The 144,179-nt window shown below is 45.2% G+C and overlaps 1 protein-coding gene across 15 annotated transcripts; it reads left to right on the forward strand.

Moving 5' to 3' along the window:
• The first annotated feature begins 5,017 nt into the window (after positions 1 to 5,017).
• LOC147635791 (SCA7 domain-containing protein SELMODRAFT_431321-like) lies at positions 5,018 to 111,856 on the forward strand. 15 transcript variants are annotated; one of them, XM_086803206.1, is made up of 14 exons: positions 5,089 to 5,409; positions 5,510 to 5,565; positions 6,985 to 7,057; positions 7,176 to 7,208; positions 7,342 to 7,433; positions 7,600 to 7,689; positions 7,828 to 7,874; positions 57,240 to 57,297; positions 87,604 to 87,717; positions 88,263 to 88,367; positions 88,511 to 88,646; positions 110,441 to 110,535; positions 111,083 to 111,208; positions 111,328 to 111,856. In XM_086803206.1, exons 3-14 carry the CDS (start codon positions 7,035 to 7,037, stop codon positions 111,600 to 111,602), a joined length of 1,194 nt encoding a protein of 397 aa, XP_086659332.1. In that variant the 5' UTR covers positions 5,089 to 5,409; positions 5,510 to 5,565; positions 6,985 to 7,034; the 3' UTR covers positions 111,603 to 111,856. The 15 variants fall into 15 exon arrangements, with proteins under 15 accessions (XP_086659343.1, XP_086659329.1, XP_086659334.1 ...); XM_086803203.1 differs by lacking the exon at positions 5,510 to 5,565 and having other exon boundaries at positions 5,022 to 5,409; XM_086803208.1 differs by lacking the exon at positions 5,510 to 5,565 and having other exon boundaries at positions 5,022 to 5,409; positions 88,511 to 88,628.
• The last annotated feature ends 32,323 nt before the right edge of the window (positions 111,857 to 144,179 follow it).

Consider the following 144,179-nt stretch of genomic DNA (forward strand, 5'->3'; position numbering starts at 1 on the left):
GATTAGAGTGTTTGCTTTTCGCTTCGGCTTAACCAATGCACCGGCAACATTCCAACGATTGATAAACACAACCTTTAAGGAATATCTAAGGGACTTTTGTGAAGCTTTCTTAGATGATCTTTGTGTTCATTCCTCTTGGGACGAGCACTTGATGTGTTTACGAAAAATATTTGAAAGGTGTAGATTATATCGCATCTCATTGAATCCTTTCAAATGCCAATTTTGGGTTAAACACGGAGTTATTCTAGGGCATATAGTGCCCAAAAATGAGATTTCCACCGATGAAAGTAAAATCAAGGTCATTCTAGAATTGCCCCCACCCACCAACTATAAGGGAGTCCAATGCTTTATGGGCCATGTTGGTTATTATCAAAGGTTTATTTTATTCTTCGCTGAGATAGCTCGACCATTGTACAAGCTTCTCATCGAGTTTATTTGGACCGAAGATTGTGACCGTGCATATGAGCTATTAAAGAAGGCCTTGGCGAGTGCTCCAATCTTGCGAATGCCTAATTGGGATTTAATCTTCCATGTGTATATTGATGCATCAAACTTTGCTATTGGGTGTGTACTAACTCAGCCTGGAGAACATAAACTAGACTACCCCATTAGCTTTGCCAGTCGCCAGTTGAACGATGCTGAAATGAACTACACCACTACGGAGCGAGAAGGGTTGGCAATGATATATGCAGCAAAGAAATTTCGTTATTACCTTCTTGCCACCAAGTTTGTTTTCTATGTGGATCATCAAGCATTGTTGTATCTGGTGAACAAACCATGCTCCACAGGAAGAATCACACGATGGTTATTGATTCTTCTTGAGTTTGATTTCACTATTGAAGTGAGACCTGGCAAAAAACATGTCATGGCTAATCATTTGTCTCGCATACCTAATGGTGAAGCTCCTATGGGAGTTGAGGATGACTTACCTGACACTTCCTTGTTCATGGTGGAGACAATGCCTGAATGGAGTGAGAAGATTGTTAACTTTTTGGTTAATGGCTTTTCACCCAAGGAGCTTCGTAAAGATCTAGCTCGAAAGCTGATCAAGGAATGCGAAACCTAATACTTGATGGTCGGGACTCTTTATAAAAGAGGAAAGGATGACATTCTTAGGCGTTGTGCCCGAGAGGATGAGTATTTATATATTTTGCAAGAGGCACATATGGGCATAGCCGGTGGTCACTTCTCAGGAGACTTAACAGCGCAAAAGATCTTACAATCAGGGGTATTGGTGGCCCACTATGTTCCAAGATGCATCACTTTTCGTGAAGGGTTGCGATGAATGCCAACGCTACAAGAAACCACCCCAGCGGAAACATCAGATGCCCCTACATCCAATTAAAGTAAACCAACCATTTGAAAAGTGGGGTTTAGACTTTGTAGGTCCAATTAGCCCAGCGGCCCGCAACACACAATCTTGCTATATTATTGTGGCCACCCACCACTGACTATGTGACCAAATGGGCTGAAGCGAAAGCGACATGTAAGGCAGATGCGAGGACAACAGCCAAGTTTCTCTTTGAAAATATAATCACATGCTTCGGTTGTCCTTTTGAACTTGTGAGCGATAATGGTACTCATTTTATAAATGAAGTGATTAAGGAGCTCACACCAAATTTCATGATATTCCATTATAAATCTACTCCTTATTATCCGCAAGCGAATGGCCAAGCCGAGAGTACCAACAAGACCTTAATCTCTATTCTGACAAAGACTGTTGAGGCTCATCACACGGATTGGGATCTAAAGCTTACGTCAGCTTTATGGGCCTATCGTACTGTGTACAAAGTGGCTATTAATTGCACACCATTCAAGATGGTATATGGCCAAGAAGCAATCATGCCATGGGAATTTGTCATTCCTAGTCTTCGTGTTGCTACTCAAGAGGGTTAGGATGGTAATCCCTGAGTAGAGCGTTTGTATATCCTTGAGCGGCTAAATGAAGAAAGACAATTGGCAGTGTACAATGCCCTGTGGAGAAGGATAGAAGGAAGAAATGGTTTGATCGCCAACTGAAAGACAAGGACATCAAAGTTGGGGATAAAGTCCTGCTGTATGGAGTTCTTAACGAAAAGAAGAAGCTCAAATATGCTGGTAAGGGACGGTATAGAGTATGTGAAATTACCCCGCAAAGTACCATCCGAGTGGAGACTCTCGTCGAAGTTGAAACCGTTGGATTCCTTAATGGGAGTAAATTCAAAAGATACTATGACCCCCTAAGCCAAGAGGAGTTACATGCAATCCATCAGAAGAAGGCAGCTAAAGAACAAGCTGAGCTTAAGAAGATACAAGCGAGAGTTGAAGCCAAAGAATGTCAGCAGCGTGTTAGGTGCTAATGAGAAGCCAACTTGGGGATTACGCACACATTTTTCGAGGAGGCAGAGGAGGATTCATTGGAATCTGACCCGCCTCTACGATACCCAATTGAGCTACAAAGTCCTTACGGCGGGGAGGTGCTATATAATGCATTATTGGATACGGGAGCTCAACACAATTTGCTGTCATATGGAGTGTGGTGTCAACTTGGAAAACCACCTTTATCCAAGAGTGCTATCCAAGTTAAGGGTATCAATAAGAAGAAAACCACTGTCTCAGGAATTCTGCACACTCCTGTTGCCTATGACAAGGGGACTGTAATTCAAAGCTTTTTGGTTATGCCTGCTGGTACCATGGAGGGAACTGTAAACTTAGGGCGCAAATGGATGTTAGCCACCAAGTGCAATATTGATTGGGCAACCAGGCGAGTTACAACCCAAGAACCAGCTCTCAGTTTGACCGCTCAAGGTCTCGCACCTAAGCCATTAACTCTGGACAAAACGCTAGATAACGAAACATCCCAAAGTCAAGTGGCCACACCATCTTTGATTGTTTGCCACCCCTCTAACGCTTCAACGCCAAGAGTGGAGACAGGTAGTGTGGTCTCCAAGGCTCCGCTTACTTTACCAAAGAGTACATACAAATGGGTCCTAAAAGCTTCGTTAACGGCTACCTCCACTGCTCAATCTCGTTCAGACAAGAAGCCTTGTAAGTAGGAAAGCAGCTACCCGCCCGAGAAAAGGCAACGTAACATCACGTTGGATCCCTAAAATATTATTAGCAGCCCAAGGGTACTACAAAGGGAATGACCAAATTTGGGTCCCTAAACATAAGCTGAATCTCTCTACATCACCTGTAAAACCTTGTAAACCAAATGTTGCCACCCCAACGACAATTCAAGACTGTGGTAAGGGAAAGGTAACAGAGTGCTCCACACCACTTCTTCCAGAGCTAGTTTGGATTCCCAAACGATATCGATCAATACCACCTGCTCAGGAAGGGGGGAGCCACATGAAGCTTCTAGCTCCTCATGCCAGGCACACGTTGATATAGAAGTTTCTGCACGCTCTACACCTACCCTTGTCAATACCCACCAAGAAACCAATGAGTCTACGTCTCCCCTTGTAAAAGTATCGTCGGAAACCATTTCCTTCATTCGTTCATGGGAGCGTACACTACCATCTCTGCAATTTGATGTGGCCACAAGGGTCATAAAAAGCTATCTGACCACATCACCACCTATAACCCACTGGACAAATTGGTTCCAAGGGGCTACAACATCATTGCAAAAAATATGATCTACCCAAGGAAGGGGGAGCATGTACTCACGGTACTCACGTTCGACATTCTATTCTACTTTAATATGGTTCCACATGAAATTTTGTAATTAACAAGTTTCAAGATGCAATGGCTTGTTTTGTGAGGTGGAGGTCCTAACTTAACCAACGAAAAATGAGCTATATAATTTGCTTTTATTAATGGAATTTATGTGAATGTGTGATTATTACTAGGGTTGAATTGGCTTACCTTGTAATTGGCCAATCGAGTTTTCACTATTCATAGCATTTTGTGTGGACTTTCTTTGGAGCATACATCACCTCATCTTGGAAAGTAGGCACATGCAATCAAAATGAACAATTTGTTTTTGCCCGTGAATGAAGATATTCACAATAGATTTTCAAGGTGGAAGTGATGCACTCTCTTTACCTTACAACAAGGAACATTTCATATTCTAACAATGTTATTATAAACTTGCCATGGATAATAAAATAGAGTCTCTAGATTTAAAAAACTAGATTACTCACACACACACACTCTCTCTCTCTCTCTCTCTCAATTTAGGGGTGGTATTATGAATTAAATGGTTTAATCCATTAAAAAGTAGGGAATATTCTTGGAGGGGAATAAGGTAAATGCTTTAAAAGAACACTAGCATAGCTTGAAATAGAAGAATCTTACCAAAGAAGCATCAATAAATATTTCCTTCTCTTCACACACACACACACACACACACACGCGTGCGTGTACACACACACACGATATATATACACACACGATATATAAATATAAATATAAATATATATATATATATACATCCATCCATTTTCTTTCTCTTCTCTGCACCATCCTCCTCAACCATAGGAATTTTTCTTGCATTCATTAAAAGCAAAGCTTGCCTCTCAAAAGAAGAAATTCTCATGCATGTTTGTAACCCCATTGTGGTTTACATCCTTCAAAGAGGAGCATAAGACACTTACCGGGTAGGCCATACAACAACAAATACTTTCCCAAGTGTGAAAAATTATACCTTCACTTCAAATTTCGAAAATCCTCTTTTCTTCGTGGCCCCTTTTCTCCCTGTACGTGGAAAGTGAGTAAATTGTGTTTAATAAAGAGTAGATTTTCACATGCTTACCTCAGCTCATATTTCATTTCATTTTCATTTTCATTTTTCTTGTTGGGAAGGTGGATATATACCATCGGCTCAACAAGCGTGCCAGTGTCGTGTATTCCCTAGACATCGAACCCGGGTCCCCATCATGGAACCCGACCGTTCTACCAGATGAACGACACTCTTCGTGCTCACCTTAGCTCATATTTCATTTTCATTTTCATTTTCATTTTTTTTTGTCATCATTTACACGCTAGCAGTAAGCATAGCTTTTCAAAAAACACGCTCTCTCTCTCTCTCTCTCTCTCTCTCTAAACACAAACTGAATGGGAAAGCCCCTCTCTCTCTCTCTCTCTCTCTCTCTCTCTCACACACACACACACACACACACACAGTACACACAGTAGAGAATCAGCTTTGCTCCTTTTGATCATCTTCAACTAAATTAGAAAAATCGTCCTTATCAATCTTCTGTTCAGCAGCAGTGCGCTGGAAAAAAGCACAAACTGCGTGGCCAGAAGAAAGAGGAAGCAGAACCCTTCTTGTAGAAGAGCAGAGAATCACTCGTATTGAACTGGCCCATCTATACATCTATACATATATCTGTATACATACTAACTTCTTCAGCAAGATATAAACTAACAGCTAGGGGAGAAGAAGCCCTAACAACATCAGCAGCAACAACAATAACCCACCAGGTACCATCCATTTCCTCCTTCTCCGCACTGTGTTGAAACTGTCCTCTTTCTTACGAATTTTCAAGGCAATGGTAGGAACCCTGACCCATGACCTGCACAGTTTTGTCCACAACACAGAAGAACTTTGTCCAACACAGAGAAGCCATTTTTTTTTGGGTGAGATGAATGCGATTCTGTATGTTATTCTTCTGTAATTCGGAGCTTAATCTGTTCTTTCAGTAATGCTCTCTTTCCTTTTGCTATGGTAGAATATATCATGTGAGTATAGGCTTGTCTGGAATTGATCGGCTGTGGATGCATACTTCTTCCAGCAGGTATTGCCATAGACAAGCTTGTTTCCTTGTTTCCTGGATAAGGACCCATAGATTGCACAGATTCTTGAGCCGTAGGGACCCCTATGGCACCCTACATGGGATATGATCGAGGTTGCACAGCTTACTTGAGAGCCCGAGCAGTCTCTCAATTTACAAACTGTTATCCCTGCAGAAGGGGTCAAGACACTTGTACCCACATGCCATCTCTACAATGGGGAGAGCTTTAAGGCCCTTCCTGCAAACGAAGAATCCACACAACCATTGATTGTGGGCCCATCAGGGTGTTGGCACTTTATCTTTCCTCGAGTATCTACTTGAAACATCATTTGCTTATCAGAAGCGAATTTTCAGTAACTAAGGTTGGCTTGACACAGTCTTCCATTTCATCATACTGAGTATACTTGATCATGCTAATTCATCAACTTTGTTTATCATTAGCTCTTGCTGTTCTCCAGGCTTGGCAGGGACAAACAAGGGCATGTCAGTGTGGAATAGAAATGGAAACAGCATTAAGATGAACAATTTTGGTGTGTAGATGTTGCACAAATACTGGGCATGGCAACATGTGGCACACATGGGTAGTTGTTCACATGCAGTTACTGTATATTTTCTTGGTCCATTGGCAAGTGATGTCCCATTGATAAGAATTTCCTTTTGGTATATTAAGTTTGCCACTGGAATCACAACTTGGCATTTTTGAGGCGCACAGTGGTGTTTTCACGTTTCTATTAGGAGGAGCTATTGCTCACTCCTTGAGACGTTTGCATCCCAACCTTGCCAGCCAATACTTCTATAATAACAAGTGGTCACAAGAAGAGACCATGAAGGCTGTTTTTGAGAGGCTAAGTTCACCCATGTTAATGCTATTGGACTGTGGCTTCAACCAATTTGTCTTGAGGTCCTCACGCTCAACCTTCTGCATTCATCAACTTGGTCCTGTGCCCCTGGCTATGTGGTGTTTGATCGTAACTAACCCGTTGACACAGCATTGGGATCTGTTCTCACTTTCATTTTCTGGCTGGAAATTTTGAGTCTTGACAACAATATATTACTCATGTACTCACTCACTCACCATAATCCTGGCTGTGGTTCTTGAAATCTACTCCTCAATATATTGTAGGTCTTGAATGTAAATGTTGCACGCTCATGAAGGTAAATCTCAACAAGTAACCTGTTCATGACAATATTGGGGTTTTTTTTGTCAAGCTCTTGCCTTTCTGCTGGCGATGCTTTGTGTGCATGACAGATTTTGTGCCTGCAGACGACTCTTTTATGCGGATAAGTCTGGCAATGACAGTACCTTCTTGATTGATGCTGGACCTGAAGAAGAGTAGGTGAGAAGGCAATAACCTGTTTGTTTGGCCTGCTTGTTCCAACAAGCTTAAAACTCATCAACTTTATTAAGAAGCTATTATTTTGTCTTAGCTTAACAGAGTGGCTTTTGATTTGCAGACGAGTGCACCAACTCAGAGTGCTGCCATTGATGTATTCCCTCCTTCAAACTCCATATTTTGACTGTGATGTAAATACCTTACCGGATTTCATGTTTTGCCTGTTTGAGACTCTTTAGAATCTGGATAGCCGTTAAGGTCTAGAATCCGTGAGCTGTGGAATCCAGGCTGCCCACAACAGCTCACATACCAGTTAGGGGCCAGATGACTGTGATGGAAAGGCTTTTTGCCACAGGCCGTGAAGGTGATTTTTTAGCAGGTAGACGTTGCTGAAATGATTTTGTCCAGGACACGGTTTCTGTATGCACTGGGCTACTTTTAGAAGTTAAAGATGTCCATAAACTTAAAGTCTTAAAACGTGACCGTGTTGCAGCTTTCAGTAATCATTCTGTGATCCTTGTCTTTTCATATGTCTTTGCTTCCAGTAGAAGATGTGGCTCGTGAAAAGCAAATTCTTAGAATGGTGCAGAAAGAGCTAGCTGAAGCAGACGAGCCCAATCTTCTGCAAGAAGAGGGTGAAATTTCCATGATTTTTTATAGTATAATACGATAATGATATATTATAAGATAAATACACATACAAATACAAATACAAATATATGAATATATGTTAGCATACACTCATGCTTTTATGAATTTATGTATGTATGTAGATATGCATGTCTTTGATCGAGAGCCATTGGTGGACCGTTTGATGCTGGTAATGGCTTGAACACATGGATGTCTCCAGCTTTTTAACTTCTTTTAGTCATTCTTTTCATTTACTGACAATGGATTTACGTGTGCAACTTATCAAGTCTTCATTTTTGGTCATGTTTGTTTGATGCTGCCATAGCTGGTATGCACGATGTGGTCGGTGTCTAGGTTTGTACAAGAATATGAAGGCTAAGGTGAACATTTTTGATGAAAGTGCAGTTTTCGTATGGCGTGTTCGGGGCACTTTTCCGAACCATAACAGATTTCAGTTTTTTCAAGATTGTATCATGAGGCTAGAAACTCCATCTATCACTGAACCCTTATGATGCCAGCAATTTGTATGATTAAACGACAGCACCCAACACTTGTAACAGCCAAAAAGAAAACTTGTGGATGTTCTGCTTTGATGATAGCCACCCTTCAAAACAAACTTTGAAATGCTTAGCTCCACAAAGGTTTATTGAGATGCAGGAATCGGGATCTTCTTTGTACTAGTGAGGATACCTCAGTCTATAGTGCATACAATCAATGAAGGAATCATTGATGTAACGTTTGATCCTCACCATTACATCAGCCCCTACTAAAGATGCAATGCTGAATGTCTGCTTTGCTATCCGCCCTTGTTGCAAACTCAATCCATTTGCTGAACTATGTCTCCAAGGTGCCACCAGGAAAAAAAGCTTTTAGGGTGGAATGCTTGCTGAGCTCTCCGAGGTGCGATAGTTATATATGAATAAGATGGAAAGCCGTGTTCAAGTCGGTTTTGTCTTTTTAACCTACGTAATAGTGTCCGAAAAGTCATATTTGGCACCAAACTGTGTAAGAGGATACAACATGCAGGGTAAACAAGAGAATGTTAGCACTTTCATCCCGAGTTTCTACCCATTTCTGGTGTCCTTTTGGTCCCATTCGTATGGCCCTTGATTGTGGGCTGGCCACCCCTATTTTACATATTTTTCTGGGATTTTTCCCAGCCATTCTGGCATTTTTCCAGTCGGCCATGTCCAACAGCTCCAGCCAGCCTGTTTGTGAGCTCGAGTCGGCCAACACTCCCCCACTATAAATAGTGGGTGCTGGCCTCTCATTTCTCATTCAGTCTTGTACATATTTTGCTCCCTCACTTATGAGACTAACAGTGTCTCTTGCTTGGGACTGTTTTGGTTCAGTATATTCAACATAGTTTGCTCCATATCTCTCTCTCTCTCTTGCACTCTCTGTTCAGCACATTCTAGTGCCACTTTGCTTCCGCTCTGTGCACTCTTTCATGGTATCATCGCTCCCGGTTTAGCAACCTTTCTGCTGCTCCAGATTCAGCCCTGTTTTCAGCACCTACTCCTCTGCGTTTTTTCTTCCAGATCCATAGCTTTTGCTGCTGCGTTTTCTGAACAGCACCCTGCTGGTCGCTTTTCCTTCAGATTGGCTTCACCAATTCAGCCATCTAGCTCTTGTTGATCATCGTTTCATTGCCCACTTGGAGATTGGACTGCAGGCGGCCTGTTTTCTACAGGACAGCACCTTTTCACTGCTGCGTTTTCCTCTCTAGTGGCCCTTTCCCTTTGCAGAGGGGGCTTGTGGTGTTGCAGGCTTTGGTGGCACTCTTGGTACTTGTGGAGGACACCTTTTCTTCAGAGTTTGTGCGTTTTTTTTTTGAGGAGAGCCCAAGCTACTGTCCTTGTTGTTGCCTTTTCCTCTTGCACCCTCTTACAGCATATACCCAGGCCCTGTGTAGGTGCCTTTCCTCTCTATATCAAATCTGCATTTTTTGCTTCCCTCTTCTGGTGACCTCAAGGTTGGAGGTATAGTCGACAGAAGCTTCTGCGTTTTTGCTACCCGAGTATTCTCGGGTGCTGTCCAGCCTCTTAGGGCTGCGTTTTGGTGGGAGGAAGTCCCCTATATCAGTGTTTTCTGATTTGGACAGTTTTATCTTATGAGGGTTAGTCCTATTGATTGGATCAATGATGACAGCTTCAGATTTGGCTCTCGTACCACTTTCTTGTTATTTCCTTGATGAGGCAGACAAGTTGGATGGTGGTAACTTTCAGTCATGGAAGTTGCAAGTTACTTCTATTCTCAGGGAGTATGGTTCGATGGAGTTTCTCTCGTACAAGAATCGGTGCTTGCCGGACCTTGCCTCTGCAGAGGATGTGTGTCGGTGTGGAGGAAGACTGACGGACAGATCTATGGCTTTCTCCTCCTGAATTGTCAGGATTCGGTTCTTCGACACTTCATCTATGCTCTTGATGATGCTTCTACTTTCTATGTGTGACAGTTGCTTTGTGACCTGTATGGTGATGCCAATGATTAGCAGATGCTTTCTGCTTCTAGGTGCTCTGCAACCTGTGATCTTATGGATACTTCTTTTGGAGATGTTCCTGCAGTGAAGGATAGTGGGCCAGTTTTGCTCATTGCATTTGAGGAGTTTGTTTCTCCTGTTGCCCTGCCTTCAATTTCTGTGCATACTTCTCCTTGCCAGGATGATATCTCTGGTAATGTTTTTGAGGAAGATAGTGGGCTATCCTTGCTCACAGCTTCTGAGGGGGATTTTTCTCCTATTGCTTCGCCTCCGATTCTTTCTTCGTCTATCAGTAACCAGGATGTGTTGCTAGTCCCTTTGCCTTCTATGGAGGAGCCTGCTTCTACGCTGTGTGATGCTATTGAAGAGGCTACTACTACTTCAGTTACTACTACAATGGATGTTCCTCTTTCTCTTACTCTGTGTGAGGATTCTGGATTGTGGTCAGGTGTGTCCGTGACCGTGCCTGGGGCACAGTGGTACTTCCAGGGCTTGAAGGATTGGGATTTGGTTGGGCTTGTGGAGTCCCGACATCAGTTTTCAGAGGGGGTAGTTGAGTTCTTACATCTGGCGATGCCGACCTTCGAGGAGGGTGCTATTATACAGCATTTGGCTACTCTTGGTATAGAGTTGGAGCAGATGGACTCTATTTCTTTTGAGGGTATTATCTTCTTGGAGCTATAGGCTTCTAGGGATTCCTGTGACACTGTGTTTATATTTGGGTTTGGCACCGATATTTGGAGCAGCACGACGCAACCTACATGGTTGTTCTCTTCTAGAAGAACAGTGTACCTTGCAGCTTGTTCTGTTACTTTTGCTGTGGAGATTGCTTGTGGAGCTTTCCTGGTACCTGTTGTTGCTGCTTTCTTTTGTCTTTGACGGAGGATGACTTCTTCGGCTTCTCGGAGTTATGTTCAGCATCTGGTGCTGAGAGGGGGTGTTAGCACTTTTATCCCCAGGTTCTACCCATTTCTGGTGTCCTTTTGGTCCCATTTGTATGGCCCTCGATTGTGGGTTGGCCACCCCTATTTTACATATCTTTCTGGGATTTTTCCCAGCCATTCTAGCATTTTTCCAGTCGGCCATGTCCAACAGCTCCAATCGGCCTGTTTATGAGCTCGTGTCGGCCAGCACTCCCCCACTATAAATAGTGGGTGTTGGCCTCTCATTTCTCATTCAGTCTTGTACATATTTTGCTCCCTCACTTATGAGACTAACAGTGTCTCTTGCTTGGGACTGTTTTGGTTCAGTATATTCAGCATAGTTTGCTCCATATCTCTCTCTCTCTTGCACTCTCTGTATAGCACATTCTAGTGCCACTCTGCTTCCGCTTTGTGCACTCTTTCAGAGAACACTCACAAGAAGTAGAATCTTTTGTTTGCAAATAGTATGCAAGGTGGCTGTCCAACGGTGATGGCTGCCTTCTACCCGATCTCCAACTCCTGAACAGCCCAAGCAATCTCCAATCAACACCACAATCAGCAAAACCTCAAGGTCCCACTGTCTCCAAGCTTCAAGCCACTTTGGGCTCTAATACCATGTCAGAATGCACAGCAGAAATGAAGACAACTGCTGTAGAGAGTAAAACACAGATGAGAGAGGGAGAGAGAAGCTGTATAAACTTTGCTATATACACTAGAAAATCCCAGAATTTGATACAAGAGAAGTGTGGGGGGCAGGGCCAATATATATGGCCCCAAGCTACTGGTCGGCCAGCCCAAAAACAGCCGACAACAGCCAGAGATGCTCACGGCCAGCAAATAACTCAGTTGGCCAGAAGAAAGGCAGTCGGCCAAAAGAAGGGCAGTCAACCAGCACTGAGGAAGAAGTCGGGTAGCACCAGTCCAGTCGACCAGCAGTAGACACAACCGACAGCCCTGCCCCCACAGCTAGCAAAAAATGGGAAAATACTATGGAAAGTGAGGAAAAATGAGGAGCACCTAAAATGGGCGAGCACACCCACAACAAAGGCCCTAGTGTATACTGTACAGACAAGAGATGACTGCTGCCTCTTCTTCATTTTTTTCCCACCCATCGTCCCTCACAAGACCTTGTGAACCCTTGAGATGGCAGACTTGCTTGAGATGGCTGAGAAGTACGTGAAGATCCCTACTCTCCCCACATTCCCGATGGATCGACAGTTGGACGGGAACAACTACGGCATATGGAAGGTAATGATGGAGTCTGTCTTGGAGTCTTATGACCTGGCTGATTTCATTGTGGTTGGTGTTCCATGGCCGGAGTTGGAGGATGGGAAGCTTTTATCCTCTACTCGGAAAGAACGGGAGGCTCGAGCACAGTTGTGGGATCGTGTCAATACCCGTAAGCATTCTTTCATCTTCCTTAATTGCACACCACAGGTGATTGATCATATAAAATATATGACGGTGGCCAGAGGGATTTGGCAGCATTTGGCTTCTCTGTATAACAAAGTATCACCCATGAAGAGAATCTCCTTGGAAGTGCAGATGCGGGTGATGAATCTTGCAAAGTCTTCGACGGGAGCACATCAACAAGTTGCAGGCTCTTCAGCAGGAGGTTCTTCAGGCTGGGAAGGAGATATCTTCAGAGGACATGGCCATCACTTTGTTGTCTCATTTGTCCTCTCAGTTTTCAGCATTTTACTTCTCTTTGATCACTAGTGGCAGGCTTAGCACCATCACATGGGAGGAGCTTGTGCCTATGGTTTGGACCAGGAAGAGCATTTTACGAATCCTCCACAGGGCGGAGGTTCTGAGGCCTTGACTGGCTAGCGGTTGAAAGGCCGTAACAACAACAACAATAAGGGAAAAGGGAAGTCTTCATTGGAGAAGTCTTTTGAGAAGAAGCCCGACTCAGATCGTGACAAATTGAAGGCCGAGAGGACTTGTAACGATTGTGGCGAGAAAGGCCATTATTGGAGAAAATGTCCTAAGCGGAGTACCACGACGAAGAGTGCTGATTCTTTAGCTTCACCAGATGCTTATCTTCTTCGAGCGAGGAGGCAGTTGGTTTTACCGCTAGGGATACTCGAGAGTGGATTCTCGATAGTGGTACTTCTAGGCACATGACTCCTCGAGAGTTTTTACAGGATCTTAAACGGCAGTCAAGTCGCATTTTCATTGGCGACAATTCCACTATACCGATTCACAGTGAGGGCAGGATGGAGATCATTCCCGATGGCAAAGGGAAGCCTCTCGTGTTCTTTACGTCCCCGCACTTCGTTTTCATCTATTGTCAGTGCATGAGGTTTGCAAGACTAGCTTCTGGGTGGAGTTTCAGGAGCATTTTGTTGCTCTACGGGATAGAGAAACAAGCCAGGTTGTGTGGAAAGGCGGAGTGGAGAACGGTATCTACAAACTCTGAGCACTCTCCTCTCTAACAGGCACTCAAATTGGTGACTTGTGGCACTTCCGTTTTGGCCACTTGAATGTGGATGCACTGTGGCGGGCTTTCCGAGACCAGATGGTGGATGGCTTGCCAAATGTTGGCAGCAGGCAGGGACGCTGTAGTTCTTGCATTCGTGATAAGCAGCACATGGAATCTTTTCTGAAGCAGGCTTCTAGGCGGGCTTCGAAACCTTTGGAGTTGGTACACACTGACTTGTGTGGACCTATGCAGACCCCATCCTTGGGAGGTTCTTTGTACTTTATGTTGCTTGTTGATGATTGTAGCAGATTCACATGGGTTTATTTCCTTTCCCAGAAGGACCAAGCTTTTTCTCGGTTCAAGGAGTGGCATGTTATGGTGGAGAAAGAGTCTGGATTGCAGATAAAGACTCTTTGGGTTGATAGAGGAGAGTTCTCTTCTAATGCGTTTGTGCGGTTTTGTGTAGAACATGGCGTCAAGTGGGAGCTAGCCAATACAGGTTCGCCTTTAGAGAATGGAGTGGTTGAGCGGAAGAACTGGACTGTTGTGGAGATGGCGAGGACGATGTTGGAGCATCGTGATCTTTCTCGTCCACTTTGGGGAGAGGTTGTGGCTACGGCTGTCCATATCCTCAACCGATCTCCAACGACTTCAGTACCAAAGATGACTCCATTTGAGGCTTATTTTGGTAGGAAACCAGATGTCTCCCATTTCCGTGTGTTTGGGAGTGATGCCTATGTTCACATTCCAAAGAAGCAGAGGGGGAAGCTTGACTCGAAGTCCTAGAAGCTTGTATTTGTGGGATATAACTCTCTTTGCAAAGGATATAGGTTGTATGACCCGGAGCGGAACGAGATTGTTGTCAGCAGAGATGTTGTCTTTGATGAGCACGTTCCAGCTTCCACTGTGGAGGAGCCGCCACTTCTTGGAGTCCCAGGTGAGTCTGAGGATGATTCCCAGTCTATTGTTCCAGCTAGACAGCCTCAGTTAGTTGTAGAGGTTGAGTCCGAGGTTAGAGGTGAGCCCCAACAGCAGCAGGAGGCTTCGCGTTCTGTTCGAGTACCAAAGTGGTTGTTAGACACCCTTTGGGAGTCAAGTGTTACGGAGCTTCCCTCCGAGTGGACCAGAGAGGACGGACCTTGAAGATCGCACGGAGTTCGTGACAAAAGCCATTCAACGTAGCTCTTACAGGTAAACTATGCTTTGATGTCTCGTATCATGCAGGACAAAGAGTCCACTTCTGTGAAGGAAGCTCTTTCTCAAGGTACTTGGAGGAAAGCCATGCAAGTGGAACTGGATGCCATAGAGAAGAATAAAACTTAGGAGTTGATTCCGAGGCCGTCAAAACGGTTAGTTATTGGTGTCAAGTGGGTCTTTAAGACCAAGTATACGTCTCATGGGTTGGTGGACAAGCACAAAGCTAGACTTGTGGCTTAGGGCTATGCACAGCGGCCTGGCATCGACTATGAGGATACCTTTGCACCGATAGCGAGGATGACCATGATTCGGACTGTTCTTGCCCTTGCCTCTTCTCAGCGGTGGCCCGTATATAAGATGAATGTAAAATCTACGTTTCTCAATGGTAGGAGGTGGTGTACGTTGAGTAGCCTCCAAGCTTTGAGGTTCCAGGATCAAAGGGGATGGTTTACAGGTTGCGGAAGGCCTTATATGGTCTTAAGTAGGCTCCTAAGCTTGGAATTAGAAGATTGATTCCTTCTTTCTATGGACAAGATTTCAGAGATCAGTTGCAGAGCCTAACTTGTATCTCTTTCGGGAACGCGGTTTGGTCACGTTTATTATCCTTTATATGGATGATCTCATTCTCACTGGCGGTCATGTGGAGCACGTAGCAGTGACGAAGGCTGCCTTGTCAAAGGAGTTTGCGATGACTGACTTGGGCTTACTCCATTTCTTTTTGGGAGTGGAGATTTGGCAGACCGAGAGGGGGTTCTTTGTTTCTCAGCAACAGTATGTTCATGAGTTGCTTGAGGCCTTTGGGATGGAGAACTGCAAGCCTATCACGTCACCGATGGACCCGAACACAAAGCTTATAGTGAATGATCCTTGTGAGCAGGTTGATGCCTCTCTGTATCAGAAGCTCGTTGGTTCATTGATTTGGTTGCTGAACACCAGATTGGACTTGAGCTTTCCCATGGGGCCGTTGAGCTCGTTCATGCAGACACCTTTGAAGAAGACTCATTGGGACGCAGGATTGTTGGTATCTGCAGGGTACGAAGGATCTTGGACTCTTCTATGACACTGGAGGGGAAACGAAGAACCGAGTCAGACTCCAAGGTTGGAGTGACTCTGATTAGGGAGGAGATCCGGACATGAAGAGATCTACATCAGGCTATGGATTTACCCTTGGCTTAGGAGCTATTTCATGGAGGAGCAAGAGGCAGCCAACTATTGCCTTGTCGTCTACAGAGGCAGAGTACCGGGCTGCTTGTGGTGTTGCTTGCGAGGTTGTGTGGCTGCGGGGGTTACTTCGCGAGATTGGGTTTCCATCGAAGGAACCCATGGTCATTCAGTGTGATAACCAGAGCTGTATAGCTATTGCTCGGAACCCGGTCTTCCATGCCTGGACCAAGCATATAGAGATACAATATCACTTTGTTCATGAGCAGTTTTTGGTCGATGATATCTTGCTTATCTATTGGTCAACGGAGGACAATGCAGCGGACCTCTTCACGAAGTCTCTACCTCAGGCGATGCTCCGTCAGCACTCTAGCTCATTGGGGTTGGTTCCACATCCAGGAGCTGAGAGGGGGTGTTAGCAGTCATCTCTTGTTTGTATAGTATACACCAGGGCCTCTGTTGTGGGTGTACCCGCCCATTTTAGGTGTTCCCCCATTTTTCCTCACTTTCCATAGTATTTTCCCATTTTTTGCTAGCTGTGGGAGGGTTGCCGGTTGTGTCTACTGCTGGCCGAGTGGATTGGTGCTACCCGACTTCTTCCTCAGTGCTGGCCGATTGCCTTTCTTTTGGCTGATTGAGTTGTTTGCTGGTTGTGAGCATCTTTGGCTACTGTCGGCTGTTTTTGGGTTGGCCGACCAGCAACTTGGGGCCATATATATTGGCCTTGCCCCCCACACTTATCTTGTATCACATTCTAGCATTTTCTAGTGTATATAGTAGAGTTTATACAGCTTCTCTCTCCCTTTCTCATCTGTGTTTTGCTCTCTACAGCAGTTGTCTTCATTTCCACTGTGCATTCTAACATCTTTCACAGCACAAAGCTTTAAAACTCAAAACTGCACAATAAGAGATAGAGAAAAATACTGTATTATTGAAGTTATACAATAGATGACAAGGCCCCACACCCGTGTGCTCCTGTGAAGGGAGCTTCGATGGCTGATTTGGAACTGCCAAGATGGAGGTTGTATGCTATTAGAAACTAGGGAGTAAACTCACAATGATGACTGATGAACTATGTGGAGAAGGGGCTGGCCGTGTATCTTTATAGGCTTGTATATGCAGGGCGGCCATGACATGACTGCATAGGTCTGCGGTCATAGTCGGTGCCACCGACTGGGGCATAGGCTCGGCCCATGACGTTCTACAAATGTGTAGCAGTTTTTCCACCTCCCACGGCCATCTGGGCTCATATGGGCCCTGTTTGGGCCCCACAGTGTCAGGACATGATATCCAAGAGTAAAGTCTACCTACTCTTATGTGTGGACCGTTATCTTAGTGGACTGTTATGAGATAACGGTCTAGTGTAGCATGTAGCCTATTGGGCAGTATGTTCCAAATCTAATCCAAGCCATCTCTAAACCATCTGGCCTCGTAGGCCACCTTCCCATATGAATGCGAGGATGCCGGGTACCCAGGTTGCTCAACCATGGCTACTCCTCATAATGGAATCTGTACAAACATGAGCTAGCCAGTGCCGTGCCTGGACAATACAATATGAGCGTGGAGTATTGATATTCAACAAATTGTGCCCAAAAGGTGTCCCATCCATGGGCCTATGTTATGGGCACTTTTGGACGCCTATAGGGCCTTAAAATTAGGTCCAAATCTACTCCCAAATCTACCCATATACTTGCTAGCAAGGATAATCATGTCCATGAGCATTGGGATTACCGGATGCACATGACATCCCCTCTTGCTAAACTTGGAGCACTGGGGTACTCCATACACTTTTGGTCCAATTTCATGCCGGTCCATCCATAGACTCTGCTCCATATTCTTTGGCTTGATCTCCAAGCTCGAGGACTTGGTCTTCAAGCTCTCTAGCTCGCTCTTTGGATCACATGTAGCCTCATCCTCCTCACAGGATTCGGAGAGACTCTCTGGAGGCTCCTCGAAAACTATCAGGTTGACCTCATCCTCCTCCAAACAGGATTTAGGGGGATCCATCACCTTGAAAACTATCGCTGGGTTGACCTCTTCCTCCTCTGAACGAGATTCAGAGAGATTCACGTGCTCAATCTGCAGTTCGAGTTTTGGTTCTAGCTCTAGTACGGGTTTTGGTTTTGGTTCTGGCACATGCATCTCGGGCAAAGTGTTACATGCGGAAGCTTCGGGGTTGAATTGGTAACTTCAATGCTCAGAATTCAGCAATCTTTCACGACAAACATAACGCACAAAACTGAAGTAGATGTGCAGAAAAATAGAGAGAGACAGAGGGAGAAGAGGACACAGTATTGGGTCCCAAATACCCTCTATAGGACCCCCACCACGAATGGTGTATTTGCTTTATTAGAATGATAAATCAGAAAATAAAGACTGAAACTTGACCTTCTTGGCTGAGGTAAAACCCCTGCCCTTGACCTTCAGCTTTCACTTTTTGCGTTAGCTTCTCCCTTGGCTGTCCGGGCCCTTGAGATGCTTCAGCACTTTGTGATTGATGAGATGATATGACTGAAAGCATGGTTGGCCTTTTATACCCTCTCAGGTACCCAGTCGGCTAGGAGCTTGAAGTCGGGTGGCAGCATTAAATGCTCACGACCAGTAAAAATAGCAATAAAATGCTTTAAATGATTTCACACTTCTGCAAGTTGGCTGGCCACTCTGCGCATGGGTTGTGGGCTGTTGGGCTATCACCATTTGGTCCCTTCATCAATCTTTATCAGTGTTTCACACACTGAGTAGAACCAAGGTGTGAACGGGGATTTTCCATAGAAGGAAGCTGAAGCATTCACTGGCATGGATTGGCTTGAAAGATGGCCACACGGCATGAGCAGCATGGGATTTTATTCATCAAAGTGACTTATAATTTTTATAAGTCTGTGTGTTCACATATCATTAAAGACGGGTTGGATATATTATTATTTTGGGCTCAAACTTGGAGTACAAGCCAAGAAAAGCACAAAGTTGATATTTTTGGACAAGTTCACCTATTTTGGGCAAAAAGGGACCAGTGTTGCAAATTTGGCTAGTCGACGCTATTAAAGCAGGGCTTGGGGCTGATTTGAGGAGGTCTCCTTTGCTGGCCATATCTCCTACAAGACTAGCCGACTTGCTCCATACTTGCTCTATAGGCTTGGTTGACTTGTTCCATACCTTCGATAGAGCTGGTTGTGTCACATGCACTCTGCACTGTAGTGCATGGTGACAAGATGGCTCATCATCATGAGTGCAACATTGTACAATATTAGTACCCTTTAGGATGATAATTGTCTCGTTGTGACCCCATTGTAATCTTTAGTCCGAGGCACGAGCTACGTAGGTCATTCCTCAGCCTTAGACAGTCAATCAGTCAGTCGAAGTCCCTTAACCCACTTGGAGAGAATCATTCATGCATATAGAAGTCATAGAACCTTAGGGTTTGAATCAGCTCATCATCCCATAGGCACATAAGGCCACATAGACCATGGCAGAAGCATGAGAATATTATTCAGCATTATTTCAGTATTTTATCCATATTTATTAGTATTTATTTACCATTTTACAGCATTTACCACATTATTCTAGTCGTGTAGCAATAATGATGCAGTCGGCTAGCTCTGTAGCCAGCCGACCAACATCAAAAGCTCATATAAATAGCTTAGCATTGCATCACTCATTCCATATCATCATTACTTGGAATCAAGCCTTCAACGTTGGAGCCTTCAGCACAAGGAGCATAAGCGATTGAAGCATTCATCACCTCAGCCCTCTCAGCGTTTCATCCTTCAGTATCTAGGAGCATCAATGGATGTGTATTCAGCCTTCATCAACCTAAACACATCAGCATACCGCATTCAGCCTTCAGAATTCCTTGCATTTTCTGCATAGGAGCAGTTTTCAGCATACCTATCTTCATCGTTTTGCTACAACACTTTGGTGAAGGTAAAACTCAGCATTCATTCACAACCTAGAAACAGTCCCAATCAGCCCCTGTCTTAGCCTCAAATTTGCAGCCTTCCCTCATTCCATTGAGAAAAGTGCATAGGCTCGAGATTGGTCATCATGGGTGCTTCTACAGTTGTGTACTCTTCAGTCTGACTCTTGGTCCTCCGAGATCTTGCGTTTGGCTTATCGTCAATCCAAAGTCAGTCTCTTCAAAGTAATAAAGCAAATACTATTCCGGTAACAGGATAGAGGGCCCTTCTCAGTGGGTAATTCGGGACCCCATACGGTGTACAGTTTCTATCTCTCTCTCTCTCTCAATCTCTTAAAGTTTGAAGTCATAAAAGTGGATTGCTAAACTCGCGAAACTCAGGATACAGAAGGTGGTGTGAGACTTGTGTGACAGGATCCTTAATTACGAATACTTCCGCTGCATGTTACATTGGTATCAGATTCAGCTTGTCTACACACACCGCATCCTAGCATGAGGGCATCCTTGGATGGTCAGATTGCGTTCTGGCACGACCATCGACTTCAGCATCATGTCTACAGAGGAGAGTACACATCAGCCGGAAGAAGTCTCTCCCGAAGGAGACCTTGCTCTTCCGACTACCGTAGATACCATAGCTCTACTAAGAGCTCAGAACCAGCTTCTTATGGAGCGTCTCCAACTCTTGGAGGCAACAACAGTACGACCTCCTCCTCCTCTAGCAACCCCCGACTACATCTCCCTCTTCTTTCAGATTGAACAACAAAGAAGAGAAGACGAGGTTCGATGGAGAGAAGAAAAAGCTGAAGCTGAAGCAAGAAAGCAACAAAAAAAAGCAGATAGACGGGACTATGAGGAAGCCCAACGCAGGATCGAAGAAGACCGGCGTTAGGCCAAACTCGCTGCTCAGGAGCACCAACGAGAGCTCGATCGAGAACGTATGTTACTCGAGCACCAAAGGGAAAAGGAGGCCATGCATCTGAGATATCAGCACCTCTCTTCAGTTTTCCCAGCCTTAGGTGCCACCAGCCAGCAGCCCGCGACATCGACTACCGTCATTCGAACTGAACCAAATTTTAGTAAGAATGTTGGTAAGTGTGATCATTTAGCAATTAATCAGGTCATTCATCAATTTACTACTCATTTCCTTTAGCTAGGATTACAGATCCGTAGGATAGACTCCACGTAGCGGCTCCCCACCTTACAGGTGAGGCAGTCACTTGGTGGCAGCATTGGTCTAGTCTTTATACAGACCAAACCACAGGTGTCACAACTTTTAGCTGGGATACATTTGTCCATGACCTAAAGACTAGATTTCTCCCTCCCCAGTATATGACGAGCGTGGCAGATGAGTTCTATGGACTCAGACACAACGAGTCACCAGTGCTTCAGTTTTCCGGAAAGGTTATAACTTTAGCACAATAGTTAGGGTAATCTGAGTAGGCCAAGATGGATCAATTCATTCGTGGATTAGATTCTAATATCCGGTTCACAGTTCATAACTTTGAACCCAATAGCTATAATCGGGCTTTGACTCTGGCTCAAAATGAAGAAATGAAGATGAACGGAGGCAAGCCTAAGCAGTCGTCACAGTCCAGTACCAAACCCCAGCAGCAGCAATCTGTTGCGCAGCCAGGGAAAGGTAATGCATCTTCTAAAGATGCTAAGAAGGACGGCAATAATAACTCTAGTTCAGGGGGTAAGAAGGATAAGGAATCCAAGCCTAAGAAAACCCTTGAAGAAAAGGTTAAAGCAGGCATCACTAGAGGTTATCTTCCTCCAGAGGAGCAAAGGAAATACCAGTTAGAAAACATATACTTTTTCTGTCATACCATCGAGCATGGTAAGAAGGATTGCCACAAATGGCAAGCGGAGCAAGCCTCCAAAGCTCCTTCTGCGACAGTTGCCATAGCATCTCCAGCTTCTCCAGCCCCACCTACTACCACAAATGCAGTTTAGCTTTCACCTTCTATGCATCCTATGCCATCAATGGGATTTGATGCTAAGCAGGAGGGTGAGAGCGATGCTGCACAAAAAAGCCTCATCCGAGCTTATGGCTTTGCCAAGGGCCGACAGTTTGTAGTCCTATTCGACATGGGCAGCTGTGAGGATGCATCTCTCCCCAGTTGGCTAACAAGATGAGCTGCACATTAGTGCCATATCATTTGGGTGTGGATGGGTTCACACGTGGTCTCCACACCCACATATCTCAGAAGGCACAACATGATCTTAGGAATCCAACCTGAATGAAGTTCAAAAGGCCTCATTCCAACGAGATTTCATTGTCTCGCCTCTTCTCGGGTGTGACATGATCTTAGGAATCCAGTGGTTTCGTTAGTATAAGCCTATTCCCGATTGGGGGCAGGACACTTTTACTATCTGTAAAGGTTTTCCTGAGCCCGTCATGATTCGTGGGGATAGAAGCATTCCTAGCATCCCATTTATTTCTCATCTCTAGGCCCGACAAGCTATCCGCAAGGGAGCGGACGGGGCACTACTTCATATTCGTGCTCAGACAGCCTCTACCTCGTCGGTAGCAACTATCTCATCTTCAGTCCCACAGTTAGCAGACCTCTTGTCTAGACATCAAGACATTATGCTTAGGAATGATCTCCCGCCCAGTCTCCTCCCATCATATCGATTTGGTCCCTAGATTAGAACCTCCCAGTAGGTTCGCCTATCGTCTTTCCAAGACTTTAGAGGGCGAGCTAGAAAGACAGTTATCTGAGCTCCTTCGAGCCGGATTCGTTTAGCCTTCTTCCTCACCATTTGCTGCACCCATCCTATTTGTCCAAAAGAAGGACAAGTTTGCACGCCTTTGTGTAGACTACACGGCATTGAATAAACTCACCATTAAGAATAAGTTTCCTATGCCAAGGATTGAGTACATTTTGGAGTGTTTAGATGGTGCAAATTTTTTCACTAAGATCGACCTCAAGAGTGGTTACCATCAGGTCCGCTTTTTCGAAGCTGACATTCCAAAAATAGCTTTCCGGACAGAGCGTGGTCACTACGAGTTCGTAGTCATCATGCCTTTTGGGCTTACCAATGCACCTGCAACCTTCAATAAAATGATGTCCAAGATTTTCGCAGTCCTCATTGGTAAGTGTGTCTTTATCTTTCTTGATGACATACTTGTATTCTCAGCCACTACGGAGCAACATGAGAAAGATGTGCAGTCTTGCAACTTTTGCGAGATAATGGGCTCTACATAAACGCCGAAAAGTCTATCATCGGTGTTAAAGAGGTTCAATACTTGGGCTATATCGTCGGTTTCGATGGGATTTGTTTGGACCCTTCAAAGGTTCAAGAGATCTTGGATTGGGACATCCCTTAGACCGCCCAAGAGATCCGTTCTTTTGTAGGTCTTTGCCAAGCCTACAACACCCATGTTCACCAGTTTTCCAACCTTGCAGCACCTCTTAGAGGCTTGCTCAAGGGGGTGAAGACTCGTAGACAAAAAGTCTCAGTCACAGGCAAGGCGCTAGATGCATTCCGTGCACTCCAAAAAGCTGCCTTAGAAATGCCTGTTTTGAAGTTAGCATCTTGGGATGAACCTTTTGAGGTCATTACCGATGCCAACAATGTAGCCATAGGTGAAGTTCTCTAGCAGGACAATAGACCCGTGGTCTACTACAGTTGAAAGTTGGATGTCGCCGCCGAAAAGAATTATTCGGTTTATGACAAAGAGCTCTTGGGTGTGATCACAATGCTCAAACATTGGAAGCCTTTCCTTTATGGACAGGTTTTCACAGTCAAAATAGACCACGAAGCACTTAAGTGACTTCAAACTATGCCAAGTGCTCAATGAAGTGATCGACAAGCCAGATGGAGTTAGCGCTTCTAACATTTTGGAGGAATGATCGAGGACATCCCTGGTAAGCATAACCCAGTTGCAGATTGTCACGTGCACACCAGTCAGGTGTATAGTGACATGGCATCATTTTATGGCATCATTAGCATCATCAGGTTTATCAGGTATTTTACAGGTATTTTATAGGCATTTTTCAGGCATTTATGGGGCAGCCGACTAGCATTATTGGTATTTTATGGGAAATATGAGTCTTGAAGTATTGGCCGACTGCATTAATGCTGGCCGACCAGCCCTCTCACCCATATATATTCAGGCGCCTCTCCATTCAGCATTCCAAGCTCATCATTCAAGCATTCAGCAGTGTGTTCTCCAACGCATCTCCTCCAGGAAGCATTGGGAGCAGCAGAACCAGCCAACGCATCAAGTATTCAGCAAACGCATCATCATCAGCCCATCAGTTCTGCGTTTCATCATCACGTCAGCATTCAGCATCTGTTCCAAAGCCTCCCTTCAGCGTTTCCTTCCCAGGAGACAAGGGAAAGATAGTGGACCGCAGTTCATTCAGTTCATTCAGCATATTCAGCATATAGGCAGCATATTCAGCAGTACAGATCCATTTGGATCTCATTGTAACCGCATTCTTCATATAATATAGCTGCATTGCATTGACACATATCTGTCTATCTCTTGAACATCATTAAGTGCAGTTTAGTCAGACTAAGGTTGTGATTACTACGGTCATAAGCTCTCACATGTCACATTGGTATCAGAGCGTTACAGGGTAACCAGCCTTAGAGCATGTTCATTCCATCAGTCATTCAGTCAGTCATCATTTTTATCGCTTCCGCACAGTTAAACCCAGTTCTCAAAATTTTGCAAGCCACTCTTAGGGATTTTCCCTTAGGTCTGCATCAGTAACCCATCCATCTGCATTCTTGCACAGCATATAGGGTTGCACATGGCTTGCATAACAGTCATCTTAGCAGTCAGTCTTGCATACATGTTGCCCATGAACTCTCAGGGAAGAATGACATCCATCATCAAAGGAGGACATTATTTTTGGGCTTCAACTGGCAGCAGTAGGGGGTTTCTCTTCCACAGAAGACGGAAGTTTGCTCCAACATCGCCTCAGGAGGTTCAGAGCTTCAGGTACGACGGAGATGGTAGGTGAAAGGTTTCCAGAGGCAGGCCAGGGGTGACTCAGGTATTTGCCATTCAGTTCCCGCAGTACATGGAGTCTTGGCTCAAAGGATTTCACTCCTGCAGACGGCCTCAGTCCCAGCAGAAGACAGAAGGGGGCAGTGGTTCGGAGGAGAAGGACCACAGAGGAGTCGAAGGTTGCCAGGTTTATCACCCAGCAACAGTTTAGCAGCGGGGAATGTCACGTGCACACCAGTCAGGTGTACAGTGACATGGCATCATTTTATGGCATCATTAGCATCATCAGGTTTATCAGGTATTTTACAGGTATTTTATACGCATTTTTCAGGCATTTATGGGGCAGCCGACTAGCATTATTGGTATTTTATGGGAAATATGAGTCTTACAGTACTGGCCGACTGCATTAATGCTGGCCGACCAGCCCTCTCACCCATATATATTCAGGCGCCTCTCCATTCAGCATTCCAAGCTCATCATTCAAGCATTCAGCAGTGTGTTCTCCAACGCATCTCCTCCAGGAAGCATTGGGAGCAGCAGAACCAGCCAACGCATCAAGTATTCAGCAAACGCATCATCAACAGCCCATCAGTTCTGCGTTTCATCATCAGGTCAGCATTCAGCATCTGTTCCAAAGCCTCCCTTCAGCGTTTCCTTCCCAGGAGACAAGGGAAAGATAGTGGACAGCAGTTCATTCAGTTCATTCAGCATATTCAGCATATAGGCAGCATATTCAGCAGTACAGATCCATTTGGATCTCATTGTAACCGCATTCTTCATATAATATAGCTGCATTGCATTGACACATATCTGTCTATCTCTTGAACATCATTAAGTGCAGTTTAGTCACACTAAGGTTGTGATTACTACGGTCATAAGCTCTCACATGTCACATTGGTATCAGAGCGTTACAGGGTAACCAGCCTTAGAGCATGTTCATTCCATCAGTCATTCAATCAGTCATCATTTTTATTGCTTCCGCACAGTTAAACCCAGTTCTCAAATTTTTGCAAGCCACTCTTAGGGATTTTCCCTTAGGTCTGCATCAGTAACCCATCCATCTGCATTCTTGCACAGCATATAGGGTTGCACATGGCTTGCATAACAGTCATCTTAGCAGTCAGTCTTGCATACATGTTGCCCATGAACTCTCAGGGAAGAATGACATCCATCATCAAAGGAGGACATAAGTTTTGGGCTTCAACTGGCAGCAGCAGGGGGTTTCTCTTCCACAGAAGACGGAAGTTTGCTCCAACATCGCCTCAGGAGGTTCAGAGCTTCAGGTACGACGGAGATGGTAGGTGAAAGGTTTCCAGAGGCAGGCCAGGGGTGACTCAGGTATTTGCCATTCAGTTCCCGCAGTACATGGAGTCTTGGCTCAAAGGATTTCACTCCTGCAGACGGCCTCAGTCCCAGCAGAAGACAGAAGGGGGCAGTGGTTCGGAGGAGAAGGATCACAGAGGAGTCGAAGGTTGCCAGGTTTATCACCCAGCAACAGTTTAGCAGCGGGGAATGTCACGTGCACACCAGTCAGGTGTACAGTGACATGGCATCATTTTATGGCATCATTAGCATCATCAGGTTTATCAGGTATTTTACAGGTATTTTATAGGCATTTTTCAGGCATTTATGGGGCAGCCGACTAGCATTATTGGTATTTTATGGGAAATATGAGTCTTACAGTACTGGCCGACTGCATTAATGTTGGCCGACCAGCCCTCACCCATATATATTCAGGCGCCTCTCCATTCAGCATTCCAAGCTCATCATTCAAGCATTCAGCAGTGTGTTCTCCAACGCATCTCCTCCAGGAAGCATTGGGAGCAGCAGAACCAGCCAACGCATCAAGTATTCAGCAAACGCATCATCAACAGCCGATCAGTTCTGCGTTTCATCATCAGGTCAGCATTCAGCATCTGTTCCAAAGCCTCCCTTCAGCGTTTCCTTCCCAGGAGACAAGGGAAAGATAGTGGACAGCAGTTCATTCAGTTCATTCAGCATATTCAGCATATAGGCAGCATATTCAGCAGTACAGATCCATTTGGATCTCATTGTAACCGCATTCTTCATATAATATAGCTGCATTGCATTGACACATATCTGTCTATCTCTTGAACATCATTAAGTGCAGTTTAGTCAGACTAAGGTTGTGATTACTACGGTCATAAGCTCTCACATGTCACATTGGTATTAGAGCGTTACAGGGTAACCAGCCTTAGAGCATGTTCATTCCATCAGTCATTCAATCAGTCATCATTTTTATCGCTTCCGCACAGTTAAACCCAGTTCTCAAAATTTTGCAAGCCACTCTTAGGGATTTTCCCTTAGGTCTGCATCAGTAACCCATCCATCTGCATTCTTGCACAGCATATAGGGTTGCACATGGCTTGCATAACAGTCATCTTAGCAGTCAGTCTTGCATACATGTTGCCCATGAACTCTCAGGGAAGAATGACATCCATCATCAAAGGAGGACATAAGTTTTGGGCTTCAACTGGCAGCAGCAGGGGATTTCTCTTCCACAGAAGACGGAAGTTTGCTCCAACATCGCCTCAGGAGGTTCAGAGCTTCAGGTACGACGGAGATGGTAGGTGAAAGGTTTCCAGAGGCAGGCCAGGGGTGACTCAGGTATTTGCCATTCAGTTCCCGCAGTACATGGAGTCTTGGCTCAAAGGATTTCACTCCTGCAGACGGCCTCAGTCCCAGCAGAAGACAGAAGGGGGCAGTGGTTCGGAGGAGAAGGATCACAGAGGAGTCGAAGGTTGCCAGGTTTATCACCCAGCAACAGTTTAGCAGCGGGGAATGTCACGTGCACACCAGTCAGGTGTACAGTGACATGGCATCATTTTATGGCATCATTAGCATCATCAGGTTTATCAGGTATTTTACAGGTATTTTATAGGCATTTTTCAGGCATTTATGGGGCAGCCGACTAGCATTATTGGTATTTTATGGGAAATATGAGTCTTACAGTACTGGCCGACTGCATTAATGCTGGCCGACGAGCCCTCTCACCCATATATATTCAGGCGCCTCTCCATTCAGCATTCCAAGCTCATCATTCAAGCATTCAGCAGTGTGTTCTCCAACGCATCTCCTCCAGGAAGCATTGGGAGCAGCAGAACCAGCCAACGCATCAAGTATTCAGCAAACGCATCATCAACAGCCCATCAGTTCTGCGTTTCATCATCAGGTCAGCATTCAGCATGTGTTCCAAAGCCTCCCTTCAGCGTTTCCTTCCCAGGAGACAAGGGAAAGATAGTGGACAGCAGTTCATTCAGTTCATTCAGCATATTCAGCATATAGGCAGCATATTCAGCAGTACAGATCCATTTGGATCTCATTGTAACCGCATTCTTCATATAATATAGCTGCATTGCATTGACACATATCTGTCTATCTCTTGAACATCGTTAAGTGCAGTTTAGTCAGACTAAGGTTGTGATTACTACGGTCATAAGCTCTCACATGTCACATTGGTATCAGAGCGTTACAGGGTAACCAGCCTTAGAGCATGTTCATTCCATAAGTCATTCAATCAGTCATCATTTTTATCGCTTCCGCACAGTTAAACCCAGTTCTCAAAATTTTGCAAGCCACTCTTAGGGATTTTCCCTTAGGTCTGCATCAGTAACCCATCCATCTGCATTCTTGCACAGCATATAGGGTTGCACATGGCTTGCATAACAGTCATCTTAGCAGTCAGTCTTGCATACATGTTGCCCATGAACTCTCAGGGAAGAATGACATCCATCATCAAAGGAGGACATAAGTTTTGGGCTTCAACTGGCAGCAGCAGGGGGTTTCTCTTCCACAGAAGACGGAAGTTTGCTCCAACATCGCCTCAGGAGGTTCAGAGCTTCAGGTACGACGGAGATGGTAGGTGAAAGGTTTCCAGAGGCAGGCCAGGGGTTACTCAGGTATTTGCCATTCAGTTCCCGCAGTACATGGAGTCTTGGCTCAAAGGATTTCACTCCTGCAGACGGCCTCAGTCCCAGCAGAAGACAGAAGGGGGCAGTGGTTCGGAGGAGAAGGATCACAGAGGAGTCGAAGGTTGCCAGGTTTATCACCCAGCAACAGTTTAGCAGCGGGGAATGTCACGTCCACACCAGTCAGGTGTACAGTGATATGGCATCATTTTATGGCATCATTAGCATCATCAGGTTTATCAGGTATTTTACAGGTATTTTATAGGCATTTTCAGGCATTTATGGGGCAGCCGACTAGCATTATTGGTATTTTATGGGAAATATGAGTCTTACAGTACTGGCCGACTGCATTAATGCTGGCCGACCAGCCCTCTCACCCATATATATTCAGGCGCCTCTCCATTCAGCATTCCAAGCTCATCATTCAAGCATTCAGCAGTGTGTTCTCCAACGCATCTCCTCCAGGAAGCATTGGGAGCAGCAGAACCAGCCAACGCATCAAGTATTCAGCAAACGCATCATCATCAGCCCATCAGTTCTGCGTTTCATCATCACGTCAGCATTCAGCATCTGTTCCAAAGCCTCCCTTCAGCGTTTCCTTCCCAGGAGACAAGGGAAAGATAGTGGACCGCAGTTCATTCAGTTCATTCAGCATATTCAGCATATAGGCAGCATATTCAGCAGTACAGATCCATTTGGATCTCATTGTAACCGCATTCTTCATATAATATAGCTGCATTGCATTGACACATATCTGTCTATCTCTTGAACATCATTAAGTGCAGTTTAGTCAGACTAAGGTTGTGATTACTACGGTCATAAGCTCTCACATGTCACATTGGTATCAGAGCGTTACAGGGTAACCAGCCTTAGAGCATGTTCATTCCATCAGTCATTCAGTCAGTCATCATTTTTATCGCTTCCGCACAGTTAAACCCAGTTCTCAAAATTTTGCAAGCCACTCTTAGGGATTTTCCCTTAGGTCTGCATCAGTAACCCATCCATCTGCATTCTTGCACAGCATATAGGGTTGCACATGGCTTGCATAACAGTCATCTTAGCAGTCAGTCTTGCATACATGTTGCCCATGAACTCTCAGGGAAGAATGACATCCATCATCAAAGGAGGACATAAGTTTTGGGCTTCAACTGGCAGCAGCAGGGGGTTTCTCTTCCACAGAAGACGGAAGTTTGCTCCAACATCGCCTCAGGAGGTTCAGAGCTTCAGGTACGACGGAGATGGTAGGTGAAAGGTTTCCAGAGGCAGGCCAGGGGTGACTCAGGTATTTGCCATTCAGTTCCCGCAGTACATGGAGTCTTGGCTCAAAGGATTTCACTCCTGTAGACGGCCTCAGTCCCAGCAGAAGACAGAAGGGGGCAGTGGTTCGGAGGAGAAGGATCACAGAGGAGTCGAAGGTTGCCAAGTTTATCACCCAGCAACAGTTTAGCAGCGGGGAATGTCACGTGCACACCAGTCAGGTGTACAGTGACATGGCATCATTTTATGGCATCATTAGCATCATCAGGTTTATCAGGTATTTTACAGGTATTTTATAGGCATTTTTCAGGCATTTATGGGGCAGCCGACTAGCATTATTGGTATTTTATGGGAAATATGAGTCTTACAGTACTGGCCGACTGCATTAATGCTGGCCGACCAGCCCTCTCACCCATATATATTCAGGCGCCTCTCCATTCAGCATTCCAAGCTCATCATTCAAGCATTCAGCAGTGTGTTCTCCAACGCATCTCCTCCAGGAAGCATTGGGAGCAGCAGAACCAGCCAACGCATCAAGTATTCAGCAAACGCATCATCATCAGCCCATCAGTTCTGCGTTTCATCATCAGGTCAGCATTCAGCATGTGTTCCAAAGCCTCCCTTCAGCGTTTCCTTCCCAGGAGACAAGGGAAAGATAGTGGACAGCAGTTCATTCAGTTCATTCAGCATATTCAGCATATAGGCAGCATATTCAGCAGTACAGATCCATTTGGATCTCATTGTAACCGCATTCTTCATATAATATAGCTGCATTGCATTGACACATATCTGTCTATCTCTTGAACATCATTAAGTGCAGTTTAGTCAGACTAAGGTTGTGATTACTACGGTCATAAGCTCTGACATGTCACATTGGTATCAGAGCGTTACAGGGTAACCAGCCTTAGAGCATGTTCATTCCATCAGTCATTCAGTCAGTTATCATTTTTATCGCTTCCGCACAGTTAAACCCAGTTCTCAAAATTCTGCAAGCCACTCTTAGGGATTTTCCCTTAGGTCTGCATCAGTAACCCATCCATCTGCATTCTTGCACAGCATATAGGGTTGCACATGGCTTGCATAACAGTCATCTTAGCAGTCAGTCTTGCATACATGTTGCCCATGAACTCTCAGGGAAGAATGACATCCATCATCAAAGGAGGACATAAGTTTTGGGCTTCAACTGGCAGCAGCAGGGGGTTTCTCTTCCACAGAAGACGGAAGTTTGCTCCAACATCGCCTCAGGAGGTTCAGAGCTTCAGGTACGACGGAGATGGTAGGTGAAAGGTTTCCAGAGGCAGGTCAGGGGTGACTCAGGTATTTGCCATTGAGTTCCCGCAGTACATGGAGTCTTGGCTCAAAGGATTTCACTCCTGCAGACGGCCTCAGTCCCAGCAGAAGACAGAAGGGGGCAGTGGTTCGGAGGAGAAGGATCACAGAGGAGTCGAAGGTTGCCAGGTTTATCACCCAGCAACAGTTTAGCAGCGGGGAATGTCACGTGCACACCAGTCAGGTGTACAGTGACATGGCATCATTTTATGGCATCATTAGCATCATCAGGTTTATCAAATATTTTACAGGTATTTTATAGGCATTTTTCAGGCATTTATGGGGCAGCCGACTAGCATTATTGGTATTTTATGGGAAATATGAGTCTTACAGTACTGGCCGACTGCATTAATGCTGGCCGACGAGCCCTCTCACCCATATATATTCAGGCGCCTCTCCATTCAGCATTCCAAGCTCATCATTCAAGCATTCAGCAGTGTGTTCTCCAACGCATCTCCTCCAGGAAGCATTGGGAGCAGCAGAACCAGCCAACGCATCAAGTATTCAGCAAACGCATCATCATCAGCCCATCAGTTCTGCGTTTCATCATCAGGTCAGCATTCAACATCTGTTCCAAAGCCTCCCTTCAGCGTTTCCTTCCCAGGAGACAAGGGAAAGATAGTGGACAGCAGTTCATTCAGTTCATTCAGCATATTCAGCATATAGGCAGCATATTCAGTAGTACAGATCCATTTGGATCTCATTGTAACCGCATTCTTCATATAATATAGCTGCATTGCATTGACACATATATGTCTATCTCTTGAACATCATTAAGTGCAGTTTAGTCAGACTAAGGTTGTGATTACTACGGTCATAAGCTCTCACGTCACACAGATGCTCTTAGTCGAAAGGCCAGCATCCAGGCAGTGCAGGAGTCTACCATTCTCGAAATCACGGGGAAAGACTTAGATAGCATGAAAGACCAGTATGTCGACTCCCCTGAGTTTGGTAGTCAATACAATTTGGCCCTTACTTCTGAGCCTGACCATTATTCAGTGCAGAACGGTTGGTTGTTCTTCAAGAGCCGCCTCTGTGTTATTCAGGAAAAGCGAGCAGCTCTTCTACATGATGTCCATGACTCCTTAGTTGGAGAACATAGAGGTATCAACAATATCGTCAAGAAATTAGAACGGTCCTTTTATTGGCCAAAAATGAGGCGTGATGTATATTCACATGTTCAAGCCTGTAAGATTTGTAAAAAGTTAAGGTTCCACAGACAAAGAAGGTTGGGTTACTTCAACCTTTGCCTATCCCCGACGGACCTTTCATCCACAATTCTATGGACTTTGTAGGGTCTCTACCAGCATCCACCGGATCCCGTAACACTCGGTGTTTTACCATTGTGGATCGCTTAAGTAAGTTCTGCATGCTCATCCCATGGCCGTTCCGGCTCAGTGGAATGTTATTGCATTATTTATGGTTCTTCCATTGTGTTATCAAGCTCTGTCTGGTATATTTGAAGTGTTGCTCTTTTATTCTGATTCAAGGCACCCTCCCTGCTTGTGACATGGGTAGCCTGTGTGGGCTGTCCCACACTTGGCTGACAGCCCTTGTAGGGCTTGGGCCCAGTTGTCTGTCTGCCTACTGGCCATAGGACTGGCCGACAGCCCCTTCCAGCCCAACACATGGCTAGTGGGCACAGCCGAGGCCCTTATGGCACCTTGGGGTTGGTTCTAAGCCGCCCCCATGCCCACATTAATAATCTTGGGGTAGCCCTATGGGTTGGCCCCATCTCTACATGCAAAACCTACATGCCTACACAGAGGTCTGGCATCCAGTAGCAAACCAGATACACAGAACATCTAACATCATTCCAGAGGGAGACTCACAACGTGGACTGGCACTGTTTCATGTGCACGACAATGCACACTTGACCTTGGACGCATAGAGTGGAACCCTAGCTGACTCGTCTCGGACTGGCTCACATGGGTTTAGTTTCCACTCCAGGTCTTGCACCTTCTTGTTCAGATATGTCCACGTGGCATCCAAGTGTGGGATGCACGTGACACAAAGTCTCCTTGGGAACACCTCCATTTGTGATCGTGTCTCGAAAGAGCTCCTCTTGTCTTGGAAACTCTCCCTTTCTTGGGCCAACGCTCTCGGTCTTGGGCTACTTCAGAACCCTAGGTGATCGCTAAGCGAAAGAGATTAATGCTAATTCCATGTTAAGCACAAGGTAGACCTAATCTACTGAATATTCCAAAACATGAATATGTACAATAATCTTGGATCTTGACCTAGATCTGGTTCATGTATGCTAATCTATGTGCATTTTAAAACTTGCTGATTCCACAGCTTGGTCACGCTCTCTAGATGCTTGCCTTTGTGCCTAGAGCTGCCTTGGGTTCTTGCCAATACCTAAAAGATGCGTGAGAGAGATCTATAAGTTATCTCTGCCTTTCCATGCCCTTTGACCTCCTTTATGAAGAAAATGGAAAGTTGTGGTTAGGTTGGCTTTGCCTTTTTGACCTACATAGTAATGTCCAAAAAGTCATGTTTGGCCTCCAAACTGTGCCCAAAAGGTTTCCCATTCATGGGCATATGTCCCGAGCACTTCCGGGCGGCTGTAGGGTCTTAAAATCAGATCCAAATCTACCCCTAAATCTGCCCATATACCTATTAGTGAGGATAATCATGCCCATGAGCATTGGGATTGTTATGTAGCTCGTAACGGCTACAGGGACCTCGACCAGCCTCCGAGACCGTCCACCGGAGTGTGGATGGCGAGCAAGCCAGGGTTCAAGGGAGAGGGCGCCCGTGCGTAGTCCTGTGGGCGGCCAGGCATGTGGGAAGGCATGCCACTATATATGTCAACAAGCAACAAGCAACAGGCCGTGCGGGGGCATGACGTGTGTGTGTAGGAAAGTAGTTGCCTTCTCTGCAAGTAGCGATATCCATCGCCTAAGTGTGAATAGCAAGCTTGGGGAGGGACAAGGTGTGTGTTTGAAGAGGCTTGCAGCCATAGCAGTCGGGACGCTCTCTCAAACTCCCCCCCTCGTAATTCTCTGTAGCGCACGACAAGTGTAGAAGCAAAGGGGACATCCATGTTGACATACGTGTAGCAACAGGGTGGATTGAGAGTTGACGGACATTTGTTGTGGCGCTTGGCGCTGCTGTTGTGTTACTTTGGCAGCGTTATCTGTACTGTGCGCACTCTTGGCGTTGCTTTTGCTTCCTCTCCACCACCCAGTGTGCTGAGAGTGCTAGCATAGAGGCGACTCTCAACCGCGAAGGGAGAACAACTCTCAATCCCTCTCTCACTTGTAGCTGCAACAACAAAGGAATCAACGTTTCCTTGGTTTAAGGAGCAGCTCCAACCACCAGCCGAGGCTGCCCTTGGGGGCTGCCAACAGCTGCAACAACCCACAAAACACAGCTAGTGGGGGCAAGCCCGTTAAGATTCTGAGCAGCCAGCTGGCGAAGGGGGGGCGCACCTCCCTCCCTCTCTCTCGCGTGCAGCTGTAGCAGCCGCTCGAAGCAAACCTCGATCTTTTGGAAGCGTGTGTGCTCTATCCTCGACAACGATAGCGACAGCACCTAACGCGCATGTTGTCCCGAAGAGTAGCCTTGCCATAGTGCGTAGGACATTGCCGTTGACGCCGTAGTGTATCGACCGCCGGTGCACTGACACATCGACATCGACGAGACCGCGTCTCCATCGGTTGGCACACTCTATGGGACTCGGGTAGCTAGTTCCAGTTATTTATTTATTTATTGCATTTTAAATCTTATTTTATAAAAATAAATTAAAAGAACAAGACTTCATAAATCCGATTCTAGCATGGCTAGCGGGGGTAGTTCGCCTCGTTAGGTGGATTAGGGAGGATTTCTCATATGTTGTCATCTGTGTCCTACCTTTCTCTGGCCAAGGTTGACCGTATCATTAAGCAGTGACCGCTCGCCGAACTGAGATGATGCGATCTTCTTCGGGCTCGCGAGGGACCGAGGATGTACCCATTGACATAGCTCCTAATGTTTCCTTTTCCGTAGATGACTCTGTAGGTCCGTCCACAATGACGGATAGAGTTATTGGATGATCAACCCTTGCAGAATGACAACACTAACTAGAATTACTCTGAGGACGAGCTTCTTGATGATGAAGACGCCTATGGAGTTGCCACTCGACCCACGGATGTGTTGTCTGTTGCCTTGTGTGCAACCACACAAGTGGGGAGAAGAGGGAGAGAGATGATAATCCACAAGAGAATCAACACAAGATTAAAGGGATTGTGGGAGTACAAGATGTAGAGGAAAGCATGAATTGAAGTAGGTTCTTTTTATAGGAGAGACCTCATTACATATTCTAAGCATATGCTAGATGTGATGCCACCACAAATGCTAAATAAGATTCCACCACATATTCTAAGTATGATGCCACCACATATGCCAAATATGATGCCACCACATATGTCTTTTAAGAGGTTGTTCCTACACAAGAGACTTGTACATACTAGTGGTTATTCACATGCATTGGAACCGCTTTATTTAAGGCTTACATTCAGTGCTAGTTTACTCAACCACCTAGTGCTAGTTTACTCAACCACCTAGCACGTGTTTATTCCCACATTAATCATTATTAATATTTAACATTCTGCCCATGGTGATAATGTGGCTAGAAAGCCAATCACTCGGACTAGGTTTACTTTATCTTCTTGCTGCTGCTTCTTGTTGTTGGAGGTAGAGGAAGCAGAGTTTGCAGAGTCTTCATGAGCTTTCAGCTTTGCAAGCCTCTTCTTGACACTCTTCGATGTAGTGCCCTAGCTTGTGGCAGTAGTGACACTTTCCTTTCTTCTTTTTGGTGTCACTCTGTGACGAGTCCACTTTGCCTTTGTCCTTGGAGAAGTAGGCTTGGTCTCCTTTGCTTGCATCACCCCTGGATCTTTTCTTCCTTGTCTGCTCCTCTTGGAGAAGTAATCCAACCAACTCCTTGAAGGATATAGGATTGCCTTTGAAACCAAACGGGAACCTGGAACACAATGAACAGACAGTTCAGATGCCAACAAAGATATGAAAACACAACGGTGGAAATAGCCATCAACAATATCAAAACACAGCACTAAGCCGGAACGGCCGGCCCCCCGTAGGAACTGCTTTATTCCAATGAATAAAAGGGTTACAACCAGACCAAGGTGTGGGTGCAATCTTGCACCGGATTTTCCACAAAGTTTCCTTAGCAAACACTTGCACAGGAATCAAAGCACAAACCGCTCCTAGAACCAATACGAATCAACAGCCCGGTGCGGTGTCAATCCCAACGCCGAACTTTGTGCCAAAACAGCCCTGAAAAGGCTCTCAAAACAGTCCTGGAAAAGCTCTCAAAAACAGTCCTTGATACCTCCAAACACAGCCCCTGAACCAATGCCTAGGAGAGAGTGGTGAAGAGAGGAGAAGAAATGTCCCAGCTGTTGTACCTCTACATGTTAGACATATATTAATTTAGTCCGAGGCACTTAGGCCTAGACCGGACATTACTCCCGCGCACACACTAGTAATGTCCGGTCTAGGCCTAAGTGCCTCGGACTAAATTAATATATGTCTAACACTACAACTTGAGCAAAATAGAGAGAAGAACCCGCCCGACTGCTGTACGGCCTGTACTTCAAGTACAAGAGAGAGAGGAGAGCTGTGGTACTGTTTGGCCTGATGTCTGACAAAGGAAAACAACTGTTTCTGCATGGCCAGCGCACTGCTGCTGTTGTACGGACAGCGAAGAAAGAGAGGTGTGCTGTCCACCTGTACGGCCAGCAAAGAAAGAATCTGCTGCACTTGCTGTACGATCAGCGCTCAGCCACCTACTACAGAGTACGGCCAGCGAAGAGAAGAAGAGAGCTGCCCACCTGTACAGCCAGCGAACAGAGAAAAAGGAGCTGCCCACCTGTACGATTGTTGTACGGACAGCACAAGGGAAGAATCCTGCCGGCCAGCAAAAGGACAAACTGCTGTGTACCTGTACGGCCAGCAAAGGGAAGAGAAAACCTGCTATACGACCAGTAGGGTTTAGAGGAGGGGAAAAGACTGTAGCCCGGCTACTCTGTATGATCAGCACTCAGCAAACCCAGAGGGAACAGGCTGCTGTATGGCTGTTGTGTGTGCGCTTTTTCCTCCAGCTGCTGCCGACCATCCCCTTTTTACCATGTGCTTCCTTCCTGTGCTTTTAAAGGAATCGACCCCCAAAAATACATGTGCTTTTCCCCTTGTGTGCCAAAAGTGATAGCCTCTCCAAAAATATCAAAAAAGTCCCTTATTTTTGGGAGTTATAAACAACCGACACACACACACACACACATATATATATAATCTTGCAAGATCCATGCAAAAGCTAGGCGCCCACTTGAAGTGTTCACACACATAGCTTAAAAATTCAGGTCCACCTCATGTATATGCTCCTTGTCCAAATCCCCATATGTCCACCCACTTATAAATAAGTGTAAACAAGTATCCTTATAAACCATAAGTGAGTAAAAATCCTGTAAACTCATGTCTTGTAATCCACCTTCAGATAGAGACATGCTAGATAAGCCTTCACACAAGTTTTGCAACAAGCCTTGGCTTTACACAAGCGTCTTCCATCTTGTGACTTCCCTGCTTTTGTGGAAGATCCCCGTCCACACCTTGGCTCCGACCGGTGTATGAAACACTGGTCAAGACTGAAAGGGACCAAATGGTGACATCCCCGCCGTCTTATAAAACAATTATCCACAACTGTATAAACTTGGTGTACGAGTGGAAAAATACCCTTCATGTATTGCAAATGGACTGCTATAATCTGATTATTAAAACCATAATTTCAAATATGTTGTAACTAGAGAATACATTGGCAGAGTTGCCGCTTTTCTAGAATGTTCAAGGATCCTGAATCCTTTTGGAAACTTCCCACATAAGTACGAAGTGAGCACCAGGGTTGCTAGTCCTGTGAAAAATCACACTATGTCAAGCTTTATTTGACATACATGTACTGTAAGAAAACACACCATGTCAGGTTGCATCTGCCATATATGTACGACCATGTCAGGCTGCAAAAGCCACACATGTTCTGTCATGTTAGGTTTCATAAGCCACACATGTTCTGTCATGTCAAGCCTTAGAAGCCACACATGTTCTGTCATGTCAAGCCTTAGAAGCCACAGTGCTCCACACACGTTCTGTGATGTCAAGCCTCAGAAGCCACACGTTCTGTCATGTCAAGCCTCACAAGCCACACATGTTTCGTCATGTCAAGTCTCAGAAGCCACACATGGTCTGTCATGTCAAGCCTCACAGGCCATACATGTTTTGTCATGTCAAGCCTCAGAAGCCACACATGTTTTGCCATGTCAAGCTTCACAAGCTACACATGTTCTCTTGCTATGTGTGGGCTCACACCAGAGTCCTTCCTGGGGATCCATTTGTCAAAATACGCAGCGGAGATGATGACCAGATCTGGGAACACGAGCAAAACGCAATGCAGAAAATAACAGCACAAGAAAGAAAGAAAAGAAAGAAAGATTTTATTAACGTCTTCCAAAAGACCGAACTCGGCCTATGAGACAAATCGGAGTACCTGTATGGGGTATCCTCTGTCATCCCAACAAAATGAAAAAGTACTGAATAAAAAAGCTGAATCTGGGTGTGCAGGGGATGGAGCTCTATTACTAGGAGAATGCAAAGCTATATGCATGGAGTATACAATCATGATATGCAACCTAGCTAGCTCCATCCTGTACCATACTGGGGGTATAAAATGGTATACATCAGTGAAGGGGGTGTCCACAGCTCCCTGAAGAACATGCCTGGGTGTGCTCTGAAGCGAGCCAGTCGCTCCGCACCCTCTCTGTGAAACTGAGCTCTGATCTCTGTCATCTCTCTCTGGTATAGGCGTGGTGTCCGAAAGCCAGGTGTCCTCTGTCTCCTGCGGGCTCTAAGTGTCTCTGCTCTCTGGAGAGTAATCCCCTGCCGTGTAGGGGCTGGGAGGGGTATGGATCTCTGGAAAAATGTAGTAATCTGTGTCTGTCGCCCCCCCTCTGGAGCTGTCTGAGCCTGTAATAATGTCTCTCTGTGGCGCTGTATGTCTAGAATGTATCTCCCTAGTATGCGCTGGTCTGCTGTCTCAAAGATCTGGCGTAGGGAATGTGGCTCTCTGAATAAAATGGGATATCTCTCTCTGATGGCTGTATATGCTCTGCATCTGCATACATAATGCTCCTCACTCTCCACCTCCTCTCTGCACAATCTGCATACCCTCTCCTCTCGGGGAATCCGTGCTGCTCTGCCAGTCTCAATCTCCAATCGGTGTGATGAAACTCTGAGCTGACCAATAGCCACTCGGGAGCCGTGTGGTAAAAAGCCCTCCATGTATCTAGGCCTCTCTATAAATCCATCATCAGTGATACTCATGAAGTGATCTCTGTAGTATAGCATCTTCGGTGGAAGAGGCTGTGTAGGCGATATCCATGTCTCTCGTGTATAGAGCTGCCATAGATCCTGTCTCAATACTCTGTTCCTCTCACTATGAGAGAGACGGATATGTGGTGCATCCCTGTCATACTGGAATGGTGGTAGATGATCCATGTCTAGGCCATGCTGTGAGAACCAATGTGTGACCTGTGCATACCATGATCCTCTGTCTCCTGCCTCAGCCAACTGTCTAGATGCCTGAAAAGCTCTGTATGATAATCTGTCATGTGGCATCTCTCTGAATCTGTCTAGCAGGCATATAGTCTGGAATATGGCCTCTACCATCATAGGAGGCGCAGCAAACTCTGCTCGGATAATGTCATGAGGTACTGACGGTTTGCTGCGTATCATGCGTGCCATCATGAGGGCCTGTGGTCTCTCTATCTGTGTCCACCAATGAGTAGCAAGGCCTGGCGCCCATACTGCTGCTCCATACATCAATGCCGGTGTGACTAATGTGTCAAATAGCCACCCCTTCGTCCGGGGCTCCTGAAAATGCGCCTGGTGGCACTGTCTCTCTAGCATAGCCAATGCTGCATATCCCCGTGTCAATCTAGCTCTGGCTGCTGAACCCATGGTAAAGCGTGTGGCTGCTGCAGAGAAGGTAACCCCTAGGTACACGTATGATGTCACCACCTCCACCTGGCATCCTGCGAGAGTGAATGTCAGCTGACTCCTGCCCTGTCTCGATGTATGAAAGACCATAACCTTGGTTTTCCCAAGGTTCACAGTAAGACCCCTCTGCGTGCAGAAATCATGGAGTGCATGTAGATGCTGCTGTAGACCACCTGGGGACTCAGACACTAATACAATATCATCAGCATAGAGCATAATATGTACTGAGGTACCTGCTAAATCCACTCCATCTCCGCCTCCCCGTGTAATGAAGTCAGCCACCTCATCAATGTATAACCCAAATAGCGTGGGGGAAAGTGGGCATCCTTGCTTCACACCAATGGTGCTAGCAATAGTCTCGGACATACCTCCTGGACATCTGACTCGCCCAAAAACCTGCTCATATAATGCATAGATGCCCCATGTCATATCTGCTGGTATGCCAAGAGACTGCAGGCGCTGAAAGAGCCTCTCTCGTGGTACTGTGTCAAATGCCTTGCGGAAATCCACAAAGCAGCAATAGAGCTTTCTCTTCCTCACTCTGGCCTGATCAATCATACATCTCAAAGTGAATACATGGTCAGTGGTAGAGAAAGCTCTCCTGAAGCCTGCCTGCCCTGATGAGCGTAAGCCTGCTCGCTCAGCATATAAGCTAAGCTCCTGCTCCAGCACTGCACCATAGAGTTTGGCTAGCACGTGGCCAACCATAACCGTCCTGTAGTTGCTCGGATCGAGCATATCCCCTGTTTTGTGAATCGGCACAATGGTGTGCATCGTCCACTCCGCAGGCAAACCCTCTGCTAGTGCCCTGTTAAACAGGTGTGCAAGAAAAGGAGCTAAAGAATCTACTGCATATATGAGATGCTCACCCTGCAGGCCCATATGGTCGGCGGCCCGTCCATGCTGTAGGCGGCGGATAGCTTCCTGTACCATCGAGTGGGTAAAGAAGCTAGCTGTGGTAGGTCGAGGCTCCTGTGGCTGAGGTATAGGTGGCTGCTGTGGGGCATGGTATAGACCCTCTGCATATGTGTGCCATGTCTGTGGGTCTGCAATAGGCGTCGGGGTCCGGGGCTCTCTGAAGTGCCGCCATGAGACAGGGCTATCTCTACTCATGAAGAAATGAAAGATCTCTAGCTCCTGTATCTCTGCGAAGGCCCGCCTTTTGCGGCGAGTAAGTCTCCTCATCTCTCTCCTCGACTCCTGCTCTGTGATGGCTCCCAAGGCTCTCTGTATGCGGAGTCGTGAGTATAGGGCTCTGCACTCGTCATCATACCATCTGTTCTGGGGCATAGTCCCAGGTCTCGCAGGCTCTCCTGAGTGTACACGATGTGGGAAGCTCTGTAATGCAGCCGTGTGTAGGAGTGATGCGAGCTGGGCTGTAATGGTATCCATAGATGCCAGGGGATCCATGAGTAGGAGTCCATCCTCTACTCTGCCAGTGTATATGTCTGCCATGTCATGTGTGAAGTAGATGGTAGTGTGTGGCGTCGGTATGTGGGGGGCTGGTGATACTGGTGATCCGGCTAGTGAAAATGCCAAGTATGTATGATCTGCTCCAATAGGACGAGGTGGAATGGAGAATGAGGTGACAAGCTGTGATGCCTCCAAAGACCCCATAATGTAGTCTACCACCGTGCCTCCGGTCCGTGTATGACCCCCATGTGGGAAGCATGTCAGCCCTCCTGACCCCGGCCACTGTAGCATCCCGTTATAAATAACGAGACGATGCCTGGCTCCCAACTCTAGTAAGTGGTCCCCATAATGCCCTCTGTCTGGTCCAGTGTCCTCTGATGCCCGTCTAGCCCCTATCTCCTCTGGATCCACAGGGTGGAGGATCTCCATGTCATCATAGTCATACACCTCACACTGTCTGCTCTGTGTGTGGGCATTGAAGTCGCCCGTAAGAAATACTTCCCCTAGTGTAGAATAATGCATAATCTCCTCTGACAGACAAGTGTATGGCGAGGCTCCTATCTCCTCCTCCTGTGGCATGTCCTCTGTAATGACGTAGGAGGATCCTGATGGAGAAAAAGGCGTGTAACTATGCTCTATATACACAAGAAGAATCCCGGAATGATACAAAATGGAATGGGGGCCATGGGGCCATTTTATATGGTCCCAAATACCCAGTCGACTTGTGCTAAAGGCAGCCGACGGCCTTTAGCACAAGCCCCAAATACCGGAACGATACAAAATGGAATGGGGGCCATGGGGCCATTTTATATGGCCCCAAATACCCAGTCGGCTTGTGCTAAAGGCAGCCGACTGCCTCACGACTGGTGTCATCCAGTCGGCCATCATCAGAGAGGTCCACGACTTGTATAATCTAGTCAGTCTGCTCTAGAAGGTGAACACGTGCACACTAGTGCAGTCGGCGAGCCACTGGGTCATCCTGCCATCATAGGGCAGCCACCCAAACCATGGAAAAATAGGGAAAAATGGGGAAAAAATATGCAGAGTGGGGAAAAATGAGAACAACACCTACAAGGGCGGGCACACCCACAACAAAGGCCCTGGTGTCTACAGAAAGAGAGGAGATGACTTGTAACACCCCCTCTCAGCTCCTGGCTGTGAAACCAACCACAGGGAGCTGGGGTGCCGCCTGAGCAAATCCCGAGATAGCGACTTCGTGAAGAGGTCCACCGTACTGTCCTCCGACGAACAGAACTCTAGCAAGATGTCATCAGCAACGATCTGTTCACGAACAAAGTGCCTCTGGATGACCATGGGTTCCTCCAGTGGAAACCCAATCCTGCAATGCAACCTCTGTAGCTGCACCACCTCACAAGCAGCATCACAGGCAGCCCGGTACTCTGCCTCTGTCGTGGACAAGGCAAAATATGACTGCCTCTTATTGCTCCATAAAATTGCTCCTGGGCGTGAAGTAGATCACTGCGTGTGTGGATCTCCTCCCCACACCGAGTCACTCCGACTGTGGAGTCGGACTCCATCCATCAATCCCCCTCCTGTGTAAAAGAGTCCATGATCCTTCGCATGCTGCAGAAACCACAGGATACGCAATCCTGCCTCCCAAAGAGTCATCTGCAACCATGAGCTCAACTGCCTCATCAGGAAGCTCCCGTCCAATCTGGTGTCCATCAACCAGATCAATGAACCATTCTGCTTCTGAGTCAAAGAGGCATTACACTGCCCAAAAGGATCAACACCTGTTACGGTGCAAAGCCAAGTCCTGGAAACCTGCTGAAGACCACGCAAGGCCTTGTGAAACCTGTCAACCACCCCCTCTGAATCCGGAACCACAAAGCCTGGAGAATGCACCTCCTTCTGCAAGTAAACAACTGCCACTTGCCTGGCTTTCCGAGAGGTCCTCGTGGAAAGAACATCCTCATTTATAGGAGTTTCTTTGTCCCGAATACTACGAGACATCAGAGCATAAGTTACGTGTTCAGTTTCCTTTGACTCATGAACCCAAGAACCACCAACATCAGTACTGGAAAGTTCCTGCCAACTGCTGCCATCAACTGGCAAGCTATCCACCATCTGGTCCGGGAAAGCCTGCACGTGCAGCGTATCCACACTTAAGTGGCCATCACCAGATTGCCACTCATCATAAACCTGAGGACTTGGGAGAGAGAGTGCTGAAAGCTTGTAAACTCCATTCTTCACTCCGCCTTCCCAAACCATATGGCCTATTGCTTTGTCCCAGAGAGCAACAAAATGCTCATCAAACTCCACCCATACGCCAGTCTTGCAAACCTGATGCACTGACAACAGATGAAAACCAAGTGACGGAACATACAACACATGGGAGGAATGCTTCCCCCCTCTGCCATCGGGAACTATCTCCAACCTGCCCTCACTGTGAACTGGGATAGTGGATGTGTCCCCAGCAAGAATGTGACCAAAATACCTACAGAGATCCTGTAAATTTGAACGGGAAGGAGTCATGTGCCTGGAAGCACCACTGTCTAGAATCCACTCCCGAGTATCCGTTGCGGAGAATCCTGCAACCTCCTCCCTGCCTGAAGAAAATGAAACATCGGTGTCCATCACCTCCAGGTGCACAAAAGCCGGAGTCTTTATGATTGCTGCTGAGGAATCTTCACCCTTCTCGGTCTTCCGCTTGGGACACTGCCTCCAATAGTGGCCTTTCTCGCCACAATCATTACAGGTCCTCCCTGCCTTTAGTTTCTCGCGGTCAGCGAAGGACTTCTTCTCAGAAGACTTCTCCGATGAAGCCTTCCCTTTGCCCGTGTTACGGTCTTTCGACCGTTGGCCAATTAAGGCCTCCGAACCTCCACCTTGAGGAGGGTTCGTTAATCGTTCCTCCTGGTCCAAGACCATAGGCACAAGCTCCTCCCACGTGATGGTGCTGAGCCTGCCACTGGTAATCAAAGACGAGTAAAATGCTGAGTACTGAGAGGGCAAGTGTGACAACAACGTTATGGCCATGTCCTCTGACGATATCTCCTTCCCAGCCCGAAGAACTTCCTGCTGAAGAGCCTATAGCTTGTTAATATGCTCCCGCATCGTCAACGACTTTGCAGGGCTCATAACCCGCATCTGTACTTCCAAGGAAATCCTCTTCATGGGCGATACCCTGTTGTAAAGAGACGCCAAATGCTACCATATACCTCTGGTCAGTGTCATATGCTTTACATGATTGAGTACCTGCGGTGTGCAGTTGAGGAAGATAAACGAACGGACCGTGGCGTTGACACGATCCCACATCTGTGCCTGTGCCTCTTGGTCCTTTTGGATCGACGGTAACTCCCCTTCCTCTACCTCCGGCCGTGGAACCCCAACTACGACGAAATCAACGAGGTCGTAAGACTCCAGAACAGATTCCATCATAACCTTCCATATGCCGTAGTTGTTCCCGTCCAACTGACGGTCCACCGGGAACGTGGGCAGTGTCGGGATCTTCACATGCCTCTCGGCCATCTCTAACAGATCTGCGATTGCGGGGATGTACTCTGAAAAAGGGTGGGTGGGTGGGAACAAAGAAGAACTTACACCTGCAAGTGGCTGTCTAGCAAATCATTCCGCTCTTCCCAAACAGTCCCGAACAGTCCACCAATCAGCAACACAATAGTCCCCCTCTTGCTCACACAAATCCCAAGAACTATCTAGAGCCTAGGCTCTGATACCATGTCAAAATACGCAGCGGAGATGATGACTAGATCTGGGAACACGAGAGCAAAACGCAATGCAGAAAATAACAGCAAGAAAGAAAGAAAGAAAGATTTTATTAACGTCTTCCAAAAGACCGAACTCGGCCTATGAGACAAATCGGAGTACCTGTATGGGGTATCCTCTGTCATCCCAACAAAATGAAAAAGTACTGAACAAAAAAAAAAGCTGAATCTGGGTGTGCGGGGGATGGAGCTCTACTACTAGGAGAAAAATGCAAAGCTATATGCATGGAGTATACAATCATGATATGCAACCTAGCTAGCTCCATCCTGTACCATACTGGGGGTATAGAGAGAGAGAGAGAGAGAGAGAGAGAGAGAGAGAGAGAGAGAGGCGTGTAACTCTGCTCTATATACACAAGAAGAATCCCGGAATGATACAAAATGGAATGGGGGCCATGGGGCCATTTTATATGGCCCCAAAGACCCAATTGGCCTGTGCTAAAGGCAGCCGATTGCCTCACGACTGGTGTCATCCAGTCGGCCATCATCAGAGAGGTCCACGACCTGTATAATCGAGTTGGCCTGCTCCAGAAGGTGAACACGTGCACACTAGTGCAGTTGGCCAGCCACTGGGTCATCCTGCCATCATAGGGCAGCCACCCAAACCATGGAAAAATAGGGAAAAATGGGGAAAAAATATGGAGAGCGGGGAAAAATGAGAACAACACCTACAAGGGCGGGCACACCCACAACAAAGGCCCTGGTGTCTACAAAAAGATAGGAGATGACTTCTAACACCATCCACATACATGCAAAAGACATAAACTCCTGTTGACATGTCATTGGGCTCACACCGGAGTCCTTTCGGGGATCCATCCACATACATGCAAAAGGGAATGTGCCATGGCATGCTCAATGTGAGATCCTTCTCCGCAAAAACCGTCCAAAAGAAGCTCATGTTCACACCAAAAAGCCAGGGAAGTTCAACCGGCACACTGTTGTCCAAGACAACCTTGCATATCTTCGACCAACCATACGAATGCAGAATACTTGCCATGTTGGCTTCAAAACAGCTCATAGACTAGAATCAACCAATCCATGATACTGGTAAATAATTCATAGTTTTGTACCCACATATGCAACATATTCTAGTGTCCCATACCACCACAATACTCCCCATATGAGACCCTTGTGTAGGCGGCAACTCTAGCATCCCATACTGCTAGGAGCCTCCAATACACAAGACCAAACCCATAAGCTATTCATCAAAACCATAGAGAAGCCTTTTCCAGAATCAGAATGTTTTCCAACGAAAATGCCTTTATGAAAAAGAATTTTTCCTGAAACACATCTCACAATAGATATGAGAAACACTCTCCACTTGCATCAGCAAGGGAGTTTAACATGTACAAAATCCCAAATATTGGCAAAGAAAAGCATTAAACATAAATACTTATCTCAATAGACAGTTTGTCGCAATTATATTTATGTACAATCAAAATTTATGGGACAAAATCCCATAAATATCGAGGAGAAAATCAAAGTCCACAACACCCAAAATAATGTCTAAGTTTCCTCTGAAACTTCGTTCTTTTCGTGGCAAGAAGTTTGAACACTGGCTCCCAAAACAATCGGGTTGGAACAACCTGTTGGTCCATCTTCCATCAGAGGAACTTGCATCTTCTGTTTGTTGTGCTCCTTTCGAGACATCTTCCAAGCCATCGCCTCTCTAAAAGAGTGCCTGTCCCCACTAGAACGATAGGCAGTTCCACAACAGGAACCATCTTTCTCTTCCGGGAAGTTCCTCTGCAACCAATGACTGATGAGGTTCAGTCAACCCCAGATCCGGCTTTACTTGATACTTGCCCCGTGCATCAAGGAAAATATCCCCTTCCTGAAGAAGATAGTGAAAAGCCAACTTCCTGGGATTTATTTCCAGTACTGATGCTAGGTCTAGAAAAACATCTGTAGCACTAGTCTCCATAACCCTTTTGCTTTCCATAACTATCCTCACATGAGGATCTTCCCGGTACATCTTCAAATTTGCATCCTTTTCTTGAAGCTCTTGACAAAGCTACCTTGTCAACTAGTTATGATGGTGAAGCTGTGCATTGATGATCCTGACGTATTGTTCCACCATGTGCTCGAGAGTTCTAATCCTCTCCTTGTGTTCCTCACAACTCTGGGTCCTGTCCATAGCCATAGGATTGTTTACCTAGATAGAAAAGGCAAGAAACTGTGCTCTAATACCAATGAAACCAGACGGGAATCCGGAACACAATGGACAGACACTTCAGATGCCAACAAAGATATGAAAACACAGTGCTTTATTCCGATGAATAAAAGGGTTACAACAGCCCGGTGCGGTGTCAATCCCAACGCCGAATTCTGTGCCAAAACCGCTTTCAAAAGGCTCTCAAGACAGTCCCGGAAAAGCTCTCAAAAACAATCTCTGATACCTCCAAACATAGCCCCTGAACCAATGCCCAAGAGGGAGTGGTGAAGAGAGGAGAAGAAATGACCCAGCTGCTGTACCTCTTTACAACCTGAGCAAAATAGAGAGAAGAACCCGCCTGACTGCTGTACCACTGTACGGCCTGTACTTGAGGAACAATACAGAGAGGAGAGCTGTGGTGCTGTTTGGCCTGATGTCCGACAAAGGAAAACAACTGTTTCTGTACGGCCACCACACTGTTGCTGTTGTACGGACAGCGAAGAAAGAGAGGAAGTGTGCTGTCCACCTGTACGGCCAGCAAAGAAAGAATCTGCTGCACTTGCTGTACGATCAGCGCTCAGCCACCTACTACAGAGTACGGCCAGCGAAGAGAAGAGGAGAGCTGCCCACCTGCTGCCCACCTGTATGGCCAGCGAGCAGAGAAAAAGGAGCTGGCCACCTGTATGAGACCTGCTGCTGCTGTTGACGCGTTCAACATTCGTCTACGGCCCCGCTGCTATTTCTGGTTGTGCCCGGGAGTGTCTGAAGGGAGAGAGTTAGGGTTTCATGTGGGAGACACACACAGAGAAGAAGGGAGAGAGAGAGAGAGAGAGACATGTGGGGATAAGTCAAAGTATGAGTGTGTGACTCCCCTATCACACATGTATATTTGCTCTAGTACACATAGTGCACTTAGTACATTAAAAGTACTAAGTGTACTATGTACTATAAAACTTATGGGCTTGTACACACTATAAGGGTGGGCATAATGCCTTTACCCCAACAACCTCCCACTTAAAGGCAAAGTGCCCTTAAATGAAGGAAAAGAAAAATCAGCATGTACATGATAATATACAAGGCCATATCAAGGCTGAAACTGGCCTCATCCAATGCCCATCAAGTGTCTGCAATGAGCAAACCGCTCTGGAGGCAAACTCTTTGTCAACAGATCAGCCGGGTTGTCATCCGTATGAATCTTGACAAGCTGAATCAGCTTGTTCTCTATCACCTCTCTGATGAAGTGATACTTCACATCCACATGCTTCGTCCTTGCATGAAAGACAGGGTTCTTTGCCAACTGGATGGCACTCTGACTGTCACAATGCAACAATGGAATATCCCCAGTATAACCCAAATCAACCACTAACCGAGATAGCCATAATGCCTCCTTGCAAGCCTCTGTGGCTGCAATATACTCGGCCTCTGTAGTAGATAAGGCAGTGCACTTCTGCATCCTGGATATCCATGACACAGCACCTCCTGTGAATGTAAACACATAACCGGTAGTAGACTTCCGGTTATCTGGATGACTGGCATAATCCGAATCCGTGTAACCATACACTAATGCATCCTTTTTGCCAAAGCAGATGCACATATCCTGTGTGCCCTTCAGGTATCTCATGACACCTTTCACTTCTTCCCAATGCTTCTTGCCAGGTTTGGCCATGTATCTAGTAACCACTCCCACTGCAAATGCAATGTCTGGCCTGGTAGCAACCATGGCATACATGAGACTGCCACAAGCTGAAGCATACGGAATCTTGGCCATATCAGCCCTGTCACTATCCGACTGTGGGCTGTCCATAGCACTGAGTTTCACATATGGAGGCAAAGGAGTACTAGTCTTCTTCCCCCCCTCCATATTGAACCTCTGCAAAACTTTGCCAATGTATTCCTTCTGAGACAAATACAACACATGCTGATTTCTGTCCCGAAGTATCCGCATACCCAAAATGTGATTTGCATCACCCAAATCCTTCATATCAAAGGTCTGATGCAGCCTCTTCTTCAAGGCATCTATCTCTTTACGAGATTTCCCGGCAATCAACATATCATCAACATACAAGATGAGGATCAATAGACTGCCATCCAAAGCTTTCTTGGTGTATAAGCAGTGATCTATGTCACTCCTCCTGAAATCTTGGGATTTCATGAATGTATCAAATTTATGATACCATTCCCTTGGTGCCTGTTTGAGCCCATAAAGACTCTTTTTCAGCTTGCATACAAGCTTCTCCTTTCCATTCACTGCATAACCCTCTGGCTGTTGCATATATATCTCCTCATGGAGATCACCGTGAAGAAAAGCAGTCTTCACATCCATCTGAATCAAATCCAGATCATCATGAGCAGTCTTCACATCCATCTGAATCAAATCCAGATCATCATGAGCAACCAAAGCTAATACAGCTCTAAGTGTGGTCATTTTGACCATTGGAGAGAAGATCTCATCAAAGTCCACACCATATTCCTGCTTGAAGCCCTTAGCCACTAACTTGGCTTTGTATCTTGGCTTTGCATCAGGTGCAACTTTGAGCTTGTAAACCCACTTGCATGGCAAAACCTTCTTGCCTGTAGGCAAATGCACCAACTTCCATGTTCCATTTTTGTGCAGAGAATCCATCTCTGACTTCATAGCACGCTCCCAAAGAGCCTTGTCTGCCCTCTGTAAAGCCTCCATATAACATGAGGGCTCACCACAGTCAGTGAGCATCAAGTAGTCAACCCCTGGAACAAACCTGTCAGGGGGTCTGGAGGGTCTTGTGGACCTCCGTACCCAATGATCATCATTTGCAGGTTGCTGTCCAGCCTGCATATCACCTATTGGTGGCTCCTGTTCCATGCCATAAGGTTGAAAGATCATGCCCGGTATCTCCTCTAACTGTGGGATATCCATAGGGATATCTTCTGCCATCTCTGGCTGTCCATTTGGACCATTTTCAGCACCATTTAAGGGCTGGTTTTGTTGCTGTAATGGCTGATTTACAGCCCTTGGTTGTTGTCCATGATGTCCATCATCATCAAAGATGACTCTGCCAGGCTCCTGTTGCCTTGCAGGCTCCTTATACATGCATGTTTCATAAAAAATGACATCATTGCTGCGTATAATCTTTCTATTCACTGGATCCCAAAGTCTATATCCCATTTCACCTCTGTCACCATATCCTAGGAATATGCATTTGTGAGAGTTAGGATCAAGTTTGGTACGTATTTCCCTGCGTATGTGCACGTACGCAACGCAACCAAACACTCTCAAGTGCTTGTAGGACGGAGGCTTCCTTGTCCATACTTCCTCTGGCACTTTCACATTAAGCCTCGTGTTAGGTGACCTGTTTATAAGATGAACGTCTGTCATAATAGCTTCAGCCCAAAAACCATGAGGTAACGCAGCATGTGACAACATAGAATGGACCTTCTCCTGAATGGTCCTGTTCATCCTCTTTGCTGTCCCGTTTTGTGGAGGATCATAAGGAGTAGAGAGCTCCCTCTTGATGCCTTTAGCATCACAAAAGTCCTGAAACTGTTTGGACATATACTCTCCACCATTGTCGGAACGCAAAGCCTTCAGTGTTTTGCCAGTTTGATTCTCAACATGAGCAACACTGAGAATGTATCACTCTTCAAACGAAGAGGATAAACCCACACCTTGCGTGTGGCATCATCAATAAAAGACACAAAATATTTTGCCCCTCCCAAAGAAAGCTGAGGCATCTCACATACATCTGTATGCACAAGCTCTAACTGAGCATCTTTCTGTCCAAGAGCTTTCTTGTGGGGGCACTGGAGTTGCCTGCCATATATACAATGCTCACAAAACTGAAAACTTGAGAACTTTAGAGAAGGCAAGTAACCAAAATGAGACAATTGCTCCATTCCTTTGACACTCATGTGTCCCAACCGGCTATGCCACATAGAGATTTCCGGCAGCTCGGTTGCATTTACATTAGCATGGTGACAAACACCAGCATGCATGAAGTAAAGAGTGTCCACCTTAGAGCCTCTGGCAACAACCAGTGAGCCCTTACTAATCTTCCACTTTCCATTACCAAACGTGGTAACATAACCAGCATCATCAAGCTGTCCAGTAGAAAACAGGTTCTTCTTGATCTCAGGCACATACCTGACATCATGGAGCATAAGTTGTGAGCCATCTGAAAACACGAGCCTCACATCACCTCTGCCAAGAATCTGGCATGCATGGTTGTCACCCAAATAACTACTCCTTCATTGCCAGCAGTATACCTGACAAACAAGTCTCTGCAACCTGTGACATGAAAGGAGGCACTTGAATCAATGATCCATGAGTGCATACCATGACCATCTCCTGCATGGAGTGAATGGGCATCAAGTGAAGACATGAATAGGACTTCATCCTCACTGTCACCTGCATGTGACACATTGACTTCTTCAATCTTGACTCCACTTTTGCCCTTTGGCTTTGCATCTTTGGCTTCATCTTTGTCTTTGTCTTTGCCTTTGCCCTTTTCCTTTTGATCATTCTTCCGTTTGTAGCATTGCTTTTTGAAATGTCCCTTCTTGCCACAATAATGGCATTCCAAATCCTTTTTGGAGCGGGACTCGCTCCTTCCTTGTTCTTGGCTTTTACCCCTTTGCTGGGATCTCCCACGTGCATTCATTGCATTGGACTTTCCAACAGAGTTATTCTTCCTGTTCATCTCCTCTTGAAGGAGAGCACCCTCCACATCTGCATATGACAGCATAGCATTTGAATTGCTGGTGGCTGTCCTGAATGTGTCCCAACTCTCTGGCAAAGTGCATAAGAGAAAGGTGGCTTTGAACTCATCGTCCATTGCCAACTTTTGATTGATGACCTGGCTGACAACACCATTAAACTCATTTAGATGGGCTGTCATAGACGCCCCTTCCTTCATTTGAAGACCTATGAGTTTCTTCAACCAATACACTTTGCTTGAGGCACTTTGCTGGGCATACAAGTCCTGCAATCTTTGCCACATTCTCCAAGCTGTCTTCTCTTCACGTATGCTGAAAAGTAAAGAGTCTGACATAGACAACATGATGGTAGATCTTGCCAGCTCATCCATATCTTCCCATTCTTCAGCAGTAAGAGAAGCGGGCATTACACCCCTTTCTTTGATGGGCTTGTGCTGCTTCTTCTGGAGCAACACATTATAGCACTGGGTTTGCCAAATGTCATAATTATGTGAGCCTTCAAGCTTTTTGATGTGAAGCAATGAAGAGCTCTCACCTGTGGTTGCCATAGCAATATGCAACCTTTGTCACAGTCAATGCCTGACTCCCTGCAAGATGTGCAAACACTGCACCAAAGCACACAAAGTGCTCACAGTTGTTCTCCCAAAGTTTATCTCCCACTGCGGAAGCACGAATGCAACTCTCCTCCCACTGAATGTGATAAAATCACCAAAATCTGGTTGCTGCAGATTTATGACAGCACCTTAGATGTGCTCTGTTCCCCTTCCAAAATACTGTACAACAGTACTAAGTGCTTACCAATGATGCACCAAACCTGTACCGGCAAGTACAGCAGCTGAAAATGAGCCTTTTCCTCACTCAAATCAATGTACAACCATGCCAAAACTTGTACAAAGTTGTACCAAATCTGTACCAGCAAGTACAGTAGCAATAAATGCTCTCCTGGCTGTCCAAATGAGTGAAAATTAGACCTTGACAGTTCTCACCACTGCATACAACAGTCCCGGACAGAAATTGGGCAAAAGCCCCTTGACTGCAAGTGGATTACTGAGGGTTCAAGGCATAAAAGTCTTCCCTGCTGCTTTGCCAAGCTCAACAAGCACAAAATCTTGAAAAGCCCCTTGATTCAAGATCAATTTCTGATGATGAATGGTACATTAATGCACATGAAGGCATCCAGAGTCTTCACAGTGCTTCCCCCTGGCCACATATACATCCAATACATAAAAGCCCCTTGATTTATTGGCACATTGAGTGCTTGACAGGCATCAACACATGGATCTGCCCAAAGCATCAAATGCCAGTGCCTGCATGCAAATCAACCCAATTGGTACAAAAGCCCTTTGATTTACATTCCAATTTCCTGCAATTTTGGCCCGAATGTGAGATTGCTCACATCATATAGCATGTATGAATGCCCAATGGCACAATTACATCAAAAGCCCCAAATGTTAACATCCAATTTCCTGCAAATTGACCCGGAATGTGACCAATGTCACCCAATGTTGCCAATTTTGCTCAAAATCTGAGCCATTTGGACCTGTACCTGCTCAATTGATGAAAATGGACATGCAAATCCCAAAAAATTGAAGCAAATACCTCGTACAGTATCTGGATCAAGCCTCCCAACCAATGGCCAAGCAGAGGAGACGCACGTAGGTGGCAACCGGCGGTGGTGGTCCGCTTGGCAGAAGTGCGCCACTTGAGGCTGGTGGATGTAGGCTGATGGTCGGCGGCGGCAGCGTGGTGGACTGCTGGCAGGCTGCACACAAATGGTGGCGGGACTGCATCGGCTTTGGCTAGGCGGATTGCTGGCCGATGGTGGCGGACTGCACACGGATGGTGGCGGGTCGTGCTCGCCCAGCCTGGCCCGTTGCCCAGTCTGTCCTTGAGTGACCCGTTGCCCAGCCGTGCTGGTTCTTATCCCGGCCTGTTCTATTAGCTGGCGCCTTCTCGCTCTCTCTTCCAGCGGCTGGTTTCCTCAGCCTGTCACATGCTGTTGCTTGTTGACTTTGCACAGTTACCTCAGGCTGAATATCATGGAGTGCGCACTGCAGCTGCTGCTAAGACTTAGATTAGAAGACGAGAGTGATGGGTCTAGAATCGACAATTGTGCACAGAGCTCTGATACCAGTTGAAGGGAGAGAGTTAGGGTTTCATGTGGGAGACACACACAGAGAAGAAGGGAGAGAGAGAGAGAGACATGTGGGGATAAGTCAAAGTATGAGTGTGTGACTCCCCTATCACACATGTATATTTGCTCTAGTACACATAGTGCACTTAGTACATTAAAAGTACTAAGTGTACTATGTACTATAAAACTTATGGGCTTGTACACACTATAAGGGTGGGCATAATGCCTTTACCCAAACAGTGTCCTACGGTGCCTGTTCTAGGAGAACCAACACTCTTGGTCACTGTGGTTGAGAGAGCTAGGCTCAAGTACGAGAGTGTCTGCTTGTGTGTGGTCTTGGAATGACAATGTTCATGTTCTTTGAGGGAGTGGCTGTGACCATTCTACTTCAATGGTTTTCATCACCGGCAAAACCATGTTTGGTATTTTGTAATCATTTCCTTCGTTCATGACAAGCTTGGCTTGAAAAATCCATGGAATTGTACAAGAAAATACTACAATATTGAGGGGAGGGTCAGCCGGTTCCAGTCCTAGTGGTGGTGTTCATTGTGCCATTCTATTTTCAGCATTGTCTATTGTTTGGTGTTGTTCATTCTCCATTAAGTGTTTTAAGTGTTCATCTATTTTACTGTAACACGCGGAAGCTCTAGGAGTCTTCTTTCAGCCCTAAACACCATCTAGAACATGCTGATGCAAAAACGCAGACAGAAGGGAGAGGAGAGAGAGAGAGAGAGAGCTGGAAATTCAGTATATTCATATAGTACAAAAAGGTACTCTAGATCTACAGCCATATGCTGCCTTTCATAAAAGGTGGAATACACCCAAAATCATCCTAATGCTGGACCCACTCCCTAGTGGAGTGAATGAATACAACAATGAGCAAGCAAACATGCGTATTTATAGGCTGGAAAATCACCGATGGTCTGGCTGACTGCTGGTTGGCCAGGTTCAAGCCCAATAAATCATGTGATATGCAGCCGACAGGCTCATTAGTCTATTCTTATGCTGGCCGACAGCAACACTACCTCTTCCATCAGATATCCTCCTGCCAAGACAGCATAACATGCTCCTAAATTCTGATTCAGTTCTGATCTTCTCTTCTTTATCTTGTTGCCTCCTTAGGGTTAGCCTCTGTGAGAAGCATGTACATGTGTGTGCACATGACATTTACGGTGTCCAAGAAGTGCTCACACCTACCCAGGTGAGTTTCATCATAGCCCCTATTTAAGGGTGCTCTAGGTCCTTTCCCAAGGATATGAAGTCTTTGCAAGGTTCCACAGGCTTGTGCATATGCCGTGGGCAGTCCACAGGCAGGAAAATTCAAGGAAGGTCTGAAGCTAGGGGACCAGCAGCGTTTACCTAAACGTAGCATGTAGGAGGTCTCCAGGAGGATTAACACAAGCCCCAGGTGCTGCCCAACAGAGCAATACAAGCAAATACACCTTCATGGTGGGCGCTCTTTAGAGGGTTATTTGGGACCCAATACAGTGTACTTTCTTTTTCATTTGTTCATATGCAGATCGTCAATTTTGAATGCTGAATTTGTGCTCTAATCAAGTAAATGATACTACTCCAAGCTTCCACTTGCAACATTGAAGGATGTACATGTTCTTAGGCATTTCATTATCATGTTCAGAATTTCATGTGAAACCTGCAACACAGGCAAGATTGTCGAGGGTATATGCATCTCCAACAGGCCTAGAGGCATAATTTTTTCACACACATTTTCAGCAGGTCCAATGGAAGCCCTCCTTCTTGACTTATTACTCCAACCAGCAGTGATGTATTGGAGCAGTTGACCTCACATCACTAGGTTGGAGCTGGATAGAGTGATTCTGTGCCATTCTAGCAGAGTTAGTAGCCTGCCCTCTCCACATACATGCCGCGTTTCAGCTGGTCGGTTAGTACTGAGGGAACATAGTTTTGGAAACCTGGTAGTGCTCTTTTGTTCTCATCCATGCATTTGGGCTCATAAAGAGTAGACACTTGTTGGTTGTTGAGATGGATCGCATGGTCTCTCCATAGAGGGTTTACATACTCCAATTATGCACTAATAATTACTTATGGATTGTCCTTGGCATCAATACAATGTGGCATTAAAAATGGGCAAACTTGCTAGAGTAATTTGAGTAACAAAGTTGAGTCAATCAATGGTGCAGAAAAGTATTGTCCCTATGGTTACAAAATTGACATCAGGACTAAGCCTTAACTGACCCAGGATAAGGGCAATAAAGTGTAAAGTGGCTTCATCGTGATTGGGACCTTTTGTGGGCCCTAGGGTGTCCTTAGCTTAAGTACACCCTTGGGAATTAGCGCAAAAAAGCCTCCTTTGGGACGATTTTTATTGGAATTGACATAGGATGGGCTTATTGTTAAGCTTTATCCAACAAGGGTTTGGATCTGGCTTAATTGGCTGCAAGGTTGGGCTGCTCTAGGATTGGAGCTATGAGCTCACCATGCCAGTTCTTTGTGTCCATCTTGTACTCTTTTGCAAAAATGATTATGGGTGGGAGATGATTATATAACAACAAGCTTTGATTAGGTTTTGATCACCCCTATTAGAGGAGGCACTTGCCCATGTTTGTTGATAGAAATTAGGAAGGTGGAGATAATGCTTCTGAAATAACCATGACAGAGTGTTATAATTTTATGCATTTTTGTGGAGACATCGGATTGTCTATTGGAGAGGTAAACCAAAGTTTCTGATGTGTCAAAATTAGACCTTTAGCTTATGTATTCTTGAGAGCTGAGAACACTAAGAAAACATCAGGTGTTTTTGTAGGTATCCTGCAACACATGCAAAAGACCTATTAAATCAAGCCAATACAGGGCGCATGCTGGTGAGTTGCTAAAACATTCAAGTGTTACTTAACATGAACACATCTTCATTTCAATTTTCATGATTTTGGTCGGTATTGCTTATATATTTGTGAAGAGCTCTTCATTGTGGTTTGGTCGTGCATGATTGTGGGGTTATATGTGGAGGCGTGAAATAAACTCAGAGATCAAGAATGAGGACTCACAATGCATGTTTGGATAGATAGCCTCAGCATTAAGACATATAGCCAAGCATGATTTGGTTATCATTTTAACACTCTCTTGTCAAAGCATCCATACCACATAGGGTGTGCTTTCTGAAGGCAAATGTACGCTTATGGTAGTGCTATGTGTGAACAGGACCTAACCAAGGGCACTTTTTCCCATGTGGTTTTTCCCCTTGGATACCGAGTGTGTGAAAGGACACTCTATCTATTGCTTTGTACTTTCATATTATTATGATGGATGGATATATGTTTTAGGTTGACTCTATCACCTCCGCTGATTCTCACTCTCAACATTTGTGTACTGTGTCCATCTCCAGCTCTGTGTGGCTGTCAGCTGAAACCCTAACTCTCTCTATGTGGCTGTGGCTTTCCAACATTTGATACCAGAGCTTGTTTCTCCTGGAGCTACCTGTCGAGCTGCTCGCGATTTGCTGCCTTCTGACAGTGCGCTGCAGATTTCCAGCCCTGACTCTGCGCAAGTTTCTGGCCGAGTTTCATGCCATCCCTCTGCTTAGCCTCCCTTGGTGGTGCTAGTTTGGGGAGAAACACCTCCACCCCTTTCTGCTAGTTGACTAGGTGGCAGTAGTGTAGGGAGAGCCAACGCCGCCCAGCCAGTGGGTGGCGCTCAGCCCACTCTTGGGCTTACGTGGCAAGTGGTCATTTTTCGTGCGGCTTCAGCTCCTTCGTCACGTCCCTGTCTCGCCGTCTCCTCTCAGCTACCATTGCCGTCTCAGGTCGCCGTGCCGTGCTGTCGCCGTCTCCATGTCCGTCTCATCCGTCTGTCTCCATCTCAGTTGCCGTCGCCGTCGCCGTCGCCGTCTCAGTTCGTCATTGTCTCAGTTGCCATGCCATCGCTTGAAGTAGCTCGCGGGCCTGCACCCGACCAAGTTGCCTACATCCTTCATCCAGTTCGTCCAGCTGCCCACTCTCACCCAGCTGCTGTTTGACCTCAAAGCTTCAGGGTTTTATCGAGGGTCTATAGGTCTGCATCTCTTTGAATCTCTAAATTTTATGAAGCTTTTTCTTGGTGCGATATGATATTATACCTTGAGTTCATGGTGTGATGCCTAGACATTGGACTTTGGTGAATACGTCAGCTAGGGCGAGGTTTTGTTGGTGTTGAATTTGAGTTGAAGCAAAGGTTGCCTGCATTGAAGCTCTTAGGAGGTACTTGCAAGGTTGAGGGTTCTCCAAGTGATGGGTCGTACCATGGGCTGGTCTTGCATCCGCCATGGTCCCCCCATCCAGAGGTGTGTACGTGGAGGGTTGGTGTTGACGAGGTTAGTTGCAGGTGCATGTGTTTGTGTGTGCCATGAGATGTGAGATATAAAAGAAAATGTAATGCTGGTAGTGAAATATGCAGGTGATGTGCATGGGCAATGAGCGGAAGGTGTGTCCACAGTCCTTGTGTGTGTACTCATCCAACTTGAAGTTTTCTTTAACTCGACTGCTTTCTTCGACTCTCTTTGCTGCTTTCTTCCACATTTTCTTTACATCCCTTTTTGTGGAGAGTTGAGATCATTAGATTATTGATGCATGGCAGCTGGCTTTGCCCATAGGTGCAATGGAGTTGGGCGGCCTCCGTGGCTCGAGGAATTTGGCGTTAGCGAGAACTAGGGATAGAGGTAATGTGGATCAATGGGTGGGAGCTGAAGAAGAGGCCGTGGAAGGTTCTTGTTAATTTGAGGAAGGTCCGGGCGATGGGTCCTACCATGGGCTAGGCTTGCGCTTGCCATGGTCCCCCCCATCTAGTGTGACATACGGGGGATTGATCGTAGTAAAACAACCTTAGGCTTAACTAAATTGCACTTAATTATGCATAAGAGATAAACAATGGTGTCAATGCAATGCAATGGAGCTATATTAAATGAATGGTTACAATGAAGATCTATAAATAGATCTATGCTTGTCCTAGATAAATATCTATCTCGAAAAGAGAGAGAGATGCTGAATGCTGATGCTAACTGAATGTTCCCTTCTCCAATGCTGAGGTCCACCCTTGGAATGCTGGCTTTCCTCTATGTAGGAGGTAGGAGGATGAATTAAATGCTAACTGTATGTTGATTGATTATGCTGCTGATGATGCTGAATGCTGAACTGTTGACTCCCCTTGCTCCCTAGGAAGGTAACGCTGAGAAGATGCCATATTAGATGAATGATTGATGCGCTTTATCTCATATATGATATGTTGCTAGTGGTTGGGCAGAAGGCTGCTATCGGCCAAGTCTCCATGACTCATAAATGCTAGAAAAGCCCTATTAAATGCTGTCGGCTGATTCCTAGGCCCCGACATGATGTGATAAATGCTCTAAATGCCTTTATTGCTTTATGTACCTGCTGTTGTAGGTGCTATTAACAGCCCCTTACCCTGCTGTACATGCTGTGATAAAATGGATTAGTTTTTAAATGTCTTGCTTAGTACTTATGGATGCTAAGAATGCCATGTCACATGTCCATCTACTGGGTGTGCACGTGACATTATTCTGTGCTAAATTGTTGCTGGGTGGTACACCTGGCAACCTTTTGACTCCTTTGCTGATCCTCCTCTACTAAAACCACTGCCCAACTTTGACTTCTTCTGCTGGGATTGAGGTCAACTGTAGGAGTTGAATCCTTTGACCCAAAGACTTCCCCACTGCAGGAACTGCATGGCAAATGATGATAGATCTGCTTGGAAATACCTGAATCACCACTGACTTGTTTGTGGAATTCTTCCACACACCATCTCCGTCGTTCTTGAACCTTTGAACCTCTTGACTCCTGAGGCAATGTTGGAGCAAACTTCTGTCTTCTTATGTGGAAGAGAACCCCTTGCTACCAGTGGAAGCCCAAAAACTCCATTTACTCCTTTGATGATGGATGTCATTCTTCCCCAGAAAACGCATGGGTAAAACCTGTATGCCTTGGAGATGCAAGATGCTAGATTGACTGTTAGGATGACTACCATGCTGATGCAAGCCATATGCAACCCTATATGCTATGCAAGAATGCAGATGGATGGGTTATTGATGCATGCCTAAGGGAAAAACCCCAAGGATGGCCTGCAAGATCTTGAGAACTGGATTTAACTAAGCGGAAGCGACTAACATGATGAATGACTTATGGAATGAACATGAACTAAGCCTGCTTACCCTGTAAAGCTCAGATACCAGAATGACATGCGGGGGATTGATCGTAGTAAAACAACCTTAGGCTTAACCAAACTGCACTTAATTATACTCAAGAGATAGACAATGGTGTCAATGCAATGCAATGCTTAAATGAACGGTTACCATGAAGATCTATAAATAGGTTTGTGTTTGTTCTAGATAAATATCTATCTCGGGAAGAGAGAGATATGCTGAATGAATGTTTCCTTCTCCAATGCTGAGGTTCACCCTTGGAATGCTGGCTTTCCTCTATGTAGGAGGCAGGAGGATGAATTGAATGCTGATTGATTATGCTGCTGATGATGCTGAATGCTGAACTGTTGACTCCCCTTGCTCCCTAGCATAGTTGTAATGAAACGCGTTTCATTCAGTTTGAATGAAACGAAACGTTTCGTAAACATTTCACACGAATGAAATGTGTTTCATTCGTGTCCACCTGGGAACTGTATGATTTAAGCGTTTTTAACCCAAATTCTTTAGTTTTAACTTGAAAACATGTTTTAATGTGTAAATGATGCATATTTAATATTGTTTTGCAATGAAGGCAACATATTTTTTTACATATTATAAACTTATATATAAATTTTGGGGCCTGTAATCCCCCTGTTTTGTATGAAACGTTTGGGATTTGAAAGAAACGTTTATGAAACGCGTTTCATGAAACACATGGCAACTATGCTCCCTAGGAAGGAAACGTTGAGAAGATGCCAGATTAGATGAATGATTGATGCGCTTTTGCTTATATATGATATGCTGCCTGTTGGTTGAGCAGAAGGCTACTGTCGGCTAGGTCTCCACAACTTATAAACGCTGGAAAATCTCTATTAAATGCTGTCGGCTGGTTTCTAGGTCCCGACCTGATGTGATAAATGCTCTAAATGTCTTTAATGCTTTATGTATTTGCTGGAGGTGCTGTTAACAACCCCTCACACTGCTGTACATGCTGTGACAAAATGGATTAATGCTTAAATGTCGTGCTTAATGCTTATGGATGCTAAGAATGCCATGTCACTTGTACACCTACTGGGTGTGCACGTTGATAGAATGCACAATAGAAGATGGAAAGTGGAAACACAAGAGAGAGAGTGAGAGAGAGAGACGGAGAGGAAACACAGGTGTATACTTGCTCTCAATACAAGAATACAAGTCCCGAGCAAGAGGGGAGAAGGCCTCGTGTGTGAAGGACTACAGCAAACAATGCTAAGCAATGAAAAGGAGTGAGGGTATGCCCGGCTATATATATGCCTATGTAGAGGCAGCTGACTAGCATCCCACGACTAGGATAAATGTCCAAGACTCCATAAAATGGGAAAAAATATGGGTAAATAGTGTGAGGGGTGACTAGCCCCTCTAGCTAACATGGTTAGCCCTAAAGGCTAAAAAGGACACCACACAAGAAGCCAACAGCAAGGGGATGATGATGTCTAACACCGCCTCTCAACACTGGATGCTGAGTGAACTCCAAGAAGCCAAAGACGCTGTCCTCGATCATAGATGAAAGACCGCAGAAATAGGTACTAGGAAAGCTTCACAAGCAATCTCTTGAGCAACTTAGGAACAAAAGCAACAGAACAAGCTGCCAGGTACACCGCTCCTCTGGAAGAAAACAACCAAGTAGGTGCGACGTGGTGCTCCAAATAATGGTGTCAAACCCAAGTGTAAGAACACTCCCTGAAGTCATATGTCGTGTATCCAGTCTAGAGAAGGTATGAAAAACTTCAAAACCAATCAAGATCAGATCCTGTAGATAATCAATCCTGGGAGAAGGACTGCTCCTCCTCATCACTAGAACCCTCTGGGTCCATCTGCTCAAACTCTTTAACAAGAGTTGCCAAATGCTGAAAAGAAGCATCCTCTGGAAAGGTTGGCATCGCAAGATGTAAAGACTCTGTAGAAAAGATGGGGTCCATCTGCTCAAACTCCGTACCATGAGTTGCCCAATGCTGTACTTAAGCACACTCCACTAAGGTGGGCATCGCCAGATGAAAGGACTCCACATCCCCCTCTGAAAAAAGATGTTGCCGGACTGGTACAAGCCCAACTTGATTCTGATCCAAATCCAAAAAACTTTGGAAGTACCACTGTGCCCCAGGCACGGTTAGCAACCATAGATCCAAAGCATCCCACCGGGTCCAAAGGTCCATCCTCCAAAACAACAAACCTGCACACCGCATCAAACCCAATGCAGAACTGGCAGGGGGAGGGGCATCCTCAAAAGCATCACAAAGAGAGGCAGAGGTAGACTCCTCACAATGAGGAAGGGAAGCAAGAATATAAACTGCAGTGGTAACAAGGTTCTCAAAAGCATCACTGATAGCAGAAGACTCTTCTATAAGTAGAATTAGATCCCAAGAATCAGCAACAAACAAGTGATCCATGTGAAAGGTTCACACCTCACAGGCAAAACACTGCAAAACACTGCAAAGAACACAGGCTCGGACAAAATAAACTCTGCTCAGGATCTTTGAAAACATCACTACTCTCCTCCAAAATCTATAAACTCCTGTCACAGAAGAAAGTCTTCACAGATACAAAACAGCTCCTGAAACTGATCCTCAAGTGAAGTAGTTGGCGATGGGCCCCCGCTGAGTGTAGAAAACTCCTTTGGGAAACAAAACGCAGCCAAAAACACTGCTGTCCAGCAAAAAACAGCACTCCACCGCCAACTGAAGGCAAGGAACATGAAGAAACCAGGTAACTGTGTAGGCTAGGAACAAAACATAGGTATAGATGCTCCAAAATCAGCAAAACGCTGACCAAAATCAGAAATTCAGTGTCCTCCTCAAGTACCAAACTTCCTCCAAAGCCACAATCCACACAAAACCCCCTCTACAAGTGATATATGTCCACTGGAGAAGAAAACACAGCCAACCAGAGGGCTGCAAACCTGAAAATTCAGGTCGACCAGCTGCCACACCTCCATAAGGAAAAAATGCTGAAGAGAAGGTACCTTCGGGTCCAACTGATGAAGCCCAAGTGAAGGTAGAGCTACCAGCAAGATTAGGCCAGAAAAAACGCAGCAACCAGGGCTGGAATTCTGAAAACGAAGAGGTAAAAAGGCTGTAGACATGGCAGATTCTGGAAACACAGAGGTGTATGGTACCACGAAGCCTCAGATCAGTAAATCAGCAACAGAAATCCTGTAGGAGAAAAACGCAGCACATATGCTGCTGCTGTCCTGCACAGAACAGGCCGCCAGCACTATAGGAGAAGATGAAACTGAAAACTGCTGCAAAACCACCTGTAGAAAAAAAAACACAGCACACAAGGTGCTGCTGCCCTGAAACAGAGCAGCCGACAGGTGTGTAGAGGATCTTAGGGGTCAAACTGGCGACGGATGACCTGAAACTGCTGTGGAAAAAACGCTTGGAAGAGGCAGGCCGACCAGCAGCAAGACTGAGAAGAAAGTTGCAGGAGGGAGCATCCAACACTGCTAATCACTGGCGCTCTGATACCATGATAGAATGCATAGCGGAAGATGGAAAGTGGAAACACGAGAGAGAGAGAGAGAGAGAGAGAGAGAGAGAGAGAGAGAGAGAAATGAAATGAAATGAAATGTTATATTAACGTCTTCAAAAGGCCATAATGACCTATGAGAAGAAAGAAAGATATATTAACGTCTACGAGAGGCCAAAGTCCTATGAGACAAAAAATAATACAACTGTGTTCTGCCGGTCATCGGAAGAAAAGAAAGAAAAGAAAAGGTGTGCATGTGTCTGGATACAACTGTGAATCATCATGGATCGGTGGAGCCCATATACAAACAATATAAGGGGGGGAGAGAGAGAGAGAGAGAGAGAGAGAGAGAGAGAGAGAGAGAGAGAGAGAGAGAGAGAGATGGAGAGGAAACACAGGTGTATACCTGCTCTCAATATCACCAAACAAGAATACAAGTCCCGAGCAAGAGGGGAGAAGGCCTCGTGTGTGAGGGACGGCAGCAAACAATGCTAAGCAATGAAAAGGAGTAAGGGTATGCCCGGCTATATATATGCCTATGTAGAGGCAGCCGACTAGCATCCCACGACTAGGATAAATGTCCAAGACTCCATAAAATGGGGAAAAATATGGGTAAATGGTGTGAGGGGTGACCAGCTCCTCTAGCTAACATGGTCAGCCCTAAAGGCTAAAAGAGACACCACACAGGAAGCCAACAACAAGGGGTTGATGATGTCTAACACGTGACATCTAGAATCGTATCTAGACGATTGTCGACGATGAGGGTTAATGCAGGTGCTTTAGGTATCGGTGCCTATTGATGTGTCTACTAGATGTAGAGTGAGTGTGTATATTGCAGGTGTCGTGCATGGGCATTGGGTAGAAGGTGAGCCTGTGTAGAAAGCTCCTTCCAGTGAAAACTCCAACACACTGCTTTCTTTAACACTTATTTTGTCGGCTTTCTTCTACTCTTACACATGGTTTGAGATAGGGGATTGAGTGTTGATGTGTAGTGAGGCTAGCCGCTAAGGTGGGCGTGAATGAGGTTGGGTTGTCCATGAGAATGGAGGAATTTAGGACACCCAATATGTTTTGTAAGTTGGTAAACTGCAAGTGATGGGTTGCTTGCCGGACAATGCCGATTGTGGGATGCAGCTTTGCAGTGATCTATGGGCATCTCTACCTGGTTCGATTAGCATGGTTGTAGGCATGTTTTGTGCCTTGGAGGGAGATGCGGAGCCCAGTTGCTTCTTGGGCTTTTGTCGGCTTCGGTTGCGTTGCTGGCTCTTCTCCCGGGTTAGGTTCTCTTTCCAGTTCTCTTTTCAGGGGAGGTTTTCATGCACCCTCTCTCGCCTCTCTCTCTCTCAGTGGACTATGCACACCATGTGGAGGGCCTACCAGTTGAGTGGACTATGCACACCATCATGCCTCTCCTCAAAGTGGGAGACATGCTAGACCCTAGCAACTACAAGACTATCATGATTGGTCATACATTGGCCAAACTTTATGGTGCAGTGCTCGAGGCAGAGTTGAGCTCATATGCAGAGAAGGAGGGACTGCGAGCACCAGGGCAGGCTGGATTCCGACGAGCTTTCTCCACTATTGAACATATATTCACTCTGAGATGTCTGATTGATCAGGCTAGGGCACGGGAGAGGAGATTATACTGCTGCTTTGTGGATTTTCACAAAGCATTTGACACGGTGCCACCGGAGAGACTCTTCCAGCGCCTCTAGTCATTGGGGATCCCATCAGAGGTGGTTTGGGGCATCTATGCTTTATATGAACAGGTCCTCGGGCGCATATGGTGTCCCGGGGGGCTATTTGATGTTATTGCTAGCACCATAGGTGTGAAGCAAGGATGCCCACTCTCTCCTACACTATTTGGGTTATACATTGATGAGGTGGTTGACTTCATTGTTCACGGTGGTGGGGTCGGGGTAGACATCTCAGGTACCATAGTCCACATTATGCTATATGCAGATGATATTATTTTGGTCTCTAAGTCGCAGATGGGACTACAACATCATCTCCATGCACTCGATGACTTCTGCACACAAAGGGGACTTACAGTGAACCTTGGGAAAACCAAGGTCATGATTTTCCACAGCTCAGGACCGGTTCGACAACAAGCCATCTTCACACTAGTAGGAGGACACATAGAGGTGGTAGACTCATATGTGTACTTGGGGATTACATTTGCGACTCCGCTAGGAAGATTTACTATGACATAGGCAGCCAGGGATAGACTCACACGAGGGTATGCAGCTCTGGCCATGCTAGAGAGACAATGTCACCAGGCACTCTTCTAGAAGCCCTGCACGAAGGGGTGGTTGTTTGACACACTAGTCACCCCTGCTTTGATGTATGCTGCAGTAGTATGGGCACCTGGGCTCGCCACCTCCACATGGTCTCAGATAGAGAGGCCTCAGATTCTCATGCTCTCACGGATGATCCGCCGTAAACCCTCCGTCCCATATGACATTGTCTGAGCGGAGTTTGCCGCACCTCCTATGCTAGTAAAGGTCCTCTTCCAGACGATCTGCTTGATACAGAGGATCAGAGATATACCATCAGATCGACTCTCACATAGAGCTTTTGAGGCGTCTAGGCAGCTCGCAGAGAGTGGAGATAGGAGATCATGGTACTCACAGATGATACAGCGGCTCACTCAGCATGGTCTCAACATAGATCACCTGCCACCTTTCCAGTATATTATACATGCACCACACATGCAGCTCTCTCACAGTGAGAGGAACAGAGTCCTTCGGTAGGATTTATGGTAGCGATACATCTTCGGATTACACCCAAAGATGCTGTACTACAGAGATCAGTTTATGCGTATCTCAGCAGATGGATTCATTCAGCGACTTGGATATATGGATGTGTACATGCCTCATAGTGCTCGAGTGGCGATTGGCCAGCTCAAAGTGTCATCACACCAGCTTGAGATTGAGGCAGGTAGGGAAGCACAGATCCCCATAGCAGAGAGGATATGCAGACTATGCCGCCAGGAGGAGCAGATGCAGAGCATATAGTGACATTAGAGAGAGATACACCACCATCTTCAGTGGACATCCCTCACTCTGCCAGATCATGGAATCCGCAGACCAGCGCAGATTTGGCCAGTTCTTGCTAGAGACAACGCCACAGAGAGGCACTACTACACGGACTCATACCATAGGGAGAGGTGGGTGACAGCTCAGCTTACTGATTTCTTCCAAAGATCTATCCCAGTGCCTACCCGGACACAGGAGGGGGTTACACTTCAGCGCGCTGAGGACCTCCGAGCCAGACGGAGACCAAGAGCACCATGCTACCAGATTCCCAGACTACATCAGAGGGAGATCACAGAGATACGGGCTCGACATCAGCACCATATCCAGGAGCGACTAGATCACTTACACACACCTGGAGATCATGCTCCGAGGGATTTTTGCCTCACCATTGCCTATGTATCACAGGTTACACCCCCATTATGGTACTGGTTGGAGCTAGACAGATCTGCATTGCATTCTTGTATACCCTACGCATCTAGGTTGCATACTGAGCTTCTAGCAGTAGTGCTCCATCCATCACCCCCCCCCCCCCCTCACTAGCTTAGTACTTTCATAGTTTATTTCATGTTCATTTTGTCCTTTCTTTTTCTGGACATCCAGAGGACAGTGATAGTTGTACATTGATTTGTCTCATAGGTCGAGTTCGGCCTTTAGCAGACGTTAATATAGCTCTCTCTCTCTCTCTCTCCAAGGAGATCACAAAGGACATGGAAGGAAAGCTCGAAGCCAAGCAGTCAGGATGGGTCGAGGTGGTGAAGAAGAACATCCGTAAAGAAGTGAGAGAGGAAACTCAAAGGGAAGAAAACCAAATCATTCACACCACCATTGAGGAGGAGAAGATGAGGCATGCCCGCCGCCTCAACATTCGAGTCACAGGTATAGCCGAGACACCCGACTCCACTCCCGAGAAAGATGGACAGCTTCTATGCATGAAGCTCGGCTACAAGGAAGAGCACCCTCTCCCCTTCACCAAAGCATGGAGAGCCGGGAAAGACTCAACACGCAAGCGAGCCCTCATTCTACAGTTTGCAGGAGAGACGGAGAGGGTCACCTTCATGAGGAAGAGGGTTATACTACGGGGTTTAGAGGGAGCTCCTATTTTCTTGGATGATGATCTCACGAGGATGCAGCTTGAGCATAGGAGAACTTGCATGCCACGAGTCTTACACGCGAGGAGAGAAGGCAAGAAGGCCTTCTATCGAGATGGTCGGGTCATCATTGATGGCCGGCCCAGGGATTAGCGGTTTGGGGCCTATGGGACACAGACCAGGCCACTGACAGAGATACACATAGCAGTATGGAACTGTAATGGTTCACTATGGGTGCAGCCTGGACGACTGGAGCATGTTATGGTGGGGAGAGACATCATACTTCTGACAGAGACACATCAGAGCCCAGAGAGAGGGCTACCTCGAGTAGAGGGATTCCAGTGGGAGTCAGCATACAGGAGGACCACACGCCAGGGTACCTCGAGAGGGTCGGGGGGAGTAGCAGTCCTATTCAGACGAGAGCTACAGGGGAGACTGAGAGTGGTAGCACAGGATCCAGAGGCCAGATACATGTGGATCAGCTTACAGCTCTCACAGGACAGGGTTATATACATAGCTCTATGTTACTTTTCTCCATCAGGATCCTCCTATGTCATTACAGAGGACATGCCACAGGAGGAGGAGATAGGAGCCTCGCCATACACTTGTCTGTCAGAGGAGATTATGCATTATTCTACACTAGGGGAAGTATTTCTTACGGGCGACTTCAATGCCCACACACAGAGCAGACAGTGTGAGGTGTATGACTATGATGACATGGAGATCCTCCACCCTGTGGATCCAGAGGAGATAGGGGCTAGTCGGGCATCAGAGGACACTGGACCAGACAGAGGACATTATGGGGACCACTTACTAGAGTTGGGAGCCAGGCATCGTCTCGTTATTTATAACGGGATGCTACAGTGGCCGGGATCAGGAGGGCTGACATGCTTCCCACATGGGGGTCATACACGGACCGGAGGCACGGTGGTAGACTACATTATGGGGTCTTTGGAGGCATCACAGCTTGTCACCTCATTCTCCATTCCACCTCGTCCTATTGGGGCAGATCATACATACTTGGCATTTTCACTAGCCGGATCACCAGTATCACCAGCCCCCCACATACCGACGCCACACACTACCATCTACTTCACACATGACATGGCAGACATATACACTGGCAGAGTAGAGGATGGGCTCCTACTCATGGATCCCCTGGCATCTATGGATACCATTACAGCCCAGCTCGCATCACTCCTACACACGGCTGCATTACAGAGCTTCCCACATCATGTACACTCAGGAGAGCCTGCGAGACCTGGGACTATGCCCCAGAACAGATGGTATGATGACGAGTGCAGAGCCCTATACTCACGACTCCGCATACAGAGAGCCTTGGGAGCCATCACAGAGCAGGAGTCGAGGAGAGAGATGAGGAGACTTACTCGCCGCAAAAGGCGGGCCTTCGCAGAGATACAGGAGCTAGAGATCTTTCATTTCTTCATGAGTAGAGATAGCCCTGTCTCATGGCGGCACTTCAGAGAGCCCCGGACCCCGACACCTATTGCAGACCCACAGACATGGCACACATATGCAGAGGGTCTATACCATGCCCCACAGCAGCCACCTATACCTCAGCCACAGGAGCCTCGACCTACCACAGCTAGCTTCTTTACCCACTCGATGGTACAGGAAGCTATCCGCCGCCTACAGCATGGACGGGCCGCCGACCATATGGGCCTGCAGGGTGAGCATCTCATATATGCAGTAGATTCTTTAGCTCCTTTTCTTGCACACCTGTTTAACAGGGCACTAGCAGAGGGTTTGCCTGCGGAGTGGACGATGCACACCATTGTGCCGATTCACAAAACAGGGGATATGCTCGATCCGAGCAACTACAGGACGGTTATGGTTGGCCACGTGCTGGCCAAACTCTATGGTGCAGTGCTGGAGCAGGAGCTTAGCTTATATGCTGAGCGAGCAGGTTTACGCTCATCAGGGCAGGCAGGCTTCAGGAGAGCTTTCTCTACCACTGACCATGTATTCACTTTGAGATGTATGATTGATCAGGCCAGAGTGAGGAAGAGAAAGCTCTATTGCTGCTTTGTGGATTTCCGCAAGGCATTTGACACAGTACCACGAGAGAGGCTCTTTCAGCGCCTGCAGTCTCTTGGCATACCAGCAGATATGACATGGGGCATCTATGCATTATATGAGCAGGTTTTTGGGCGAGTCAGATGTCCAGGAGGTATGTCCGAGACTATTGCTAGCACCATTGGTGTGAAGCAAGGATGCCCACTTTCCCCCACGCTATTTGGGTTATACATTGATGAGGTGGCTGACTTCATTACACGGGGAGGCGGAGATGGAGTTGATTTAGCAGGTACCTCAGTACATATTATGCTCTATGCTGATGATATTGTATTAGTGTCTGAGTCCCCCGGTGGTCTACAGCAGCATCTACATGCACTCCATGATTTCTGCACACAGAGGGGTCTTACTGTGAACCTTGGGAAAACCAAGGTTATGGTCTTTCATACATCGAGACAGGGCAGGAGTCAGCTGACATTCACTCTCGCAGGATGCCAGGTGGAGGTGGTGACATCATACGTGTACCTAGGGGTTACCTTCTCTGCAGCAGCCACACGCTTTACCATGGGTTCAGCAGCCAGAGCTAGATTGACACGGGGATATGCAGCATTGGCTATGCTAGAGAGACAGTGCCACCAGGCGCATTTTCAGGAGCCCCGGACGAAGGGGTGGCTATTTGACACATTAGTCACACCGGCATTGATGTATGGAGCAGCAGTATGGGCGCCAGGCCTTGCTACCCATTGGTGGACACAGATAGAGAGACCACAGGCCCTCATGATGGCACGCATGATACGCAGCAAACCGTCAGTACCTCATGACATTATCCGAGCAGAGTTTGCTGCGCCTCCTATGATGGTAGAGGCCATATTTCAGACTATATGCCTGCTAGACAGATTCAGAGAGATGCCACAGGACAGATTATCATACAGAGCTTTTCAGGCATCTAGACAGTTGGCTGAGGCAGGAGACAGAGGATCATGGTATGCACAGGTCACACATTGGTTCTCACAGCATGGCCTAGACATGGATCATCTACCACCATTCCAGTATGACAGGGATGCACCACATATCCGTCTCTCTCATAGTGAGAGGAACAGAGTACTGAGACAGGATCTATGGCAGCTCTATACACGAGAGACATGGATATCGCCTACACAGCCTCTTCCACCGAAGATGCTATACTACAGAGATCACTTCATGAGTATCACTGATGATGGATTTATAGAGAGGCCTAGATACATGGAGGGCTTTTTACCACACGGCTCCCGAGTGGCTATTGGTCAGCTCAGAGTTTCATCACACCGATTGGAGATTGAGACTGGCAGAGCAGCACGGATCCCCCGAGAGGAGAGGGTATGCAGATTGTGCAGAGAGGAGGTGGAGAGTGAGGAGCATTATGTATGCAGATGCAGAGCATATACAGCCATCAGAGAGAGATATCCCATTTTATTCAGAGAGCCACATTCCCTACGCCAGATCTTTGAGGCAGCAGACCAGCGCATACTGGGGAGATACATTCTAGACATACAGCGCCACAGAGAGACATTATTACAGGCTCAGACAGCCCCAGAGGGGGGGCGACAGACACAGATTACTACATTTTTTCAGAGATCCATACCCCTCCCAGCCCCTACACGGCAGGGAATTACTCTCCAGAGAGCAGAGACACTTAGAGCCCGCAGGAGACAGAGGACACCTGGCTTTCGGACACCACGCCTATACCAGAGAGAGATGACAGAGATCAGAGCTCAGTTTCACAGAGAGGGTGAGGAGCGACTGGCTCGCTTCAGAGCACACCCAGGCATGTTCTTCAGGGAGCTGTGGACACCCCCTTCACTGATGTATACCATTTTATACCCCCAGTATGGTACAGGATGGAGCTAGCTAGGTTGCATATCATGATTGTATACTCCATGCATATAGCTTTGCATTCTCCTAGTAATAGAGCTCCATCCCCTACACACCCAAATTCAGCTTTTTTATTCAGTACTTTTTCATTTTGTTGGGATGACAGAGGATACCCCATACATGTACTCCAATTTGTCTCATAGGCCGAGTTCGGTCTTTTGGAAGACGTTAATAAAATCTTTCTTTCTTTCTTTCTTTCTCTCTCTCTCTCTCTCTCTCTCTCTCTCTCTCTCTCTCTCTCTCTCTCTCTCTCTCTCTCTCTCTCTCTCTCTCTCTCTCTCTCTCTCTCTCTCTCTCTTGCAAGCAGGAGGTGCAGTCGCGCAAAACTCTCTCTCTCCACATTGAATTCTCTCTCACACTCTTGTGAAGGGTGCGGCAAGAGAGACAGAGGCACACAGGCGACTGGCTGATCCTCTCCTTGGGCACACAGTCGGGCTGCAGCATACGTGGGTGGTTTTTCTTTGAAAAAGCTGGTCGGCTGGGCACACAGGACAGAAATGATCTTCTCTCTCTCTTTGGCAACAGCCTAATATCCTTTGGTACTGCCTTGCACCCTGCACAATTATTGGTTGTGCCAATGCCTGTCAAGTGCATAACGACGCGAGAAATGGTACTGGTGAGCTGAAAGTTGCAATACTTGCATTGCCATCGTCGCGTTCCAGATCCACCTTGCCCTGGCGTGTTGACAATGCGGATGACATTGGTGTGCTCTTGCCAATACGGGTTAGTTGGCTTAGGCATGATGGCTCTTGAGACTTTTGTCTGCACCTGCCAAGTGCGCAGCACATATGCTAAGGACTCAGGAATAACTTATAAGCGGCAAGCCAGAGGTCTTGTGTGACGCGGAGAAAGAGATAAGACTCAAGAGGGAGAGAAAGAGAGAGAGAGAGGAAGATGCTCAGTTTACCTACAGGCACGCCAAAGTTCCAACGCTGTGCAAATGTTTTCGCCTGGTCTTTTTCGATAATTTTCTGCTCTCTGTAACGCACGCTCTCTGCAATAAGTGTATACAATACAGTGTACATTAATCAAAGGCCTAGTATGTACCCAAAGGCCAGGTGGGCGCCCAATCAGACAACGCACGACGATTTTCAGCCCCAAAAAAACCTCACGTACGGATCGATCTGTACACGTATGGATCCGTACAGTACGGCCGTACGGTACGGATCGGATCCGTACGTACATATATGTCAACCTTGCACCCGCCCACAAGCCGTTTCTGGAAGACAGCACGTGGGGGATGCCCTTAGGATCAGAGCAAGACACCAGTCATGTTCTCTCCAGACTGTAAGGCCTTGGGAGAGCTGGGGTTATCACTAGACGAGTCTGTGTCAGTGTCATGTGACTTGTCTTTGCCCTTCTTGGAAGACTTGCCCTTGTCCTTGGCTTTGCCTTTGTCCTTTGACTGACAATCCTTTAAGAGGTGGCCTTTCTTCCCACACTTGTAACACCGACTCTGAACTTTCTTCTACACTGTCGAGAGTGCCTTATCAGGTCCAATAGACGATGAAACTTTCAATTTCCCCTGAGAAACTAGGATGGATTCCTCTTCCAAGAGGAGAGTACACAGATCATCAAACTCGAGGGAACGTGTTGTGATCTGAACCCGCAAAGCTCGGGAAACCATGTCATAATCTGCAGGAAGCCTGATGAGGAGGAGAGCAGCTAATTGAGAAGAGGTCAGGGCAGTACCCATTGCCACTAATTGGTCATGAATTAGCTTAACCTTCATCACAAATGACTGCATGGAAGTCCCTGCTGTAAACTCCAGAGAAAAGAGCTGACCCAATAGGTTGACTACCGCATTGTAGAGTCCCGTGCATATAGGTCTGTCAGCTTTCTCCAAACAGAAGCAGCACAATCCAATGTTTGCACGGCGGGGGAGACCTCTGGTGAGATGGCTCGTACAAGTGCAGAGTGAGCTTTTGAGTCTTGATTCTCCCAAGCTGAAAGTTCGGTGAGAAAGGCATCCTCCTGTCCTGAGTCCACTTCCTAGAGCTTGTACGGCATTCGGGCTTTCGTTCGTGGCCTTGAACAATCTCCAAGAGACCCTTGTGTGTGAACCAGACCTTCATCTGTAGCTTCCAGTGATCATATTTTGTACCACTGAGTTTGTCCTCCTTGTTCGTTGCAGGGGGGACCCATGTCTGCCTCAAAGAAGCTATGTCTCACACAACCTTTGTAGCTAAGCAATCCACGTGCTCTCTCAAGCACCTTTCCACAGAATCCAACTAGGGACTAATAGCCCCCTCTGAAGACGCAGGCTGGACAGTAGCAAAAGAAACCCAAAAAACACACCACCGGGAACCTCCTACCGGAAGAGGGAGGGGATCTTGGAGGGAGAAGAGCTGATCTGCCACTTGTCTGATGCACTTGCTGAATCTGCAGCTAGATCTCCTCCACTTGCCTCTGTAGAAGAAAACGGAGCCTGGGGGCTGGCTGACAGCAGTTGGAGAGCTTGTAGAGAAAAAACGCAGCTAAGAGAGAGAAACCCAGCCACTGTTTTGAAGGATCTACAGCTTGGAGAGTCTAGGGAAGCAGAAAACGTAGAGGAACAGATTGTGCAGCAGCCAGAGCCTAGGCGAATGATACCATGAAAGAATGTGCACAAGCGGAAGCAAGGAACATGAGAGAGAGAGAGAGAGAGAGAGAGAGAGAGAGAGAGAGATATTAACATCTACGAGAGGCCAAAGTCGGCCTATGAGACAAAAAATAATACAACTGTGTTCTTCCGGTCATCGGAAGAAAAGACACAAAAGAAAAAGTGTGCATGTCTGAATACAACTGTGAATCATCATGGATCGGTGGAGCCCATATACAAACCATATAAGGGGGGTGGGGATGTGGATGGAGTGCTAAGGCAAGATGCATCTCTATATGCTGAACGGGTAGTACAAGCATGCTATGCAGATCTATGTCTAACTCCATCCAGTGCCATAAGAGGGATATAAGATATCATACATCGCCGATGCTGAGGCTGTGAATGGCATGAACATGTACCCTGAGTCTGAATGAAAGCGAGCTAGCCTCTCCTGTGTCTCCATCTGGTGTCTCATTCGGATAGCTGCTATCTCTCGGTGACGGAGTCGGGGTGCTCTATGTCCAGTCTGTCTAGGTCTCCTCCTGGCTCTCAATTCCTCTGCTCTCTGTGCGGTCACCCCACGTGGTACATCAGCTGGCACTGGCATAGCTCTCTGGAAGAAATCTGTGAGCTGGGACTGTCTCCCACCCCTAGTGGGAGCGAGTGTCTGGAGGAGTCTCTCTCGAGAACTATGAAGCTCTAGTAGTAGTCTGCCAAGCTGTCGCTAGTCCGAGGCCTCCATCAACTGATGTAGTGAAGAGTGCTCCTCAAACAATCCTGCATATCTATCTCTGACCCCCTGGTGGGCTCTACATCTACATACAAAGTGATCCTCAGTCTCCACCTCCTCGCGGCACAATCTGCATATCCGCTCAGCTCTAGGAACCCGTGCCGCTCTCCCAGCCTCTATCTCTAGCTGATGTGATGAGACTCGTAGCTGTCCAATAGCAACACGAGAACTGTGTGGCATGTATACATCCATGTACCGCGGTCGATGTATAGACCCATCCCCTGAGATGCTCATAAAGTGGTCTCTATAATACAGCATCTTCGGTGGTAGTGGGCTCTCTGGTGCTGTTCATGTCTCCTGTATGTAGTGCTGCCATATGTCCTGTCTCATCACTCTGTTCCTCTCATTGAGAGAGAGGTAACCCCGTGGAGCAGACTGATCATACTGAAAAGGTGGCAACCGCTCAATGTCTATACCATGATGTGAGAACCACTGTAGCATCTGTGCATACCAAGATCCAGTGTGTCCAGCCTCGGCCAGCTGTCTGGATGCCTCAAAAGCTCGGCGGGATAATCTCTCCATGGGCATCTCCCTCATCCTGTATATAAAGGAGATCGTCTGGAACAATGCCTCCACTGCCATAGGTGGTGCAGCAAACTGAGCTCGAACAATGCCGTGCGGGACGGATGCTGCGTATCATCCTCGAGAGCATCAAGATCTGTGGTCTCTCCAGCTGTACCCATGTGGAGGCTGCAAGCCCTGGTGCCCAAACCGCTGCTGCATACATCAAGGCTGGTGTCACTAATGTATCAAAGAGCCACCCCTTCGTGCGGGGTTCCTGAAAATGTGCGTGATGACACTGACGCTCAAGGCCAGCAAGAGAGAGAGAGAGAAAGATTGCAAGCAAGAACTGAGCTTTATTAGCTTGAGGTTACAGAGTACAAGAGCCAGCAAATAGGGCAGAAATGATATGTTGGAATGACTAAGGGAGCAACTCTTATATACTAGTGAAGGAAGCAGTGGGCTGTAGGAAAACAGGCCGACAGCTACACGACACCAAAAAAGATGCAATATTTTAAGAGGCGCCACGCTTTGGGGCCAATTGGTCTTTTGTGCAGGAGCACTCTAGCTCCACTTATTTCTTTTTCTTCTTCTTCCAAGTTTATTATTCCAGTTTGTAAAGAGATTGAAGTGTGATTAAGTGTGCTCACCGCCCGTCAAGTTTCTGAAGGCCGGTTTCAAGGTTCCATTGCCGGGATTCATGGTCAACTTTTTCAAGGGGCGAGCCTGTAGTCGACACAGAACTAGTGCGGAGATGAAGGATTTATCTTCGGAAGAGGACTACTACTTCTATGAAGATGAGGAAAGCGAGCAAGAAATACCTTTCGATATGCCAGAAGCTGAAGATGATGATGCCACCTATGAAGCAAAGATGCACAGTTTGATGGAAGGATTAATGGAACTCGCGAAGGACTCACATTTTCCACAAAACTTTAAAGATGATTCTAAACCACGGAAGCAGGGGTCTGAGAAGAAAGCTAAGCCTCAACATTCGGCTCCCATCCACCCAAATTTTCAGCCATACCCCGATTCTTCTTCTTCTTTTCCCCCACGTATACATGGAAACCCTTTTAATACTTCTCATCCTGGTTACTTTGGCGGAGGCTCTATCTTTCATTCCATGACAGGTGTACCCAACATGGGCATGACTGGGAGCTATGGTATGCAACAAGGTATGCATGGAGGTATGCGAGGAGGTATGTATGGAACTTTTGGTGGTGGTGGTGGAAGTGCTTTTGGTATGCCTGGTATGGGAGGTGGTATGATGGGCATGGGATCTATTGCTGTGGGCACCCATATGATAATCTTGTTCAAGGCGAGAAGCCAAAAGATTATAAAAGGGTGGTGTTGCAGTAAAGCTTGATACTTTTAGTGGTGCAAAGGATCGTTTGAAGGCTCTCACCTTCATTCAACAGTTTGATGTGGCATTTTCTGGTGGTAACTTCACAGAGGCATCTAAGGTACGAAAGGCAGCTTCTTTCCTAAAGGGAAATGCTCTTCAATGGTGGTCAACACTTCATCAGGGAATAGCACCAAGCACTTGGGTGGAGTTCAAGCAAATCTTCTCTTCCTTATGGTTGACACCAACTTTTGAGATGGATGTTATGACAGCTTGGCATCGATTAGATTCCAGAAATTGTAGCAATCTGGAAGAATATAACTAGAAATTTTGGGATGCTCTACTACCGGTCACATCCTTTAGGCCCGTGTTACTAGTTGAGCAGGTAGAGACATATTGCTGTGGGTTACCCAAGGAGCTTCGTGATTATTGCATTAAAACAAAGGTCATTAATATGACTCAGATGATAGCAAATGCTCAGATTGGATATGCCATGCTTACTGGTCAGATGTAAGGATTCAAGGATCAATGTCTCTTTTCCAAGAAAGTATCAAAAGAGGCAAAGGAGTCAAAGGAGACCAAAAACACTGAACCACGAGAGAAGGGGCAATCCAAGAAGAAAAAATTTCAGCCCTTACCTCAAAGGACAGATGAAGAAAAGAAAGAGCTTATAGCTGGCAACAAATGTTTCTCTTGTGGAGGAGAGGGACATCGGTACTATAGGTGTCCGAAGAGAGCACTTAAAAACGCAGATGATTCACAGGAAGAGCCTAAAGCAAAGAAACAGAAACCGTCTGCTGGACTAGTACCTGACTTGATAGGGATGCCGCAAGCAGAGGTAGAAGAACTTGATGAGATTCTTCAACCGGAATAGATTTTGGTACATAAAGAAAGAAAAGTCAGAGGAAAAGTTTCACGTCGATATTTGGTAAAGTTTGTGAACTATTCACCTATGGATTCGAAGTGGATGGAGGAGGGTGACTTGGCAGATTCACCGAGGATACTACAACTTTACCTTGAGGCTTTTGGTTTGAAGCCTACCTTAGAAAGTGCTTCAATAGGTTCAGCTGTGGATTCTGGAGTACTACCTGTTACTCAAGAGGGGAGTGACTCCGCTCCTTTGTCACAGAGTTCACTTGGATGAGATCTGGAAGTCGCTTGGTGTTCTTATCAGCACACCTGAGATATTGAACTGGATTTCTATGATGTATGTGTACTAGTCACATGGTTTGATTCATGGATATACGAATCTTTTGAGAGAATGGGGACGCCTATTCTAGACTTTCGTTTGATATGCATCAGTGTTTACTCATGTTCATGATGTACTGCTAATCGTGGGTCTTGAGGGATGGCCATGAGCGGAGCAGGTAAAGCATCCAGGGGGACATGACTATTCACGAGGTGGATGCTCTTGATTTATGTTATTCAGATGTTCTGTTTCAGTTGACAGGACATCGCTTTCTCATTGCTCTATTAGGTTCTGTTTCAGTTGGCAGATCCTTTGAATGAACAATCGAGGGCGATTGCTTTGTTTTAAGAGGGGGGTATGTTATAGGATTGAGAATTTTACCTCTTCTTCTTAAGCATTGTTATTATGTTTTAAACCTATTTAGCATTCACTGGTCATGTTTTACTCTGTATATGCATGTGTAAGTTGTACACATGTGTGGGTGCAGTTACATGCTTGGTGTGTGTGTGTACATGTGTGTGTGGCCATTACATGTACGGCTTCGAATTGTTCAGTCCATTGTTCTGGCTTATGTCCAATTCTACCTTCCTCTCTTACATTGGTCATCTCGAGATCTTTCTTCTTTTATATCTCAAGCCATGGAGATTTTTTGGAAAACTAAGCTTCATAAAAAAGCTTTAAGGTTGCTCAAAATGGACCTGCTTTGCTCGCCAAAAATGCATGGTCGTTTGAATATTATAAACATCAAATTTCATGTGCTGGCAAGAAAGATCACTATGCTCAAAACCTTTTTTCAACAAGAGCAGCCTTGGTCTATCATGTTGGCAATTTTGTGTGGTCGGATGCGCACAAATGCTTATGGTCGTTGGTTGGTTGATCCATCCGAAGTAGTGCTTGGCAAATTTCAAGGTAAAATCCCTGGTTGTCCATTTTCTACTTCCTTGATTCAGGATTGGAATAAAGTGCTCTCTCGCATCAAATGGTCTCCCCATCCTGCTTCTATAGCTTCCTCGCTTCGAATGGAAAGCATACATTGGAGTGCTGTTTTTTACTCTCCCCTTGCTGTACAACAACCAATCAGAGCTTACAATCTTATGAAGTTAGGCATCCGGTTCATTGACGACGTAGTGGATACTAGAGGGCAAATTCTTTCTTTTCCGGCAGCATGCCAACAATACAATCTTGGGATGCATCATAGATCTATATGGAAAGCTATTGCAGATCTCTTACACCCTTTCATTCCGATTCCAACATTGGATGTAAGAGACAGGCTTCAAGATTGGCATCTTCAGTCTTCAAGTTCAAGATTATCCTCTCAACCTTTGCATCTACTGACTTCTATACAGGCTTATCGATTGATATTACCTCCTCCATGGATTGCTCATGTGTGCATGTGTTTTTTTTTTCCCTCTTACCTTGTTGCAGGTGTAGCAGCCTCTCTCAAGGCTACTTGTGGGGGGTCAGCCCTTGCAAGTACAACAAGTATAGGCAACTGACACGTGGCACAGGTGACGTGGCAGATGACACGTAGTACGACTGGCTTCACAGGTTGGACTGCAACTGATGTGGCGCACAGCTAACAGGGTCGCAGTTGATGACGTGGCGGTTGGCTGCAGGCACTGAAGTAGTCGTACAGGCAGCTGGCACGTGTGGCTAGTCAACTGAGGCAGTCCTACAGGCGCTGCAATCGTAGTGGCGCACCCAAGCAAGAGAGGCGATGGGCAGCTAGATGCGAAGACGCCAGGCAACAGATCGCGTGAGAGGCGACGGGCAGCAAGGAAAAGCGCCGGAAGGAAAAAAGTGTCGGGCAGCCCCAAAATCGCGAAAGAGAAAGCAGCGTTGAAAATAAAAAACGCATCGCTGTACAAATTTTATATATATATATATATATATATATATATATATATATATATATATATATAAAGAGAAGAAAAAGCTATTCGATAGTCTTTTGGGAAAAGCCTTTGTAATAGATTTTTCCCAAACTTGTACAAAAAGGGGGCCAAGGCTCTTGTTTCACCACAACACACAAACTGGGTGAAAGTTTGAGAAGATCTCCTCCACGTGAAGCAAGGAGGCATTTTCTTAGGAATTGTACAAGGGCTACGCCGACCTCGAGTTATAAATGAATACCTACGGGGGCGCCAAGCTTTGGGGGGGCCAATTAGTCTTTTGTGCAGGAGCACTCTAGCTCCACTTATTTCTTTTTCTTCTTCTTCCAAGTTTATTATTCCAGTTCGTAAATGTGCGGGAGAATTAGGGTTAGGTCATGTGGGAGACATACACAGAGAAACAAGGGAGAGAGAGAGAGAGAGTTGTGGGGGTAAGTCAACTCATCAATAGCATGAGTGTGTGACTCCCCTATCACACATGTATATTGCACTAGTACACATAGTGCACTTAGTACATTAAAAGTACTAAGTGTACTATGTACTATAACTTATGGGCTTGTACACACTATAAGGGTGGGCATAACGCCTTTACCCCAACAACCTCCCACTTAAAGGCAAAGTTCCCTTAAGTAAAGGAAAAGAAAAAATCAGCATGTACATGATAATATACAAGGCCATATCAAGGCTGAAAATGGCCTCATCCAATGCCCATCAAGTGTCTGCAATGAGCAAACCGCTCCGGAGGCAAACTCTTTGTCAACAGATCAGCCGGGTTGTCATCCGTATGAATCTTAACAAGCTGAATTTGCTTGTTCTCTATCACCTCTCTGATGAAGTGATACTTCACATCCACATGCTTCGTCCTTGCATGAAAGACAGGGTTCTTTGCCAACTGGATGGCACTCTGACTGTCACAATGCAACAATGGAATATCCCCAGTATAACCCAAATCAACCACTAACCGAGATAGCCATAATGCCTCCTTGCAAGCCTCTGTGGCTGCAATATACTCGGCCTCTGTAGTAGATAAGGCAGTGCACTTCTGCATCCTGGATATCCATGACACAGCACCTCCTGTGAATGTAAACACATAACCGGTAGTAGACTTCCGGTTATCTGGATGACCGGCATAATCCGAATCCGTGTAACCATACACTAATGCATCCTGTTTGCCAAAGCAGATGCACATATCCTGTGTGCCCTTCAGGTATCTCATGACACCTTTCACTTCTTCCCAATGCTTCTTGCCAGGTTTGGCCATGTATCTAGAAACCACTCCCACTGCAAATGCAATGTCCGGCCTAGTAGCAACCATGGCATACATGAGACTGCCACAAGCTGAAGCATACGGAATCTTGGCCATATCAGCCCTGTCTCTATCTGACTGTGGGCTGTCCATAGCACTGAGTTTCACATATGGAGGCAAAGGAGTACTAGTCTTCTTCCCCCCGTCCATATTGAACCTCTGCAAGACTTTGCCAATGTATTCCTTCTGAGACAAATACAACACATGCTGATTTCTGTCCCGAAGTATCCGCATACCCAAAATGTGATTTGCATCACCCAAATCCTTCATATCAAAGGTTTGATGCAGCCTCTGCTTCAAGGCATCCATCTCTTTACGAGATTTCCCGGCAATCAACATATCATCAACATACAAGATGAGGATCAATAGACTGCCATCCAAAGCTTTCTTGGTGTATAAGCAGTGATCTATGTCACTTCTCCTGAATTTCTGGGATTTCATGAATGTATCAAATTTATGATACCATTCCCTTGGTGCCTGTTTGAGCCCATAAAGACTCTTTTTCAGCTTGCATACAAGCTTCTCCTTTCCACTCACTGCATAACCCTCTGGCTGCTGCATATATATCTCCTCATGGAGATCACCGTGAAGAAAAGCAGTCTTCACATCCATCTGAATCAAGTCCAGATCATCATGAGCAACCAAAGCTAATACAGCTCTAAGTGTGGTCATTTTGACCACTGGAGAGAAGATCTCATCAAAGTCCACACCATATTCCTGCTTGAAGCCCTTAGCCACTAACCTGGCTTTGTATCTTGGCTTTGCATCTGGTGCAACTTTGAGCCTGTATACCCACTTGCATGGCAAAACCTTCTTGCCTGCAGGCAAATGCACCAACTTCCATGTTCCATTTTTATGCAGAGAATCCATCTCTGACTTCATGGCACGCTCCCAAAGAGCCTTGTCTGCCCTCTGTAAAGCCTCTTTATAACATGAGGGCTCCCCACAGTAAGTAAGCATCAAGTAGTCAACCCCTGGAACAAACCTGTCAGGGGCTCTGGAGGGTCTTGTGGACCTCCGTACCCAATGACCATCTTTTGCAGGTTGCTGTCCAGCCTACATATCACCCATTGGTGGCTCCTGTTCCATGCCATAAGGCTGAAATATCATGCCCGGTATCTCCTCTAACTGTGGTATATCCATAGGGATATCTTCTGCCATATTTGGCTGTCCATTTGGACCATTTTCAGCACCATTTAAGGGCTGGTTTTCCTGCTGTAATGGCTGATTTACAGCCCTTTGTTGTTGTCCATGATGTCCATCATCATCAAAGATGACTCTGCCAGGCTCCTGTTGCCTTGCAGGCTCCTTATACATGCATGTTTCATCAAAAATGACATCATTGCTGCGTATGATCTTTCTATTCATGGGATCCCAAAGTCTATACCCCATTTCACCTCTGTCACCATATCCTAGAAATATGCATTTGTGAGACTTAGGATCAAGTTTGGTGCGCATTTCCCTGCGTATGTGCACGTACGCAACGCAACCAAACACTCTCAAGTGCTTGTATGACGGAGGCTTCCCTGTCCATACTTCTTCTGGCACTTTCCCACCAAGCCTCGTGTTAGGTGACCTGTTTATAAGGTGAACGGCTGTCATAACAGCTTCAGCCCAAAAACCATGAGGTAATGCAGCATGTGACAACATAGAACGGACCTTCTCCTGAATGGTCCTGTTCATCCTCTTTGCTGTCCCGTTTTGTGGAGGATCATAAGGAGTAGAGAGCTCCCTCTTGATGCCTTTAGCATCACAAAAGTCCTGAAACTGTTTGGACATATACTCTCCACCATTGTCGGAACGCAAAGCCTTCAGTGTTTTGCCAGTTTGATTCTCAACATGAGCAACAAACTTCTGAAACACTGAGAATGTATCACTCTTCAAACGAAGAGGATAAACCCACACCTTGCGTGTGGCATCATCTATAAAAGACACAAAATATTTTGCCCCTCCCAAAGAAAGCTGAGGCATCTCACATACATCTGTATGCACAAGCTCTAACTGAGCATCTTTTTGTCCAAGAGCTTTCTTGTGGGGGCACTGTAGTTGCCTACCATATAAACAATGCTCACAAAATTGAAAACTTGAAAACTTTAGAGAAGGCAAGTAACCCAAACGAGACAATTGCTCCATTCCTTTGACACTCATGTGTCCCAACTGGCTATGCCACATAGAAATTTCCGGCAGCTCGGTTGCATTTACATTAGCATGGTGACAAACACCTGCATGCATGAAGTAAAGAGTGTCCACCTTAGAGCCTCTGGCAACAACCAGTGAGCCCTTACTAATTTTCCACTTTCCACTACCAAATGTGGTAACATAATCAGCATCATCAAGCTGTCCAGTAGAAAGCAGGTTCTTCTTGATCTCAGGCACATGCCTGACATCATGGAGCATAAGCTGTGAGCCATCTGAAAATACAAGCCTCACATCACCTCTGCCAAGAATCTTGCATGCATGGTTATCACCCAAATAAGCCACTCCTTCATTGCCAGCAGTATACCTGACAAACAAGTCTCTGCAACCTGTGACATGAAAGGAGGCACCTGAATCAATGATCCATGAGTGCATACCATGACCACCTGTAAGAAGTGAATGGGCATCAAGTGAAGACGTAAATAGGACCTCATCCTCACTGCCACCTGCATGTGACACATTGATTTCTTCAATCTTGACTCCACTTTTGCCCTTTGGCTTTACATCTTTGGCTTTATCTTTCTCTTTGTCTTTGCCTTTTCCCTTTTCTTTTTGATCATTTTTCCATTTGTAGCATTGCTTTTTCATGTGTCCCTTCTTGCCACAATAATGGCATTCCAAATCCTTTTTGGAGCGAGACTTGCTCCTTCCCCTTTCTTGGCTTTTACCCCTTTGCTGGGATCTCCCACGTGCATTCATTGCATTGGACTTTCCAACAGAGTTGTTTTTCCTGTTCATCTCTTCTTGAAGAAGAGCACCCTCAACATCTGCATATGACAGCATAGCATTCGAATTGCTAGTGGCTGTCCTAAATGTGTCCCAACTCTCTGGCAAAGTGCATAATAGAAAAGTGGCTTTGAACTCATCGTCCATTGCCAACTTTTGATTGATGACCTGGCTGACAATACCATTAAACTCATTTAGATGGGCTGTCATAGAAGCCCCTTCCTTCATCTGAAGGCCTATGAGTTTCTTCAACCAATACACTTTGCTTGAGGCACTTTGTTGGGCATACAAGTCCTGCAATCTCTGCCACATTCCCCAAGCTGTCTTCTCTTCACGAATGCTGAAAAGTAATGAGTCTGACACAGACAACATGATAGTAGATCTTGCCAGCTCATCCATATCTTCCCACTCTTCAGCAGTAAGAGAAGCGGGCATCACACCCCTTTCTTTGATAGGCTTGTGCTGCTTTTTCTGGAGCAACACATTGTAGCACTGGGTTTGCCAAATATCATAATTATGCGAGCCTTCAAGCTTCTTGATGTGAAGCAATGAAGAGCTCTCACCTGTGGTTGCCATAGCAAAATGCAACCTGTCAATGCCTGACTCCCTGCAAAATGTGCAAACACTGCACCAAAAGCACACAAAGTACTCACAGTTTTTCTCCCAAGCTTTATCTCCCACTGCGGAAGCACAAACGCAACTTTTCTCCCACTTTATGTGATGAAATCACCAAAATCTGGTTGCTGCAGATTTTGGACAGCACCTTAAATGTGCTCTGTGGCCCTTCCAAAGTACTGTACAGCAGTACCAAGTGCTCACCAATGATGTACCAAACCTGTACCGGCAAGTACAACAGCTGAAATTGAACCTTTTCCTCACTCAAATCAGTGTACAGCCATGCCAAAAACATGCACAAAGCTGTGCCAAATCTGTACCAGCAGGTACAATAGCAATAAATGCTCTCTTGGCTGTCCAAATGAGTAAAAATCAGACTTTTACAGTCCCGTACACTGCATAAAACAGTCCCGAACAGAAATTGGGCAAAAGCCCCTTGACTGCAAGCTGATTTTTGAGGATTCAAGGCATAAATGTCTTGCCTGCTGCTTTGCCAAGCTCATCAAGCATACAAACTTGAAAAGCCCCTTGATTTAAGATCAATTTTTGATCATACATGGTACACTGACGCACATGAAGGCATCCAGAGTGTTCACGATGCTTCCCCCTGGCCACATATACATCCAAATAATGAAAGCCCCTTGATTTACAGGCACATTGAGTGCTTGTAAGGCATCAACACATTATCCACAGCATCAAATGCGATTGCCTGCATGCAAATCAACCAAATCGGCACAAAAGCCCCTTGATTTGCACTGCAATTTGCTGCAATTTTGCCCAAATGTGCGATTTTTCACATCATACAGCATGTATGAGTGCTTAATTGCACAATTACATCAAAAGCCCCAAATTTCGACATCCAATTTCCTGCAAATTGATCCTGATTGTGACCAATGTCACCCAATTTTGCCAATTTTGCTCAAAATTGAACAATTCAACACCTGTACCTGCTCAATTGTTGATTGTACTTGCTCAATTGCAAATCCCCAAAAAAAATTGAGGAAAATACCTTGTAATTTCTGATTTTTCTTCAATTTGCAGGCGGGTTTTTGTTGTTGCAGGAAAAGAGGGGTTGATGATTGCTGCTTCTGTTCTGTGCAGGTGAGAGGGGCGAAACTTGCTGATGTTGAATGCTTTGATGTTCACTTTAATGCTGCTGAGACCTGCCTGCTTCTCTGCGTGTGCTGAAAATACAGCTACTGTGTGCTGAAAATGACTCTGCAGGGCTGCTCGTGGCTGCTGAGCAGCCCGCCTGGCTGCTGGGCAGCCCTCGCTTGGCTGCTGGGCAGCTGGGGCAGCCCACGCTGCTGGCTGGGCAGCAGCTGAGCAGCCCACAATGGCTGGGCTGCCTATGCGCAGCTGCTGGGCAGCAGCTGAGCCAGCCCACGCCTACTGGCTGGGCAGAAAAAAAGGCGACCAGAAAGGATACAGGCAGCTCCAAGAGGGATTCAGCAGGCGACCAGCATGACAGGGCTGAATACGACCAGAACAGAAGGACAGAAATCAGCAGGAGCCATCAAGGAGAAGAGGGAGGGACCAAAGCTCTGATACCAGTTGTGCGGGAGAATTAGGGTTAGGTCATGTGGGAGACATACACAGAGAAACAAGGGAGAGAGAGAGAGAGAGTTGTGGGGATAAGTCAACTCATCAATAGCATGAGTGTGTGACTCCCCTATCACACATGTATATTGCACTAGTACACATAGTGCACTTAGTACATTAAAAGTACTAAGTGTACTATGTACTATAACTTATGGGCTTGTACACACTATAAGGGTGGGCATAACGCCTTTACCCCAACAGTAAAGAGGTCTAAGTGTGATTAAGTGTGCTCACCGCCCGTCAAGTTTCTGAAGGCCGATTTCAGTGGGGCTGGTGCACACACACGGGGACAAGGGGGAAGGCGTGCAGGGCTTTTTTTTTGGGGGGGTGGGGAACACATACATGAACTTTAACTCCTTCCCAAATCTGTAGTTCTCGCTTTACTCAGGAGATGCGCATACTACGTAGGTTTAAGGAGGTAGAGGCTGAGAAGCACTTTAAATAGCATTGTTATTTGCATAATGGATTATAAGTTGAGAAATAAGCTCTTTATCTTTTTGACTTAGCTCTTGACTTTTAGGTGCTCTTGTTTAAATTTCTAATTTGTGTCCATAGACCTTCACGTTTTCTCTATGGTTATCTGATCTCCTTCCTTTCTTTGTTTTTGGATCAAGCAATTTGGTTTGCCAAATTGGTTGTTTATCATTGAATCAAGTTTCCAGCAGCTCATGCATGTACTTTGCTTGCAGAAAGGTGCACATCCTTGATGAATCCAGACGAAACTATAGAAGAACTGGATGGTGGAACAGGTCATAGAAGACCACCTCGGAAGGCACGGATGAAGGTGATGTCACCTAGTAACAGTATCCTGATTAAGACAGGACGATTTTTTTTTTTTTACGAAGAGGTGCAGTAGGGAGAAGTGGAAAGACCTTACACATAGATCGAGATTGCATTTATCAAGGCTCTGTAGCTCACCTATTTAAGAGGCACCTTTATCAATTATAATTATGGTTAATGGCTTACTGTCAAATTTATCTTTGCCACATAAAAAATAATTAAGCTCATCTCTCTCACATAGGGGTTTATGAAGAGTTCCTAGGGGAATTGACATGTTCTGCAGATAGTAGAAGGCTCATCAGCTTGTTTCTTTTGACACAGTGTGAGCTTACAGCTAGCAGAGGCACACACGTCCATCAACACAACATCTTTCTTGACAACAATTTTCTGTGTTATGTTGAAAATCTTGCTTCTTTTTATTTTCGGGATGGATGTTTTATGGTTGGGCCTGTTAGCTGAATAGTGAGGCAATGGCTATCCTAACATGAGGTGTCCATTGTCACATCTAAGCATTATCAAGCCATGCCATCATAATTTAAGACAATGTACAGTTCTTATCTTTTCTCAGATCACAATATTGCAGGTGACACAGACAGGTCAGAGTCTTTGGAAGTTGATGATGCAGCACCTGACTCTGCTGTTGCTTCAGCAACCAATCTTGAAACTCCAACAGGTGGATTACTCATTTTAAGAAGCTAAAAAACTTTTTGGTGTATCAAGATGGAAGCATTCTAGTCAGCTAATAAGCACACCCAAAAATCATCACACTTGCACTTCATATTGTACCTCAATAGTGTATTTTATGGCTTGCTGCAGGTGTGGTGGCACATACACATGGAAACGGTTATCCTACAAGCAAAGATGGTGAATGTATTGGCCTAAGGGGTGCTGAGTGTTTAGATTTTTCAGCTCCATCATCGAAGCGAACCAAGATGTATGCCAAACCTGCAAGGTTCTCCAAATTGGTGTTGATTATTATGGAGTTTCTCTGTAGAAAAGCAGTCAATTTTTGCATGTGTGAAGCTCTCTGTAGACTTGGCCACTGAGACCAGAGTCCAATCTGGAAGGAACGCATGAAGATGAGAGGCTGGAGGACGAGGGTGAGGGTGGGTCCTAGAAAGGGCTGAGGGAGTGGCTGCAGGCCCGCTAGATCTGCAGCAAGTGTATGATCCGTGATATCCTGCAGTAAATGCTCGTAACAGGTTGCCGTAGTAACCGTTACCTTGGGCTCTGCAGCCTCGGGGACGTGGCACCCACCATGTCGGTGGCGGGCGTGCCAATTGAGAACCCCTAGGTACACGTATGATGTCACCACCTCCACCTGGCGTCCTACTGACTCCTGCCCTGTCTCGATGTATGAAAGACCATAACCTTGGTTTTCCCAAGGTTCACAATAAGACCCCTCTGTGTGCAGAAATCATCGAGTGCATGTAGATGCTGCTGTAGACCTCCTGGAGACTCAGACACTAATACAATATCATCAGCATAAAGCATAATATGTACTGAGGTACCTGCTTGATCAACTCCATCTCCGCCTCCCCATGTAATGAAGTCAGCCACCTCATCAATGTATAACCCAAATACCGTGGGGGAAAGTGGGCATCCTTGCTTCACACCAATGGTGCTAGCAATAGTCTCGGACATACCTCCTAGGCATCTGACTCGCCCAAAAACCTGCTCATATAATGCATAGATGCCCCATGTCATATCTGCTGGTATGCCAAGAGACTGCAGGCGCTGAAAGAGTCTCTCTCGTGGTACTGTGTCAAATGCCTTGCGGAAATCCACAAAGCAGCAATAGAGCTTTCTCTTCCTCACTCTGGCCTGATCAATCATACATCTCAAAGTGAATACATGGTCAGTGGTAGAGAAAGCTCTCCTGAAGCCTGCCTGCCCTGATGAGCGTAAACCTACTCGCTCAGCATATAAGCTAAGCTCTTGCTCCAACACTGCACCATAGAGTTTGGCCAACATGTGGCCAACCATAACCGTCCTGTAGTTGCTTGGATCGAGCATATCCCCTGTTTTGTGGATCGTGCATCGTCTACTCCGCAGGCAAACCCTCTGCTAGTGCCCTGTTAAACAGGTGTGCAAGAAAAGGAGCCAAAGAATCTACTGCATATATGGGATGCTCACCCTATAGGCCCATATGTCGGCGGCCCGTCCATGCTATAGGTGGCGGATAGCTTCCTTTACCATCGAGTGGGTAAAGAAGCTAGCTGTGGTAGGTCGAGGCTCTTGTGGCTGAGGTATAGGTGGCTGCTGTGGGGCGTGGTATAGGCCCTCTGCATATGTGTGCCATGTCTGTGGGTCTGCAATGGGTGTCGATGTCCGGGGCTCTCTGAAGTGCCGCCATGAGATAGGGCTATCTGTACTCATGAAGAAATGGAAGATCTCTAGCTCCTGTATCTCTGCGAAGGCCCGCCTTTTGCGGCAAGTAAGTCTCCTCATCTCTCTCCTCGACTCCTGCTCTGTGATGGCTCCCAAGGCTCTCTGTATGCGGAGCCGTGAGTATAGGGCTCTGCACTCGTCATCATACCATCTGTTCTGGGGCATAGTCCCAGATCTCGCAGGCTCTCCTGAGTGGACACGATGTGGGAAGCTCTGTGATGTAGCCGTGTGTAGGAGTGATGCCAGCTGGGCTGTAATTGTATCCATAGGTGCCAGGGGATCCATGAGTAGGAGCCCATCCTCTACTCTGCCTGTGTATATGTTTGCCATGTCATGTGTGAAGTAGATGGTAGTGTGTGGCGTCGGTATGTGGGGGGCTGGTGATACTGGTGATCCAACTAGTGAAAATGCCAAGTATGTATGATCTGCCCCAATAGGACGAGGTGGGATGGAGAATGAGGTGACAAGCTGTGATGCCTCCAAAGACCCCATAATGTAGTCCACCACCGTGCCTCCGGTCCGTGTATGACCCCCCTGTGGGAAGCATGTCAACCCTCTTGATCCCGGCCATTGTAGCATCCCGTTATAAATAACGAGACGATGCCTGGCTCCCAACTCTAGTAAGTGGTCCCCATAATGTCCTCTGTCTGGTCCAATGTCCTCTGATGCCCGACTAGCCCCTATCTCCTCTGGATCCACAGGGTGGAGGATCTCCATGTCATCATAGTCATACACCTCACACTGTCTGCTCTCTGTGTGTGGGCATTGAAGTCACCCGTAAGAAATACTTCCCCTAGTGTAGAATAATGCATAATCTCCTCTGACAGACAAGTGTATGGCAAGGCTCCTGTCTCCTCCTCCTGTGGCATGTCCTTTGTAATGACATAGGAGGATCCTGATGGAGGAAAGTAACATAGGGCTATGTATATAACCCTGTCCTGTGAGAGTTGTAAGCTGATCCTCATGTATCTGGCCTCTGGATCCTGTGCTACCCCTCCCAGTCTCCCCTGTAGCTCCCGTCTGAATAGAATTGCTACTCCCCCGACCCTCTCGAGGTACTCTGACGTGTGGTCCTCCTGTATGCTGACTCCCACTGGAATCCCTCTACTCGAGGTAGCCCTCTCTCTGGGCTCTGATGTGTCTCTGTCAGAAGTATGATGTCTCTCCCCACCATAACATGCTCCAGTCGTCCTAGCTGCACCTATAGTGAACCATTACAGTTCCATACTGCCATGTGTATCTGTGTGAGTGGCCTGGTCTGTGTCCCATAGGCCCCAACCCGCTAATCCATGGGCTGGCCATCAATGATGACCTGACCATCTCGATGGAAGGCCTTCTTGCCTTCTCTCCTTGCGTGTAAGACTTGTGGCATGCAAGCTCTCCTATGCTCTAGCGCGTCCTCGTGAGATCGTCATCCAAGAAAATAGGAGAGAGAGAAAGATATATTAACGTCTACGAGAGGCCAAAGTCGGCCTATGAGACAAAAAATAATACAACTGTGTTCTTCCGGTCATCGGAAGAAAAGAAACAAAAGAAAAAGTGTGCATGTGTTTGGATACAACTGTGAATCATCATGGATCGGTGGAGCCCATATAGGGGGGTGGGGATGTGGATGGAGTGCTAAGGCAAGATGGATCTCTATATGCTGAAGGGGTAGTACAAGCATGCTATGCAGATCTATGTCTAACTCCATCCAGTGCCATAAGAGGGATATAAGATATCATACATCGTCGATGCTGAGGCTGTGAATGGCATGAACATGTACCCTGAGTCTGAATGAAAGCGAGCTAGCCTCTCCTGTGTCTCCATCTGGTGTCTCATTCGGATAGCTGCTATCTCTCGGTGACGGAGTCGGGGTGCTCTATGTCCAGTCTGTCTAGGTCTCCTCCTGGCTCTCAATTCCTCTGCTCTCTGTGCGGTCACCCCACGCTGGGACTGTCTCCCACCCCTAGTGGGAGCGGGTGTCTGGAGGAGTCTCTCTCGAGAACTATGAAGCTCTAGTAGTAGTCTGCCAAGCTGTCGCTGGTCCAAGGCCTCCATCAACTGATGTAGTGAAGAGTGCTCCTCAAACAATCCTGCATATCTATCTCTGACCCCCTGGTGGGCTCTACATCTACATACAAAGTGATCCTCAGTCTCCACCTCCTCGTGGCACAATCTGCATATCCGCTTAGCTCTAGGAACCCGTGCCGCTCTCCCAGCCTCTATCTCTAGCTGATGTGATGAGACTCGTAGCTGTCCAATAGCAACGCGAGAGCTATGTGGCATGTATACATCCATGTACCGCGGTCGATGTATAAACCCATCCCCTGAGATGCTCATAAAGTGGTCTCTGTAGTACAGCATCTTCGGTGGTAGTGGGCTCTCTGGTGCTGTCCATGTCTCCTGTATGTAGTGCTGCCATATGTCCTGTCTCATCACTCTGTTCCTCGCATTGAGAGAGAGGTAACCCGTGGAGCAGACTGATCATACTGAAAAGGTGGCAACCGCTCAATGTCTATACCATGATGTGAGAACCACTGTAGCATCTGTGCATACCAAGATCCAGTGTGTCCAGCCTCGGCCAGCTGTCTGGATGCCTCAAAAGCTCGGCGGGATAATCTCTCCATGGGCATCTCCCTCATCCTGTATATAAAGGAGATTGTCTGGAACAATGCCTCCACTGCCATAGGTGGTGCAGCAAACTCAGCTCGAACAATGTCGTGCGGGACGGATGGTTTGCTGCGTATCATCCTCGAGAGCATCAAGATCTGTGGTCTCTCCAGCTGTACCCATGTGGAGGCTGCAAGCCCTGGTGCCCAAACCGCTGCTGCATACATCAAGGCTGGTGTCACTAATGTATCAAAGAGCCACCCCTTCGTGCGGGGTTCCTGAAAATGTGCCTGATAACACTGACGCTCAAGGCCAGCAAGAGCTGCATACCCGCGGGTCACTTTGTCTCGGACTGCCTGAGCCATGGAGAAGCGTCCAGCTGAGCTAGTAAATGTGATGCCAAGGTAAACATAAGAGCTCACCACCTTGACCCGCCCTCCTGCTAATGTGAGAGTAGTGTGGCTCCTGACTGCGGGTGAAGTGTGGAAGATCATAACCTTGGTTTTCCCAAGGTTCACTTTGAGCCCCTGCTGTGCGCAGAAGTCATCAAGAGCCACAAGGTGTCTTTGAAGCCCAACCTGCGTGTCGGATACCAAGACGATGTCATTAGCATAAAGCATAACATGGACAGTAATACCGGATAGCTCAACCCCAGAGCCTCCTCCCTGTGTGATGTAATCGACCACCTCATCAATATAGAGCCCAAAGAGCGTGGGGGAGAGCGGGCACCCCTGCTTCACACCAATGGTGCTAGCAACTGTGTCGGACAAGCCTCCTGGGCATCGGACTCTCCCAAAGACCTGCTCATATAGCCTGTATATGCCCCACATCATGTCTGAAGGTATGCCTAGTGTCTGTAGTCGCCGAAAGAGGCGCTCTCTGGGCACAGTATCAAATGCCTTGCGGAAATCCACAAAGCAACAATAGAGCCGTTGCCTCCGTGCCTTGGCCTGATCAATCAGGCACCTCAATGTAAAAATGTGGTCGATGGTCGAGAAGGCTCGACGGAAGCCTGCCTGGCCTGCTGCTCTCAATCCCCCAACCTCTGCATGGGTGCTCCGCTCTGCCTCCAAAACTGCCCCGTATAGTTTGGCCAATATATGGCCAATCATGATGGTCCTGTAGTTCCCGGGGTCTAGTACATCTCCCGCTTTATGGATCGGCACAATAGTGTGCATCGTCCACTCAGCCGGAAACCCCTCTGACAGAGCTCTGTTGAAGAGATGAGCAAGAAATGGTGCCAATGTATCAATAGCATAGATGAGATGCTCTCCCTGTAATCCTGTATGATCTGTCGCCCGTCCATGTTGGAGTCGGCATATGGCCCTCCTAACCATAGGTGGGGTGAAGAAGGTGGAGACTCTGGAGCATGGCTCTGTGGGCTGTGGTATAGGTGGCTGTGCAGGCACATCATAAAGTCTCTCTGCATATGTCTGCCAGGTCTGAGGATCGGCAATAGGTGTGGGAGGACGGGGCTCTCTAAGTCCTTTCCAAGCAGCAGCAGCATCTTTGCTCATGAGCATGTGATGTGTCCCAGTACTGAGCCTCCTCATAAGCTCGCCGCTTACGGCGGGTGAGAGTATGCATCCTCCTGCGTGCCTGCCTCCGGGTGATCTCCCCGCGAGCCCTCTGCACTCGGACAGAGAGAGCTGTATTAACGTCTACTAGAGGCCGAACTCGACCTATGAGACAAATCAATGTACAACTGTCAATGTCTTCTGGATGTCCAGCAAAAAAAAGGACAAAATGAACATGAAATAAATGATGAAAGTACTAAGCTAGTGGGGGGGTGTGATGGTGGATGGAGCACTACTGCTAGAGGCTTAGTATGCAACCTAATGTCTTCTGGATGTCCAGAAAAAAAAAGGACAAAATGAACATGAAATAAACTATGAAAATACTGAGCTAGTGGGGGGGTGTGATGGATGGAGCACTACTGCTAGAGGCTCAGTATGCAACCTATATGCGCAGGGTATACAAGAATGCAATGCAGATCTGTCTAGCTCCAACTAGTACCATAATGGGGGTCTAATAGAGAGAGAGAGATATATTAACATCTACGAGAGGCCAAAGTCGGCCTATGAGACAAAAAATAATACAACTGTGTTCTTCCGGTCATCGGAAGAAAAGAAACAAAAGAAAAAGTGTGCATGTGTCTGGATACAACTGTGAATCATCATGGATCGGTGGAGCCCATATACAAACAATATAAGGGGAGTGGGGATGTGGCTGGAGTGCTAACGCAAGATGCATCTCTATATGCTGAAGGGGTAGTACAAGCATACTATGCAGATCTATGTCTAACTCCATCCAGTGCCATAAGAGGGATATAAGATATCATACATCGCCGATGCTGAGGCTGTGAATGGCATGAACATGTACCCTGAGTTTGAATGAAAGCGAGCTAGCCTCTCCTGTGTCTCCATCTGGTGTCTCATTCGGATAGCTGCTATCTCTCGGTGACGGAGTCGGGGTGCTCTATGTCCAGTCTGTCTAGGTCTCCTCCTGGCTCTCAATTCCTCTGTTCTCTGTGCGGTCACCCCACGTGGTACATCAGCTGGCACTGGCATAGCTCTCTGGAAGAAATCTGTGAGCTGGGACTGTCTCCCACCCCTAGTGGGAGCGGGTGTCTGGAGGAGTCTCTCTCGAGAACTACGAAGCTCTAGTGGTAGTCTGCCAAGCTGTCGCTGGTCCGAGGTCTCCATCAACTGATGTAGTGAAGAGTGCTCCTCAAACAATCCTGCATATCTATCTCTGACCCCCTGGTGGGCTCTACATCTACATACAAAGTGATCCTCAGTCTCCACCTCCTCGCGGCACAATCTGCATACCCGCTCAGCTCTGGTAACCCGTGCCGCTCTCCCAGCCTCTATCTCTAGCTGATGTGATGAGACTTGTAGCTGTCCAATAGCAATGCGAGAGCTATGTGGCATGTATACATCCATGTACCGCGGTCGATGTATAAACCCATCCCCTGAGATGCTCATAAAGTGGTCTCTGTAATACAGCATCTTCGGTGGTAGTGGTGTAACGCGCGGAAGCTCTGGGTAGTCTTCTTTCAGCCCTAAACACTCTTGGAAACCTTCTGATGCAAAAACGCACCATCTGATGCAAAAACGCAGGTAGAGAGAGAGTAGAGAGAGAGAGTGAGAAGTGCTGGAATTTCAGTATATACTATGGTACAAAAAGGTACATATCTGTACAGCCATGGGCTGCCTTCATAAAAAAGGTTGTTAACCCTAAAACTGTCCCCTATGGGACCTCTAAGTGACTCACACCCCTAGTGGGAGTGAATGACTAATACAAAGAGCAAGGGGGCCCTTTTATAGGCCTTGGGATAAATGATGAACTGGCCGACTGCTGGTCGGCCAGTTACATGTTCATTAAAGCCCCTTTAATTCAGCCGACTGCTTGTCCTTGTCATTGATGCGCCTGCTGCCCAACCTCTCTGATGGCTTCAGCCGACAGCTCCTCTGGCAGCCAGCATCCCTTTTCTTGCAGCCGACAGCCCTTCTGGCATGATCCCACTTGGTCCTGCTCCATGCTCACTTCAGATGAGTCACCTGCAGCTCCTACCTTCTGGTTCTACTGGTTCATAATCTTTATCTGCTTGCCTCTTCTGGATCTAGCCCTAGAAATGTCCATGGCATCTGTGATGCACATGACATCCCCCTCTGCTAAACTTGATGACGGGAATCCAACCTGCTCTTGGATGACTGTCATTATCCCAATCCTGTTCCGAAGTCCCTCTGTCATCATCCATCCCTGGCAAACCTTTTTACTCTGAAAATCCGGTCTGTTCTCCAAACCACTCTGTCTCTGATGAAAATCTATGCATCTGGTCTTCCTCTAGTCCACAATCCATTCCTGCCCTGGCTCTGAACACGGTCTTGGTCTGGAACTGAGCCTGGCACTCTCACATCACCCTTGGAGGATCAACCTCCCTTGGGACCGTTCCCTTAGAACCCATCTGGCTCACGGAACTGCCATCCCCATCTGGCACTGTGGAACACCACCAACAAACCTCCTGGGAGTTCTTCCCGATCTGTGTTCCCGCCTTGGGCTTCGAATCCGTGTACTTTCCTGTACCTTGGACCTGTACACCATCATCTGGGACTGAATCAATGTTTAGCTTTGCTGAGCCTGATGCTCTGATACCAATGTAACGCGCGGAAGCTCTGGGTAGTCTTCTTTCAGCCCTAAACACTCTTGGAAACCTTCTGATGTAAAAACGCACCATCTGATGCAAAAACGCAGGTAGAGAGAGAGTAGAGAGAGAGAGTGAGAAGTGCTGGAATTTCAGTATATACTATGGTACAAAAAGGTACATATCTGTACAGCCATGGGCTGCCTTCATAAAAAAGGTTGTTAACCCTAAAACTGTCCCCTATGGGACCTCTAAGTGACTCACACCCCTAGTGGGAGTGAATGACTAATACAAAGAGCAAGGGGGCCCTTTTATAGGCCTTGGGATAAATGATGAACTGGCCGACTGCTGGTCGGCCAGTTACATGTTCATTAAAGCCCCTTTAATTCAGCCGACTGCTTGTCCTTGTCATTGATGCGCCTGCTGCCCAACCTCTCTGATGGCTTCAGCCGACAGCTCCTCTGGCAGCCAGCATCCCTTTTCTTGCAGCCGACAGCCCTTCTGGCATGATCCCACTTGGTCTTGCTCCATGCTCACTTCAGATGAGTCACCTGAAGCTCCTACCTTCTGGTTCTACTGGTTCATAATCTTTATCTGCTTGCCTCTTCTGGATCTAGCCCTAGAAATGTCCATGGCATCTGTGATGCACATGACAAGTGGGCTCTCTGGTGCTGTCCATGTCTCCTGTATGTAGTGCTGCCATATGTCCTGTCTCATCACTCTGTTCCTCTCATTGAGAGAGAGGTAACCCCGTGGAGCAGACTGATCATACTGAAAAGGTGGCAACCGCTCAATGTCTATCCCATGATGTGAGAACCACTCTAGTCGCGTGGAGCAGACTGATCATATTGAAAAGGTGGCAACTGCTCAATGTCTATCCCATGATGTGAGAACCACTGTAGCATCTGTGCATACCAAGATCCAATGTGTCCAGCCTCAAAAGCTCGTCGGGATAATCTCTCCATGGGCATCTCCCTCATCCTGTATATAAAGGAGATCGTGTGGAACAATGCCTCCACTGCCATAGGTGGTGGAGCAAACTCAGCTCGAACAATGTCGTGAGGGACGGATGGTTTGCTGCGTATCATCCTCGAGAGCATCAAGATCTGTGGTCTCTCCAGCTGTAACCATGTGGAGGCTGCAAGCCCTGGTGCCCAAACCGCTGCTGCATACATCAAGGCTGGTGTCACTAATGTATCAAAGAGCCACCCCTTCGTGCGGGGTTCCTGAAAATGTGCCTGATGACACTGACGCTCAAGGCCAGCAAGAGCTGCATACCCGCGGGTCACTTTGTCTCGGACTGCCTGAGCCATGGAGAAGCGTCCAGCTGAGCTAGTAAATGTGATGCCAAGGTAAACATAAGAGCTCACCACCTCGACCCGCCCTCCTGCTAATGTGAGAGTAGTGTGGCTCCTGACTGCGGGTGAAGTGTGGAAGATCATAACCTTGGTTTTCCCAAGGTTCACTGTAAGCCCCTGCTGTGCGCAGAAGTCATCAAGAGCCACAAGGTGTCTTTGAAGCCCAACCTGCGTGTCGGATACCAAGACGATGTCATCAGCATAAAGCATAACATGGACAGTAATACCTGATAGCTCAACCCCAGAGCCTCCTCCCTATGTGATGTTATCGACCAAAGAGCATGGGGGAGAGCGGGCACCTCTGCTTCACACCAATGGGGCTAGCAACTGTGTCGGACAAGCCTCCTGGGCATCGGACTCTCCCAAAGACCTGCTCATATAGCCTGTATATGCCCCACATCATGTCTGAAGGTATGCCTAGTGTCTGTAGTCGCCAAAAGAGGCACTCTCTGGGCACAGTATCAAATGCCTTGCGGAAATCCACAAAGCAACAATAGAGCCGTTGCCTCCGTGCCTTGGCCTGATCAATCAGGCATCTCAATGTAAAAATGTGGTCGATGGTCGAGAAGGCTCGACGGAAGCCTGCGTGGCATGCTGCTCTCAATCCCCCTACCTCTGCATGAGTGCTCGGCTCTGCCTTCAAAACTGCCCCGTATAGTTTGGCCAATATATGGCCAATCATGATGGTCCTGTAGTTCCCGGGGTCTAGTACATCTCCCGCTTTATGGATCGGCACAATAGTGTGCATCGTCCACTCAACCGGAAACCCCTCTAACAGAGCTCTGTTGAAGAGATGAGCAAGAAATGGTGCCAATGTATCAATAGCATAGATGAGATGCTCTCCCTGTAATCCTGTATGATCTGTCGCCCGTCCATGTTGGAGTCGGCATATGGCCCTCCTAACCATAGGTGGGGTGAAGAAGGTGGACACTGTGGAGCATGGCTCTGTGGGCTGTGGTATAGGGGACTGTGCAGGCACATCATAAAGTCTCTCTGCATATGTCTGCCAGGTCTGAGGATCTGTAATAGGTGTGGGAGGACGGGGCTCTCTGAGTCTCCCCCAAGCAGCAGCAGCATCTCTGCTCATGAGCATGTGATACGTGTCCCAGTACTGAGCCTCCTCATAAGCTCGCCGCTTACGGCGGGTGAGAGTATGCATCCTCTTGCCTGCCTGCCTCTGGGTGATCTCCCCGCGAGCCCTCTGCACTCGGAGACTACGGTAAAGGTTTCTGCACTCATCATCATACCATCAGTTCTGGGGCATGCTCCCAGATGTAGGTGGCCGTCCTGTCTGTATGTGGTATGGGAAACTCCTCGCGGCTGCGGAGTGCAGTACATGTGAGAGCTGGGAGGTGAGCATGGCCATGGGTGCGGATGGATCTAAGGCAAATAACTGATCATGAACATGATAGTCGTACACCTCGGCTAGGTCCTGAGTGAAGTGAAAAATAGTGCGTGGTGGCTGTATGATGGGTGGGAGGGTCTCCAATAAGCTCCTGAAAGTGAGGGATAGGTATGTATGATCCGCCCCAATGGGGCATGGTGGTACGGTGAAGTGAGACACCATATCTGCTGCCTCCCGGGATCCCATCACATAATCCACTGTACTACTGCCGCCTCCCACTGGATAGCAAGTCAACCCACCTGAATCTGGCCACTGAGTCATCCCGTTATAAATAACGAGATGGTGTCGGGCCCCAAGCTCTAGCAAATGTTGCCCATATCCAGTGCTGTCAGCTCCTCCATCAGCGGAGATCCGAGTGGTCCCTGTATCCTCTGTAGCTAGCGGCTCTAGTCTCAAGGGATCCTCAAAGTCATAAATCTCGCACTGTCTGCTCTGAGTCCGTGCATTGAAGTCCCCCATCAAGAAGACTTCTCCCAGTGTCGAATAGTGTAAGATCTCCTCAGATAAGACAGAGTATAGCCTCTCCTCCACCCGGCTCCTCGGTGGTGGCAAACTGCGACCCCTTCGGAGGGAAGTAGCAAAGGGCGATATAAATCCATCTGGGGGAAAGGCTGCGGATCAAGACGGGCTACACACAGAGGGGGCGAATGCAGGCGAACAGTGACAGAGAGGCCTGACAAAAAAACCATGTGACATTTGATACACTGTTCGGAAAAGAAAAGAAAGAACTGAAGGTAAGTATCTAGCCCTACAATACATCAGTAGTAGGGAGCATCCAGAAGGAGCAAGTAGGGAGAGTGGGAAGCTAATGCTACTAGTCAAAATGGGGTACATGAGTACATGGATACATGAATACATGAATATGGGGGAGTACTAAAGTGACAGTGAGTACAACAGTATATGGCTGGAGTGGTAATCATCCTTGGAGCTCTAGCATGGGTCTCTGCCGGATGGCTTGGATATCTGCCATAGTGAGATGCTTGGTCGGACGAGCCCAATGCCTCGCAATGATGCTTTGAATCCTCCGGCGTAGGCACCGTCTCCAATGTGAGGATCCGCGAACCCTCGGGCGTCTGGATCTGCCCAACTGGATAGCTCTCTCAACTAGAGTCCCACGGGGTGCCTGTTGCTGGGCCGTCGGCTGTGTGTCCTCCCGGGTAGTCCCTCTAAAGAAGTCAGTAGTCTGTCTCTGTGTGGACTCCCTGCCAGTCGGGCGTTTGCTCCTGATAATGGACTCTCTGAGCCTGCGTATCTCCAGGAGATAAAAACCCAAGCATCTCTGATCACAATAGTCCATGACTCTAGCCAATGGTCCAAATCCCTCTCTAAAAAGGCAATGGTAGCGCCCTCGAATCTCATAATATGCTGTGTAGCGACAGATGTAGTGCTCCTCCATCTCTGGCTCTATCCAACAAATCTGACAAATCCTGTCCCCTGGAGGTATGCCTCTAAATCTGCCTGTCTCTATCTCTAACTGATGTGAAGAGGTGCGGATCTGCCCAATGGCGCACCTCAATCCATGAGACAGATGGGTATCCATGTAGCTCGGTCCAAGTATAAAGCCATCCTCAGTGGTGCGGAGAAGATGGTCTCTATAGAAAGCCATCTTCATCCTCAACTCCTGTGAGGGCTCTAGCCATGTCCTCCTAGTGTCCAACTGAATGAGGTCTTGTCTGATGACTCTACTAATCTCATAATGTGTCAAGGTGAGAGAGGGTGCCTCCAGAGAGTACTGGAAGGGTGGAAGTCTGGCTAAACTGAACCCATGGAGCTCAAACCAGGATGCTATCTGTGCATACCAACATGAAGTGTCTCCCTCCATGGCTAGCTGATGAGAGGACTCTAAAGCAAGTCATGCATACTGGTGTCGGGGAGGCTCCCAAGTGCTATGAACAAAGCACACTGATCTAGCAAGAGCCTCAACGACGATCAGTGGTGCTCCCATCTCGGCTTTGATAATCTCATGGGATACCGAAGCCTTAGCCCGAATCATCCTGGAGATCATGGACACAAGTGGTCTCTCCATCGATCTCCATCCATCGTATGTGCGTTCTGATCGACTGTGACGATCTAGGCTAGGCCCCGAGATCTGTACTCCATATAGCATCGCCGATGTGACTAGCGTGTTCCACAAATTCCTCCAGGAGGACTCCATGGCAGTCGCTCTGTCATCCCCGATCGAGGCCGCCGTTCCTTGCCTTTCTTTCTAAGAAGCGGACCTCCTGCTCCTCGCTTTGACAATTGCATCTTTGGGGGCCTCCACCTTGGTCTGCAAGATTGTGGGTAGTTGCCCGACATGTGGACAGCTTAGGGATTTGATATAAGTAAAAGCCTTCTTGGCGAGCATGGAAAGATCACTGGTATTCATCCCCTGGGGCATGGCTACTACTAGGTTGAGTTCGATTCGCTTGCAGCTTCGGATAGTCATGTAGTTGAGCCCTGTCGCATTGTGTATGGCCCAGGCCTTCTTTGCGAGGTGGCAACACGGCTTTTACCCAACGTCCAACCCTTTGGCTGGCATCTGAGGCTTTCCCGTGATAGTTTGCTTTCGTGGTCTCAGGAAGGTGGTGTTATTGGGAGAGTGATGGAATTCCCTCCCACTGCTGCTTCGGTTCTAGCTTGGACGTCGCGATTCCATCCCTTCGTATCTGCATAGCCTTCCGGAGTGAGTGTTTCATGCCATATCGCTTCCTTGCCTCCGGGGAGATCCTATTTTGCAGAGAGTTGAGTACTCGGCCTCCCAGGCCAATGCTTCATCTGCCCCGGCAGATGGGACACCTTGCTAGAGCATATCCTTGCCGTCAGTCCAGGAGGGCACCTCTAGTGGTCTCCGCCCACTTTGCCAGTTCAGATCCTCGTCAGAGGGGTGGGGGGGATTTAGACAAGAGTAGAATGAATGTATGACCAAGAGCCTAGTCAATGCTATATATAGGCCTTTGTGGTGAAAACAACCAAAATATACATGTGACATTGGGATAAGGGCATATGGTCCAAAGGTCACTTTAGCCTTAGCTAAACTTGATAGACTATGGTTTAAAGTATCTAGTAGGATCTTTTGAGCATATGCTAGGTGCCTAGAGCAAGTGGGAGAGGATCTCTCTTGCACTCCAATCTAGGATTTTGGGTTCTCCCTTCAAGATATTATTAGGGTTTTTCTTAGGGATTAATCACACCCTAATCACTTGTACTCCAGCCTATATAAGAGGCTCTCATCTAATGCAAGGGTACACAACCTCCATTATCCCATCTCGTGTCATTATGCTGCCCATTCAGTTAATGATGTGATTAGTATTAATCTCCATCTCATCTAGCTTGTCTTATGCAATTATCATGAGTACGATCATGGTGTCTCTCCATCCACCCTAATTCCAACATGGTATCAAAGCTAGGTTATCATCCTAATCTTGCATTAGCTACTCCTAATCACCTTCTTTCATTTAGGATTAGTTATCACTAATCTAGCCATGGCAACCTTGATGTGGACATCTCCTCCACAGCCACTTGCTAGTGGAGTGTAGATTCCACTCTACACACTCAACCAAAGCTCACATTGCCTCTTCTAGCTTCTTCCCAACTTATAGGCAAAGAGGTGGACTACTCCAATGGTTCCATTGAAGCACGCAACTGCCGGAAATTTGCTGCACAACTGTTGCCTTAAATTTTGAGGGAAAGAAGAAATTCGTCTTCATCAAGCCGGCATTGCTTAAATCCTCATACCCCTGTGGGTTTTTGGCTGCTGCAAAGCGCATGGTGGTCTCAGAATTTTGAAAGATCAACCGTAGATGGCGGGCCGGCTTTGTGCACGTCCCAAAGAGCCTCTCCACTTAAGTAGAGATTAGTCTTTGTTTTTTATTGCTAATCCTCTTCTTACTACATTGCTAATCATTGTGGTTTAACTCCTTGGCCCTCATGTTTTGTGGAAGCTCATCAATTTTATCCTCCAATACTCTGCATTTTGGCTGTCCCAAAACAGTGAGCTTTCTCACTAAATCTCTATCATTGAAGGATTAATTTTTGATTAACTTTGTTAATCATGGCCTCATCATATGAATCCACCAATGTAAACAATCTGAAGCCAAAGAAGAAAGGGAAGAAGTCAAAGACAACAAAACCCACAGACAAAAAGCCATGGTACTGCCATCTTGCAAGAAGTCAGGGTTTTTTTGAGTTTTTGTTTTCTAACATGCATCTCTAAAGTGATGGGGGCTTTTTGTTTCTAGCTTTGCATCTCAATTAAGCGTAAGGGTTTAGACACTGCCCTTTGGCTTCTAGTGCCAATAGGTAAGACCTACCCAACATGATGGCTAGTACAACTAAAGTAGATAAGGGGTGTAGCAAATGGGAAAGAAAAAATGCCACAAACACCAGGGATGAGAAGGCTTATATCCATCACATAGATGGAAAGGACTCATCCAATGAGGCTTGGAACACCTTAGACACTCTCTTTGGAGCTCAATCAAAGAACTCTAAAATCAGCCTCCTAATTAAACTCTTTGAGCTAAAATTGAATTCAGGAGAGTCACTCCCGACTCACCTGAACTGCATGAAAAATATTCTCACACAACTAGCTGGGATCAAGAAAAATATTGAAGAAGATGTAATCATAGCCGTACTTTTAAAAAGTTTATCTCAAGAGGAGTATGGTAACATAGTTACTGCTCTCACTAACTTGCAAGCACTAAAGCTTATGGATGTGGAAGCATCCCTCTTAGAAGAAGATGCAAAAGTTAAGCAAAGGTAGGGTATTACAGATGGTGCCTTCTTCAACAAAGAGGGCTATAAGAAGTCCAACAAAGGGTTCTCCAAAGGATCAAATCCAAAGAAAGACTTCTCCAAGAAATCATGCAATTTTTGTGGAAAACCACGACATACCAAGAAAGAGATTGTTTCTTTAGAAACAAGGCTTAGAAAGCTCTACTTGTAGGAACAACTGACACCTCAAGTGAAGACGAAAAGGACGGTAAAGAAGAAGGAGCTTCAGTAGAGGCTAACCACATCGAGCATGATTGGGTCTTTTAGACCTGCCTGCCTATAGTCACCCCTCTATCCTAAGCGAAATGTAAACATAACTAGAATCCTAGCATCTATCATCAACTTTTGGCATTGTAAACCATCATCAGTAAGACCTACGGGCACTTGGATGGTCGTCATAACCAAAGTTGTAAATAGTAACTAGAGCTAGCATTGTCATCTTAGTAGCCATGGATATCTTGTTGAAGGAGGGTGTTGAAAACAATACACCAAAATATACATGTGACATTGATGATTGGGGATAAGGGCATATGGTCCAAAGATCACTTTAGCCCTAGCTAAAGTTAATAGACTATGATTTATAGTATCTAGTAGGATCTTTTGAGCATATGCTAGGCACCTAGAGCAAGTGGGAGAGGATCTCTCTTGCACTCCAATCGAGAATTTTGGGTGGTCCCTTCAAGATATTATTAGGCTTTGCTTAGGGGTTAATCACACCTTAATCACCTGTACTCCATCCTATATAAGAGGCTCTCATCTAATGTAAAGGTACACAACCTCCATTATCCCATCGCTTGTGTCATTATGCTGTCCTTTTAGTTAATGATGTGATTAGCATTAATCTCCATCTCATCTAGCTTGTCTTATGCAATTATCATGAGTATGATCATGGTGTCTCTCCATCCACCCTAATTCCAACACTTTGAAGGAATTATGAGCTAGCCGACCTGCTGTTAGCCAGTTCCCTGGACACAAACATATCTTTGTTGCAGCCGACATTAATTCTTCTCATTCATTGCTGGCTGACAGCCCTCTTGGTCCATTCCCAATGCCTTCCCTGCCTAAGCTAGTTATTGTAGCTCCATTATCAAGTCTTGAATCTATTCTTTATGTGTTGCAGTGGCAGTACCCCTTACCCCCTCCTACAGATACCTGCATTGCAAGAGGTGGAGCCGAGAGTATGCATATTCTAGGGCTGATTTCAATGTTAGAGCAGGTAGAGGACAGACTTGGAGGTGGCATGGCTAAAGTTTTCGGCACAGAGTACTCGGCTTGGGAGGAGTTGATTTTGGTTTTGAGGGTGTAGGACCCTTGGCATTTACTAGAGTTTGGACGCAACCGCTGGAGTCTATGCTTCTTGAGATCCGATAGGAGTACAGGCCCTAACCTCTCTTGATGAGATCGGTTCTATGTAGATGAGTGGGCTTGTGGTCGTGGTGGCATGATTAGTATTTTGGTAGGCACTACTTTCTCTGATCATGCACTGGAGACAGGACATACATTTGAGCACCAAGATCCGTGATAGCCTCATTCAAATCTCTAAGATATGTAGCAAGATAGAGGATATTTGGGAGAGGTTGGATTTTCACTCCGGATTAACTGTAGGCGTCTTGGATGCAGGCCTTGGAGAGAGAAGCAATTTATTACAAGCGGCAGGGCAAAGCAGATTGACTGGCTTCCAAGAGAGTAAGAGAGAAACATCCTAGCTTCCTTACATTGGCTTTAGAAGAGTGCACTAGATGGCCCGTGGATTCAGGGTTGGTTGGGTGCCGCCCATACAGAGCTCAGATTCATAGAGGAGTGGAAGCGGAGTACAGATACCATGCCAGAGCTGTCTTCTTTTGGACACAGGCGAGAGACAGGGTCACCGGGGATTTCTTTGAGATAAGAGGCCGGCACAGGCAGAGAGATGGTATCCTGCAGGTTGCAAGGCCAGGATGGATCCATTGTTATAGACCCCCCCATGTGAGGGCCATTGTCATAGATTTCTTCAGCTCTCCTCACAGGTGCCCCCCTATCTTCACAGGCACCAGATGCGCATGAGCGGGTTTGGCAACATAGGAGAGAGGTGGTTCCTCCTACTCTTCAAACTTTCGTGTTTCACTCCTTTCATTGTAGAGGAGCTAGCGGAGGCTTTGACGGCACTACCTAGGGGCAAATGCTTGGGAGATGACGAGCTTTTAGTCTCCTTATTTCTCCGACACAGGGATCTCATGGAAGATGCCTTAGAGCTGCCTTCAATGAGAGAATGAATACGGGAGGCATGTTAGAGAGGCTGTTAGAGGGATTGATCCATTTGATTTCCAAGGAGGGTGAATACAAATTTGATTTCCAAGGAGGGTGAATACAAATTTGAGATTTTGCAGTGGAGACCCATCACCATTGTAGGGACCGACTTCAAAATTCTAGCCAAGGCCATCAAGCTGGTGACTGGAGCCCTTCCTCCTCCACTTGATCCATGGTACACATATGGATTTTGGTTCAGGATCGGAGCATTTTGGACAACATCTTCACTTTCTAGGAGGCAACCGCTTCGGCAATAGGATCTTATTGTTCTCCTTCTTGATTTTGAGAAAGCCTATAACAGAGTGGACTAGGGATTTTTGGAGGGGACGATGTGCAGGATGGGATTTCTGAAGGAGTGGGTCCGAGGTGTTTCTGGACTTTACTTAGCTTCACACAGCAAGGTTCTCATTCAGGAAGCTAGAGGCGACAAATTTTTGCTTTCTAGCTCGGTCTAGCAAGGCTATCCACTAGCTCCTTATCTATTTCTGTTTGTAGTCGAGACCATGAGTAGTTTTCTCTCCGACAAGGCTCAAGGACCGCGTCCTCCCATCGGCGCGCAAGAGGAGCTTTGGATTCTGAGTTCGCCGATGACACGAGCATACCTGTCCTGAGACGAGGGGAACTTCAAGAGATTCGCCGAGGTGATAGAGATCTTTTGCCGTGCATCTGGAGCACAGATCAACTGACACAAATAGTGTGGATTTTGGGTTGGCTCATCGCCCACCCCGGCTTAGCTTCCAGTTGAGGCTTTTTAGTGGATCTGGAGGGGCACTCTAGTTTGTTACCTTGGATGCCAGGTGGGCATCGATATCTCCGCGAAGCAGGAGCTAGCCTCTCTTCTTTTGAGCATTTAGAAGAAGCTAATATGCTAGAGTTCAACCAGGCTTTCATTAGCTAACCGAGTCGTGGTGGCGAGCCAAGTTCACTATGTGGTACATCACCTCTTGCTAGGCCTTCTCTCGGGCTTGCATTGATCCGCAACTTTCTGTGGGCTGGTAGCGACAAGAGGCTTGCCTGGGCCAAGGCGGCCTAGAGACTGATCGCTGAGGCGATGTAGAGGGGGCTTAGGCATCATCAACCCATCCATTTAGAGCCATGCCCTCTTGGGCAAGTTGATAGTTTGTGGCCTTCTTCTGGGTGGCGAGCCTTGGAAGGACTTCCTCTTGGCTAGGATCTACCCCCGCACCCTAATTCTGGGAGGTGCTTGGCCCTTGAGTATGAGATGGATTTTCATGAAGATGCGGGCTTGTGGCTTTAGCTTTGCAGTTGAGGATAGATTTGCAGCGAGACTCTTGCGTGCTTGGGATCATCTTAGGCCGGCCCTTCAGTTGTCAGCTCTTGTTGCCTTCGAGAGGAGCGTCTTCAACAGCCTCTGATTTGGAACCTCGTGGTCCGTTTGCCCAGTGGTCACATGCTAGGGGCTCACCCGCATGTATCCTAGGGAGCTTTGAGCATGGATCCCACTAGGTCACTTGGAGATTGGCTTATGTTCAGACAGTTGTCCCCAGAGGCCCAAGAGAGGGGCCTCACTGGGATCCAGGGTAGGGACAGACTTAGCCTCGACATCGACTCTTCCATTCCTCTAGAGTGGCTGGCCCCAATCCGGACCCTCCTTCCTCGCAGCGGTTGGGAGTGTTCACCAGGCATGATATACCCTTGGTAGTCCATGGCACGGATGAGAGCTCCGCCTTTTTCACCTTCTTTATTGGACCTCATGGTGGCAGACTGGAGAGAGTAGAGCTCCCCATGGAGGATTTGAGGGGATGAACCTTGCAGAGGGTGAGTGTGATTGGTTTCCATGCGCATGAGTGGCACATTGACCCTTTAGCGGCCAAGGTGGCCAGAGAGAGACTCTGACGTTTGTGGATTTGGGAGGGCCGGTCTCTCACGCGCCTCTGGTGCGACTCGGGGAATCGGACATGGATTCAGATGATAGGGAAGAAACTCCTGGTACCCCCTTTTTTGCATACACCGCACGGCTAGGCCATAGGATCTAGATGCCAAAGGTGGAGGGCACTCTAGCAGGAGCAGGACATTGGCAGTCCCAAGGCCTCTCATTGCATTTTCTCTTAGATTTCTGGAAGCAGCTTTGGGATAGTTTTCAACCGCGGAAGATCACTCTCTTTTTGTGGCAGCTTGCACATAGGAGCTTGGCGGTTGGCACTTGGCTGGCCATTGGAGGTAGGCTAGTAGTTATGTCCAAGGTGTAGCCATCCCCAGGAGTCCCAATGACTCCCGCACTGTTATGTGGAGCAATGTTGCTTGTGCCATTGAGGCCGAGGCCGTCATGTCATATGAGGAGGGTGGGGGACTAGCCCTTCAGGTCTCTCACCTTCATATTTCTGCAATGCCAGTCCCAGCTCCATCTACTAGTCACTGGACTCTAGGTTCTTGCCAGAGATGGGAGGTTTGCAACAGTATTGCTGCATGGCATATTTGGAGACCTCGATGCAGAGCGAGGCCATTGAAGGCACCCTTGCTCTACCAGCGGATTCCATCCAGAGCATGTGGCTCGATATCATTCATACCCTCCATGAACAATGGGGGAAGCTTCAAGGTGGTTCAGATCGCATGTGGAAGCATCGGGAAGCCTTTTTGAGGATCTGGCGGCCCGATCCCTTTCTCACTAACAGTGGTGGTGAGCCCGCTTGGCACTATAGACCACTTGTGTGGTGGTTCCCCCTTCCCCCCATTGTATGAGATAGCCTTCTCCTCCTAGAGCAGCCAGCTGGAGGAGGATAATCCTGCCCCCTCATTATGTTTCTTGACTCTCGCTTCTCATGTGGAGACGAGTTTGCAGTTAGCCATTGAGGCTGTTTTTTCTTGGTAACTAATAGAAAGATCTTTTTCTCAAGAAAAAAAAAAAGGAAACAAAAAAAACAAGCCACCTAATCCTTCCTTACCAAGTCCAACATCCGTTCAACTCTTGGATGTCCAGCGCAAGGCTTGTCATGTCACTTAAAAAGAACCTTTTTCCTCGTGTCTTGAACATTTGGAACACAAACTTTTCCCTTTCAGAATAACAATCCGTGTGGAATAGAATGCCGGCCAGCTATGATGTTTAGGGTCATAATATAGTCAGTCAATCTCCTTCCTACCCTCTCATTTGTCATGTATACTCTCATTACGATTGGTGGATCAATTTAATTTTGTCAATCCATGTTCTTGTCTACCATGTCCACTACTTTTCATGACACCAGAGGTTTCCCTTAAGTTTTGATCACATGGTAAGGAAGTTTCAGGCTACAGGCTGCCTCCCTTGATTACGCTTTCAAAGTGGAAGTGCTGGTTGATTGTTGAAAACCTATCTTCAAATATGATCTCCACTCTAAATACACTCCAAAAGAAAAAAATGTGGCTGAAAATAGCTGCTAGCATGTGCCTACCCATGTAAGGTAGCTATGGCAGAAGGGTGACTAATGTGTGAGCACCTTCGTTTTCTGTACAGGAGGTGTCCTTGTAACTCCAAGCATTTAGTCCAGTAGCAAAACATGCATATGGAAGTAGGGGGTCGAAAAACTGCCCTCTTTGGGTCTCAACGGGCTTAGAAACTCGTCACAGATGTGCACATAACCTACCTATGTACAACTCTAACCTCACCTTGACACAAGGCCACCTTCCTCTACAAATTGCTAGCATTCTACCAAATGCTATCTCTAATCCTTAATTGCTCCGAGTCAACATGGCCAATGCATCCTTATCTAGTGATGATGCATGTCACGTTTGTTTTCTGTCCTAGTTTTCTGAATGAACCCAGTTCCTGTGTGTGTGACATCTTTTTCTTAGTTTTGGCAACATTTACATTGTTTCTGCAGGAGTACAACTGAATCTTCAGGGATGGCAGAGGAGTTGGATTGGATTTGCGGGGTGAGATTGTCTGAACAAACGACTTGTCAGGAGCCATTGACTTGTGAGAACTCTTACCACTATTGCCTCCCTTTAGGCCGATCAAACAGGTTACAAAATCAATGTTGCCATGTCATTGGGTCAGTCAATTTCAAGTTGCTACTGTCATTTTCTGTTCAAATCGAGAAGTGATGGCAACCCACGCTTATAACACTGCACTGCTGGTTTGGCAAGCTATAGGAGAGGAGTGAGATCTCTAGACTTAACCCAAATGGATAATGAGTTCCAAATAAGCGTCAGTGAATGCTTTTGATTTACATAAAACTCAACTCTATCTTGAGCCATGCAAAGACTTCCCTCAGCAAGCTGCAACATTTCCTCTAGCTCTTGCAAGAAATCTGAGGCTGTCTGTACCTTGATGTTTTACAAACCATTTGCCATAGAGCTCTCAGTTGATACTTCACAGTGGCATGCTTTGCACTGTTATGTCAAGTGCTTTATCTATCTGAAGGGGCTTTTAGTTTCTTTTTACCTTTGTTTTTTGGAGATTCATATTTGCAAGGCATATATGAACTTCTGTTAGTGGGCTTTCGGTGTGGTCATCTTCCCAGGTGAAGCTCATTCTGAGTCCATGAAGCATGCTGTTTGTGGGAGAAGTAAGCATTTCGATCTTCTGCTGCATGATTTGAAGCTCAGAAGTACGATCAATTCGAGAAGCAATGACCGAGCTATTTCAGGTTATGTATCCATTTCAATGTTAGCATTCATTTTTGGTCTTCACTGCAAGTGTCTCTGCTTCATGTGTTGGTTGCCTCAGGTTTAGAATTCACATTTATATTACCTTTCTCTCATGTAGAGTTAGTATTGCCGGCCCCGATGGCAACAAAGGTGTACTACTTCAGGCACCATTATCAAATGCGTGCTGTTCTTGGTCATCTTTTTCGTGAAGCTTTGACAAAGGAGAGTTCTAGTTCGGGCACACATCCGGCTACTACGAGTGAAGAAGAGCAAAGTTCCCCTCATAGGCTTTCAAACCACGTGCCTTTGAGCCATTTTGCACATGATTGGCATCAAAGAACACTCCTCCAGAATAAAATTAAGATTCAGACTTCATACTTGAATGCAAAATAAGGTTTTGACATGGTTTTGATTGTTATGGAGTTCAGGAGGAATGTTCATGTGCTTGTAGCCTGGTGGTAGAGGGATTGGCCTTTCCGGGCAGGAACCCAGGTTTGAATCCTGGCAGCCTACAGGATGCCTATAATTTAATATACTCTCAAAGAAAAAACAAAAGTTTAGGAGGAATATATATATATATATTTGTTAACATTACAGAGTTTGGAATATATAGGTCACTGGTCGGGCTCTTGCCCATGACCGTGAGTTTAAATCTCGGCACCTCCTTTGGGCCCCACTTTGGAATATGTTATTTACAACCTTAAATTAGAGCTGTGCAATGTGGTTGTAGTGGATGAATGCCAAAGTAACAATACAGCTACGCCAAAAATGTAGGGGTTCTTGCAATGTGATCTATCGGATGAATGCCAAACTGACAATATACAGTCAAACCAAAAGAGAAAGGCTTCTTGCAATATAGCTCTAGTGCATGCAATGTAGTTCTAGTGCATGAGTGCCAAACTAGCAATATATACTTTTCTTCTAATCAACATGCATGAAGGCCGGCCTTTTCTTTTTCCGAGAAAAGATCCTTTTATTAGTTAAAAGAAAAACTTCCTAGAGTGGCAGAATACAATCAGTGCAGCAATGAAGTCAAAATGTAGAAAACGCTGGCTGGTACCAGACTCAGGGTCCAAGGTGCAACCGGAGACATGCCAATGGTCGCCGCCGTGATTCAAAAGGGAGTGAGCTGCAAGGCCAAGACGTTGCCATCATCATCCTCGTAGAAGGTCGTTGGCCACGCCTAAAGACGCCCACACCACTGCTTCCAGGTATCGGTGTGGGCAGTGCTATGGTCGGAGGTAAAAAGGCAAACGATGTGCCACCAGCTCCAAGCGACTGCCCGGAAGGAGTAAGCCTCCCATGGGGGTCAATCTTCATGTTGATCAAGGGGAGGTCTCCCTTCAAACCAACAATATTAGGGGTACTCCTAGACTGGCCAAGTTTGTTCGAGAAAAAATAAAATCGAGAGTGAACCAAATGTCTGAAGGGGAGTGTCGGAGAGGGTTCCAAGCTATGGGCTATCGCATGCGGTCCTCCGTGGCGGGGAGTGACTGGATCAAGGCCGGATGGAGCTCCTGCCAAGCCCGGAAAAGACGAGCTATGAACCTGTCCTCGAAAGAAGTATTGAGCTTGTGCAGGGAGGCCTTCGAAAAAATCCCACCACCATGGGCCACCACAGGAAGTCAGTCTTGAGGAGATGTGGCTTATGAGAAAATCCTTCTAGGGCTCCTTGTCTGGCATTAGGTCATGAACAATTAACTTGCCCAAAAGGGCTATGCTCTTGACCGCGTGATGAAGAGGCTGAACAAGAACGTGCCATGTTGAAAACTGAACTGCTTGGCGGACTAGGGCCTTTGACACACTTTTAGGACCCTATATTCAACATTAACTAGAATGCTTGGGTACCCTTATCCACTTGATTGCTTGCTCTTGTGTGTTGTCAATGTGCTTTAAAAGAACATGTGTCATCTTGAAGCGTGAACTTGAATTTGATAGCATACCTGGAAGAGATGCTAGAGCGACATCTACAAATGATGACCCTCGAGCCTATGCTTATATTTGGCAGAGATCTTAAAGTACCTCTATAAGATTCTTCCTCAGCCTGAATAATGAGTAAGTTTTACTTCAATCCCTTGTAATCATTCCCTCTTTCTAAATACAAGAAAATATTATTTTTTCTTGTTTTTGTCTAGTGAGATAAGAAAATTCTAGAGAGTGGTAATTCAATATTGAGATATTTTTGGATATATAAATTTCATAAATATCAAAAATATGTTTCTTTGAAATAAAAAATCAAAATAAATTTTTCAAGGTGCATTAGAAATCAACTAAAAATGATTTAGCTTAAGGATCAAGATTTTTTGAATTTTTGGATTATGATCCAATTAAAGTTCTTATGGACCAATAAGATTAATCCAAGTGTTGGGATGAGATAAATCCAATGAATAATAGAAAATATCAAAAAATGAGTAAATGTCCACATAAGATGAAGAGTTGACGACTAGGTACAAAATTTATTAGTTAAAAATTATGAAATATTACTTAAAAAAATAAGATATTTTGGAGTAATCATACAATTTTAACACCTTGCGAAAGGGGAAGCCTTCAAGGAGGCGTCTATTTCACACATATGAATGAGTTTTAAACTTAAAAATAGTAAGAAATTTTTATCTCTCTATTGGATCAAATCAAATAAAAAAGGGAACCAAACTGGTTCAAATCTTGTCCAAATTCAGCGAAACTGAAGCTCGAAAATTTTAGAACTTAGTTGGACTCAATTAGTGGCCTGCCTCACCTATAAATAGACCCTTATTCTTTTGTATTCTCATCTGTAAACTAGACCATGTCAATATTACCTTAAAATAAGTATATTTTTTATTATCCCTTAAAAATCCTTTATATTTTGGAGAGATTGGAGCTTCTCTCTCTCTCTCTTCAACCTTCCTTGGAGCTTTCCTCAAAAAAAAAGACTTCTTATCATATTTTAGGATTAGTTATCCTATGTTAAATGAATAATTCTCGTCATATCCATGAAAAACTAATTTTTAATGTTTATATACAAATAGTTAATTAGAGAAAGAGAGAAATTTTTAGTAATTTTAATTTTATGATAAAAGAAATTTTCGTGATAATGGAGATCCATGTATTCCAATGAGAAAGAGAAAAGTTGAAATATTGAAATAATAGATATTTTATTTAAAAATTAAAGAAGAATTTTAGATAAATTATTTTATGCATGAATAAATTTAAATGATAAAAGAGAAATTTTTATCATATTTGAAATTCAATCATTTAAATGAAAAAAGTAAAATTCTTGTCATATTAAGATTAATGGATATTTTTATTTAATTTTTAAGAAAAATTTTACATAAATTATCATATGCATGAATAAATTTAAATGATAAAAGAGAAAGTTTTATCATATTTGAAATTCAATCATTTAAATGAAAAAAATAAAATTCTTGTCATATTAAGATTAATGAATATTTTTATTTAATTTTAAAAAAAATAGTTAAAATTATTTATGCATGTATAAATTTAAATGATGTAGATGAGATATGAAATCAATGGATGTGAATGTGAATAATGAGATGAGAATGAGATGAGAGGATATGTGAAACGGTGAGATGGGAAGTAAATGGATGTGGATGTGTGAAAAAATGTGATGTGAATATATGTGGATGTAAAGTGATAGATGTGAATGTATGGATAGGTGTGGATAGTCGTGCATGTGAATGATTGGATAGATGTGGATGAATGAGATGGGATGTGTATAAATGACATAAGATGTGGATGTGATGTAAAGTGGATGGAATGAATGAGATATGATATAGATAGATGTGGACGTGATGTAAGGTGGATAGAATGTATGTGATGGAATGGGAATACAATGAATGTGATGAATGTGAATGGATGTGATGTGATGTGAGTCGGGATAAGTGTGAATGGGTGAGATGTAATGTGAAATGGATGTGTTGGATATGATATAAATTGGGATAAATGTGAATGGATGATATGTGATGTGAATTGATATAATGTGATGTGAATCGAGATAGATGTGAATGAATGAGATGTAATGTGAATGGATGAGATGTGAATGAATGATATGTGATGTGAATTGATATGATGTGATGTGAATCGGGATAGATGTGGATGAATGAGATGTGATGTGAATGGATGAGATGTGAATCAAGATAGATGTGAATGAATGAGATGTGAGGTGAAGTGGATGTGATGAGATAAAAAATGATGTGATGATGATAAGAATGGATGAAGGACGATGGGAATACATATGATTGGACTTGGATTAAGTAATGTGGATTGATGTGAAACAATATGGAAAGACGAGAGTTCGTTATAGTAAGTGTATTTATGACCTATTTTGAAATGACTGTTTTATGTCAAGAATGCTGGGGAAGCATTTTGACCATCTTGTGAATGAGGTCGTGGAGACCTAAGTGATAAAGTTGCAACAGCTGACGGAGAGTCAACAAAGGATTTCTCGCGTAGCATGGTCGACCGAGTCTTGACAAGCCTCAGTTCGATTTAAATGGTGAGCTTCCGGTGTACGGTGGATGAAGAACCAAGGAAATGGCCTATGAGTGAAGCGCTAGGTGACCTGTAAGGATCCTAGAGGGTGTTGATCATACGGTGCTCGGGCTTTGGGTCGTCGAAGATATCCATGAGTGCATCGAGGAAGATATTGGAACAAGGAGTAAGAGTTATTTTCTGAATTTGGGCATGGATCTAGTTGATTGACCTTGCTGGTCCTCAACCGATGAGTCCTTGACTCTTTTATATGGATCTGTTGGTTGATCTTCCTGATCTTCAATGGAGAGTCCATTTGGATTTTTATAAGTGAATATATTTTCAGGTACTATGAGCTAGGAACTATTAAAAAGGCTCTTGAGTGGACAGGTGGTGAGCGTTTTGGTTGTAATTAATGTCATAGGTACATCGATGAGGAATGATCGGAAATTAGAAATCAACTGGATATTTTGAAGGATTATGATTAGTGATACTATGATTTCATTAAAAGATTGTTTTAAAGTTAGCTGAATCTGTGAAACTAGCAATTTCATATTTGATGTATAAGTGGTGTGACTATCTTGAAGTTTGCATGAAGCGCCGGCTAGGAGACCTGGGAACTCTTTTCCCTGGTACCCGGGATAAAACATAACCAAATTCCTAAACGGATTCTATCACTACAGTGGTTGGGCGGTTGGCTAACCCATGGGACTGGATAGAGTTAGGCTGGACTGATGGATCTCTAAAATGAGACTCAATTATGTTATGGTACGATAGATAAAGTAAATCCCGGTCAGTCTTTGTTCTATGGAAAAGAATCAATGGCTGTGCCTCTCGATGAGCAAAAAAGTGTTGGTCACTATGATCCAAGTACAAGTCCTTTGCTTGATCTGACCATGTGACTTATGGGTTCGATCGGATCAGTTTGGTTAATGATGACCTTGACTACGTTAGAATAAAAACATCCCATGGAGGAATTACCCGTGCTTTCTGAGCGAGGGAAGCTTTTTCGGATTCGGTTTTGGAAGAACCGAGAGATTAGTCTCTTGTCCGGATATCTGTGGGGCGAGGCCCCAAGTGAGAGGCTCTATCCCGCGGCGCAAGAAGTGCTACTACCACTGCTAGCACCCCTAAATTCGTTGCGCGGAGGGGGCGGGGATCTTTCAACCTCGTAAGACAAAACTTCACAAATTCATTAACACGTTTGAATCTTTGGGTCGTCGAAGATATCCATGAGTGCATCGAGGAAGATATTGGAACAAGGAGTAAGAGTTATTTTCTGAATTCGGGCATGGATCTAGTTGATTGACCTTGCTGGTCCTCAACCGATGAGTCCTTGACTCTTTTATATGGATCTGTTGGTTGATCTTCCTGATCTTCAATGGAGAGTCCATTTGGATTTTTATAAGTGAATATATTTTCAGGTACTATGAGCTAGGAACTATTAAAAAGGCTCTTGAGTGGACAGGTGGTGAGCGTTTTGGTTGTAATTAATGTCATAGGTACATCGATGAGGAATGATCGGAAATTAGAAATCAACTGGATATTTTGAAGGATTATGATTAGTGATACTATGATTTCATTAAAAGATTGTTTTAAAGTTAGCTGAATCTGTGAAACTAGCAATTTCATATTTGATGTATAAGTGGTGTGACTATCTTGAAGTTTGCATGAAGCGCCGGCTAGGAGACCTGGGAACTCTTTTCCCTGGTACCCGGGATAAAACATAACCAAATTCCTAAACGGATTCTATCACTACAGTGGTTGGGCGGTTGGCTAACCCATGGGACTGGATAGAGTTAGGCTGGACTGATGGATCTCTAAAATGAGACTCAATTATGTTATGGTACGATAGATAAAGTAAATCCCGGTCAGTCTTTGTTCTATGGAAAAGAATCAATGGCTGTGCCTCTCGATGAGCAAAAAAGTGTTGGTCACTATGATCCAAGTACAAGTCCTTTGCTTGATCTGACCATGTGACTTATGGGTTCGATCGGATCAGTTTGGTTAATGATGACCTTGACTACGTTAGAATAAAAACATCCCATGGAGGAATTACCCGTGCTTTCTGAGCGAGGGAAGCTTTTTCGGATTCGGTTTTGGAAGAACCGAGAGATTAGTCTCTTGTCCGGATATCTGTGGGGCGAGGCCCCAAGTGAGAGGCTCTATCCCGCGGCGCAAGAAGTGCTACTTCCACTGCTAGCACCCCTAAATTCGTTGCGCGGAGGGGGCGGGGATCTTTCAACCTCGTAAGACAAAACTTCACAAATTCATTAACACGTTTGAATCTTTGGGTCGTCGAAGATATCCATGAGTGCATCGAGGAAGATATTGGAACAAGGAGTAAGAGTTATTTTCTGAATTCGGGCATGGATCTAGTTGATTGACCTTGCTGGTCCTCAACCGATGAGTCCTTGACTCTTTTATATGGATCTGTTGGTTGATCTTCCTGATCTTCAATGGAGAGTCCATTTGGATTTTTATAAGTGAATATATTTTCAGGTACTATGAGCTAGGAACTATTAAAAAGGCTCTTGAGTGGACAGGTGGTGAGCGTTTTGGTTGTAATTAATGTCATAGGTACATCGATGAGGAATGATCGGAAATTAGAAATCAACTGGATATTTTGAAGGATTATGATTAGTGATACTATGATTTCATTAAAAGATTGTTTTAAAGTTAGCTGAATCTGTGAAACTAGCAATTTCATATTTGATGTATAAGTGGTGTGACTATCTTGAAGTTTGCATGAAGCGCCGGCTAGGAGACCTGGGAACTCTTTTCCCTGGTACCCGGGATAAAACATAACCAAATTCCTAAACGGATTCTATCACTACAGTGGTTGGGCGGTTGGCTAACCCATGGGACTGGATAGAGTTAGGCTGGACTGATGGATCTCTAAAATGAGACTCAATTATGTTATGGTACGATAGATAAAGTAAATCCCGGTCAGTCTTTGTTCTATGGAAAAGAATCAATGGCTGTGCCTCTCGATGAGCAAAAAAGTGTTGGTCACTATGATCCAAGTACAAGTCCTTTGCTTGATCTGACCATGTGACTTATGGGTTCGATCGGATCAGTTTGGTTAATGATGACCTTGACTACGTTAGAATAAAAACATCCCATGGAGGAATTACCCGTGCTTTCTGAGCGAGGGAAGCTTTTTCGGATTCGGTTTTGGAAGAACCGAGAGATTAGTCTCTTGTCCGGATATCTGTGGGGCGAGGCCCCAAGTGAGAGGCTCTATCCCGCGGCGCAAGAAGTGCTACTTCCACTGCTAGCACCCCTAAATTCGTTGCGCGGAGGGGGCGGGGATCTTTCAACCTCGTAAGACAAAACTTCACAAATTCATTAACACGTTTGAATCTGAGTTCTATGTCATTAGTCAAGTCATAGGACTTTTGTGCTTGTTTGTGTGAGTGAGGGGGGAAAAAAACCATACATAAAGTATGGTGCGGAGTTAGCACAGTCCTCCCCAAAAATAATAAACATAGGAAAACGTGTCCTTTTTCCGTTTTCAAAATAACACTTTCGATATCGAAAGTGGACCAAAGATACACCTTCAGTGTTGAAGGTGGCCACCATATCTTCATCGCTCTGCATTGCTGAAGTCTAGTGCCCTCCAAAGCTTGAGAATTTGATACACATCCTGCAGATACTCCAAGGAGGTGTCGTGATTGTGCGAGCACTCCGACGCTCCTCTCTCTCGTAGCACCTCCATAAACCTTAGCAAAGTCGGATCTATGGCCTCGTACGCTCACAATTTTGCCCTCTTCAGCACCTCGTGCATGCTCTAGGAACATGAATCTGTAAACATACTTAGAAAGGTTACTAGAGCCACGTCCGCTATCGATGAACTACACACCTACACTTAGGATTAATGGAGATCTTGAAGTACACCTCCAAAAAGGATAATTACAAATTGGTTAGCACATCTAAATTAGAGTTACATGTCGTCGTTCAAGTCATGAATTTTGTGCTTGTTTGTGCGAGTGGAAAAAAAAACCATACATAAAGTATGGTGGGGAGTTGGCACAGTCCTCCCCAAAATTTTATAAGCATGAGGAAATGTGCCCTTCCCTCGTTTCCCAAATAACACTCTCGGTATCGAAAGTGGACCAAAGATACACCTTGAGTGTTGAAAGTGGCCATTAGTTTGTTCGAACTTCAAATATAAAGGAGAAAAATAGGAATAGCTTTGTTAACTTGCAATACTGAAGTCGATGATGAGACGAGTCTCGTGTGATTGTGTCATGATCATTGTGATTAATGTAGAGCTATAACTGCTGTTATTGTGCACGAGTTGTCATTAACCTTGTAACCAAAGCCACAATCTGCAAAAAAGACATTCAAATCAGAAACAAAATTACAATGCAAGCAAAGCTTCTCCTACAAGTGGCTATCAAGGTAGCTTGATCAAATAGCATTAGTTATTCTCAGCATGTAATTCTTGGCCCTTGTCCCAAGCTCCAATGCTGTCACAAGCTTTCAAGAGATGCTTGGGGAGACACCTTCATGTTGCATTAATTCAAAGCATTTGATTGCCTTTTCACTATGCCCTTGTTTAGCATATCCAACAATCAATGCATTCCAAGAGACTACATATCAAAGTGGAAGCTCTTGTCTGGTGATGACAAAGTAGGTCAAGTTCTTGATTGTGTGCAGGCACGTCTTCACCAATCTCCATAGCTAAAGAGCTTGTCTGATGATGGTCAACGTCTGGAATGTTGAGCTTAAGGAAGATGGTAGCAAGCTCGATGGTCTTTTTTTGTGTGATCACAATCTAGGGTAATCAAAGCTGCGAAGCTTTGGCTAGAGTCTAATGCTAACGATTATTGGATAAACAAGCATGCCATGCAGACAGAAGCCAATATGACTAATTATAAGGAGAGATAGATGTTGTGGAGTAGCCTGAATTAAGTACGATTGCTTTTATATGCTCTCGTACTACAGCTCGCCCCTATCTCCAAAAGCTTGACTACGCTGTAATTTCCTCTCATCTTGCAACTCACACAGAGCATCCCTTGAAGTTGTGGAGCTTTGTCTGCAACAGTGAGTGCATATCTGGGTCTTTGTGTTAGGGTTCATGCCCTAGTAGGCAAGAGGAAGACACAAAAGAGGTACTTGATGGTGTGCAGGCTCGCTGGCTTGCTTGTGTGCTCCAACCTTTATTTATAAGGTTTAGCTTTCATGCTCTTTAGCTTTGATGCCCTTGTAAGCCAGAGGGCAGCCATTGTTGTTGGATGGCATGGTGAGGGAGCAGCAAAAGAAAGTCGGCAAAGGATACGAAGAATTGTTTGCACATGTGACCTTCTTTCCTTTTGGGGCAGCCCTCAATGACATGAACAAATCCTTCTTTGATGTAATGTGTCTAGAAGCCCCATTGTCAAAGTACCAAATGACTTGTTTCTCATTCACAATGAGAGACAAGTGCTCCTGTGATGCATCACATCTACATACCAAGAATGCACAATCATCCTGCACAAAGTGAGCTAAATCCTCAGCCCTTGCTACTGTAGGCATACTGGAAGAGTCCAGTGACAAACGTGATTTCTTTTTCTTCTCTATAGCATCTCTTCCTGCACTCACTAATGTAATGCCCTGGTTTCTTGCAATAGTGACACTTTCCCTTCTTCTTGGGCTGATCTGCATCACTTTTGCCTTTGTTTGATGGTTGTCTTGAATCAACCTTGGGCTGATAGCCACTCTTTGCTTTTCCCTTGCCCTTATCATGGGCAACTAAAGCTTGATCACTCTCCCATGTGCCATGGAAGACTTATTCTTCTGCGTTTGTTTCCTCCTGTAATAGCAAACCAACCAACTCCTCAAACAATAGGGTTTGAGGGTTACCCCTCAATCACAAGGTGAGACAAGTGTGGAAGTTGAGGTACGACTCTGGCAATGAATTCAATATCTTGGATACAAGTTCTTTTTCCGGTATGACTTCATCTATATTGAGCAATTTCTCTCTAAGATCCCGGATATTAGTTAGATGATTAGCCATATTGTGATGTTCTTTCATGTCCAAGTTTTCAAGCTCTTTCTTCAAAAAGGCAACTATGGCCTCATTCTTAGCCTGATACATGGTCTCCAAAACTTCCCATGCACGCTGTGACGTTTTACCCGACAGAATGTGTGGGATAATTGATCTCTTCACGGATAAAGAGATCACTGCCATGGCCTGGGCATCATGTGCATCCTACCTTTTTTGCTTCGCAGTGGCAACTATAAGCTGTGCAGCCTACTGAGCACCTCACCTTGGAGTGATAGGTGCAATGTCAATAGGACGAGATTCATCCCTACTCATATAACCCCACAGACTTTTAGCCACAAGAAGATTTTTGACCATAAAGCTCTAAAGTGAATAGTTGGTGCCATCCACCACCGTTTCTTCCTGAGTGAGTACCAAGTACATCAATTGCATTCTGTGCCATAATGATTGTGTGCAGAACCCAACCCCATAGGGCAAGAAATGTCAAACCCTGAGATAGAGGGTTTTGTGCAACCAATCCCTTACATTTTACTTCCACATAAATATGCTAAAAACATGCTGAGGATGTTGTTTGAAATGGCAAAGGGGGTCAACATAGCACCTAGAGGCTTGGCAAAACCTGTCCAATCCACATCTCAAGGATGATGACCAAATTTGATGGAGCTGGAGATCCCAGTCTCAGTACCTAGAGAAGTTTGATTAAATTTGTGAGGTCATGGGATGGATTGATGACACCACCAAGATTGTCTCATTTGGACTTTGCCTTGAAGGCAAAACATGCCAAAGGTTTAGGTCACTAAACCCACATGGTGAACTATAGCCAATGTTAGCACAAGTGGTCGAGTATGAATCACTGGCCCTCGATCCTTGACCCCATCCTAGATCTAATCATAGAACTAATAAGGAAACATCAGCATTTTCCCAAGACCTTGAGCGAGGCCGTAACCATTCCCAAGAGGCCGCAAAAAGAGTCGTTCTAGAGCCTTTGCCTCTAGAACCAGTCCGTCGACCAGATTTCACATTGCTAGATGCACTGACAGTGGGAGGTGAAAGTTGACCTTCCTTGGGTCATCACAGTCACCATAATATTTTCTCCGATGTGATAGGTGACGACTTCATTTTGACCCCATACGAGGCACCACCTCCTAGAGAAGGATCACTGCACATCTCCTACACATTGCCCAGCTCTGGGTGAGTTCACGTGAGCATGAATATTACACGACAGACATAGTAGGCCTCATAGCCTTCTTATCCTCAAAAGTTTGAGTCTCGATATTAAATGCTCTTTTACAAGGAAATTCTCAACTTTGGAGGGAATTATCTAACCAGATGAATCGGAGCCTACACAGTTGAACCTGAACGTGTGAAGAGGAGGAGGATGAGTCACACCATAGTGAGTGCTCTCATTCCATACCCAAGGCAAAAGGAGATCCAAAAGTACCCATGAACAAGCTGGGATATACTACTTAAAAAGCGATGAATTGAATGTCGTGTTACCTGTTGTTTATTATGGAATAACAGTCTCCACAATCTTGGTTGGTGGTGCTGGTGTGAGCATAATCACCAAGGATTTTTGGGAGGCCTAGGGAAGCCCGCCACACTCGTAGGCACAAGCCTCATGGTCAAGCTTGTCAATGGGGAAGGATGTAAAGATTAAGACTTTGGGCTAAGCTTCCACCACACATTCATGGTGATGGATTTTCAGAGAAGAGGGTCATACACCATGATCCTTGGAAGGCCTTACATGAGAGACACAAGGTTGATTCAGGATTGGGAAGCTAATATCATTTACATATGCAAGAGTAACAAGTCCGCCTTGAAGATAAGCCTAAGAATAGAAAAGACTCATCTCACAACTAGTCAGACACAACTACTCGGACCACTTCAATCGATATTTGCAGAGCATGCAACAACACAGAAGTTCACACCACATCAATTGACATTTGTAAAGCTTATAATATTGGGTGGTGAAGATGAGGACCAATGAGCCCCTCCCAGAACCTATCGACTTCAAGGACTAGATTCACGTTCTTGTAGCCATGGACACTCTTCCACAAAAGCTTGTGACAAGGTTTGCACGATTGGACGGTGCCAAATCACATCCTTGTTTGTGCTCAATGCATTCAAGATAGAAGTAGCAATAGAACCAGCCCGTCTTGAGTTAAAGTTCCCCCAAAAAGGCCACCTAGTTACATGGCCAGCCTTGATTGACACTGGGGTAAGCCACAACGTGTTGTCTTAGGAGACGTGGACCTCAATAGGCCACCCACCCCTTGCACCATGTGCAACAACTATTATCATGGTAAATTATTCCCAATTTGGTTGTTATAGAGTTTCCTATTGGAACTAAACTTGGATTTTGCAGGTCTTATCTGATCCCCATAGATACATTGAGAAAGAGCATTATCCTCGAGAGGGGATGAATTGCGGACGAACTGCATTGTCAGCAACAACTAGCAAAGAGGGACTGCAACGCTCAAGCTCCCCCCTTCATAACGGTTACTGTACCATTGGTGGAATTAGAGCACCCCAAAAACTTATCAACATCCCAAGCCTCATCCTCCACTTCCACTTAGAAACCACTTATTACAAGCCTCGTCCTTCCCCTGCAAACCACCACCTCAGGTTAACCATTAACACTAACAACCCTCTTGCCTTGCCGCATTTATTACCCCCTCAAACCATTATGGAGATCCAAAACCTCATCGACAAAGATGAAGACCACCTCTTGTTAATTAATAATCCTGAAATGGGATTGATCATGGTGATAGACACAAGATTAAGCATAAAATTAAGATGGGTTCTACCACACTAAAAACTCCATGACTAAAGAGAGGTTGCACACTCAACACTTGATCTCTTTCTTCTATTACATATTACAAATGAACCATACAATGATATTCTAGCCTTATCCCACTTTATACATCATCATCCATGTGGCAACTCCTTTTCCACTCTTTTGGTCAACACTCACACCCATACAATATCACATGTGGCATTCTTATCTTGCCACAATATCTTGCACCTCCTCTAGGGTGCTTTCCCACATACACACAACACCGCGATTACATTTCTCAACACCCCCTCTTAATCGAGGTGTTCCACAACTCATCCATCACCCATATCAATGTAGCATTGCAGAACCACAATCTCTACCTCTCAACACTCCCCCTCAATGATACATTGGAGTGTCTATCAACTACAGCTAAACGCATCTAGTCCGCTAGCATGTGTCTACATGGGCATGTGCCGTATCTACCTGACGTAGACACCAAGTTCGTTTAAGCACACATGCTTGGGCAAAACCACCCTCATCCTTTTTGAACCACCGTCGGGGCCGGGAAATGCATCAACCCGTGCACACCATTACCATAATCCATTTTAAGATTCTCGATCTCAAGCAGGGCACTCGTGTGACAAGTCCAATCGCTTGCACATCCTTTGGACACGAACATCTCGAGACACCACACATGCACTACATTCTCTTTTGAGCTCTCAACGGCTCGGGTAGGAGTACCCTCATGCTTTGGGTGAAGTATAAAATCCTCGTTTTGAGCTTTCATGCTCGGGTACGGTTACCCATCATCAATTGCGTGTAAAAATGCCTTTTGGTCCAAAGCCGGGGTAGCAAACCCAAGTGTGGGATCACAATGCTTGCAAGCCCATGAAACTGAGGTGTGTGAAGCTACCTTTAAGGGTCAAAGCTTATTCTATGCTAGCACCTCCTGCACCAGATTTGGCTACAAATCTAGACGTGCAGCTCGTAACTCAGTCCATGGGCCAGCATATGACTATGCATATGGACTCTGCATCACTTTTTCTCAAAAAATGGGTAGGTCTTTTTGTCTTCTCTCCACATGGGTTCCATGGTGGCGACCTTGCAATCTGCAGCATCTACTGCTTTATTCTAGTTCTTTTTCATGAGATGATGCGCTAGCTTTTCTCAGAGCTTCCATTGCAGGCTTGCTGCTTCAGCTTCTTTCTCAATCGCATGTGCAACTTTTGACCAGGCTGCCTACCTCTCTTCCTCATTCGCCTGCGTCGCCTCTGCATATGCTACCTTTGTCTCTCTCTCTCTCAGCGGCGGCTATAGCTATTCATGTTGCGCTTCTTCTTCTTCATTATTGCATAATCGGACCCACTAGTTGGTTTTCGTCTTCTCTCGCCAATGTTGGATTCTCTTGCGGATATCCTCTCCACCTCCACTTCTTCTTCTTCTTCTTCTTCTTCTTCTTCTTCTTCTTCTTCTTGCAATAAGCCGCTTGCCTCTGCAACTTTGCTTTTGTTCGCTTAACTTGCTGCTGCCCTGTTGCTCCATACGCTCCTCCATATGTGGAGGCATGTTTGGGATCAAAGTGAAGCAAGGTTCAGTATAGAAATTGATATTAATAATTCACCCTATTACGCTTTGAACCTATGTCTAGCCATGATCATGGAAAGGATAAATTTGTAAAGGATTATAAGATCTGTGATAGACTAGTATACTTTAGTAGATGAACATTTTTTTAGATTGAACCATTTGAGTATGTATCTTCCTAATAAGAAGTTTATGATTATTAGACCAACTAGACAATTCCATCTGTTTAGAGGTTGAGAAATCCCTCAATGATGTAATAATTTTTGAAATAATAAGAATATCTTTTGTAAGAGATATTTTTGTGAAATTTAAAAGAACTTAGATAATAAAAATCGTTACTTAAAAATTTTAGGATAAAAATTATGCCTCGATGTATAAATGATGAAGTACTGGACAAGGACGTTAAGCAGGCTTTACGTAAATCTCAAACCCGCATCCTTTCGAGAAGGGAATAGCTTGGTTGGGAACGTGCACAATTGGGTCGATGCTATGGATGATTATTTTTATATAGCCGACTATAATGAGCACAGTATAATGGACTTAGCTCGTTTAAATCTTGTTAGTGTAGCACGATCCGAATAGAAGAACCATGTCGAATCCAACCATCTAAATCAAGACCAATTACGATGGGATGAGTTGAAGACATACTTACTTTAAAGATATTATCTACCATGGTATGTAGAGGATAGGATGTATGAATTCCTTGAACTCTCTTAGGAAGGGAAGTCTATTGAAGCATATCATCAAGCTTATATGAATGTTATATACTTCACACATCCTATGGATGATACTACCTACCTTAATAGATTTGTCAAGAATTTAGATCCACCAATGGATATGTTAATCAAGAATGCAAAGCCAGATTTTATAGCCGAGGCTATTTGCATGGTAGAAGAATTTGCCAGGGCTATTCTAAAGGAAAGTAATCAGTGAAGGAGATTACCTCCTATAGCTCCAAAGAGATCCTTACCTAAGTCTGGAAATCAAAATTCGCCTAGCTCAAAGAAGAATAAAGGACATAATAAGATTCAAGATTCTCAGAATATGGGACCCAAGAGAGAAAATTCTTACATATCAAATGGATCCTTTAAGCAGCTTACGAGAGAGTAGAAATGTTTCAGAATGTGAGCAACTAGGGCACATTATGAGTGAGTGTCCCAATGCACCTAATGTGGTATACCCAACTCAAGGTGTTTCAGGACCACGATATCGGTGGCTTGTAGCTTCAGTGCAAAAAGTAATCTAAGCCTACTAGTAGCTACTCAAAGTTATGAAGGACCACCATCCCAAATTGGGAAAATCCAAGAATAAATTTTCAAACTCAATCAGCTATACTTCAAAAACTATTACTGGCTGACATGGAAAATGAAGAAAGAGAAATAATTCATGCTACCATAGAACATCAAGGTTAGAACCGATAATTTTTTGTTATTCAAGCACATGTAAGTTATCAAGGTAAGCAATTCAAGATTTTTGGAAGTACACTTTCTTTCATTTCACCTAGCTAAATTAGATTAGAGACAGAGTAAACCTATGCAAGTTGAGTTGGCTAGTGGGAAGTTACTTCTCTCACATCGTGAGATGGATAATCTCCAATTCTCTCTAGATAGGAATTGAATTGAAGGTTCTCTTTGGATGGGAATTTAACTGAATGTAAATTCAAAGTCTTTCCCTTGTGTGTATATGATGGAATTCTCGGTAGGGATTGGATTACTCAAAATCAAGCATATAAACATCATCACAAGGGGAACATCTCTTTTTTGGATCTTCAAGATAATAAGGTCCAAGGGATTAGAGTAATTAGGTCTCCAACACTACAGCTTATAAAGCTATAGTGTAATTGGTTCTCTAACACTATAGCTTGTAAAGCCATCTTGATTGTTAAAAGGGCTAAGGAAAAGGGAGGCAATTTATGCAGTGAAGTTAAACTCTTCTAGAAAGGAGTTAGGTTCAAATGAACCCATATGGTTAAGTAAATATGAGGATATATTCACTTAACCATTTCTTGAAGTGTTGACAGAAATGCCTTAGAATTGAGAAGTGGATCATGAGATAGAACTTATACCTAGAGCATAACTGACTATAAGGAGAGCCTATAAAATTATTGCTCTAGAGGCAATTGAACTCAAGGAACAACTAAAGAAACTCTTTGGACAAGAAATTTATTCAACCAATTGTATCTCCATAGGGTGCGCCCATTCTCTTTCAAAAGAAGAAGGATGATGCAAGAGATATTCACGGCGTATTTGGATAAATTTTTCTTGGTTTGATGACATTTTGGTTTATTTAAAAAAATGTCGCAGCCTTAAGGGTTCACGTCCTAGGAGTCCGTGTCCAAAAAAAAAGCCACGTCACTCACGTCATGAACCATTTCTGTACTCTCACACCTTAAAGGTTCGTGTCCTAGGAGTCCAGGCCCAAAAAAATAAATAAATAAAATCCACATGAGACACATGTCTCACAGAACCATTTTTGCACTCTCACGCCTTAAGGGTTCATGTCCTTGGAGTCCGCACCCAAAAAATAATCGCGTGAGCCACGTGGCTCACGCCATGAACCATTTATGCACTCACACCTTAAGGGTTCACATCCTAGGAGTTTGTGCCCAAAAAAAAATCGTGTGAGCCACGTGGCTCACGCCGTGAACCATTTCTACACTCACGTCTTAAGGGTTCACATCCTAGGCGTCCGCGCCAAAAAAATCGCATGAGACACGTGGCTCACGTCATGAACCATTTCTACACTCTCATGCCTGAAGGGTTCACGTCCTAGGAGTCCATGCCCACAAAAACAAAATTCGCATGAGACATGTGTCTCACGGTTCATGGCATAAGCGTATCACGGCCTAAGCGTCTCACAGCCTAAGGGTCTCACGCCTTAAGACTTCACGTGGAAAAAAAATCCAAATTGATAAAATCCATGAAGTCCGCTTTTCACGCCGTGAAGTGCACCCTGCTAATTCACGACTCCAGAAAACACCCTTGTTTGGAGGCTTGTATCTCCTAAACCGTGAATCTGATAAGGGCGCTCTAGTGCTCATCGGAAAGCCAACATCGAGCTTTTCTACGCCACGTGGCTTACATGATTTTTTTTTTTAGCGTGGACCCCTAGGACGTGAGACCTTAAACCATGAGAGTGTAGAAATGGTTCACAACATGAGCCACGCAAGCCACGCGGCTCACGTGATTTTTTTTTGGGCGCAGACTCCCAGGACGTGAACCCTTAAGGCGTGAGTGCAGAAATGGTTCATGGCGTGAGCCACGTGACTCACACGATTTTATTTTTTTTTTGAGTCTATTGGGAAATTCAAATTTTCTTATTTGGGAAAAATATTTTTTGAATTTTAAAATGAGGAGATATGGGCATTTTCCCAAAAAGATAAGTGGGAATCAAAAAAGTCAACCTTTTTTATGACACCCCCATACACCCTTCATAAATGACCCAAAAATAGATTATTTGACAACTCATAGAGGCATCTACTCATTGCATGCTCATTTTAATGAGTTGTGTAAAAAAGTGATTAAAAATTAATCAAAGATTTATATTTTTACTAATCTTTCTCTTTTTTAGACTAATCAAGGGCTCTCATTAATTCACACAATTGAGCACATCATTGGATAGAGTAAGGAATTTCTAAGCTATGTGCATCAACTCATGTGTAAATTAATGTATAATTAGAGATTAATCAAACTCTTAATTTTGGTCTCTTCTTTTAAGGCAAAATTAAGCAAAAGAGAGTCACCTTCCTCCAATTGATAAAGAAATTGATGTAATTAGGTGTTTTGATGCATCTAGATGCTCTCAAAACACTCAAAAATATTGATTTCGACTTCTTACATGATCAATTTGGACCCCAAATAACATATTTTCTAAATTTTTTGTCTCTTGAAGTGGATTAATTAGTCTTAATGATAAAAACCAATCAATTAAGAGAAATTAGTCATTTTCAAGAGTTTTTTTATGGTTTTGAGAAATTTTTTCAATGATTAAGGTACTCCTAATGGTTGCTAACACTCTATTGCATACAATTCCAATAAAAAAACGCATAAATTAAGCTAAAATTAATGATTCTAGTTCTATGTTTACCTCTAAAGAGAGCTAACATGCACTAAGAATTATATTCTAATGCATTGTTTGATAAAATGGATGCAAACTAAGCCTAATACACTTTATGTGCAAGCCCTATGAATAATAAAAACCACATTATCAACAAATTAAGCTAAAAATTAAGCAGAAAAATATTATTTACCAAACAAAAAAGAGAGCTATTTCTCACAAAATCGCACACAAATTACCATCAAATCCACATCTTTTTCATAAGAAACCATTAATCAAGACAATGGGCAATGGGTAATACGTAGATTAGAGAAAAAACGATGAAAAACGCCAAGGGATGGCTTCCCAACAACGATGCCAAAAATGTTATGGCTCACCCTAATCTCTCTTGTTGAAACACATCCAATAAAAGGAGATTGCATGGTGAACCGTAACTATCGTGAGGATTTTTACAATGGCTGAGCTTGTAACCCTTGAGGTGTCCAAGCTCTATAACTCCTTAAGAAGTAATTCCACCGCACCTCTCCCACGAGCGTTGTCACACCGCCGCGTTACACTACGGGTACTTGTCCCTCCTCTCACCGCACTTCACTCACACACCCTCACTAGCATGCATTAGGGAGAGAGATTAGTAAGAGGATTAACAAGAGCAAGACTCAATTGCACAATGGGAGAGTCTATTATACTATGAGAGAAATTCACTTATATACATGGCCATAAGTGTTCACACTCACTTAAACTGTGGCCGGCCGGGCACTTTAAGCTCATAAGAGGCCTAATGCTATTAAAATGACTACTCTCATAATGTATCCATGAAGTACATCACTTGGGACTTTATCCTAACTTGCTATCACATGCTCTTGAAGTGGGAATCGCCTTAAGTATTCCATCTGACCATTACGGGCGCCCGTCCAAGTTGTAGCTTTGGACACCATTGCTTCATATCTTGAATGTATGACCTTTTGGTGTATCTACATTGACTCCTTGATTAAGATAATGGTGGTAGCTCTTGTTAACCCTAGGAATGGGTTAACAATCAACTGGGTAGATGAATCTCACCTTCAGTAACTTATCAATTTCTTCCTTCACTTGCTTTGCATAATTTGGATTCATCCGCCGTAATGTTGCTACCGGATTGGAAGAGAATCCTCCTTTAGATTAATTTGGTGCTGGTAAAAGCGAGGGTCAATACCCTTCATATTTGTGTAATTCTAAGTGAAGACATCCACATATATCTAAAGCAACTATTGCAGCTCTACTTTAAGACTCGTACTTAGCTTCGTGCTGACCCAGACTGTCTAGGACTGTATGAGTGATCCCAACTCCATATCCTCTAGATCGTCTTCCTCGACCCTGCGGGATAATCCGCATTTCCTGTTCATGCGCCGCCTTTGCGGCCAAAAAGTTCTTGAGTAAATGATCATTGGACACCTTGCCCTCTTCTACAGCTCCCAGATCCAGATCAAGCTCTTCGTCGATCAGGAAGGGGTGGACCATTTACGCTTCGGCCTCATACCGAGAAACAATTCCATCCATGTCTAACTCAAATAGGGACACCAGATGGGGGTTGTCCCTTAGAATGCTTTCCTCTTCATCATCCTCAACACCTTCCAGATAATTAAGACCTTCTGCCCATAAAGGGCGTACTTCCTACTTCAAGACTCTTAGTCATAACGTTCACACCCAGATCTTCTTCTTACCTTTCCGGAAAGTAATCTGATCAATAGCCGGATTGCGCTTAATTTGGCCTAACCGTAGCTAAGGTCTACTGTAGCTAAGTTCTACCAAGTAGCATGTGATAAGTTCCTGCTATTTCCTCCATCTTACCACCACAAAACACTATAGGAAACTGGCATCCTGCAAGCTCCATGTTGATACCACGAACCAAACCCAAAGGTTTCACTAATGGTTGGTTTGTTGTTTTGACTGAGAACGGACATTCCGCAAGCTCCATGTTGATACCATGGACCAAACCCAAAGGTTTCACTCATCGTTGATCTGCACTTTGGAAATCCCCAACTTTCCACGCATATCATCGGAAAGAATATTCACTCTAGATCCTCCATCCAGCAATACTCTAGAAATTGTATGTCCCAGTGCTAACAGTGACCTTCGTGACTATTGCATCCCAATCTGGTACCGCTCATATCTCCTTTGATTTGCTAGCCACTTCCACCCGATTTGTATTGACTACCGGCTCAACCGTCGGTGTGTTGGGCAATTTAACCATCTTTTCCAACAGCTACTTTTTTTGGTAATTTGGTACTAGGCTAAGTAGTTGGTCCAATGTGATGTTTAATTTCATTTGAGCTAAATCCTCCCACAGATCATAGGTGGGGTCATTTACTTGAGTTGGTGTCTCCTACTTCCATTTTGAATCTGGGGAGACGGTCTGGGCACTTTGTTTGTACTATAGTTTGCAAGGTCCTGTTTCTCCAACGGTGCATCATTATGTACCACCTTGCGCATTCCTTTTGAGACATCCTTTGATCGAGGTGCCATGGTCAGAATGCCTTCTTGCGCTTTTCGTACCATCGGTGTCACCTTCTCTCGTACTTGTTGTTGCTCTTGTCATACCAGGGCTTTACCCTTAAAGGTTGTGATTTCACCGATTGGTGTTAAACTAGACGTGCTAAGGCCTGATCATCCTCGACTGGCTGGTCCTGCTTGATGACCACCACATTATTGGGTGCTGGTTGTGGTGTCGCTTCCCTTTGTCCCAATAATCTCCTCTGCTCTGATGCTTCTACCATAAAGGGAAATCCATCTTGCAGTGCCCAGTGCGTTGGCAATTAAAATACTGGAAGCCCCCAAGTGGAGGAATACCCTGTCCCCGTCCCACAAACCATCTTGGTGGTAGAGGCTGTGGTAGTGGAGGAGTTGATGCTACCGTCTGAACTTGTATTGTTGGCTGGATCGCCTACTACCACCAAGTGTGGGGGAGGTTTCCTTTCGGATTTGCTGTTGTAATAGCAAGTATCTATGGTGTGGCCTGTCATATCGTAAATAACACAATATCGGTTGGTGCGAAAATTTTCCTTGAGGTATCCTTGCTTCCCACATTTCACACAAAAGATTTCGCCTTTGGTGCCGACCCCGGAGCTTTCGACGCTTCCCCCCTAGATTTTGGCCCAAGTTGTGTGATCAATTTATCTTCTACTGATTAAAGAACACCAGACCACCATAGACACCATAAAAAACAGGATTGCCAAAAGTGTTGCTGGGTAATCAACACTTAATAACTACTATCGAATATATTATTACAAATTAAAAGAACTACAAAGAAGAACAAAGATAAAGACTAAAACATCATATTGTATTAATATAATGACTGGTCATACAACTTCTGAGCATTGTTCATGAACATTACGTATCTCGGAGACCTATTTTATAGGAATACAATGATGGATCTAAAACGGCACCCACCGATTGGAGTAATATCCCATCGACTAAATACTATAAATGGAAATATAAATGAATGACACCTTATACATTAACACTAGATAAGCTTGTGTAACAACATATGAGTGCAGCAGCACCTTGCATGAAGAGAACCTTGCTCGCCACCTTGCGCAACAATAAAAGAGAAGCAAAAACAATGATTACCATCTCAATTGCGTGCACATAAGCAAAGGTGATGCATACCATGTCACTAGAGTAGCCAAGGAAGGCACAATAAAATGAACCCTGCTTAACCAACACCTTACGCAATAACATATGAGCATAATGAACACCTTGGTAGACCGTGAAGCACGCACACACCCATGTACACAAGTATAGATAAAAGGAAGAAGAAGAAAAAATAGAGGGAAAGGGAGAAGCAAGAGAAATAGAGGCTGAGAGAGAGAGAGAGAGAGAGAGAGAGAAAGTTGTATTAACGTCTACTAGAGGTTGAACTCGACCTATGAGACAAATCAATGTACAACTGTCAATGTCTTCTGGATGTCCAGGGAAAAAAAAGTACAAATGAACATGAAGTAAACTATGAAAGTACTGAGCTAGTGGGGGGGTGTGATGGATGGAGCACTATTGCTAGAGGCTCAGTATGCAACCTATATGCGCAGGGTATACAAGAATGCAATGTAGATCTGTCTAGCTCCAACGAGAACTAGAGGCAGATTAGTTTTCTTTTTAGCTTTACATCTCCAATCTTTGTTATGCTTTGATAATCAAGTGCATTTTTCTAGCCATAATCACATTTTGGGCACGTCTCGGTCTCCATTCTGTCACTGCAAGGTATTTTTGACAATTTCGAGAAGTTCTCGTTGAGAACCGTCTCTGGTCAAAATCTAGTTATGATCTACAGGTTGTGTGCTTAAGTATCGCTCTACAGTAGTTGCAGAAGATATTGTTGTGTTATAGGTTGTATACAAAAATTATCTGTTGCAGTTTTTTTTAATTGCAGGAGAATACGTCTGACGAAATCAATCATATTTTCAGTGAGAAGCTAGACAAGAACAACTTCCATGCCTAGAAGTTCAGAATGACCAATTTCCTGATGGGTAAGGGATTTCAGGACTATGTGGAAGGAGACAATGAGGAGCCTCTAGAGTTGTCTGAAGAGAATGCCACTCCAACAAATATAAAGTCATTCACGGAAAGTCATGTATTGGCTTTCAATTAGTGTCATAGACACGAGATAGGACACATACAAGATGCCAACACTCCAGTAGTTGCGTGGCAAAATCTGGTGCAGATGTTCCAGTGCAGATATAAAGGCATTTAAGGATTGGAATCAAGGTGCAAGGAAAGTCATGTATTGGCTTTCAATTAGTTTCACAAACACAATGATAGGACACATACAAGATGCTAACACTCCTGCAGCAGCTGCATGGTAAAATCTGGTACAAATGTTTCTGACCAACACAAAGGTAAGGAAATTGCAGCTAAAGTAAGAGCCGCATAGTGTGGAAAAGAAAAGCATGTCTATCAATGAGTATTCTTTAAAGATCAAGGGCATTGTTGAATCCCTTGGGTCCATCAATGTACAGGTGGAAGATTATAATTTGGTGAGTGTCTATTTGAATGGGCTTGGCAAAGAGTACAAGCCATTTAAGACTTCCATTGCAGTCAGGGAGAATATTCCCAACTTTTGGGACTTGGTGTCTATGCTGATAATAGATTTTGGTGATTTTTCCTCTATTTTGGTGTTTGAGGATGGGGGAATATTCTTGTGAAGGGTTGCTCATGAAAAGGAATGTGGAATCATTCTTTGCATTCTTGCATTATGGCAAGGAGCATGTGTGGAAGTGCATGCTTGTCAAGATGATGGCAAGTGAGATGGTGGACTCAATGGAGTTCACATGTGTGCATCAAGAAGAGGATGCACTTGTGAATGTTGCTCAAGGAGATGAGCAAAGTGGTGATGGGCTGATTTGCAGTCTATATTGGAGCATGTTAGTTGACGCATGGCTCATGTTATGATCATGAAGGTGAGCATGAAATGGTGGAAGTGACTAGGTCTTTTACATAAGTGTTTTGCACCTTGGAGACTTCTTGGAATAGAGAAGCAAATGTAGAGCACCCTTGGAAGAGAACTTGGGCGTAGAGCGGCGATTTGAAGCCAACGTTGGCCAAGTTCTCAATGGAGATTGCAACAATGAAGAGTTGCAACTTGGAGCTCATATGAGAGCTCGACATGGCCATATCAAGTGGCTATGTGGAGAACCTCAATGATGGAGGTTTCAAAGAGCAAGGAAGAGATAGAAGCTCATAGTAGTGAGCACAGCTTAGAATGGCAAGCAGGCAGTGTGACAACGCTCTGCAACATTGAGATATTTAGCATTGCCATGAAATTTGCATCTCAGTCAATATAGTTTCCCAATTTATCCCAGGTCTCTAAAGTTAACAAATTTTTTATCTTATTTGGAAAGCACCCACATGCTTAGTTCCACCTTACCATCTGCTTTCCATGTGTTTCACCCTTTTTCAACTTAAACTAGATCCATATAGACTTAGCCTAGACCCCATCCAACAATCCCCCAGTGGGACTAGCTTACCGCCCTGCCCACCACCACTGGACCTATAGAGCCAACATAATCTCACACACCCATAATTGATATTTGTGATTAATTACTCATGCACCCAACTAAAAGTAGTAAAATAATTCATGCGTGCACTCCATGGCATACTTTTCTTTTGAAAACCACATATTTAATTTAATTTCTAATCATTTTTTATATCAAGATGCACTATAAAACATACATATTGAAACTTTGAAATACCATCCAATTATTAAAAAATATCACATATACCCATATATCTCCTAGAACCATGACTGTGATCCTTAGACCAGGAAGGTATGAACTACTAAGTTTGAACACTTTAGGAGCACTATGTCATCCATTGAGGAGCCCACAAGTCTCACATCCAAATTCTGCATTCATGCAAATCACATGGAGCCGCTTGTGATAGCCATACCACTCCCAAGGCACAAATTCTCTAGCCAACCAATGCATATGAGGTCCATAGCACTGACACTCGATCCAAGTCCCCAAACACTCATTGTATAATATAACAAGAGCTGCCTCTCATCCACCATCACACCAATCATGTCAAGATCACACCCCCGTCCATCAAGGTGGGTCAAGGTATTGGATGGCCATCTTCATGATAGGTTCTCCACTCGACAACACAAAGGCCTATGTGGTATCTTCAAAAGCTTCCACAACAATACATATATATGTGGTACCTTCATCACAAGAATCCATAATAAAACATATAATGAACATAAAAAAACAATCAATATAGTAAACATGATCAAGCAGTGATGTAGGACATGTGGTACCTTCACAAAGCTTCCATAACAGTACATATAATGAACATAGAAAACAATTAATATAGTAAACATGATTAAGTACTGATGCATCAAACACACATTGAGACTGAGTAAACCTTCTCGCAAGCTCAACGAGACATTCTTTTCTCTCCATTGAATATCTAAATGACATTTCCACAGCCGATCATGCTCCCCTCGATAAATTGATCTAGTATCTTTGCTCTCCATCGAATATCCAAATGACATTTCTCCAGTTTGTCATGATCCTCTCGATAATTTGATCCAGTATCATTTTAAGTCCTCTGATGTGACTTGCTTCGGAATGTTAAGTTTTAAGTACTTTGCTCTCCACCATCAAATATCCAAACAACATTTCTCCAGTCTATCATTAGCCTCTCCAATAATTTGATCGAGTATCATTTGAAGTCCTGTGATGTGACTTGCTTCGGAATATTAAGTTTTCTAAGGTCTCAATAACTCTAGGGACTCTCTTTTATCTTCAAGAGCTAACTCATCTCTTAGGTTTTTGGATATAAATACGTATTTCGCTTGAGTCTCTTGATCCCAATTTATAACCTTTGCCTTAAAGTTTCTCAAGGTTTAGGTTGGAATTCTATATATATCCTTGATTCACATGCACTTAGCAATCTCTTTTCTTTAATTATTTATAACCTTGGTAAGACATGGAAAAGGTTTCACCTAGGAGAACCCATTTCTTTGATCTCCTATATACTACACTTGATTTATATTTTAAGTGTTTCAAATTAATTTTGCTAACTCTAAGGTTAAATGTATCTAAATTTTGTTGATGAACCTTCTCTGATTCTTTAACTATCTTTCTCTCTCCTAAGTCATTAGAAGGGAAGTAATCCAATGTAAAGGACTTCCAATCATCCCACTTTTACATATTCCTATGCGGTAATTGAGAAAAGTAGCACTTTCTCTCTCTAGAATTCTCACTAGGATTTTAAACCATACTTTCTCTTTTTTTCCTTGATTTTTCCTAAAATCTACCTATTTCAATAGGAATTATTTACATCACCTAGCTTTCTCTCCTACTAGGCTTTATCCCATAAATTTTGGTCCATAAAAATTTCATTCTCTCTTTCTAAAAAGAAGAAACTTTTTGAGTCAAAAGTCTAGAATCATAGTTTCCTATGTATAAAATTTCAAAATTCACCCATCATACCTTCTTAAAAATAACAAGAGTTCTTGCATATAAGAGTTCAGCGCATATTCATATGCATGAAATTGCACATAAATTGATGCACAACTTCTTCCACACATAAATTGCTTCACAACTTCTTCAACATATTCACTCTAACCGAAGCACTAATCCTATTTATTCTTCTTCTTTATATAAATTTTGTTTATGGTTAAAAATTTATTTCCTTAAGGTGCTAGTAAAATTTATGGCCAAGCACATGACCTTAGGAAAAAAATCCATGTTTTGGTTTTGATTATGGACTTATTTTTCTCAAATTTTTTGAAGGTCATGGTGGTTTTACTCATTTGAAAATGTTCGCAAGTGCACATGGGCATCAGTGTGCGATGTACATCGGGTAATGGTGGTTTTACTCATTTGAAAATGTTCGCAAGTGCACATGGGCATCAGTGTGCGATGTACATCGGGTAAATAAATCAACTTAAGTTGGGCATTAATTCTATTTAATTTATCTATAAATATTCCAACTCATTTTTACACATTGTCAAGCCATTAAGGAGTGTACACATGTGCTTAAGCCTAGATTATGTAATTTTCTCTCCTCAAAAATGTATAATTTCATTTACATATATAAAAAACTTTTCTCTAATAATTTGTTCTACAAAAAAGGCAAGTAGGGATCTTACATCCTCCACCTCATGTACATCTACTCCACCTCCCCTACATCTATGGGAGGTGCCTAAGGTCAAGGGGATTCCATATAGAGTTTCACTTAATTTACTCTAGTAAATCTAGGTCCTAATAATAATAACCTTAGATACATGCAACAATCACTAAGAATAATAATAAGGATATACAGATGCTACACTCATACTTCTCAATAATGTCTCTTGATTAAGCATCCATACAATCCTCCTCATGTTTGCTCTTCTTGAAGCAATCCTTGATGACATGTTACTTCTTTTTGTAGCAGTAAATAAATACTTGGGTTTTGTTTGCTATTCTTCTCCCTGGGTGAAGATGTATTAACCACTTTGTAGGTTAACATTGGTTCACCCGCCCAACCTACTGTAAGGCACTTTGCAATCTTACCTATGAAAATAAACACTTAGACGATGCTGAAACATACAATTTGGGCTTACGTAGAGCACAACCTCCTAATCAACACTAGACAATCTTGGGTAATCCCAAATAGCTTAGAATGGATGAAACAAAGTGGCTAATACCTAGGCTAGTCCCCCCACCACTAGGCAGGTAGGGCAATGCCAAATATATTTAAGTCAAGAGCTTACCTTAGCCTTGCTGAAGCATGTGTTGTTAGGTCTTGCCTTAGAGCTATAAACCACAACTTCCCTATGTGAGTGTATGAGCTCATCCATCTTGCATCCTGCTCTTGAGAGATTGTTGTTACCTGAGAGAGGTGTTGTGAGAGTGGCTAGGTCTTCCCAAGACTCCTCTGAAATAGGCTCTCTAGAGGTGGCATACCCTCCTCCATTACCTACTCAATGTCTCTAGCACTACCTCATTCGATCACATCTTCTTCATGCCTCAATCCACTAAGGCTAGAAGAACCTTCCCACACATTTCCGTATCAAAAGCACATCTCTCAATCAACTCCCTATGGAGATCTAGGCTGATATTCTCTTGTTCAAGCCTCTCCTAAGTTGGACTTATGCCTCCCTCATTGTTTCCTCAATCTCTAGCTCTCTCAAAGTGGGAAAATATATTTCCCCCTTCATTAGGCACTTATAGAGAATCCCTTCAAATTCACGGAGTAAGTTATACAAAGGGTTGAGCCCTCATAACGGTTCCTCTCTCAATTATTGCTCTTCTATGCTTCCAGGTTTTTAGTACTTACTTCTCTATCTGAGCTTGATGGGTATCCCTTGGGAGCATGTAGAGCTTCCCTTTCAGGCTCATAACTATATCCTAGGATTCCTCGGGCTAAGCCCATGAACCCTCTGGATAGTGTTAGAGGAGAAGTACCTTCTCCCTCACCAATTCCTTGTTAAGAGGATTCTCCATGGATTCCTCAATACTTAACGATTCAAAAGAATTCAGCCTATGTAAAGTAAACACATTCCTTTGTGTGCTGACCATGCGAGCTGACCCTAAGCTTCTCTGACAAGAGGATCCTAGTTAGTTATATGCACTATTATCAGGGGCGGTATCGTTCAACAACAAGCCTTGCTGACCTTAAGTGTATGAAATGATTTTAATTGGCCAAAATATGGATCTATACACACTTGGAATTATTAGGTCTGCAATTACCAGATTTCTTACAGAATCATGATCATGATCAAAAATCATGACAAAATTTATGTTTATTCCCAGCTCTTCTAACAACTCATTCTCCTAGTGTCAGGGAGACCTTGGAACTACTCATTTGCACTTGATATTCAGGGTATCAGTTAGCATGATCCTATAGGAGCAAGATTCATGTGCACTTGATATTCAGGGTATCAGTTGACGTGATCCTATAGGACCAAGATTCACGACTGTGATCCTTTGTAAAATCGCGGTAATGATCTTCACCCAAACAAGTTCAATGAATGTTTATTTGATCTCCATGATACCTCTAGCAACTGTTCTAGATGTCCTCCTTATTAAATTGTTAATTTCTATCACCACCATGGTCTTCTATAAACAACTCCATAAAATTATGAAAAAGACATTAAATCACCCTATTTTTTGACAAAGCTCCAATGAAGAAGGAGAAGGAGGACCAAGAACTTGAAGGTTCGCTCCCACAAGAAAAGGTCAAACCATGTCCAACTCCACAATGTTTCAAACATTTGTTGTTGATCTTGACTTGGGTTTATCCCAAGCTAACCATGACCAATAAACAACCCAAAAACTACAATTACTATAAATAGGTTATGTCTCTTTTGTAGTACCACCATGGATAAATATCCCTCAGTATATCCAATAACAAGCGCACACAATGCTCCCACTCTCTATAGAAGCATTGTTACCATGGAACCAAGTTCTAGTTCTTCTCCATTTGGATGAGGAATGTGGAAATCAAGGAAGCATTGTTACCATGGAACCAAGTTCTAGTTCTTCTCCATTTGGATGAGGAATGTGGAAATCAAGGAAGCATAAAGAGCTAGTGTCAAAGATAACCTCAACAGAAGTGGATCTACTCTCATAATATGTCCTTAGCTAAGTGAACCAACCTCAACAAAAATGGATCTTCTCTCATAACATCCTTAGCTGAGTGAGCCAATAGTCTCAAAGCCAAGCCAATGGAGAACAAGCACCATTAGAAGCCGCACATCCCAATCCCATAAGGCAAGAAATCTCATACCTTGAATTCGAGGGTGTTGCACAAACACCCCCTTAAATTCCATCGTAAAGTGAGTACGTAGAAGACATGCCGAGGATGGAATTTGAAATGGGGTTGCGATAAACATAGCACTAGAGGGTTAGAGTTAGGAAAATCAAATCCAATCTACATCTCAACGATGATGGCCATATTTAATGGAATTGGAGATCCTATTCAATACCTAGAGAAGTTCGATCAAATTTGCAAGGCCATGGGACGGATTGATGATCCCACCGAGCTTTGATTATTCGGACTATGCCTAGAAGGCAAAGTAGGCTAGTGGTTTAGGTCTCTAAACCCACTTCAAAATGCCATTCATATGAGGTTTCATTGTGGGATTCTTGCCGAGTGGATCTAGATATAGTCCCATTGCCTACATCTATAACCTTAAGTAAGAGGAGGGAGAAATAATGTGAGATTACATTGCTAAAACCAAGTGACTGCACATGAGATACATCACCCATCCATAAAAGACTAGATGATTTATTGTTCATCAATCGATTTATGACTGGTCTTAAGAGCAAGAGGCTTCATGACCATATCTACAAGACTAAGCAGTGTTGCCACCATCACGAGGCACCAGACATGGTAGATAATTTATTGTTCATCAATCGATTTATGACTCGTCTTAAGAGCAAGAGGCTTCATGACCATATCTACAAGACTAAGCAGTGTTGCCACCATCACGAGGCACCAGACATGGTAGATAATCTACAAGATAAGGATGTAGAACTCGTCGAGACCCAAACTAAGAGTTAGGGGATGCATCATCTAAAGCTTCATCGGCCAAGGGTGCCCAACACTAGGTAGAGTCCTAGTCAAGGACATGAGCATGGATGAATTGGTAGAGAATCTACTTAATCATTTAGCCTAGCAATGGCATCATATAAAGCTTCATCGGCCAAGGGTGCCCAACACTAGGTAGAGTCCTAGTCAAGGACATGAGCATGGATGAATTGGTAGAGAATCTACTTAATCGTTTAGCCTAGCAATGGCAAGGCCAACCACCCAAGGGCAACCTCAAGGCTAGCCCCAACACCCAGACCTCAAGCAAGTCACCCACATCTATTCCCATGAAGAGATACGATTTGGTGCACAATTTGCCACCAAAATCATACAAGTATAGGGTGTCCAATGCTGAGCCAATGTTCATGCATAGATAACAACACTTTTTTGCTTATTACCAATGCCATATACGAACCATGACATAGCTCATTATTGGTATACCAAGGAGACCCAATAGGGTGGACTCTGGCACTATAATAAATGTTATCCATGCCAAGGCAACTAGCCTTACCAACCTCAGTGTAGTAGGCACAAGCTCCAGTGCCTACCTATCAAAACCCTTTACCGTAACCAGTTCTTCCAACAACCACACAAGTACTCGGTGACTCTACCATATCCACCTCCAACACTACCAGCCTAGCCAGTTCCTCCAAGAATCGCACCAGTAGTACAACTGTATTCAGCAACTTTTCTTCTTATGACCCACAAGACCCATATGAGTAACAAATAGTATGATCCCTATGGGTATCCTAAACAAGATTCACCCAAAGACTATGCCTCTCTATTTAAAGCCATTAGTGCAACAAAGAGAAAGAGGCCTCAACAATATGGTATGTAGGCCACTAATGAAATGCTTTCGATGCAAGGGCCCACACCATATTGCAAAGTGCCCTCACAAAGACCCTACATCAGATCGCCCGAGTGCTCCAAGCACTCCGAATCTTGTGCCAAATCCCAACCTAATTCCTTATGAAGGCACACGTGATAAGTGCAATTTCGGCTATGCTACAAGGATTGTCCCAAAAGAGTGACAATCGCTCCCCTTGGCAAAAGCATCTGCTACCACTTGGACGAGTTAAAACTTGTTAAGCATACAAGGACTTATTGTCCCCCTAAATGCCATCAAAAGGATCCAAGCCAAGATAAGCCAAGATGAGGGCAGCAGCTAAAGAACATCCAAGGCTGTTAATAAGACAAAAGCCCAAGCTTCAACTTCAAGCAAGAAGCCAAAGTGCCAGAGGCACAAGCCCCAAAGGCTACAATAGTCCTAAAGGTTTTTTGTCAGTAAGCAAAAAGCCCAAGTTTCAACTTCAAAGCAGCCAAAGAACTAGAGACACAAGCCCCAAAGACTACAATAGCCCCTAAAAAGGACAATGAACTAGAACCTTAGGTTGAGAAGAAGAAGAAGACCTTAAAGTGCATGTATAAATGCAATGCACAATCAATTTGTTGTGACCATTGAAAGTGGTTTGGATGATAGCTCAAAAGTCAGCTCCCTTTTACAGAGACTGCCAGTGATCCCCCAGTTCCCAACAAGGAAAATAAACCCATAGATTACAAAAAACTTCTGAAGACACTCAAGGAGTACCCTAACCCCATGATGGAGAAAGAGAGAGAATGAAGCAAGCCCAAGAGCTTGTGCGAAAGTAGAGCAAGTCATCAAGTACAAACCATTGACCTTGCCTGAGCATATCCCATACATTATCCTAGAGACAATCATAAACCCACCTCATGACCATTCTCAAGAGGCCGTAAATAGAGCCAATTTTGGAGTGTCTTGCCTTTGGAACCATTCTAACCAAGTGCCACATCGCTAGATACATGAGGGAGGACTCAATGGGAGGTGAGCATTGGCCTTCCATTGGTTATCATAACTAGCATAACCTATTCTCTGAGGTGACTGACAATAACTTTATTTCATCTCCCTCTTTAGAGGCATTACCTCCTAGGGAGAAGTATCCATGCACATCCCTTACACATTACCAGGTCCTATCCCACCTTAGAGTTAGTATGAACCAAGTAACTGTGATTATCTCCC

This window comes from Cibotium barometz, chromosome 9 (assembly GCF_041138505.1).
Source record: "Cibotium barometz isolate CiBa-2024 chromosome 9, ASM4113850v1, whole genome shotgun sequence".
Lineage (NCBI taxonomy): Eukaryota > Viridiplantae > Streptophyta > Polypodiopsida > Cyatheales > Cibotiaceae > Cibotium > Cibotium barometz.

Bases quoted from the DNA above. Each gene is read 5' to 3' on its own strand.
- LOC147635791 (XM_086803203.1), top strand. From the start codon at position 7,035: ATGCTGGACCTGAAGAAGAGTAG. The intron at 7,058-7,175 runs GTGAGAAGGCAA...TTTGATTTGCAG, and splicing joins CTGGACCTGAAGAAGAGTAG to ACGAGTGCACCAACTCAGAG. The intron at 88,368-88,510 runs GTGGATTACTCA...GGCTTGCTGCAG, and splicing joins CAATCTTGAAACTCCAACAG to GTGTGGTGGCACATACACAT.